The sequence below is a fragment of the Vitis vinifera genome, chromosome 16, assembly GCF_030704535.1.
Source record: "Vitis vinifera cultivar Pinot Noir 40024 chromosome 16, ASM3070453v1".
NCBI classification, from domain to species: Eukaryota; Viridiplantae; Streptophyta; class Magnoliopsida; order Vitales; family Vitaceae; genus Vitis; species Vitis vinifera.
The window spans coordinates 24645543-24789721 of record NC_081820.1 but is presented as its reverse complement, the minus strand read 5'-3'; the positions used below and the strand labels follow the sequence as shown (position 1 = coordinate 24789721).

The 144179-nt window shown below is 31.9% G+C and overlaps 9 protein-coding genes, 1 long non-coding RNA gene and 3 pseudogenes across 11 annotated transcripts; 7 read left to right on the top strand and 6 right to left on the bottom strand.

The window, feature by feature from the left end:
* Nucleotides 1–8574: 8574 nt before the first annotated feature.
* On the bottom strand, nucleotides 8575–10588 carry LOC132255267 (rust resistance kinase Lr10-like). Its single transcript, XM_059743316.1, has one exon. The coding sequence runs from the start codon at nucleotides 9793–9795 to the stop codon at nucleotides 8704–8706; it is 1092 nt and encodes a 363-aa protein (XP_059599299.1). The 5' UTR covers nucleotides 9796–10588; the 3' UTR covers nucleotides 8575–8703.
* Nucleotides 10589–13478: 2890 nt separating this feature from the next.
* On the bottom strand, nucleotides 13479–16925 carry LOC100853224 (rust resistance kinase Lr10-like). The gene is made up of 3 exons (XM_059743315.1): nucleotides 16177–16925; nucleotides 14773–14799; nucleotides 13479–14660 (listed from the first exon to the last, which is right to left on the bottom strand). The coding sequence occupies exons 1-3, from the start codon at nucleotides 16838–16840 to the stop codon at nucleotides 13552–13554; spliced, it is 1800 nt and encodes a 599-aa protein (XP_059599298.1). The 5' UTR covers nucleotides 16841–16925; the 3' UTR covers nucleotides 13479–13551.
* Nucleotides 16926–17603: 678 nt separating this feature from the next.
* LOC100853180 (rust resistance kinase Lr10-like) lies at nucleotides 17604–21536 on the top strand. Its single transcript, XM_010648694.3, has 6 exons — nucleotides 17604–18586; nucleotides 18697–18732; nucleotides 18834–18866; nucleotides 19071–19127; nucleotides 19671–19700; nucleotides 20240–21536. Exons 1-6 carry the CDS (start codon nucleotides 17896–17898, stop codon nucleotides 21361–21363), a joined length of 1971 nt encoding a protein of 656 aa, XP_010646996.1. The 5' UTR covers nucleotides 17604–17895; the 3' UTR covers nucleotides 21364–21536.
* Nucleotides 21537–34646: 13110 nt separating this feature from the next.
* Nucleotides 34647–42247, bottom strand: LOC109124130 (uncharacterized). The gene is made up of 3 exons (XR_002032090.2): nucleotides 41962–42247; nucleotides 39653–39844; nucleotides 34647–34938 (listed from the first exon to the last, which is right to left on the bottom strand). It is a non-coding gene; the product is annotated as an uncharacterized LOC109124130 (long non-coding RNA).
* Nucleotides 42248–50847: 8600 nt separating this feature from the next.
* LOC132255323 (uncharacterized) lies at nucleotides 50848–52717 on the top strand. Its single transcript, XM_059743422.1, has 2 exons — nucleotides 50848–50872; nucleotides 52086–52717. The coding sequence occupies exons 1-2, from the start codon at nucleotides 50848–50850 to the stop codon at nucleotides 52715–52717; spliced, it is 657 nt and encodes a 218-aa protein (XP_059599405.1).
* A 9694-nt stretch (nucleotides 52718–62411) lies between these two features.
* Nucleotides 62412–66068, bottom strand: LOC100854577 (rust resistance kinase Lr10-like; annotated as a pseudogene).
* Nucleotides 66069–67535: 1467 nt separating this feature from the next.
* Nucleotides 67536–71429, top strand: LOC100854608 (LEAF RUST 10 DISEASE-RESISTANCE LOCUS RECEPTOR-LIKE PROTEIN KINASE-like 2.1; annotated as a pseudogene).
* Nucleotides 71430–96270: 24841 nt separating this feature from the next.
* LOC100854640 (rust resistance kinase Lr10-like) lies at nucleotides 96271–98867 on the bottom strand. Of its 2 annotated transcripts, XM_010664263.3 has the most exons (4): nucleotides 98383–98795; nucleotides 98054–98304; nucleotides 97635–97664; nucleotides 96271–97513 (listed from the first exon to the last, which is right to left on the bottom strand). In XM_010664263.3, exons 1-4 carry the CDS (start codon nucleotides 98724–98726, stop codon nucleotides 96399–96401), a joined length of 1740 nt encoding a protein of 579 aa, XP_010662565.1. In that variant the 5' UTR covers nucleotides 98727–98795; the 3' UTR covers nucleotides 96271–96398. The 2 variants fall into 2 exon arrangements, with proteins under 2 accessions (XP_010662565.1, XP_010662564.1); XM_010664262.3 differs by having other exon boundaries at nucleotides 98054–98867.
* A 331-nt stretch (nucleotides 98868–99198) lies between these two features.
* LOC100854673 (LEAF RUST 10 DISEASE-RESISTANCE LOCUS RECEPTOR-LIKE PROTEIN KINASE-like 2.3) lies at nucleotides 99199–102704 on the top strand. The gene is made up of 6 exons (XM_010664264.3): nucleotides 99199–100144; nucleotides 100329–100373; nucleotides 100469–100504; nucleotides 100678–100737; nucleotides 100839–100862; nucleotides 101349–102704. The coding sequence occupies exons 1-6, from the start codon at nucleotides 99289–99291 to the stop codon at nucleotides 102473–102475; spliced, it is 2148 nt and encodes a 715-aa protein (XP_010662566.1). The 5' UTR covers nucleotides 99199–99288; the 3' UTR covers nucleotides 102476–102704.
* A 13133-nt stretch (nucleotides 102705–115837) lies between these two features.
* Nucleotides 115838–120200, top strand: LOC100854711 (pentatricopeptide repeat-containing protein At3g49170, chloroplastic). Its single transcript, XM_059743421.1, is given in 4 exon segments — nucleotides 115838–115852; nucleotides 118248–118814; nucleotides 118816–118889; nucleotides 118891–120200. Coding segments are annotated over 4 exon segments (1320 nt in total). The 3' UTR covers nucleotides 119555–120200.
* LOC132255322 (rust resistance kinase Lr10-like) lies at nucleotides 118322–120919 on the bottom strand (annotated as a pseudogene).
* Nucleotides 120920–128996: 8077 nt separating this feature from the next.
* On the top strand, nucleotides 128997–132137 carry LOC100853016 (pentatricopeptide repeat-containing protein At3g49170, chloroplastic). The gene has a single exon (XM_059733744.1). It carries the CDS (start codon nucleotides 129043–129045, stop codon nucleotides 131617–131619), a length of 2577 nt encoding a protein of 858 aa, XP_059589727.1. The 5' UTR covers nucleotides 128997–129042; the 3' UTR covers nucleotides 131620–132137.
* A 5175-nt stretch (nucleotides 132138–137312) lies between these two features.
* On the top strand, nucleotides 137313–139962 carry LOC100267287 (protein phosphatase 2C 51). The gene is made up of 3 exons (XM_059733718.1): nucleotides 137313–138088; nucleotides 138412–138517; nucleotides 139385–139962. Exons 1-3 carry the CDS (start codon nucleotides 137369–137371, stop codon nucleotides 139723–139725), a joined length of 1167 nt encoding a protein of 388 aa, XP_059589701.1. The 5' UTR covers nucleotides 137313–137368; the 3' UTR covers nucleotides 139726–139962.
* The last annotated feature ends 4217 nt before the right edge of the window (nucleotides 139963–144179 follow it).

Here is a 144179-nt window from a genome sequence, read left to right as displayed (position 1 = left end):
CTAAAATCCTGGATATTTTGTCGCTATGGTAGTCCGACAGCGATCAACCATCCTAAGACAAGCCCTAATATTGATAAGTCAACCTTCAAATGCACTCACTGCAATAAGACTGGTCCCACCAGTATGGATATCCCACAATTTCAAAGCAACAACTCTTGGTATGACCAGGAAAATAATGAGGAATCGAGGGTTTGAACCATGGACCTTTAGATCATGTTTAGGCTATCAACACTTTGTTATTAATGATAATAATCGTGATCAACGGAAGAAGGATTCCAAGAAAACCTTGACTGAAATTGTTGCCGAAATAAAAACAGAGGCTAATGTTGCTGAGAAAGCCTCTGCATTGGTAGCCGCTACTGATCATGGTGGTAAGTTTTTAAATACTTTTACACCTGTTATTAATAGTGCATGGATAATTGATTATGGTGCTACAGATCATATGACTTTTGATTCTAGACAGGTTTCACCCCTTAGACCTTCCTCACAAAAAATTGTTTCCACAGCCAATGGTAACACAACCCCAGTCATTGGGGAAGGATCCTTAACTCTTACTGATACTTTGAATTTGGATTATGTTTTAGTTGTTCCATCTTTAGATTACAACCTTTTGTCAGTTTCTCAAATCACTACAGCCTTATCTTGTATTGTCATTTTTTGGCCTGAATTTTGTGTGATTAAAGACATCCAAACAAGACAGACGATTGGTTGTGGTATTAAGCGGGGAAAACTCTATTACTTGGACTTGCAGTCAAAGGATTCAAATAAGTTGCAACAAGCCTTGATGACAGATGGATCTGAGGGGGAGAAGAAAAAGTCTGAAATTTGGTTGTGGCATCAACGTCTGGGACATGCTTCCTTTGGTTATTTAAAAAAATTGTTTCCTAGTTTGTTTGCAAAGAGTGATATTTCTGGTTTCCGTTGTGATATTTGTGAATTGGCTAAAAGCCATTATGCTTCGTTTCCGTTAATTTTGAATAAAAGTTCGTTTCCTTTTATGGTTATACATTCTGATGTTTGGGGCCCATCCAAAGTCCCAACTTTGAGTGGCTCACGTTGGTTTGTTACTTTTATTGATGATTGTACCAGAATGACATGGTTATGCTTGATGAAGACCAAAGATGAAGTGAACTTGTTGTTTCAAAAATTTCATAAAATGATTGAAACTCAGTACAATGCAAAGGTTCGGGTTCTGCGTAGTGATAATGGTGGAGAATATCAAAGTTCTGATCTTTAAAAGTATTTGGAAGGACATGACATCATTCATCAGACTACTTGTTCCAATACACCCCAACAAAATGGAGTCGCTGAATGAAAAAATCGGCACTTGTTAGAGGTTGTTCGTGCTTCCTTGATAGCAACAAAAACACCGATATCTTATTGGGGAGAAGCAATCACATCTGTCGCATACTTGATCAATCAGGTACCTTCTAGCTCAATTAACTTTCAAACACCTCTCCAAACTCTTACTAATGTTGTAGTTGCCCCAACCGTCCCAAATCTACCTCCTCGTGTTTTTGGTTGCGTGGCATTTGTGCATCTACACAAGCACCAACGCACCAAGTTAACTTCCCATGCATTGCAATGTGTGTTTGTTGGATATGCATTGCACAAAAAGGGATATCGATGTTACCATCCTCCAACTCGACAAATGTATATTACAATGGATGTGGTGTTTCATGAAGATTCGATGTATTTTTCATCTGAGTCTGAACTTCAGGGGGAGTATCATAAGGAAATTCAGACTCTCGATTATGATTATCATATCTCTGAGGAAGATGAATCTAGACAATCTGAACTAGTGAACCAGGAAGCGGGTGAGTTGGATATGAGTGGTCAACAATTTGGGTCCAAAGATGTCTTCATTGAAATACCAAACCAATCGTCGTCTGTTAAGGGTGTTCTTAATTTGGAACCTGATCCATTCATGAAACGGTTACCACACCGTCATAATAGAGGTATTCCTAAACCCACATATGAACCTGAATTGTCTACCAAAGTCAAATATCCCATGAGCAACTATGTGTATAACCATCGTTTGTCTGAATCAAATAAGTCATTTGTAAATCAATTATCTACTGTAGCTATTCCTAACAGTGTGCAGGAAGCCTTAGTTGATCCAAGGTGGAAAGCAACCATGAATGAAGAGATAAAATCATTGCAGAAAAATGAAACATGGGAACTCGTAGAATGTCCACCAGGAAAGAAGCCAGTTGGGTGTCGTTGGATCTATACTGTGAAGTACAAGGCAGATGGTAGTGTTGAACGATTTAAAGCAAGATTGGTAGCAAAAGGGTACACTCAAACTTATGGAATTGACTACACAGAGACATTTGCACCTGTAGCTAAGATCAAAACAGTTCGAGTATTACTGTCTTTAGCTGCAAACCTAGATTGGCCATTACAACAATTCGATGTGAAAAATGCCTTTCTGCATGGCAAGTTATCTGAAGAAGTATACATGGATCTTCCACCAGGATGCATGGTGCCAGAAAAGCAATGTCAGAAGGTGTGCAAATTGAAGAAGTCATTGTATGGGTTAAAGCAATCCCCGAGAGCATGGTTTGGAAGGTTCACAAAGTCAGTGAGAGCTTTTGGCTATCGTCAAAGTAGTTCAGATCACACTTTGTTCCTGAAAAAGCAACATGGTAAGATTACGGCACTCATCGTATATGTGGATGACATGGTAGTTACAGGAAATGATCCTGAAGAAAGAAAAGCTCTACAAAATTATCTATCTAGAGAATTCAAAATGAAAGATCTAGGTCCTCTGAAATACTTTCTTGGGATTGAAGTTTCTCGATCAAGTGAAGGAATTTTTCTGTCTCAAAGAAAATATGCCTTAGATCTTTTACAAGAGACTGGAATGTCGGGATGTCAACCTGTTAATACACCAATAGAAGAAGGTCTGAAATTGTGTGTTGAGCCTAATCAAGTATCAATCGTTAAGGGAAGATACCAGAGATTTGTGGGGAGATTAATGTACTTAGCTCATACAAGACCAGATCTTGCTTATGCATTGAGTGTAGTGAGTCAATACATGCATAATCCTGGAGAGCAACATATGAATGTAATCATGCGTATTTTGAGGTATTTGAAGAATGCTCCTGGGAAGGGAATTTTGTTCGCTAAAAATGTTGATCATCAGAGTATAGAAGTATATACTGATGCTGATTGGGCCGGTGCGGTGGATGATAGGCGATCTACATCTGGTTACTTTACCTTTGTAGGTGGTAATCTTGTGACATGGAAAAGTAAGAAGCAGAATGTCGTCGCTCGTTCAAGTGCAGAAGCGGAATTTAGAGGTATGGCTCTAGGACTTTGTGAGACATTATGGCTAAGAATCCTCTTACAGGATTTAGGTTACTTATCTAGGCAACCAATCCGATTGTTTTGTGATAATAAAGTCGCATGTGACATTGCTCATAATCCAGTACAACATGATCGTACAAAGCATGTCGACGTGGATAGATTCTTCATTAAGGAAAAGTTGGATGATAAGATTGTGGAATTGCCTAAGATTCGATCAGAAGATCAATTGGCCAATATCCTTACCAAAGTTGTCTCAAGTCAAGTGTTCTCAAAATTTTTAGACAAGTTGGGCATGTATGACATCTATGCACCAACTTGAGGGGGAGTGTTGAGATTTTAGGAATGTTTTCCTCATATCATTCTTTCCTTATATCATTTAGTGTTGAGATATTAGGAATGTTTAGATATTAGGAAAGTTGAGATATTATGAATATTGAAATATTAGGAATATTGAGATATTAGGAATATTGAAATATTAGGAAAGTTGAGATATTAGGATATTAGTTGTTATTTCCTTATATCATTCTTTCCTTGTATCATTCTTTCCCATTCTCAGAATGGTGATTACCCTCTATATATACTCTGTACATGAACGAATGAAAGTATGAATGAAAAAACTACCATTTATCAATTTGAAGACTGAAATATTAAACTGCCACTTGAAATGCAATCACTGGACAAACTCAAGTTGGTAATTGTTAGATGCTAGATAGTCTGTGCAATATGTCATGGATTAGAAATAGTAAGAAAATAGTGATCAAATAAAGTGAGTTTCAATAATAATTTATGTTACTATTAGATACTAAAGTAGTCTATCTCTGGATAAACACAATTTATCTCTGGAAATGCAATAATATGGTACTTTTATTTCCAGAAATTTCAATTTCAATTTCAATTTATCTCTGGAAATGCAATAATTTATGCTACTATTAGATACTAAAGTTTAAATCAATTATTTTGAGTAACATGGTGCCCATGAATACTTGAAAAGCATTCTAGAGTCGGATGAAGGCTAATTCTTACAAAAGTGTGGTCTTGGATTAGAAAATACAAGATATAGAAATAAAACACACAAAGAAAGGAGACAAGTCATTTTAATTAATCTGAGATGGGATATGTCATATAGATGTATAATTACTAAAAAAGAACAAAAGATAATTTGTCCAATGCTTCCACCAATTATTACTCAAGGGATCGTTGTGCTAAACCCATAACCACTTTGAGAGATATATATAAAGAGTGAACTCAAAATATTACATTGTACATAAAAGTATAGCACTTTCAAGAAACATAGAATGAGAAAACTATTTTTCAAATTAAGTTTGCAAATATTTTTTTTTCTTAAAAATAATAAAGAACTATTTTATAGGACTATTCTCAAAATTCATTTTTGAAAAATGCTACTAAAAGTAGACATGACACATTCATACTCGTTATTCTATAAAAAATAAAAATAAAAAGAGAAAAAAACAAGTCTATTAAAAAAAGTCTATAAAAGGGAAAATACATTAAACTAGTGCCAAGGTCCTAACAAATGCCTTATTCTATGAAGTCATGAATAAATTATGATTCAATTAAAACATGAAGTACACATTTCCACATCTTACCTAGAAACCTATTATTTCATAAAAAAGCATAGATCATGGAAGTTGATTAAGGTGAGGATTGAAATTACTAAAAATATTTTTTTGTAAAATAAATTTTGTCATAATTTTATGATTATCTTATATCCTACTTCAAATCAATCTAGATGAAATTATAGTATGTAATGAGTGTATGGTCCTTCATTGAAACCTCCAACCAATTAAGACAATAGTTAAAGCAAAATTTAAACCCAAACCTCTTAATCTACTATTTTTCTATATTGATTTTCTCTGCATAAAGTTTACCCTCCTTTCCCTTGTTCTGTTTGGTCATGGTGTCACCCCCTTGTAAGCAAATAATTTCAATGAAATCTTAAAACTAATAACCTATGCACAATAATCATTAATGTTTCAATGGTCAAAAACAAGTTAGGCTAACATTCACCTATTTACAAGTTAATTTTACAATCATCTTATAATTAGAGTGAAAAAATAAAATTCTTTTTTATTATTATTTATGAATGTATGGTTAGCAAATGTTGTAATCAATAGTTCATGATCAATGGGATATTTTTACAATAGACTACTTTTAAGCTCAATTTTGAATTAAAGTCATGCTTATCTTTTAACTTAAGTCTTATAAAATATTTAATAAAATTAAGTTCTATTTAAACTTCAGTCAAACTACAATTTATTTAGTTTTAAGATAAATTAAACAAATCACATTTGAGAAATTGAGGCTTACAACTTTAGTTTTCCTTTTTTACCATTAATTTTCCTATTAAGTAATGAAATACTCTAGAGAACTCACTGTTTCCTTATTATTAAGAGTAAATTCATAAGAAAAACTTATCATATGATTAATGAAGAAATTAATAAAACTCAAAACAAGATTTTGGACAACTTTACTTAGTTAATTAAAGACAATTTTTTTTTTCTAAATGGGAAAATGCAAAAGATACTGTAAAACCAAGGTTTGGTTAATCTCGGTTTTGATCATAACAAAATAAGGTTTAGAACTAATGACTATATTTTAAGTGTGATTAGGCAAGACGATTTCCAAAGTGGCAATCACAAAGACAATTCAAGCCAAAGAGAAATCATGAAGAAGAAGACCACCTCAAAGAGAAGTGCTTTTCAAGACCAAAGCTTCATAAGATCTCTTTGTAAGGTTGTTGGTGCACTAGGATTTTCATGCATTACATTCTTTACTTATGCACCTAAATCATCCAAGAGTTATTTTGTTTTAAATATTTTTAAAATTGGATGATTCATGTTTTCAACTAAAACCTTGTGTCAAATGTTGTTTCAAACTTGTTTAAAAGGTTTTAAGTTGAAAAAGTTGGTTGTTGAGCCAAAAACGCCTCAACCGAGTGAACCGGATGAACAGTAACCGGTCGACCCCTAGCTCAACCAGTTGAGGTATGAACAGTAACCGGTCTACCCATGAACAGTACTCGGTTGACCCCATAAACAGTAACCGGTTGACCCATGAACAGTAACTGGTCAACCGGTACAAAAATTTTCTCTTTCTTCCAAAACGCTTGTTCAATCGGTCAAGGTTGAACCTCAACAGGTTGAGGTCCGGTTGAGGTCCGGTCGAGGCCCAACGGTCACCTGCCAACATTAAATGCTAACGGTTAGTCAACCGGTCGACCCCTAGCTCGATCGGTTGAACCTCCAACGGCTAGTTTAGTTTTTTTTCTTCGATAAAAAGGCTCCAATCTTTATTGTTTCATAAGCTTAACCTTTCCAAACATTTCTTGAATATATTTAAGCCTTGGAAGAGTGTTTTTGAGTGCACCATTATTCTAAAACTTGCATATCTTTAGTGCACCATTCAATCCTAGTTTTTCTTGTATCATTTGAGCTTAAAAGTTTTGTGTTAGGATTTTGTGAGATCATTTATTTGTAAATCTTTGAGAGGAATTTTCTTAAGTGTGTGGTATCACTTGAGGGGTTGTTCAAGAGTGGGATATCTCTTGAGAAGTATAAAGGGTGCTTGGAGCCAAAAGTCCAAGAGGGTGAATTGGAACCATAATCCAATTGTATTGCTTGAAGGCTTGGTTTGGAAGCCTTGAATTAGTGGAACCTCAAGCTCGGGATTGAAGCTAGAGGAGAGTGGATGTAGGCTGGGTTGCGCCAAACCACTATAAAATCTTCTATTTGCATTCTCTCTTCCTTACTTTTTAAAATTATATGCAATTGTCCTTCTATTATTTATTATATACTTGCATATAATTGTTTCTTACTTTCACTTAGTCTAAATTTGCAAAAAGAGACCATCACCCTATTCACCCCTCCCCCCCCTTTTAGGGTGATTACCATAGGTTGGATTAGCCTAAAATTCCTAACAGATACCATTTTGGGTTTCACCAGAAATGTAGAAGCAAATTCCACAAGGATAGAATCCCAATTGAAACTCTTAGAAAAAGAAAATTGTTTAAAAATCACTTGATATAAATTATTTTAGTTACTCCAAAGGTGGGTATATAGAGAAAGATATACAATTACAAACAAAAAATGATCTTTCATAAGTCCAAGTTGCACTCCCTCACCTAAAAAATGATACATACATGAGTTTCTCTTCGCATTTCAAGAACTAATGGGCCAAACCAATCAAGTTTGAGAGACTAAGTACCAATTGCCATTCATTGTCATAATCGGTATCGAAAAAAAGATGATAAGATTTGTACTACAATAAGTAAGAAATTCATTGATTAATACCTAATATTCCATGAAAAAAATTGTATAGATAAGATAGACATTGTTAAACTAGCTTGGAGGCTAGATATTCATAAAAATAAATTATATTATATGTTTATACAATAAGTAAGTGTTTTTCTTTGACATTTTTTTCACTCCTTTTGAAATTTTAGACTTGATCTTAATTCATCTCTTGGTTTACTTTTGAGATCAAATTTAGTTGTGTCAGGTTCCTTGAAAAAGACTCCTGTAGTGGCTTAATGTGAAATTCCACCCCCATCCCTCTTGGTGCAATCTAGTTAGTAACAACAAAATATAACCAATTTAACAATTTAACCAATTTGCAACAATTATTATTTGTAAAAGGAAGTTTGTTTTCTTAGCTAAAAAGGTGAATAAGGGAATTAAAATTCAAGAGTAGTTATTTTAGTTAGGAAATTCAATTTTTAATGCAATATTTAGGAAAATGATGGTAGAGAATTAAGCTTAAATTTATAAAACTGTAGTCATGGATTAAAGGCCAAATATTTGTTTGGAAACTCTTGTTTCTTTGTGCAAAGTAAAATATTACATGTTTTATCAAGTTATTGGGCACTATGGTCTAACTGAAGGATCAACTTAATTTAGTTATTACATAACTAATTAGTCTTACTTATCATTCCAATAAAAAGTGGTAAAGAAAAAAAAAAAAAACAAAAGAAACTCTATATGTGTATAATGGATGAGACTCTTGTTTTCAAGCTTCATAGATTTGATTATATCATAAATGTGAGGGACATTAGTTACTCTACTTGATTGAAAGGTGGATCTATAGAGTCAAGTGTAGTTGAACTATAAATTGGGCAGTGAGAATATTCTTGGACATATTCATTAAAATATCATACAGGAGAAATACATTACATGGGAACAAGAACTTTTGGAATCTAACATCAATTTTGGTATAATCATTTTGTACAATCATTTGTTCAATTAACAAAAATATAAATAGAAATGCTATGATGATGAACAACTACAATATGAATTTTTATCAAATTATACATTCATAATAATTTGAACATGTGGACAATTATTTTTACTCTACTTCTGAAATTATTGTCAACTCTTATTGAAAAACTCTTCTTGGCTTGCTCAAGTTTGTCTTTGTTGAAACTGTAGAAGCAAAAGGGTTAGGAGGCATGGTTAACTTGTCTCCTCCTTCCAACATCTGAACCACAATATTCATGGAAGGACGATCCATTGGACACCATTGAATACATGAAAGTCCAACAATTGCTAATTTCTTTACAATCTCAACATCTCTTTCTTCTTCAATTCGAATATGCAATTCTTCTCCTATATCCAAATGATTATAAATCCATTCTAGGAAGTATACTTGGCTACTACTCTCCACACTAACATCAATGTTCTTCCTTCCTCCAACCATTTCAAGTAACAACATTCCAAAACTATAAACATCTGACTTATAAGACACATTCCCAAAATTCCTAGATAACACTTCTGGAGCGATATAGCCCATTGTTCCCCTTATAACTGTCATAGAGACTGCACTTTGTTCCTTGGAGCACAATTTGGCTAAACCAAAGTCAGAAATCTTTGGATTAAAGTTGTGATCAAGTAATATATTATGAGGTTTGATATCAAAATGAAGGATTCTTTGATCACAACCTTGATGAAGATACTCAATTCCTTTCGCTATACCTATAGCAATTTCTTGAAGTTTCTTCCAACTAAGTAAATAGTTCTTAATAGCTCTTGAAAATATGAACTTCTCTAATGACTCATTTGGTAAGTACTCATAAATTAGAGCTCGTTTAAATCTATCAGCACAAAATCCAATTAAGCGAACTATATTAACATGGTGGATTGTACCCATTATTGCCACTTCATTGATGAACTCTTCCCCATTTCCTTGAGAATTGTTAAGGATTTTTACTGCAACAAAAACTTCATCTGAAAGCTTTCCTTTGTACACAGTTCCATATCCTCCTTGGCCTAATTTATCTTTGAATTGACTTGTAATCCTTTTAACATCAGCATAGGAGTATCTTGAGGGTTTGAGAGCTTCATAGTCTTCTAGAAACTTTTTAACCGTTACTCTATTATCTCTTTCTACTTTATCTAAGCTATAGACACGATAAAGCATAATAATCACTAACACGAGAAGAAAGAAACCAAAGATTGCACTTGCGTACATAAGAAGAAGAAAACTTAAACTTTTTTATATAAATAAATAGATAAAATAACCAAATTAAGAATCTTTATCTCTATAATAAAATATGTATGAATAGAATATTACCTGTCACAATTATTTTCTTCGATACACCTATAAAAAATTAAGAAAAAAAGTAATTAGCTTGTTATGCTCTTGGAATTAAAAAAAAATGCTAAATTACATGTTCATGTGATATGATTTTAATCTAATTAATTTTATGCTAGGCCTCAACCTTATCTTTTGGTTTCTTTCTTGTATTCTACATTTTTACTTTTGAGGTAGTACCAATTCTACTGCTAACTCTATCCTAACTTGTAGTGGAAATTCAAACATACCCTTCTAATCCCTATTATGTATCATAGTTAGACTATGTTTCATAATAACTTGCTGTCTCCATGACTCCCTCAGACACAAATTCATCATATTTTATGACAAAAACTAAAATAAAAATGAAACTCTATGTAAAAGGAATGTGGAGAAACCTCTATCCTTATTCTATACCATTGTATATAGTGATCCAATTGGTAGGTACGATAACACTCGGCGATTCGATTGACCATTAACATCTAATTTCTCATCTTAGATATAAGGGAAAAGTCATCCATGTGGATAACTATTAAAACTAGAAAAATGATGTTTATGGAGTTTTTTACACAATTGTAATTATTGAGAGTTGAAATAAAGATGAATTGCTTGGAAAATTTAGGGTTAGTATGGTCCACTTGGATATGAAAAAATAAATTAAGAAAATCATCTATATTCAATAATCTTAGTAATGTTCTTTTATTAAATATTTCCATATCCCAAAGGAATGCTTGAATAGCTGATTCCATGCCCCGCCGGGTCTTTTAATCAAAAATATTTATAAATCCTATGACCTTATACTGGCGTAGCAAAGCTACTATAGTATAGCAGTTCTAGGGTCGAACTCAGGGATGGGTTTTCACTCTATCAGTGACAGACTCTAAATTAGAAATTGATTCTGATGATTTCCTTTAGCACAAACTTGAAATTTAAAAGAAAATAAAATTGTTTTGAAAGTAGTGATTAAAACTAAACTCACATAGAACTAAGTGAAAGTGGAAGAAAGAAAGTCTCCCGGAGCTAAAGGTTGCTAGGTTCAAGTTCAGGATGCAAAGTGGAAAATTCCGGATTTTTCTCCTCGCATTGGGGATTTAACCTATAGTTATTTCCCGAACCGGTATAGGTTTGACAATGAAGATTTAATCCATAAAAAGTCAATAGAGATGGTAGTCAAGGTCCATTAATGGCTTAAGACACTATGGGTTATCACCTTGAATCACTTTCCACTAGCTCGTACATGATAACTAATGGACTGATATGGATCTAGCAATAAGCATCCACAGAGACCTTAAGCTTACCATGTATTGGCCAGTCAAAGTGATTCTAAGGAATTTAAAGCAAAACTTTGGATTTAGAAGCCATTTATGGATTCCAACTACCTGAATTTAATGCACTGAAACTTTCCACCTTTTAATCTGGACTTTTCACCTAGCTTCCTTTACTCCAAGAAACTATTGGTTTAGCCTCTCATCCTCTGGGAAAACATCCTCAGAGGGTGTTTGGCTTCCAAGAAAATAGAAAATAGTAGAGGGAAAAAGAAAGCAAAAGAGATCTCTGTATTTCACTAAGTATCAAAATTACAATAGTTGGTCTCCTGGAGAAAGCTCCCCGAAAAGATGATTTTTCAGTGATTACAAGAGAATTTATATAGGAAGGTAATTTTACCCTCCCTTGGATACTTCCTAGCTAAGGAATTACATAAGTGGCTGAATACAAGGAGAAAATGGAAATTTAGACACAAAAATATCAGAAGAAAAAGAGTCGGCAAAAATATCCCATTTTCGCACGTTGGAGTTGCAATTTCGCACCTTGAAATGAGGTGTGCGAAATTCCCATGCTTTGGACTGAGGAATTCGCACCTTGCTTTCCATCGTGCGAAATTGTCCCTCAGCTTGATGCAGTTGTCTTCCGAAGGCCATATCTTCCTCATTTCAGCTCCAAATTGTACATGGTTTGAATCGTTGGATTCTTGACTTTCTGAGCTTTGAAATGGTATATAGAATGTAAAAAATGGACTTCGGGAAGTGCTCCAAAAGGGCAATGAAAGACTGCAGCTGTGTCCCCTGTTTTCATCACCCTGTTTTCCTCTTCTCCATTGTTCTCTCCTTGCATATTTTGAACTACTAAGGCAAAGGATTATGAGGCTCCAAAGCTTGGTTTCTTCATAAATTTAAGCTTTCCAAAAGCTTTGCCATGAACCATATTTAGCTCTCCCTCATTCATAAATTGCTTTGGTGAGCATAAAGCTATCAAAAAGCACCAAAACTCAACACAATTGTTAGAAACGATTGCAAGGGTCCCTAACATGTTAATTGAGTTAAAAGGTAATAATTACTACTCAAGGTTGTTTAAAAGAGCTAATTACAAGCTACTAAATAGCATGTTTTGAGTAGTAATCAATAGCAATTGTATTACTTTGTATTTTTAGGTTCATATCCTTGGAAAAATATGAAGAAAATAAAGAAAAATATTGATTGTAAGTAGCTAGGAAAGAATCCATTATCTTATTGGGCTGCCATGATCAAATTAGGTCTGTATCAGGCCTAACCCAGCCTGACTAGCACATGATCCAAGCTCTGCCTATGGACCTACCATTGGGCTTGGCCCAGTGAAACAAAGTAGATTGTTCCATTGATTTAATGTTCTGGCCTAAATGCAGTTAATCTTAAACACATGGAGGAACCCTCAGACCTCTCGGCTAAGACAAGGTCCTCAGCCACTAGGCTTTTTGTTGTTTAGGTTAAACAATATATACCATATATTGAGAGAGTTTGAATCTATTATTATTATTATTATTATTATTATTACATAATCTATTGAGTCCATGTTTTTTTCCTTTCTCAATGATTACTACATGGTCACATATCATATGGTTCATTTCTCCCACAATCTAATATTTTTCGTGGTCTAGTACATATGGTCCATTGGTAATTTGTATTGATAAAGTTCAAGATCAAGCATTCACCTGACTCTCTAACTCCTTTATTGTTAGGATACATGCCTTATCTTCACCATTGATATGGTGTCATAACCGAAGTGCTACTTAGCTAGCAGCAAATCCAGTGTTTCATGCAAGGAGAAAACACATCGAAATCGATCTCCATTTTATTCGATGCAAAGTTCTCCAACGAGCCATCACCATTCAGTATAATTTAGTCATTACATAACTAATTAGGCTTACTTCTCAATCTAATAAAAAAGTGGTAAAGGCAAAAAAGAAAAAAGAAGAAGAAGAAAAAAGAAACAAAAGAAACTCTATATAGGTGTAGTGGATGGGACTCTTATTTTCAAGTTTCCTAGATCTAATTCTATTACTATTTCGTGCAATACTTTCTATCTTGAATGTGATGGACATTAGTTACTCTTACTTGATTGAAAGGTGATCTATAGAGTTGTGTGTAGCTGAACTATAAATTGGGTTGCGAGAATATTCTTGGACATATTCATTAAAATTTAATACACAAGAAATACATTACATGGGAATAAGAACTTCTGGAATCTAACATCAATTGAGCCACTAGTATAATCATTTTATACAATCATATGTTCAATTAACAGAAATATAAATAAAGATGCTATGATGATGAACAACTACAATATGAATTTTTATTAAACTATACATTCATAATAAGTTGAACATATAAACAATTATTTTTACTCTAGTTCTGAAATTATTGCCAACTCTTGTTGAAAAACTCTACCTGGCTTGCTCAAGTTTGTTGGAACTGTTGAAGCAAAAGGGTTAGGAGGCATGGTTAACTTGTCTCCTTCTCCTTCCAACATTTGAACCACAATTTTCATGGAAGGACGATCCACTGGACACCACTGAATACATGAAAGTCCCACAATTGCTAATTTCTTTGCAATTTCAACGTCTCCTTCTTCTTCAATTCGAATATGCAATTCTTCCCCTATATCCAAATGATTATAAATCCATTCTGGGAAATATACTTGGCTAGTACTCTCCACACTAACATCAATGTTCTTCCTTCCTCCAACCATTTCAAGTAACAACATTCCAAAACTATAAACATCTGACTTATAAGACACATTCCCAAAATTCCTAGATAACACTTCTGGAGCGATATAGCCCATTGTTCCCCTTACAATTGTCATAGAGACTGCACTTTGTTCCTTGGAGCACAATTTGGCTAAACCAAAGTCAGAAATCTTTGGATTAAAGTTGTGGTCAAGTAAAATATTATGAGGTTTGATATCAAAATGAAGGATTCTTTGATCACAACCTTGATGAAGATACTCAATTCCTTTTGCTATACCTATAGCAATTTCTTGAAGTTTCTTCCAACTAAGTGAATAGTTCTTGACAACTTTTGAAAATATGAACTTCTCCAATGACTCATTTGGTAAGTACTCATAAATTAGAGCTCGTTTAAATCTATCAGCACAAAATCCAACTAAACGAACTATATTAACATGGTGGATTGTACCCATTGTTGCCACTTCATTAATGAACTCTTCCCCATTTCCTTGAGAATTGTTAAGGATTTTTACTGCAACAAAAACTTCATCTGAAAGCTTTCCTTTGTACACAGTTCCATATCCTCCTTGGCCTAATTTATCTTTGAATTGACTTGTGATCCTTTTAACATCAACATAGGAGTATCTTGAGGGCTTGAGAGCTTCATAGTCTTCTAGAAACTTTTTAACCTTTACTCTATTCTCTCTTTCTACTTTATCTGAGCTATAGACACGATAAAGCATAACAATCACTAACACGAGAAGAAAAAAACCAAAGATTGCACCTGCATACATAAAAAGAAGAAAACTTAAACTTTTTTATATAAATAAATAGATAAAATAACCAAATTAAGAATCTTTATCTCTATAATAAAATATTTATGAATAGAATATTACCTGTCACAATTATTTTCTTCGATACACCTATAAAATATTAAGAAAAAAAAAGTAATTAGCTTGTTATGCTCTTGGAATTAAAAAAAAATCATGCTAAATTACATGTTCATGTGATATGATTTTAATCTAGTTAATTTTAGGCTAGGCCTCAACCTTATCTTTTGGTTTCTTTCTTGTATTCTATGCTTCTACTTTTAAGGTTGTACCAATTCTACTACTAACTCTATCCTAACTTGTAGTGAAAATTCAAACATACCCTTCTAATCCCTATTATGTATCATAGTTAGACTATGTTTCATAATAACTTACTGTCTCCATGACTCCCTCAGACACAAATTCATCCTATTTTATGACAAAAACTAAAATAAAAAATGAAACTCTATGTAAAAAGAATGTGGAGCAATGTCTATCCTTATTCTATACCATTATATATAGTGATCCAATTGGTAGGTACGATAACGCTTGTCGGTTTGATTGACCATTAACATCTAACTTCTCATCTTAGATATAAGGGAAAAGTCATCCATGTGGATAACTATTAAAACTAGAAAAATGATGTTTATGGAGTTTTTTTTACACAATTGTAATTATTGAGAGTTGAAATAAAGATGAATTACTTGGAAAGTTTAGGGTTAGTATGGTCCACTTGGATATGAAAAAATAAATTAAGAAAATAATCTATATTCAATAATCTTAGTAATTTTCTTTTATTAAATATTTCCATATCCAAAAGGAATGCTTGAATATCAATTGTATTACTTTGTATTTTTAGGTTCACATCCTTGGAAAAATATGAAGAAAATAAAGAAAAATATTGATTGTAAGTAGCTAGGAAAGAATCCATTATAAAAGAACTTTTAACATTTTTCTTTTATTTCTTTAATTTTTCAAAAAATTAAATCCAAAATAAACATCTAAGTCTTTGTTCAATTATTTCCCTTAATTTTATTGAGCTCTAAAAATTTGAAGAAAGAAAAGAAGATGTTAATTTAGCTCAATGTTTTGAGGTGAAATGCAAGAAAAACAATATATTACTTTACCCAATAATTCATCTAACAAGAGTTTTAAAATGTAAAAAATTATTTTCACTAATTATTTCAAATTATTTTTTCAGATTTAGAGATTATTTTATCTGTTATAATCAAATTATTCTCTCTCTCTCTCTTTTTTTTTTTTTTTTTTTCAGATTTTCAAAATCCCAATAAAATGTAAATTATATCCAAGATTTTAGTTCCGCATTCGTAACCTATAAATTCAATCAGCAGAATTTATCAGCTCATATCCTTTGCAATGGTTTTTTTATTCCAAAATGGAGAATTTGTATATTAAATCATAGTAGAGGATATGAGGTGGGCATGAAAGATGAAAAGAAGATGAATAGGGAATTAAGATACATAAGAGTACCTTTAACTTTAATACATTCAGTTTCTGGTTCCGTGCTATTACTCTTCTTCAGTCTGCATATTTTTCCTCCTCCTGGGCAGCTTCCACATATTGATTTCGACCACTTCAAAGAAAATGCACTTTCAATGAACATAAAATCCTCAGGAGCTGAAGCGTTGTAAAGCCTGCGGCAAGAGGATAGATCCGTATCTTCGACATATCTGGAGGAATGAACAGCATAAACTGGGTTACCAGGGATAGAAAGGCAAGGGATGGACTGAAAACCATATGATTCTGTTTTGTCTGAGGAACAAGTGAAGAGGGTGAAGTCCCGTTCAAATTTGAAGTAGAAGGGGGAGGCAGCTAAATTAAAGTTTCGAAGCTGTCTCGCAAGGCAATTATCCGGGTCCTGGACAATGATTTCCCGGGATTTGTAAGCTATTTTCTTCACCAAGATCTTTACCGAAACTGGCAGGTCTAGCATGGTCTGATTATTCTCAGTGCAAGATAACTCAAATCCCGGATATCCACAGTGGTGTGGCCGGTCTTTTAGACGGAAAGGGAACTGGATGAGTGGACCCTGGTCGCCACAACGATTTGATGTCATGCACTCATCTCGGCCCCCTCTCATCTCCACAAACAAGGTCAGAAACAAGAACAAAAACAAACAGAGATATCGATCCATTTTTATGGAAGGAATTTGTGACTTTTGCCAAGGACAGAAGTCTCTGGGATAGGAAAGAAAGTGGAAAGGGAGATACAAATATCGAGAGGAGATTAGCCTGAAAATTTATAGAGAAGAATTGTAGGAAGGAGGATTACTGCGGTTGTACATTTTATTCAGTCACTTTTACTAATAGATTTTCACTCTGTATCACATGTATATGCTTTACCAGAATGTGAAGTTATCCGCGTGCATAAAAATCAAAGTCGTCAAATGGGGATTGCAAGTTGGTTTAGCCTGCTAGAGAAATTCAAATTTAAAACTAAAGAATTCCAGCTTAGTATCTCTCTCTCAAATGTCATGATGTTCAACACCTACATAGAAACATATAAACATTTTTATAAAACTTCAAATACAAATAATAAAAATTTAATAATACTTCATTTATTATAATTTAAATCTAAATGGACCGTCTTGCTTAATTTATTTTGTATATTTTTTTAAAAATCAAATTTTGATTTAAAGTAGGCATTTGATTAGAAGAAATAAAACTTCAAATACAAATAATAAAAAACTATATAAAACATATAGAAGTTTAAATTATTGGAAAAATGGTAACTTAGCATGATACCGTACATAATTCATTATTTGTATAAGGTTAATTTGGTATACATTATGGCCCATGTCAAGGAAACTTGCTAATTTGGTAATTTGGTAACTTAGTAATTTGGTATACATTACTAATTCAGTAGTAAGATCCTTTTTTAAAAAAAATAATAATAATAATTTCAAATATAGTGATTCTTGATTTTCATTTTCATTATGCTAATTCAGAAGCCTCTAATGATTGAACCTGATCATGAACAAAGGGTGGGTGTGCGTTTCTTCAATGTGAAGTTATCCATACATAGAAAAATCAAAGTAGTTGACTATAACAGTCAATAAGGCTCATCTGACACTCTTTCCAAGTTGCAGGAAAATTGGGACCGCAAGCCTGTTGGGGGATAATTTGATATCTCTCTCTTAAATTAAACATAAAACTGAAGAATTCCAACTCCGTATCTCTCTCAAATGTTATGATGTTTAGAGAAGCAAAACTTGTGGCGTTAGCGCTCTTCCACACTTTCTTGCTTGCAATTTGTGCTGCTAATGGAAACCAGACTTGCAGACCCTCTTCTTGTGGAGAGATTCAAAACATCAGCAACCCTTTCCGATTGAAAGGTGATCCATCTGGGTGTGGTGAGCCTGACTATGAATTGGTCTGCGAAAACAATCGTACTATGTTAAACGGCGCCCGGAAGGGTGAGAAATACTATGTTGCTGATATCAACTACGATCACTATACCATTCGGCTAGTGGATCCTGGGGTCGAAAAGGGCAACTGTCTCTCAACTCCTCTCTATTTGGAGTGGAAGGGAATGACCAGTACAGCAGTTTTAATGAATTGCGACCAGCCAATAAGTGACCGCAGCTACATTCCTATCACTCCTTGCAATGCGACTTCATCTTCCTCACAAGCATATGTTTATGGACTACTCGGGAGCGAGTCCATGGAAGTGGGAGATATTAAGTATCCATGCACCATCAGCAGGACTATTATTACTCAATTCTTGAAGCCCGGCAATCTTTCAATGTCAGATATACAAGAAATGCTGCTTCTGGGGCTTGAACTTTCATTCTTGCGCTTCCGCTGCAAAAGCGAATGCGAGGTGAAAGGGCTAGACTGCGATGTGAATTATGGCAATTATACCGTACAGTGCACCAAACGTATGAGCAATGTTTATTTTTATCCATTCATGTATTTATTTGCTTGCAAGCATAAGTCCCTTCAACATTTTATAACTAATAATATTCGCTTAATTGGTTTGATCTTGCAGCTTGGAACTCTCTGAAATGGTTCTTTCTCTATATCAGTGAGACTTTGGGAGTTTACTTTTATTATCTTTCGTGTTCATTTTTACTTCTATTATCTTTCTCATGTTAAATTCAAATTATGTTGTTTTTCTGTTAACAGGAGCTATATTAGGTGTGGACCGTTTTATCGAATGTAAGGCTTATTAGTTCCATTTGTTGCAGAAGAAAGATAGTGAATTTTTTTTTTTTATATAGTTTTTTACTTTCATTCCATTAATTTCAAGATGGTACCTATGGGCTGCTTAATATCATTGTCTAGTTGGCAGTCACATAGACCAAAATGCAAAAGCTTCATCTACTTTTACCATTGACCATATTTACTAATTTAAACGTGCAGACTTCGGATATCTTTCAGACTTCGGATATCTTTCAGATGGAGGCGTAACTTTAGTTGGTAAGGCTTTGAGAAGTTCTATATATTTATTATTATTATAATAATAATAATAATAAAATTATTAATTTGATGATAAAATGAAATGATAATTTATTTTTGGAGTTCACTATAAATGAATAAAATAAAGAACTGTTATTCTAAATTACACATTCAATCCCACAATAATCAATATGTGGTATGTGCTTGATTTTATTTTTAATTTAAATATATATAATGAATTTCTAAAAATTTTAAAAATATTATAAGACATTTGAGACTGAGGTCATAGCTGAATAAAGAAAATGTATTTAAATTAATCAATAGTATAATAAATCATTGGATTTTTCTTCCACTTAACTAATAATAACTATGATGATGATTATTATTATTATTAATATTACCTTTTCTCTTCTATCCTATCCATCTCTTCCTAATTTTTAATCAAAACCAATAGCAGTAATGATATTTCTCTTGTATTTGTTTCTTGCTTATTTTTAAATCTATCATATGTATGAATCTTTCTTTTCTTGAACGTAATAATTTTTGTTCCTCTCATATTTGCAGTTGGGGCAATCTTGATATTACAACTCATGGGTAAGGCTTCCAAATCTCAATAAGTATATCATTGCACACGTCTTATACCTCTTTTTGCTTGGCACTTTTGGAATCCTTTCATTCAAGATAAGAGCTGACAAACAAGTTTTGCAATGCATTTGGTTGTACAAAATGAATCATAAATTGAAATTCCAATTTGTGAAATTCAGAAATTTTCTTTCAAATAAAATTATTATTATTATTTTCTAAATTTGTGATGTATTTGATTTCAAATTATTTCCAGATTTGTTAGAGTACAAGGAAATTGAAGAATAGAGCTGGAATTTGGCATCTAATTTCATTCCTTAATTTTGTACAACAAAACAAATTTTCTCAATTGATTATTCCATCCTTTATGTATATCATGCTGTCACCCAAAAGAAAAAGAGTCACATGACTATGTTTGAGTGGAAATCCAAAACCTAAGATATAGGTGAAATGACCTTTTAATTTGTTGCATTTGATGATTGAATGTGGTTAGATGATTATAAATCTTCCTCTGACGTTTTTCATATCTTTAACATGTGATTTATATGTAGTCATGATCATCATCGGACGAGCTGTGATTGGTATTTTGTGCCTCTTTGCCTATTTAATTTACAAGTTTCGACGGAGACATTTATCATTAGATGATGATATTGAAGAATTCCTACATAACTACCAAAATCTTCGACCAATCAAATACACATATTCAGACATAAAGAAGATGACTCATAATTTTAAGCATAAATTAGGTCAAGGAGGTTTTGGCTCTGTGTACAAAGGAAAACTCCGAAGTGGCCGCATTGTAGCTGTAAAAATGTTGGTTATGTCAAAGGCTAATGGGCAAGATTTTATCAATGAAGTTGCTACAATTGGAAGAATTCATCATGTTAATGTGGTGAGACTTGTTGGATTTTGCATACAGAGATCAAAATGGGCCCTTATATATGACTACATGCCTAATGGGTCTCTTGATAAGTTTGTTTTTCTTGATCAAGGAAACAACATTCCTTTGAGTTGGGAAAGATTATACAAGATTGCACTTGGTGTAGGACGTGGGATCGAATACTTACATCAAGGGTGTGATATGCAAATTCTTCATTTTGATATCAAGCCACACAACATTCTTCTCGATGAAGACTTCACACCAAAAGTTTCAGATTTCGGTCTTGCAAAATTATACTCAACAGATGAAAGTATTGTATCAGTCACTGCTGCTAGAGGAACCTTGGGCTACATTGCTCCTGAATTGTTCTACAAAAACGTTGGAGGGGTATCATTTAAGGCTGATGTTTATAGTTTTGGAATGTTGTTATTGGAAATGGTGGGAAAAAGGAAGAATGTGAATGCATTTGCAGAGCATTCAAGTCAAATATATTTCCCATCTTGGATTTATGATAGATATGATCAAGGAGAGGACATGGAAATGGGAGATGCCACTGAGGATGAAAAAAAGTATGTAAGGAAAATGGTGATAGTTGCACTATGGTGTGTACAAATGAAGCCTGTGGATCGTCCTTCAATGAGCAAAACATTGGAGATGCTTGAAGGAGAGATTGAACTATTGAAAATGCCTCCTAAGCCAACTCTATGGTCTATCGAGAATCATGAGCAATCCATGGTAGAGGTACCAATTTCATCATCCAATTCCATGGGTACAATCAGCTTAAATGGAAGGTAGTCCTACTCCATCTAGTTGCTTATTTTGTAATCCAATAATAATGTGTGATTGTGTCTTATGTGTAAGGTTTCTATGAGATCAGTGTATGTAACAAAATAAAGTTTCTACTTCAAACAATAGTTTGGTTCCTTGTAAGAAAGGTTATGTACAAGTAATAAAATATCATTTTTAGATGTTTGAATAGTGTTCTTGCTTGCCCGTAAAATTATCAAAGAAAATCCTCCATTTCCTTTGAAGTTCTATTTTTTTTTTCAAGTATTCTACAAAAATAATTATTAGGGTTGTAGATGTTCAAGTAAGTTATTTTGTTATAACTTGTTGCTAGTAGTAATCTGGGCTTTCAAGGAACAATAATGCCAATTACAACATTTCTTTTGTAAGTAATTCCATATAGTTTTTGTTAGAGAAGTGTCCTTGGGCCCTCTAAAGGTTACAATTACATTCTTGGACATTGGATTGCACCATTCCATATATGGTTCTTCAAATTAGTGGACACTTTGATTTCTCCATTCATAGATTTCTACTCCTTGTTGAAATTTAATTAGGACTTTGATCTTACCCTTCACACTTTAAATCAGGCTCTCAAATCAAAAGTTGCATTTTAATAGAGAAAGAATTAACAAAGAAGGAACAATTTGAGAGCTCAAACCTTTCCTTGGTATATGTCTATTACTATAATTCATTATGAGCATAAAATTGTAAGAGTAAATAAATATTCAAAATTTTAAAATGGTCTCCTACAACTCACACCCTTTCAATAATTTCTGTGGACCATTGTACATGTGGTCAATTTTGATGCTTTATTTATTGAATATGACTTTTCAAATAAAACCATCGGGTCAATTTTCTTGACACTAAAAGTAAGTTGGTCCTTATATTTAAAGGACTATTTCTTTTATCTTTAGAAATGTGAAATGTGCTAGATGTGATAGGACCATAATACTACATGAATTATGCCGATAATACCATACATTTTATTCCAGTACGTATCTATGAGTAATGTCTATTTTAATTTATTTATGAATATATTTTGCTTGCTAGATTTCCGAAGCTTCACTCCCATTAAATATAGAATATGGGGAATCTAGATTTTCCATGAATTGGTCAAAACCTGTGTGTGGAAATTGTGAAGCAGAAGGTGAGAAATGCAGGCTGAAGATGAGTAATGGCATGTAATCTGAAATTGAGTGCATAAAGAAGCCAGAAATAGGTACGTGCTACACAATATTAGCCCATGCCATATTCCTTTGCACCCTGATATGGAAACGGAAAATTTGACATAATTTCATTTTATCTATTCGTATCTTGATATGGAAACATCAAAGACCCAAAAAAAAAAAAAAAAGCCCTGTGGGAACCATGGGAATGAACACAAAGTCATAGGCTTCAGTCCAAGAACACCACCTAAAATTAATCTGTATGGCATCACCACGTGATAGATTATGATTTATTAATTTCAAAAGCATAACCAGCTACTAAGTTTATTATTATCTCTTACAGGTGCATAAAAGAAAAACTAACAATTACTGGTGATTTTCTATTCACACACATATATATGGATTTGCATTTGAGATCAACTTTAGTTGTGTCAGTTCTTTGAAGAAAAAAAAAACTTTCATCATGCCTTGAAGTGAAATTTCCATCCTCAATCCCCATTAAATAACATATAATTGTCTTATGTGGAGAGTGTAAAAGCCTACTAAATTGGTTCAATCTATTTAGTAGCACCAAAATATCAAAGCAAAACCCTATAATATGCCTCTTCCAACAATTTAATAATTTGCAGCAATTATCATCTATAAAAGGGATTTTATTTATTTGTTTTGCTAAAATGAGAAAGAATGGAATTCAAGTTAATGAGTAGTCATTTTAATTACTTAGGAAATTCATGTTTTAATCCAATATTTAGTAACAGTGTGTAAAGCATGTATTTAATATAATAAAAAGTTAGATAGACGCATAATTAAGACCATTATTTTCAATAATTCTAATACTTCACCCATTAAATAGGATAACAACTTGCAAGGACCTCATTTCTTTCACACAAGCATGTGGGTATGTCTTATAATTAAATAACTCACCATGCTTGGCTAGCTATATGGAAAAATCAAACATTATGGGCAAGTTGATGTACCCAGTCACCCCCATACTTCAATACTGACTAAGATAGTCAATGCTATAGAAAAATCAAACACTGTGGGCAAGTTGATGTCCTTTTTTACCATTAATTTTCTTATTAAGAAATGAGGTACTTTTAGAGAGTTACTAATTTCCTTATTCTTAAGAGAAAATTCATAAGAAAAATTGATGATATGATTCATGAAGAAATAAACAAAATCAAAATCAGATTTTGGAGAGCCTTACACTAGTCAATAAAGGCATACTTTTTTCAAATTAGAAAAATGCAGGGGATACCAAGTTAGGTTTCATTAGAAATGTAGTAGCAAATTCCATAAAGGCAAAATAACAATCTAAACTCACAAAAGGAGAATTATTTGAAAGTTTGAAGGTGAGTGCATAGAGAAAGATATACAACTACAAACAAAAAATGATCTCTCATGGTTCCAAGTTGTAGTGCCCCACAATAAAATGATGCATGAATCAATTTCTTTCCTCATTGGTCCCACAGGGACTTGTCAAGTTTGAGAGGCTGAGTGTCAAATGCTATTCATTGTCATAACTAGAATCCAAAAAAGATGATAAGATTCGTAATGCAATGGCTAAGAAGTTTTGCTACTCCACTTGCTTTGCATTGGTATAAGGTCTATCCATAGATGTCCAGGCATAAATATGACTTGAAGTAGAGATGGAAACATGATGCCAATAGAATTGATTGGTACCTAATATTCCATGGAGAAAGGTGTATAGATAAGATATAACCTATTAAACTAGATTGGAGGTTTAGAAATTCATAAAAATCAATTATATTATATACTTATACCAAATATGAGTTTTTTTTCTTTGTTATTTTTTTCCCTCCTTTTGAAATTCAGATTTGATCTTAATACATTTATGGATTTGCTTTTGAGATCAACTTTAGTTGTGTCAGTTCTTTGAAGAAAAAAAAAAAACTTTCATCATGCCTTGAAGTGAAATCTCTGTCCTCAATCCCCATTAAATAACATATAATTGACTTATGTGGAGAGTGTAAAAGCCTACTAAATTGGTTCAATCTATTTAGTAGCACCAAAATATCAAAGCAAAACCCTATAATATGCCTCTTCCAACAATTTAACAATTTGCAGCAATTATCATCTATAAAAGGGATTTTATTTATTTATTTTGCTAAAATGAGAAAGAATGGAATTCAAGTTAATGAGTAGTCATTTTAATTACTTAGGAAATTCATGTTTTAATCCAATATTTAGTAACAATGTCTAAAGCATGTATTTAATATAATAAAAAGTTAGATAGACGCATAATTAAGACCATTATTTTCAATAATTCTAATACTTCACCCATTAAATAGGATAACAACTTGCAAGGACCTCATTTCTTTCACACAAGCATGTGGGTATGTCATATAATTAAATAGCTCACCATGCTTGGCTATCTATATGGAAAAATCAAACATTATGGGCAAGTTGATGTACCCAGTCACCCCCATACTTCAATACTGACTAAGATAGTCAATGCTATAGAAAAATCAAACACTGTGGGCAAGTTGATGTCCTTTTTAACCATTAATTTTCTTATTAAGAAATGAGGTACTTTTAGAGAGTTACTAATTTCCTTATTCTTAAGAGAAAATTCATAAGAAAAATTGATGATATGATTCATGAAGAAATAAACAAAATCAAAATCAGATTTTGGAGAGCCTTACATTAGTCAATAAAGGTATACTTTTTTCAAATTAGAAAAATGCAGGGGATACCAAGTTAGGTTTCACTAGAAATGTAGTAGCAAATTCCATAAAGGCAAAATAACAATCTAAACTCACAAAAGGAGAATTATTTGAAAGTTTGAAGGTGAGTGCATAGAGAAAGATATACAACTACAAACAAAAAATGATCTCTCATGGTTCCAAGTTGTAGTCCCCCACAATAAAATGATGCATGAATCAATTTCTTTCCTCATTGGTCCCACAAGGACTTGTCAAGTTTGAGAGGCTGAGTGTCAAATGCTATTCATTGTCATAACTAGAATCCAAAAAAGATGATAAGATTCGTAATGCAATGGCTAAGAAATTTTGCTACTCCATTTGCTTTGCATTGGTATATGGTCTATCCATAGATGTCCAAGCATGAATATGACTTGAAGTAGAGATGGAAACATGATGCCAATAGAATTGATTGGTACCTAATATTCCATGGAGAAAGGTGTATAGATAAGATATAACCTATTAAACTAGATTGGAGGTTTATAAATTCATAAAAATCAATTATATTATATACTTATACCAAATATGAGTTTTTTTTTTCTTTGTTATTTTTTTCCCTCCTTTTGAAATTCAGATTTGATCTTAATACATTTATGGATTTGCTTTTGAGATCAACTTTAGTTGTGTCAGTTGTTTGAAGAAAAAAAAAAAGACTTTCATCATGCCTTGAAGTGAAATCTCCGTCCTCAATCCCCATTAAATAACATATAATTGACTTATGTGGAGAGTGTAAAAGCCTACTAAATTGGTTCAATCTATTTAGTAGCACCAAAATATCAAAGAAAAACCCTATAATATGCCTCTTCCAACAATTTAACAATTTGCAGCAATTATCATCTATAAAAGGGATTTTATTTATTTATTTTGCTAAAATGAGAAAGAATGGAATTCAAGTTCAAGAGTAGTCATTTTAATTACTTAGGAAATTCATGTTTTAATCCAATATTTAGTAACAATATCTAAAGCATGTATTTAATATAATAAAAAGTTACATAGACGCATAATTAAGACAATTATTTTCAATAATTCTAATAATTCACCTATTAAATAGGATAACAACTTGCAAGGACCTCCTTTCTTTCACAAGCATGTGGGTATGTCTTGTAATTAAAAGCTCGCCATGTTTGGCTAGCTACAAAACATTCTATATGGAAAAATCAAACATTATGGGCAAGTTGATGTACTCAATCACCCCCATACTTAAATACTGATTAAGATAGTCAATGCTATAGAAAAATCAAACACTGTGGGCAAATTGATGTACTTAGTTACCCTCATATTTCAATACTGACTATGATAGTCAATGCTATAAAAGAATCAAACACTATAGGCAAGTTGATGTACCTAATCACCCTCATACGTCAATACTGACTATGATAGTCAATGTTATTGAAAAATCAAACATAGTGGGCAAGTTGATGTACCTAGTCACGCTCATACTTCAATACTAACTACGATGGTTAGTGCTATATGTACCTAGTCACCCTTTTTCTTCAATACTGAGTATGATAGTCAATGCTATAGAAAATTCAAAAATTATGGGCAAGTTGATGTACCTAATCACTCTCATACTTCAATATTGATTGTGATAATCAGTGCTATAGAAGAATCAAATATTGTGGGCAAATGAATGTACCCAGTTCATGTACCTAATCACCCTCGTATTTCAATACTAACTATGATAGTCAATGTTTTAGAAAAATCAAACATAGTAGGCGAGTTGATGTACCTAGTCACCCTCATACTTCAATATTGACTATGATAGTCAATGCTATAGAAAAATCAAACATTATGGGCACGTTGATGTACCTAGTCACCCTTATACTTCAATACTGACTATGATAGTCAATGTTATAGAAGAATCAAACAATATAAGCAAGTTGATGTACCTAGTCACTCTCATACTTCAATACTGACTATGATAGTCAATGTTGTAGAAAAATCAAACACAATGGGCAAGTGGATGTACCTAGTCACCCTCATACTTTAATACTAACTATGATAGTCAATGCTATAGAAAATCAAAGATTGTGGGCAAGTTGATGTACCTAGTCACCATCATACTTCAATACTGACTATGATAGTCAATGCTATAGAAGAATCAAACACTATGAACAAATTGATATAACATTTTCTAAACAATTTTTTCTCTAACTTTCGATTGGTTTTACGCCTTTCTTTATCTCTATCTCACATGTCCATTGTTCAAGACTGATCTTGGAGGAGCTAAACCTTCAATCATATTACTTGAAAGGGCTTGTTATTAACTTTATTCAACCATATATACTATGCCCTTTAAGTAATGTTTAAATTGGTGGATAGAATATAGAATAAAGATAAAAAGTGAGATAATACATTCACCCTCTTCCCCGTATCTCCTCCACGTGATATTTAACAACCACATAAAAAAGATGGGATGCATATCTAATGGATCATAAATTCTTTTTTGTAATACATATATAAAAATGTTTTTATATATCATATATAAACTTAATATATATCATTTAACAACATGTAATAATTTCATAAGTATAAACTCTAAAATAAACAAGGGAGAGGTCTCTAAATAATGTTGACTGGTAAAAGAGATTGTATCTTTTTTTTAATAATAAATGTTAGAATGCAATATTTCATATATTATTTAAAGAATTGTAAAACATCAAGATGAGATTGTTTAACAAATTTAAAATAAAGATTGGAGAGGTCTCTAAATAATGTTGAATTGTAAGAGAGATCACATCTTTTTTAAAAACAAATGTTTGGATGCAATTCATATATTATTTAAAAAATTGTGAAACATTAGGATGAGATATATTTAACAAATTTCAAATAAATGATGGAGAAGTCTCTAAATAATATTGAATCATAAGAGAGATTATATCTTGTTTAATAATAATGTTGGATGCAATTCATATATTATTTAAAAATTTTGAAACATTAGGATAGGATATGTTTTTTATTCTATTATTTACTCCTTCAATACATCAAATATTAGTATAGTATAATATATTTTAATAAATATAAAAATATTATTTTTTTCTATATATCCACATCTTTAAATCTCATATTTTCTTGAAAATAATATTATATATATGATATTACATATATAATTAATTAATTCGTTATAGAGAAATTGAGCTCCATTCCCTATTAGCCTTTTCTTGCAGAGTCAATGACTTTTCCTCCAAAGCTAGTGACTTTATCTTTCAAGTTACATCTTTCAAATTAGGTGTAAAGATCTAATTTCATTGGCTACTTCAAGAAGGTCTGAGCCCCACTAGCATTCAAAATCAATTAATTAATTAATTTTTTAATCTAGGGATAAGTAGACTAAAAAACTTCCGTAACAGTGCTTGACATTTCAATTTGGTGGCTTTAATGAAATTCATTTCAACTTGAAATTCATCCTCTATCTTTTCATAGAAATCCATAATTGAGAAATTCATGGCTTCTTCCTTCTATCTCTTCCCGCTCATTGGATATTTCTAAAGGCAAAGGCATCAAGTAGCGAAATATTATGTATCACCATCTCATGAATGTTAAACACATGCAAAGTGATGAAATTATATAAATTAAGGTCATATTTAATTCAGGGTTTAGACTAGGATAAACTATTAATTTGCAATTCATATATACATATATATAATTTTAATTTGTATTATAGTACGTATAAATATGCTTTTATTTTTTTCTTTTTGGAATAAATTATTATTATTATTATTATTTTGTTCAAAGTGATTAAAATGAAAAATTTTTCAAAAGAAATATTTAACAAATCCAATGAATATGAGAAATAAATTTATTATCTAAAAGCCATATATATTGCATGTTTTTCCTGAGATTGTTAAATCCCATATAAAGGGATATGATAAATAAAATGAATAATCATTTATCTTATCCATTTTAAAACCAAACATAAAATAAAGTTGATATGATCTTAAGAGCATAGCATGTATCTTAGGTAAAATAAACAAAAAAATAAAAAATAAAAAGGTTATTATGATTTGCAAATAAGACTAAAATAAAAATTAATTATTTTGAAGATTATGAATGCTCATTATTACATCAACAACCCTTGTATGTGGATCAAACTTTTTAGTTGGTCCCTTTCAAGCATCATATTCCTTCAATAATTCTAGTAAGATTGGCTTTGTTGACATTGACCACTACATTGTCATAAATCATATGGTCCATTATACATGTGTCAATTTCAAACAATGACCTATGGATGAATTTTCTTAGCAATAAATGGATAGCATCATATTCCTTCAACAATTCCAACGAGATCAATTTTGTTAACACTGACCACTATATTGTCATAAACCATATGATCCATTATACATGTCTCAGTTTCAAAAAAAATGCCTACCAACGAAATTTCTTAGCAATAAATGGATATTTGTTCTTGCCTCGGAAGACTTTTACTTCTTTGCATTGAGAATTATGACTAAGGGAAGGATCTATAAACTTTTCAAATATGGATTTTCGTGGAAAAGTGGGTAGTATATTTCAACAAGGTGACAAATAATTTTTTTGGTTTTGTCTTGCTTGATTGCCCAAATAAGATATTAATTGATCTTGATTACGAAGGTGCCTAGGCAACTTCTTCATGCAGCCAGGAAAATTCAATCTTAAAAGTTACTTAGTTCTCACTATCATTGTGAGAAAAACTAAATGTTATTTATCATTTTCTATGAATGTTGAACACATGCAAATGATGAAATTACATAAATTAAGGTCATAGGACAAAATATTAATGAAATATAATATATTATAATATAATATAATATTTGTATATATATATAACCAAAATTTTATCATTTTAAATTTTTTTTTATTTTGGTTATTCAAAGTGATTAATGTGAAATGTTTTTGAAAGATATATCTAAGAGATCCAATAAATATAAGATATAAATTTATTATCCAAAATTTATATAGATTCCATTTTTTTCATGAGATTGTTAAATTCCGATATGATAAAAAGAATTAATAAAGTTAATATGACCTTAAGAGCATAGCATGCACCTTTAGATAAAGTAAACAGAAAATAAGAAGGTTGTCATGATTTGCTTGTAAAACTAAAATTTGAATCAATTATTTTGAAAAATATGGCGCCCATGAGTATTTCCAAAGCCTTGTAAGTTGGATAAGGGTTAACATACAAAAGTGTGGTCTTGGATTAGAAAATGAAAGATATAGAAAGAAAACACACAAGGAAGGAAGGGAAATTATTATAATTACTCTGAGATGGGATATATATATATATATATATATATATATATATATATATCATAAAGATGTAGAATTACTAAAAATGAAATAAAAGATAATTTGTCCAATGCTTCCATCAATTATTACTCAAAAGATCATTATGCTAAACTCAAAACCACTTTGAGAGACATATATATAAAGATTGAACTCAAAACATTGCAATGTACATAAAAGTATGGTACTTTGAGGAAACATAGAATAAGAAAATTGTTTTTAAATTAAGTTTACAAATACTTTTTTTTTTCTAGAAATAATAAAGAAATATGTTAAGACTGTTCTCATAAATTAATTTTAAAAAAATGCTACTAAAAGTAGACAAGCCACATTCATACATGTTATTCTATGAATAGAAAAAAAATAAAAATAAATAAAAAGTCTAGTAAAAAAAGTCTATACATAAGACAAATGCATTAAACTAGTGTCAAGATTCCAACAAATGCCTTATTCTATGAAGTCATGAACAAGTAATGATTCAATTAAAACATGGAGTATCTGCCTAGAAACCTGTTATTCCATAAAAAGTATAAGTCGTGCAAGTTGATTAAGGCTAGGATTGAAATTACTAAACATATTTTTTGGTAAAATAAATTTTGTTAGGATTTTATGGTTATCCTATATCTTACTTCAAATCAATCTAGATGAAATTATATTATGTGATGAGTGTATAATCCTTCATTGAAACCTCTAACAAGTTAAGACAATTGTTAAAGCAAAATCTAAACCTAAACCTCTTGATCAGCTGGTTTTCTATATTGATTTTCTCTCCATAAAATTTTCCCTTCTTCCCTTCATTTTGTTTGGTCATGGTGCCGCCCCCTTTGTAAGCAAATCGTTTCAACAAAATCTTAAAACTAATAACCTATGTACAAGAATCATTAATGTTTCACCTGCCAAGAACAAGCTAGGCTAATATTCACCTGTTTACAAATTAATTTCATAATCATTTCATAATTAGACTTAAAAAAATATTTTTCTTTTCTATTTTTATTTATGAATGTGTAGTTAGCAAATGTTGTAATCAGTGGTTCATGATGAATGGGATTTTTGTACAATAGACTAATTTTGAGGCTCACTTTTGAATTAAGGTCATGCGTATCTTTTAACATAAATATTAAAATATAATAAAATATTTAATAAAATTAAGTTCTATTTAGACTTAAGTCAAATTACAATTTATTTAGTTTTAAGATAAATTAAACAAATCTCATTCGAAAAATTCATGCTTACAACATCAATTTTCCTTTTTTTGCCATTAATTTTCCTATTAAATAATGAGATGCTCTAGAGAGCTTATTATTTCTTTATTATTAAGAGAAAACTCATAAATAAAAAAAATAAAAAAATAAACTAATAATACAATTTATGAGGAAATTAATAAAAATTAAAATTAGATTTTGAACAGCCTTACATTAATTAACTAAAGGCATCCTTTTCCAAATTGGAAAATGCAAGAGATACCAAGTTAGGTTTCACTATTAAAAGTAAATTCCATGAAGGTAATTAGAATGCTAATTGAAACTCACAAAAATAGAATAATTTAAAGTCACTTGATCTAAATTACTCTAAAGGTAGGCATGTAGAGAAAGATATACAATTACAAACAAAAAATGATCTCTCATGAGTCCAAGTTGCAGTCCCTTCCCTAAAAAATGATACATGCATCAGTTTCTTTCATGATTGGACTCATAAGGACAAAGGAGCTAAACTAGTCAAGTTTGAGAGGCTGAACGCCAATTGCCATTCATTGTCATAATCAGTATCCAAAAACATGATAAGATTCATAACACAATGACTAAGATATTCCATGGAGATGACAACATGTTGCTAAAAGAATTGATTGGTACCTAATATTCCATAGAAAAAGTTGTATAGATAAGATAGAACCCGTTAAACTAGCTTGGAGGTTTGGAAATTCATGAAAATTAGTTATATTATGAACTAGCTTGGTGGCCTTAATGTCAATCAAGCAAGACAAAACCAAAAAATCAATTAATTTATCCTCTTCCTGAAATTCATTTCCTATGTTTTCATACAAATTCATAATTGAGAGTTTCATGGGTTCTTCCCTTTATCTCATCCAACTCATTGGATATTTCAAAAGGCAAAGGAATCAAGCCCCTCCAAGTGCATGGAAAATCTCCATTTAGTGCCAAGAAAATGAACTCAACAAGTACCCCCATTTACAGTGGACCCTATATACAATGGGCCACAAAAATTGAAAATAGACTCAATATACAATAGACCACACAATGAATGAATCATAGTGAGACAATAGTCATATAATGACTATATAGTTGTATGAACCACACAAATTGAAAATAGACCCTATTTATAATGGACCACACAAAGAATGAAACATAGTGAGAAATCGGTCACATACATACAATGGACTATATGGTCCACGACCATTACTAAGAAATAGTCAATTATAAAAATTCAGACTCCTTGAAATGATGCTGCTTGTGGGAATGATTTAAAAATTTTAATATTTTTTTTAAAAGAAAATAGACACATAGCAATAGGGTAAACATGATTCAATAATGTAATTAAATCCACCATCCATATGGAAACTTTTTAATAACAAACCCTAACCCCCAAAGAACTAATCTAAGTGGTTTCCGATAAGGAAATACTTACTTTCAACTAAAACATTTAAGGTTTGTCTACAAATATTTTTAAAATTAGTTTTTATTTTTAAAACAAAAATAATTTTCCCATCTCAAAAATATATCTAACAAATTTTAGAATAAAAATATCATGAAAATAAAGTGGTTGGTGTTTTTTTTTTTGTATTATTTCATTTTGCATGGTAAATTACATTCACCAAGAACTAATGAAGAAAACCACTTTTTAGAATTTCAAATAGAATTTTATTCCTAAAAATGATATAAAATTGTTTTTATGAATTGTTCTCAAAAACTTATTTTTAAAAATCATTTTTTAAAATATTATCTAACATGCCTCAAATTTTCTTATGAGAACCTAACCTTGCAGTTTCCAGGTCTAATTTGCAAGAAGCAAAATAATGTTGCAAGATCTTCACAAGTAACAAGGCAACAAATCACATGAGAACAAGTCTATGAAAACTTCTCAATGTTTCATTTTATTCTTTCCATGATGCAAAGCTCTAGTTTCCAAGATGAAAACTTGTCCACATAAAATTTTCCATTTTTTCTCAACTCCTCCTAGCCACCTTAATAGTATTGAAGCTTCTTCCAAGAAAGTAAGACATAATGACTAAGGTTATTTGTTTGAGGCTAGTTGTTTAATAAACTCCCTTATAGTTGCTTACCTAACATCAAAGCCTACTATCTTTGGAGGACAAGAGTCTTCCACATTTTTTATTTTTTGAAATTCATCTCTCCCCCGTCTCCATCTCTCAATCATTAAACGGCCTAGAAAAGCGAGGATTCCAACCCCCTCCTCCTCTAAAACAACCCACACCTCAGCCACCCATTCCTCTTTAGAAGCGGTCAGCTCAAACAACGAAGGGAAGGAACGGCTTAAAGTGTCGTCGTCGCACCACCTATCTTCCCAAAATCTCACTCTTCTTCCATCCCCAATGGAGAAAACGAAATTGCCCCTCATTAAAGGTCATTCCTTCCTAATTTCCTTCCAAAACCCCCACACCACCCCCTTTCTTCTACCACATACTTCCTACTTATCACTTGTTTCCAAAGAGTCCCATTTTCTTCGGCGAAGCGCTAACTCCATTTTTTGGAAACTCCATTTCCAAAAAAAACTAATTGTCTTAATATCAGAAACAAAAGAAGGTTGAGGCTACAACTATTATCACTAGCAAATAATTATCATTCTACAAGCCTTCTAATTTATTTTAAATGCTTCAAACTTCACCTGCTTAGACCTGTCTAACAACTTCTTTAGCAGTCAGGCCAAGAACTTAGCCTTTAAGATCAATAAAAATAAACATTCCACATAAGAACTTGGTTTTTTTCATTTCTTTTGATAAATGTAAAATTTTCGTAATTTGAAAATTTTCACCTTAAGCTTAATTTGCTGATTATTTGACTTGGATGGCTACTTATAAGTACAAACCATCTTTAAAGAATAAATTGCTGAACTGTTTAGGCCTGGAACATGTAATAAACACCTAATTTAAAAAACCAAAATATAAAGATTGTTTTTAGTATAATAAAATATTTGGTTGCTTTATAATAAAAATATAAAGCAACGTCTACTAGTATTTTTCAATTTGTCAAAATATGGAATGCAGACATAATAATAAATAGAATTTAAGAGATACCAAACTAGTGATGCAACATAATGAACCTATTAACTTGTATTTTAAAAGAGAACCTTAGAAAGGCCATACTTAGGACTCTAAAATTTTCATTCTACTTATGATCTAACCATGGGGGATTTTGGAAAGATCATAACCTCAGAGAAAGGCATCAGACTAATACCTGCATGGAAATTTGCACAAGATTTCAGATTCCAATCATTGAGTTCAAGACAGTTTAAATACAAAGCTCGCAAGTAAATTCACAAGTTCAATATTTGAAGACCAAAATTGACTCAAGAAGATGCTCTATATGCTTAATTATCATTTTAGGATACTTCAATTATGTGAATACAAGAAAAAAAAATATTTTCTATTTCACTCTTTTTTTCATTTGTTTCTTAGAAAAAAACTTAATTTCTTAAGCATTTCTTTTCACATAAAACTTTATACTATAAAAACTATTACTTGTTATTTATTACTATTATTATTGTAATAATTCATACAATGATCAAAAGAAAGAAAGAAAGAAAGGAAAACTCATTGCATGATAAATTGCTCTATAGAATAGATTAAGTTAATAAACAAATTCATTTTTTAAATTTTGTTATGCTTATTGTAAGTAATTCACTTTCATAGCAATCACATTTAGCTCTAGCATATTCAATATCAAAAACGAAAAGAAAAAAAAGGAACAAAAAGTAAATAAATAAATAAATAAGTTTCTTCCAAACCAATAAGCTGATATCAAATTGTCCAACTTTGTATGATGAGGTTAGAGAGATGGCAGCCCCAGTTGCAATCCTATTGTTTTGGTCAAGGGTTTACTTGTTATCTATCATGCTTAAGGTTAATCCCCTGCATGATAAAATCTAGACTTAATGGTAAAACTTATGAAATAGTTTTATGTTGTACCTTTTCTACAGAAAGAAAATAAGAAACTATTAATTATTAAGTTTATCAAACTTCTATCACATTTTCTAAGAAAAATAGGAAGAAAAAAACATTCATTAATATCTTGTTGTTTCCTTTTTTTTTTTTCAAGATAACAATGGAGCTACTCCAAAGTTTCAACTTTTCTATGCTTTCTCTTTACTATTGTCTTGCCAAAGTCTCACTTTGTCCACCCTGCTAATAAGCAAACATGCCATTGGAGTGATGATATTGGCCCTACTGGGGACTAGATTTTTATCCAACTTAAGAGAAACCTAGCCATAGAAGGTGCATCCACACAAAGAAAGAAAAAGGAAATGCCTTATCTTCAAAATGCAGGGGCCAAATGAGAGAGATGGCTATTGTCCCCACCCAGTCAAAGAATGAAAAAGAAAAATCAAATGAACATGACATAAAAGATAGTAAAACGTTTGGAGACTGGAATTCAATGAATTATAGCTCATTGTATCATGTGGAGAGTTAGGCTATAAACTTGTTTTTATGATAGCGAAACATAGTGAAGCATTGAAATGAGAGTTTTTTAAATTATTGATACATAGGGTAGTCAATGGATGAAGAGGATGGCTAATGTTAGCAAATAGCTAAACAAGAAGCTTAATAGTAAACCCCTTTCAGATATATGGCTAAAGGGACAAGTAAGATGAAATCATTAAATGAATCTTTGTTTCTTTAATGGGGATTGCATTTTTTTTTCTTTTTCTCTGATGGAACTTTGAAGTTACATTATATTTTGAGAAAACCAAAAAACATGAAAAACTGGAGAAAAAAAAACACTCACAAAACTCCTAGCACCCAAAAATGAAGGTACATTAAAGTAAAAGTAAAATTTTTTTGGTTATTGTGTCTTTGATTAAATGATCTGTAACTTGAAAACCAAAAAGAAACAAAGAAAAAAAAAACAAAAAAAAGAATGATCAACCAAAAGAAAAAAAAAATCCCAAATAGTTAGTGTGGATACATTGAAGCCTCTTCCACCAAATCAATTAGGTGAAATATGGGTTCGAGGGCAAACATGATGCAGGACAAAGTTTGATCAAAAGTTTGTGTTAGTTCCTCTTCGCAACGATTTCTAACAACAGGTGACCTTATCTGAATCTCCCAATTAATTAGGTTCCATTCAAATTGAACCATCTTAATTCATTTAGAAAGGAAACATGGTGGTTAAGACATCAATTTTGGTTAAAATCAAATTATTAATGTTTTAATTTTGCCTTGTATTAACTTGTGAAGCCAAACAATGTATTCCTAATCAAACTACTTAATCTCACAAGTGGCTTGCCTTGTGTTGTGGGACTCCTAAGCTAACCCTCATCTTGCTAACATCTGATTTGCCAAATTAGGCATATTAGACCAGTCAGGCCTGTTATAACATATTACTAAATACCTAAGATCCAAAGTTTGATTATTTCAATTGGTATTTCAATTAGAACTCTATGACATATGTGAAATATAAAACTGCTTCTGAATTTTGTATCTCTTTGTACCATTGAGTTTCAAATATTCCACATTAAGGAAAATGGGTGCTCAGTAAAAGAGAATGAAATAATGATAAGATTTTCATTCTTGAATATTTATAAGCCAATCTTGGTTATTATATCTTGATCTGTAGCTAACTCTCTTGCCAATTTGGTTGGAGCTAACTCTCTCGGGATGTGAATTGCCTAAGATATGATGGCCTCAAATGAAAACAGAAAGGAAAGGGAAAAACCAACCAGAAAGAAAAGGAATTTGATAATTAGGAAATTGGCAGGAAGAAAAAGAAAATGCATTCAACCTAGTAGATAAAATTAGTAAAGTGTCTCTCCTATAAGCATAAGAATTTCCACTCAAAGAACAAATATCAAGCTTATGTCAATCAGCTGAATTAAAAATGTAAAAATGAGCCTAAAAAGTCAATTCCTGATTTTTAAGAAGTTAGAAAATCACAAAATTGCATTTGCCCCATACATGAGATAACAGGATTTGTATAGAAGTAAAAGAATGGTTGGTGAAAAACAGATGTTGAAGTCCATTTAAGAAATTAAAATTAAGGTAAATTAGGAAGCCTTTTCCTTCCAAAATTGCATAAACCCCAAAACCTATCCAATGTTTCTCCTGAATAGCAATTGTACATGAGATAAATATAATCAAATGACATGATTTTCAACATCTGAATTTTCAGATTTTTGACAAAATGCTTCTAGTCCGTACCCATTAATTTCGATAAACTTAATATTCATTTTTCCCCTTCTTAGTGTTTACATGAAGAACAAAATTAGTCCAAGGGGGTTACTACTTTGATGGATTCAAAAAAAAAAAAAGATAAATAAAATGAAAAAAAAAAAAAAAAAAACAAGATTAAGATGAGTCAAAGTGTAGCATCCTAATTAGGAAGAGCTTTGCTCTATTCGAAGCTCATAGCCTTTGATTTCATGGGGTGCAGACAAGGCACTATAATAATAGCAGACTGCATTGAATTTCATATCACTAAAATTTTCAACTTCATCTTATGCACGGAAGACAAAAAAAACACAAAAGAGAAGGGACACGAGCAATCATTGCTTCTAAGCTAAGCTTCGATGCACATGAAAATGGAAAGAAGAATAAGAGTGCAGAGATGGGGTATGTGAAAGTATGGTGAGGGATTGATGCTCATAATAATTAGTAAATATATACCAGGGAATCCAAACACAAACCCTAACCAGAAAAAGAGAGATGGGAGGAAATAGAAGTGATGAAAATAAACCCAATTTGAAATCAAAGAAAGAAAGAAAAGAATAATAGAGTGTGAAGCCGTAGAAGGAATCAAAAGAATACCTAGAAGATGTGGGCGATGAAGTGGCTAAAGAAATTGGTCGTTGAGCGAGTTGGTCATTGATCTAAGCCCCCTCAGTGATGAGGATGTCAGTGACAACAAGAATCTAGTCGGAGAAATATACAGTGGTGAGGATGGGTATTATGGCTTTGGGAGAAGAGTTCAATGGTCTCTAATGGTGGCTAAGAAGAGTGAACGATAAAAGACATGGCTCTCAGTGGGTCCAGCAGTCTAAACCGAGCAAGAGAGATAGTTCTTATATAGTGGCTCTATGGTCGCGAACAAGCCCATGTGATTGTGCCTATTGGGCCATATATTGCTAGAAGAGCTTTTATAGCAGCAACCCAGCCCATGTGGTTGTGCCTATTGGGCCATATATTGCTATAAGAGCTTTTATAGTAGCAACCCATTCGTTCCCCAGCTATATGAGCTTTTATAGTAGCGATCTATTCCTCCCTCAGCCATAATGATGCGGAAATTTCTAATCTGTTGCGGCTTATACAAGTATGATACTATATATATGTTTTGGTTGTGGATTTTGTTGGCCCAATTAAAACTATGTCACAATATCTCACTTTTCTTCTAGGTACCTGTGTCCAACATTTCAAACGATGCCCTACCATGTGAATTTTCTTAGCAATAAATGAATATTTGTCCTTGCCTTGGAAGACTTTGACTCCTTACTAAGAAATGTGATGAAAGGAAGAAGTTATGAACTTTTCAATTATAGATTTCTCTGAAAAAGTGTGTTCTATATTTCAAGAAGACAATAAATAACTTTTTTGACCAAATAAGATATTATTTGATCTTGTTTGTGAAGGTGCCTTGGCAGCTTCTTCAAGTAGCCAAGAAAATTCAATCTTTAAGATTCTTAATTTGTAGTATCATCTCGAGAAACAGCCAAATATTATGTATCATGAATGTTAAACACATGCAAGTAATGAAATTATGTAAATTATGTCATATTTAATGGATGGTATAAAGTAGAATAAAATATTAATGAAATATGATATAGTTTTTGTACAAAATTATGTGCAAAGGGTTACTTCTGCATAAGCAGATGAAAAAGAAGAAGAAAATTAACTAAGAATCATCATGATGTCACCCTCATAGTTGAAAAGAAGATGAATATAGGTGAATAGGAAATCACCTGTAAGCACCATCTGATCTATTGGAGCACTCGTAAAACATAATAAACTTATTAGCTTCTTGTATTCTTTTAATATGAATGGGGTACCTGCATCACTTCTCTTCATTGAAACTCTTCTACACAAACAAATTCATGGTGAGTGCCCATTTCTTGTGTCTTACCATCGCTTTATTCCTCCTTGCTTTGAGTTTTCTGAGTAAAAGGAAACTAGGATTTACACCACATTATGTAGAGTAAAAAAAAACGAAAAACAAAAAACAAAAAACACACCACTAGACAAGACTCCTAGTACCCAAAAATGAAGGTACATTAAAGTAAAAGTAAACAAAAAAAAAATTAATACCGTTTCTTTGATTAAATGATCTGGAACTTGAAAACCAAAAAGAAACAAAGAAAAAAAGAAAGCAAAAAAGAGAATGATCAACCAAAAGAAAAATGATGAATCCCAAATAGTTACTATGGATACATTGAAGCCTCTTCCACTAAATCAATTTGGTGAAATATGGCTTCGAGGGCCAAACATGATGTAGGGCAAAGTTTGATCAAAAGTTTGTGTTAGTTCCTCTTCGCAACGATTTCTAACAGCAAGTGACCTTATTTGAATCTCCCAATTAATTAGGTTCCATTCAAATTGAAACATCTTAATTCATTTAGAAAGGAAACATGGTGGTTAAGACATCAATTTTGGTTAAAATCAAATTATTACTGTTTTAATTTTGCCTTGTATTGACTTGTGAAGCCAAACATTGTATTCCTAATCAGACTGCTTAATCTCACAAGTGGCTTACCTTGTGTTGTGGGACCTCCTAAGCTAAACCTCATCTTGATGACATCTGATTTGCCAAATTAGGCAGATTAGACCTGTTAGACATGTTATAACATATAACTTAACACCTAAGATCCCAAGTTTGATTCTTTCAATTGGTCTTTCAATTGTACCTCTATGACATATGTGAAATATAAAACTGCTTCTGAATTTTATATCTCTTTGTACCATTGAGTTTCAAATATTCTATATTAAGGAAAAGGGGTGCTCAATAAAAGAGAATGAAAGAATGGTAAGATTTTCATTCTCAGATATTTATAAGCCAATCTTGGCTATTATATCTTGATCTGTAGCTAACTCTCTTGCCAATTTGGTTGGAGCTAACTCTCTCAGGATGTGAATTGCTTGAGATATGGTGGCCTCAAATGAAAACAGAAGGGAAAGGGAAAAATGAACTAGAAAGAAAAGGAATTTGATAATTAGTAAGTTGGCAGGAAGAAAAAGCAAATGCCTTCAACCTAGTAGATAAAATTAGTAAAGTGTCTCTCCTATAAGCATCAGAATTTCCACTCAAAGAACAAATATCAAGCTTATGTCAATCAACTGAATTTAAAATGTAAAAATGAGCCTAAAAAGTCAATTCCTGATTTTTAAGAAGTTAGAAAATCACAAAATTGCATTTGCCCCATACATGAGATAACAAGATTTGTATAGAAGTAAAAGAATGGTTGGTGAAAAACAGATGTTGAAGTCCATCTAAGATTACCACTTGAATCCTAAGAAATGAAAATTGAGGGAGGTAAATTAGGAAGCCTTTTCCCTCCTTCAAAATTGCATAAACCCCAAAACCTATCAAATGTTTCTCCTGAATAGCAATTATACATGAGATAAATATAGTGAAATGACAAATTTTCAACATCTGAATTTTCAAATTTTTGACAAAATACTTCTTAGTGTTTACATGAAGAAAAAGAAGTAGTCTACGGGGGTTACTACTTTGATGGATTCAAAATAAAAAATAAATAAATGGATAAATAAAATGAAAAAAAATGGAAACAAGATTAAGATGAGTCAAGGTGTAGCATCCTAATTAGGGTGCAAAATGAAGAGCTTTGCTCCATCCAAAGCTTCCATAGCCTTTGATTTCATTAGGTGTAGACAAGGCACTATGATAATAGCAGACTGCATCGAATTTCATATCACTAAAATTTTCAACTTCATCTTTTGCACGGAAGACAAAAAAACACAAAAGAGAAGGGACACGAGAAATCATTGCTTCCAAGCTAAGCTTGGATGCACATGAAAATGGAAAGAAGAATAAGAGTGCAAAGATGAGGTATGTGAAAGTATGGTGAGGGATTGATGCTCATAATAATTAGCAAATATATACCAGGGAATCCAAACACAAACCCTAACCCTAACCCTAACCAGAAAAAGAGAGATGGGAGGAAATAGAAGTGATGAAAAGAAACCCAATTTGAAATCAAAGAAAGAAAGAAAGGAATAACAGAGTGTGAAGCCATGGAAGGAATCGAAAGAATACCTGGAAGATGTGGGCGGTGAAGTGGCTAAAGAAATTGGTCGTTGAGCGAGTTGGTCATTGATCTAAGGCCCCTCAGTGATGAGGATGTCAGTGACGACAAGAATCTAGTCGGAGAAATATATAGTGATGAGGATGGGTATTATGGCTTTGGGAGAAGAGTTCAATGGTCTCTAATGGTGGCTAAGAAGAGTGAACGATAAAAGACATGGCTCTCAGTGGGTTCAGCAGTCTAAATTGGGCAGGAGAGATAGTGCTTATATTGTGGCTCTATGGTCTCGGACAAGCCCATGTGATTGTGCCTATTGGGCCATATATTGCTATAAGAGCTTTTATAGCAGCAACCCAGCCCATGTGGTTGTGCCTATTGGGCCATACATTGCTATAAGAGGTTTTATAGCAGCAACCCATTCCTTCCCCAGCTATATGAGCTTTTATAGTAGCGATCCATTCCTCCCTCAGCCATAATGATGTGGGAATTTATAATGTTTTTTTTTTTTTTTTTGCTCAATTTACCATTTGACAACATGCATGGAACTTTTTCTGAGAAAATTCCATTCATATGCTCTACTACCCTATTTTTCATTTTATAAGACAAGAAAATGAAAAACTTATTTGAAAGCTATTTTTTGAAATTGAGTATTTCTCCAATAACTTAATGTTGTAGCGTTAGGTTGTCTTTTTAATTATTTTTAAGTTTAAAATAAGAAATTAACATTCATAGCCATTGGTATTGTATTTTGTTCTTTTTTCTTGAGTTAATATAAATATCATTTGTAAATATAAAAACATTAATTATCAAAATTTATCTAAAATTAAACAAAATTACTAAAAATACTTTTTATTTTTGTGCATAGATTTCAACAACCAATATTTATTTAATTTTAGATATTTTAATTCTTACTCAATATATGGAACTACCTAGAGAAGAATGAACAGGTGCTCTAAGTAATTATCCCCAACATTAAATTTCTATTTTCTCTATAAATTCAATTAATATTCCAATATCAACAATGATCAAGTCTTCATCAATCTCATGCACAAGATCTCTAATTACACAAATAGACATAGTAATAATAGCAATTCATATAAACAAAAAGCTATAACCCAAATAGCTTTGCGTTGGGCCTAGAATTGCTTCCTCAACCCCATTGGGCTCTGATGCTGGGTCTCAAACGTGCTAGGCTAGGCTAAATCCAAGCTAGCCTATGGGTTGACATAATACTGCATTCCAATTCTGGAGACATCATCATAAGAAACTGAAATTTGGGTCTGTTCAACAGGAAAGAGTAGGGAAAATGGAGTCGGAAGGGAGAACCTAAAAGTAAGAAAACAAGATGCTGAGAGGAGTTTGCTTAATGCTAATGAGGCATCATACATCTTCTGATTTGTGAAGTAAATTCTTATTATTATTATTTTTATTTTCTGAAGTGAATTCCAAAGGGAAAACTATGAAAAGTAGTTTGTTTCTAGCAAGAAAATAATTGCATAGAAAAATACGCCATCTTACAAAATTGTATTCATATTTTAGGAGATAAAATATTATGTTACCTACTCTGCTAATCGCAAGTCACAATTAACAAAATATCATGTTAGCTACGTACCCCAAGAGAAAACAATGACAACACCATGTGACATGTTTATTTATTTGTCAATTTTTTAAACTAAAAAATAAATTATTTATTTTGTTAGACTAATATTTATGTATCGATGTAGAAAAACAAAACATTTACTATATTCAAGGTTGTTGATTACATAAAATAATCACTATATTCATGTTGGACATATTTCTTACATTTAATTATAATGTCAGTCCTGTGGTATCAACTTAAAAAAATAAATAAATAAATTCATAAGAAAGAAGCACGTTGGAAAATAAAATTATATCCATATTTAATTATAATGTCAGTCCCAAGTACACTACTTGTAATCATCTTTCTTGTGCAAATGACCTGGTGGACTTCAAACTTAAATAAAATCGAAATATTAATATAAAAGTGATCACTATAATATTCTTTATTTTTAAAATTTCTGCACAAATCTGTCCGAACATGGAAAAATGATGTGATGGTGGTTCTTAAGAAACTTCTCAAGAGTAAGTACGACATGCAATAAAGACCCATTTGGGCTCTCCCATTAATTGGGTCCAGATAACTTGCTATAATATAGCAAGCCCAGATAGGTTTGTGTTGATGGCTAGAATTGCTTCCTTGGCCCAATTGGCTATGATTCTAGGCCCAATAAGCAAATGGACTCCTTTCACGAAAGGGGGAACCTATGTGCCTTTTGATTTAAACTTTGTCAAGGTTGTGAATTTGGTTTATTTTCAAGTAGTATCATAGTATATACCGCTTGTTAAAAATGTCGCGTTTAGGAAAAGGATGGTTTGCTCTTCACCGGTGGAATACTTTAAAATGTGTTGATTTATTAGGAACTAAATTCTAATAATTAAAGCATTATTATTATTATTATTATTTTAATTTTTTAATTTGCACGGTTTCTCACCTACTTTATATTTATAATTAGATTTGAAAAAAAATTTAAACAAGGAAGTTACGAAGTAGGTGCTTTTAGGGAATTTTAAAATAAAAAAATTTTAAATAAAAAAAAAAAACAATAAATGAAAATTTATAATTGTCCCTACTATTGCTGCAAATGCTTGGTGATTGGTAAGGCTTTCTTCACTCGAGTGTCTCGTACTTTACTGTTATTTGTCTCGCTCACTTATACTGGCCCACTTTTTAATTTGCTGCATTTCTTCCTTTCCAGGAGGCTGGTTACTGCGTATTATTGGTAAGGCTACCAAATTCCACTACTAATTTTCCATGAAGTAATATTATAAAGAGTTGATATGAAAATTCTTGGAATTCTTTCATTCAAAGGATGTTCAGTGATCTCTAAATTAAATTTGCTTTGTTTGACCGTACAAATTAATTTGAATATGAATTCAATTTTTAAATTTGTAAATTCAAATTCTGCTTCAAAATTGTTTTTATATATTGACTAGGATGAACTTAATTTAAGTGTAATTCAACTCCACTAACATCTAAAGAAGTCAAAATAATTGAATTGAAATTGGGGTCTTATTATCCAAGGCCCCAGTCCTATGCATTCAACAACATATTATTTTTTTCTGCCACTCAATCCACTAGTAATTCCATCAAATTGCTCCCCAAGCAACAATACGCTATAAAAGCTTGGTGAAAAATCCATTTTAGGTGAATTAAGTGATTGTTAAAGTAGTTGCTTCACTTGGTACGAAGGTAGAATGTATTTTTCCTACCACTTGTATATGGATGGATTTAACTTTATTTGTGATATCTTGTTTATTTTTTGAAAATATTCGTTGCTTTGACAATTGATTTGTGTTTAGTCATAGGAAGAACTCTACTCGGGATATTGTGCCTATTTGCCTATTTGGTTTACAAGTTCCACTGGAGACATCTATCATATTTGTGAAATTTCAAACTAATGATAACTAAGCGTATTTAACCCAAACTTCTAAAAATATGAGTGAAATTAAACCTTTATAGTTATGCCCAACATGTGCTTTTCATATTTGTGGTACAATTAGATGTCAAAATCAACTATGCTTATGGAGGTAGGTTTGGCATAAAGATATAATTTAAGATTTTAGTCCAATTTAATGGTGCTAAAGTTGGATATCATATCCCCTCCAAATTGATTTGGTCTTATCATTATTTGACATATTTTTTATGTTCAAATAATTGATTAAAAGATATGCCAAATGCAAAAAGCAACTTTGTTTTCTTTTTGTATTTCCTACCAAAAGAAACTTTATTTTTTGGTGAAAGTCATTATCATTCTTTTCTTTGAATAATTGATGAAAAAAATGCACTAGTACCAAAACACAATTTATGATACCTTTTTGGGCTCATCTAAACCTTTTTTTTAAAAAAAAAGAGGAAAGCGAGGCGGTAGAAAAAATTTGAAATCTCATTAGTGCATATTATGATTAAGTTCATATGATTAGGATATAAAGAAGATGACTAACAATTTGAAGAACAAATTATAACTAGAAGGTTTTGGCACGACATACAAAGGAAATTTCGAGGTAGTAGCATTGTGAGCTATAAAAGTGTTGGTCACTTCTATAGTTAATGAGCTAGATTTCATCAATATGAAATCACTACTATTAGATGGTTTCATCTTATTGTAGTTCGCCTAATTGGATTTGCGTGAAGGGATCAAAATGCCCTCTCACATATGATTTGGTGTCTATTGGATCTCTTAATAAGTACATTTTTCTTGGAAGAGAAAATTCTATTTCTTTGGGCTTGCAAATGTTGTATAAGATTGCATTAGGAGTGGCCAGAGGAATCGAATATTTGCATCATGGTTATGACGAGCAAATTATATGGTTTAATATCAAGGCCTACAATATTCTTCCTCATGAAGACTTTACACCAAAAGTTTTAAACTTTTACCAAATGAAATTAAGTTTGATAGACAAAATTATTGTGTCCCACTGTATCACAAGGAATACTGGTATATATCAATCCATTAGTATCTTACAAAAACACTGGCGGCATCTTTTATAAGTTTAATGTTTATAGTTTTTGGAATGTTGTTGATGGAATTATAAGAGAGAAAGAAGAATGTGATTGCATTTGTACCATCCTCAACTCAAATATACTTTTCATTAATTGTGGATTTATTACAGATATGATAGAGGAGAAAACATGGACATGGGAGATGTTATGGAGGACAAATTAGGGAGGAAAAGAAAGTAGATTGGAGTTTTGAATATCAACTTCCCTTAATGAGGCCCCAAACTGTTCTCAACAGAACATAGCTAATACAACATTTAGCATAACTGAGTTCGAACAATTCCCACTGTAACTTCATCGATAATTTCTGTACGAATCGGTCCAAACCTGGAAAAAATGATGTCTGAAGATCTGACGGCGGTTCCTAAGAAACTTCTCCAGACTAAGTAGGACATGCAGTAGAGTACTCAGGAATTATTATGGTACACTGCACACCGAATCTATGGCATAATTCAGGAAAGGGGAACCTAAAAGTAAGAAAGCTAGAAGCAATGGAACAATTTTGTTGTTGTTTTGAGTAAGAGTTACTTATCGGTGTTGGATTATTTTGAGCTTGAATGAACTCCTCAATCGCATGGTTCATGGATAAGTTCCTCTTCTCCATTTGTAGATCAAGAATATCGCAACCCATGGAATCCCGAACAAAGTCTTCACTGCTGCAACAATAGCCACTGTAAAGGACAATTACAGAAAAATCAGTAGGAGAACTTCAATTGCTCCATCTGTGGTACCATTTTGCTGAGTTCTACAGTTTTCTCTTGTTTTTTGCTTTCCTTTTTATTTATTAACCGACCAGATGATCTTGAAAGGCTTGTCTTTTACACTTTCCACCTTAAGTTGTTTCCTTTTCTTCATCATCACTGCAACGAGGAAATTCAATGTCTTAGAAATGAAGAAGAGTCCCGATACCAGAATGCCTGCTCAAAATGACAAAAGAAATAAAACATATAAATGGTTTTTGAAAAAAATATAACAATTTAAAAAAAATAATTATTAAAATATGTCATTTTTAAAACTATTTCCAAATCTATTGCACTTTTTAATAAATCAATTGAAAATTGTCTTTTGAAAAGATAATTTTAATTGAATTTTAAAGTTATTGTTTAAGAAAAACAACTTTTATATTTAAACTTATTACCTTCTTATATTTCTTATGTTGACCAATAAGCTAGTATAATTCTTTGTTGACCAAAAATTTTGGTAACTTTATTAAAACACTATTTATAATACTTAGTTTTTAATAAAGCTCATCGATCCGTAATATTTTTGAAAAAGGAGAAAATGTGTGAAACACGTTCTTAGTGATAAAGATATGAAATCTATCATGTAGAGTTGAACAACCCATTAATTAATTAAATTTAAGATTGTTTCTCTCTCTAAAGTTTTTTCTTTTTCAATGGAATAAGAGGCGCTAATTTGAACAAGTTAGATGAAGGCACATCGACTTATTGAATTAGTAATTGTTAGTGGTAATTAAAGATAAGCTTAACTAATAGAAAGTTGTTGGCTTACACAGATCAAGCATTATAGGGCGGTTAATCGTTCGGTCTAACATGCATTCAGGAGTTCTACAAAGTTGAACATGCTTTCATCAATATTATGGAGTCATTCTAAAGGTAAATTAAAGAATAAAAAATGGTTTAGAAAATAAAATAGCATGTCACTCCTTATCAAACCATCAAACAACCTGGAAAAATGATGTCTGAAGATCTGATGGTGGTTCTTAAGCAACTTCTCAAGAGTAAGTACGACATGCAATAGAGTACTCAGGAATTATGGTACCATGTACACCGAATCTATATTAAGGTGAGAGGCATTTGCTAGAATGTAGCCACTGACTGATATTCACTGCCAGTCCAAATAAAGACCCATTTGGGCTCTCCGATTGATTGGGTCCCGATAACTTGCTAGAATATAGCCATTTAATATTACTTGAGAGCAAGGCCAGATAGGTTTGTGTTGATGGCTAGAATTGCTTCCTTGGCCCAATTGGCTATGATTCTAGGCCCAATAAGCAAATGGACTCCTTTCACGAAAGGGGGAACCTATTTGCCTTTGCTTGCTGTTTAAGAAAGAATTAAGCCAAAAATATTTAATTTCAGGATAGACTTATACTGACACGTGGATTATCTCCCGCTTCTTGAAAATGTCGCTTTTAGGAAAAGGATGGTTTGCTCTTCACCGGTGGAATACTTTAAAATGTGTTGATTTATTAGGAACTAAATTCTAATAATTAAAGCATTATTATTATTATTATTATTTTAATTTTTTAATTTGCACGGTTTCTCACCTACTTTATATTTATAATTAGATTTGAACAAAATAGTGAAAACAAGGAAGTTATGAAGTAGGTGCGCTTCTTGGGAATTTCAGAATAAAAAAACTTTAAATTTAAAAAAATTATAAATGAAAATTTACTTGAATTTTTTTAGAAAAAATTACTTATATATATTATTTAAATTGGTAGAATTATGATCGATATCCTACCAAGCCATGTGAGTGACTAATTTGATCTGAACTAACCCAAGAACAGAGCATCTCTCTCTCTCTCTCGCTCTCCCTCCCTCTCTCTCTCTCTCTCTCTCTCTCTCTCTCTCTCTAAGTTGATGATGTTGAAGGACGCAAAACTTGTGGGAGTAGGCCTCATTACTGTAGTTCTCCATGCCTGCTTCCTTTCAGTTTGTGTTGCTAAGGATCACAAGTACCAGATATGCAGCCCCTCTTCCTGCGGAGATATTTACTACCCTTTTGGATTACAAGGCGATCCCCCCATTTGCGGTTAACCTGAGTATGAATTTATTTGCGAAAACAATTGTACTATGATAAACCTGTACGGTGGGAAATTCTATGTTGCGGATATCAACTACCAGAATTATAGCATTCGGGTGGTGGATCCTGGGCTAAAGAAGGGCAACTGTTTGATCTCCAGTCCTCTTCATTCCATTGGTGCATATTACAGGATGAATGGATTTCGATCTTATTTGCCTTCTGCATGGAAAACTTTTTATCATGGTTCGGGTCTGGACCGATATTCTATACAATACTTTCGATGAACTGTGAGCAGTCAATCAGCGACCACAACTACATTCCTATTATTCCATGCAACACGACAGGCTATTCCTCTTCCTCATCACCAACATACTCTTATGCAATAGTCGGAGAATACGTGTCCGTGGTAGATATGCCGTATTCCTGCACCATCAGCACATACATGGTTATTCAACCGCTGAAGGCACTTCCAGAGTCCAGCAATCTTTCCATGTCAGATTTGCAAGATTACCTGCTTCTGGTGCTTCAGCTTTCATTTTTGCCTCTCTTCTGCAGCAGCCAACGCAAAATGAAAGGGCAAATTTGCAACTGTACAGCTATAGATGAGAATACCTTTCAATGCTACAACTCAAGCAACTTGTACAAAAAATGTGAGTAGGATACATGATGACCTGCTTTTATCTTCCTTGAATGAGTCTTCAATATTTCTATCCCTAATTTCACTGGTTTGGTTTAATCTTGCAGCGCTTTGGAAGTTCATAACAATTAATCTATTGCTACCCTTTATGAGTAAGGCTTCAACTCCAATTTTCTTTAAAATTAAAATTTTATTTTATTCATTCCTAATTTTTACAAATTGGACTTCCATTGTTAACAGAGGGGTTACTTTCTCCCTACACCTTAACATTCCGAGGTAAGGTTGCTACTTGCAATCATCAATTTCTCAAAAGAACAAGATAAATGATTTATTTAGAGTTCTTTCATCTTAATTAATCCCTCCCATTCTTGCTTCTCATAAAAATATTATTTGGGCTGTCAAGGGCATTATTCCTTGTGACTAACATGGCTTGGATGGTTTCATATAGGACTTCAAAAAGAATATTATAATTGTCCGGAATGCTACTATTGCTGCAAATGCTTGGTGATTGGTAAGGCTTTCTTCACTCAAGTGTCTCCTACTTTACTGTGTTAGAATTTTTTTGTGAGAACTTACATAATCAATGTGATAATGTCATAAATCAATGTTATTTTATTTTTACATTGTGGTCCATAATAGGGCTGGATACATATTGTTGCTTGTTATTTTTTATGAGCTCACCCTAATTCACTTGACTCCAAATAATGTGTTTAATGCATGATAATTATATATATAAGTGAAAAGAGAAAGCTCTCTTGCTCCATCTCTCTGCTTCTTCTTCTTTGGGTTGGAGAGGGCACGCACAACACATTTGGACTGAATCTTGGGTGTAAGAAAGGGAAGAGTTCATTGAACCCGGATTCACATACCATCACGGACTGAGCTTCGTCTTGGAGGCTATGGAGCACGAAAATGGCTTTCCACGACATTAATCAAGGTGAGCGTTTCGTTTATTCTCATTTAATGCATGCTTTAATGTCTACATGTGATCCTATGTTGTTTAAATTTTCATCAATTGGTATCAGAGCCAACATGGATGACATTTGAGCTGCATATTTGGGTTATTTTAGGTTTCCCCTTTTTTGGTTTTGGAAGCCATTTTTTTTGGAGCTTTTATTTTTATTTTTATTTTTTTTCGTTTGGTGTTGTTTCTCAGTTTTCAAGCCCGATTGATGTTGGAGACTTGTAAAGAATATTGTTTAAAGCAAATTAAAACCCATCTTTTTTTTTTTTTTAATGGTTTTTGGAGCTCATTTGATGGAATTTCGGAAATTAGGGCTTATTTTGGTTCTTCCTTTTATGCGTTTTTTTGTGTATTTTTTGGGTTTAGATTGAAAGATTGATGTTTGAGGGTGGAAACCTAAGTGTTTTCATTGGAAAATGCACAAAATTTTGGCCGAATTTTTTTTTTTTTTTTTCCAAAAGAACCAAAACCAAGTCCTGTTCTGGTGGAGAAGATGAGATGACGTCATCATGACATCATTAAAAAAACTTTTTTTTTTTTTTGGTTTTGGTTGTCTTGGTATTCTTGGAATGATTATGCATTTGTTAAATTTGGTTTTATTGGGACAATTATTATTATTATTATTGTTCTTTATGGTATAATTTTTTATCTTATACCAATAATGTTGTCCTAGGCCATTTTTGTTAAATATTTAAATTTATTATGGCAATGAAGAACACTTGTGTGATTGCCTATTGCAATTCCAAGTGTATCAAGTTGTGCAAATTAAATATTTGAGTTTATCATAACAATAGTGAACATATATGTGGTTGCTTATCGTGATCCAATATGTGTCAAATTGTCTTTGTTGAGATATTTTATCTCCCACTTTTGGTTGCTTTATTATTGTGATTATTAAGGTCCATAAGGGTATTGTAATTGTCCTATCGATGATTATAATACTTGGTAGGATGTTTAGATTGGTGAAGGAAATTAATTATATATTATGAACCATACTAATTTTCTTTTTCCCTTTCGGTAATAAAATTAGTGTATCTTAGTTGTGATATTTAATTAGTTGTCCTTACCGCTGTGGAATTTCAAAATTCCAAGCTATTGCTAAATTGAAAATTTATGGAAACTAACAAAGAGCATGATATTGTAGTAACATGCATATTGTTTAATTTTTATATTTTCCAATTACTAGCAATCCTGGAATTACTCTGCAATTATCTGCCATCAAGTCCCTTACTGGAAATAATTGAGGAATGGTATGAGTCTTTCAATGTGCATATAACTTTACACAATTTGGACTTGGCTTTGAGAGTTGATGTGCCAAGTAAGCCCACTGATGTGAGCTCTGCTGATGAAAGATCCTTTTATGAGATATGGGAGCACTCCAATAGGAGGTTTTTGATGGTGATGAAGTATACTATGGATAAATCTATTAAAGAATGTGTCCCAAAAACGGAAATGGCCAAAAACTTTTTGGAATATGTGAAAGCCAATTATACCAAGATTGATAAGGCAGAAATGACAACTTATTTGAAGCTTCTGACAACCACTATGTATGATGGAGTAGGTGGGGTTAGAGATCACATCATCAAGCTAAAGCACCACTTCAACAAGGCAAATGAGATGAAAGTGGAGTTGAGTGAGAAATTCTTGAAATGGTTGATACTCGAGTCACTTCCTACTTCCTTTGATGTGGTGAAGTTGACTTTTAATGCCTTGAAGGAAGAATGGACTCTAGAGGAGTTGATGTCCATTGTGGTGCAACATGAAGTCTCACTGAAGAAAATGAGACTCACTCCCTTGCTCTTGTTACTGACTAAGTGAGTAATATGAAGAAAAAACCTTCACACAAGAATTTTGGAGGCTCTAAGCAATTTAAGAGGAAAAGGAATTCGAGTTAAGGAACCTCCAATGCATCTGCTTCTTCTAATGCTACAAAGAGTGAGAGATTCAAGGGGAAGTGCAACTTTTGCCACAAGATTGGCCACAAGTAGGCTGATTACTTCAAGTTTAAAAATTGGCTAGAAAAAAAAAAAGAAAGGTGAAATTGTGGTTGTGGTTAATTTGAATGCAAACATGATTGAGACTAATATTGTTGATGTTCATGCCAATTCTTGGTGGTTAGATACAGGTGCCACTATTCATGTCACTAATTCTTTGCAAGAGATGACAAACAAAAGGAAGTCGTCAAAGCATGAAGAATGTGTGTATATGGGTGATGGAAGCAAAGTGAAAGTAGAATTTTTTGGCATGATAAAGCTAAGGTTGATCACATAAAGTTTTTTTGTTGTTACACAATGTTGCCTACATACCCTCACTTAGGAGGAATCTGATTTCTGTATCTATTTTGGATAGACAAGGTTACATTTTCCACTTTGGATGAGGAAAAGTGGATATATTTAGCAACTCAGTTCTAATTGGCAATGCTTTTTTGTTTGGCAATCTTTATAGTCTCAATTTACATCATGGTCCTTTATGTGATTCATCTTCTGTTAATTCTGTTATTGGTTGCAAGCGTGCTAGAATGAATATAAGTTCTTCCATGTTGTGACACAAACGCCTAGGTCATATTTCTAGGCAAAGAGTAGAGAGATTGGTTAGAGATGGTGTGCTTTCTAATCTTGATTTTTCAAACTTCGAGACTTGTGTTGTTTGTTTAAAGGAGAAGATGACAGTTAAGACCAGAAATGAAAAGATTGATTGGTGTGAAAGTACTTTAGACTTGATCCACATAGATATATGTGGTCCCATGACACCAACTGCTTTAGGAGGTTATAAATATTTCATCACTTTTATTGATGATTTCTCTAGATATGGTTATATTGAACTAATCCATGAGAAATCTGACTCCCTAAATATGTTTAAGGCCTTTAAGGCTAAGGTGGAGTTGTAGTTGAGAAAGCCCATTAAAGTTGTAAAGTCTGATAGAGGTGGTCAGTATTATGGGAGATATGATGAGATTGGATGAAATCTCGGACCATTCGCTAAGTTTTTGTTGGAATGCGGCATTGATGCTATATATGTAATGCCAGACACTCCTTAACATAATGGGGTTGTAGAAATGAGGAATCACACATTATTGGATATGGTGAGCTGCAAGTTGTCTAATTCCTCCTTACCATAATTTCTGTGGGGTGAAGCCTTAAGGACTGCGACATATATTTTGAATCAAGTGCCCACTAAGTCTGTGCCTAAGACACCTAATGAGCCGTCAGGGAAGAAATCGAGTTTTCACCATTTTCATGTTTGGGTATGTAAGGCTGAGGTTATACCATATAACCCACAATCAAAGAAACTTGATCCTAAAACCATTAGTGGTTTCTTCGTTGGTTATTGCATTGGATCAAGGGGTTCCAGATTTTATTATCCATTTCATACCACTAAGATCATTGAGTCAGACAGAGTTGTATAGTTTGAAGATGAAGTTAATGTTGATCCTAATTTTGTGCCTCATGAGATACCTTTTGGAGAAGAGCATGTTATAATTCCTTTTCCTACATCTCATGTTCCAGATGTGGATGTTCCTATTGTCCAACAACCGACCACTAATCAAGGAGAGTATTGTGATCAAGTGGAACTTGATATTCCTGTTGATGGTACTGTTGTTGATGGGATTCTTTTAAGAATATCACAAAGGGTTCGTAGGCCGGCTATTTCAGATGATTATATGATTTATTTGCAGGAGCATGAGTATGATGGTTATGATGCTTCTGATCCAGTCACTTATCAAGAAGCAATTCATTGTCCTCAATTCACTTCTTGGAAAAAAGCCATGGATGATGAAATGAACTATGTATATGAATGGTGTTTGGGATTTGGTTGAATTGCCACATGGTTGTAAACCAGTTGCATGCAAGTGGGTCTTTAAGACCAAACATGATTCTAGCGGGCAAATAGAGAGATATAAAGCTAGACTTGTGGTTAAAGGTTATAGTCAAAGAGAATGAATTGATTTTAAAGAAACATTCTCACCTGTATCGACCAAGAACTCTTTTAGAGTGATTATGACCATAGTAGCTCATTTTGATTTGGAGCTACATCAGATGGATGTCAAGACAGCTTTCTTGAATGGTGATCTGGATGAGAACGTGTATATGGAGTAGCCTACTGGTTTTGCAGAAGTTGGAAAGGAATATTTAGTTTGCAAGCTCAATAAATCAATTTATGGTCTTAAACAAGCTTCGAGGCAGTGGTATCTAAAGTTTGATAGAATTATCACCCAAAATGGTTTTAAAGAGAATACAATTGACAAATGCATATATTTAAGGGTTAGTAGGAGTAGTTACATATTTCTTGTTTTATATGTTGATGATATACTACTCGCATGAAATGATTCTGACTTGTTGATTGAGACAAAGCACATGTTGTCAACCTATTTTGACATGAAGGATCTTGGTGAGACTTCTTATGTTTTGAGCATAAAGATTCTTCGTGATAGGGCTAATGAGGTGTTTAAATTGTCTCAAAGAACCTATATTGAGAAGATATTGAAGAGGTTCAATATGCATAACTGTAGTTCTACTAGAGCACCAATTGTGAAGGGTGATAAGTTTTCAAAGGCTCAGTGTCCTCAAAATTATCATGAGAGAGAGGAAATGAGAACCATTCCTTATTCATCTTTAGTTGGCAGCCTTATGTATGCTCAAGTATGTACACACCCTGATATTGCTTTTGTTGTGGGCATGTTGGGAAGGTACTTGAGCAATCCTGGGAGTCAACATTGGAAAGCTGCTAAGAAGGTCCTTAGGTATTTTCAAGGAACTAAGGACTTAATGTTGACATATTAGCGCACCAACATACTTGATGTAGTTGGGTTTTGTGATGCTGATTTTGCTGGTTGCATAGATGATAAGAAATGCACTACAAACTATATTTTTATGATGCCAGGAGGGGCTGTACCTTGGAAAAGTGTCAAGTAGACACTTACAACATCCTCAACTATGAAGGCAGAGTATGTGGCATGTTATGAGGCTTGTTGTCATGCTATATGGATGCAAAATTTTATTTTAGGTTTGGGAGTAGTTAACTCCATTTCTAGACCATTGAAATTATTTTGTGATAATTCCGCAGCTGTTGCTTTCTCCAAGAACACTAGGAGTATTTCTTGCTCCAAGCATATTGATGTAAAGTTTTATTTTGTTAAGGAGAAAATGGCAGAGTCTCTTATTGATATTGAACACATGTCCACAAAATGTATGTTGGCAGATCCACTAACAAAAGGTTTACCCATAGTTGTGTTTCATGAACATGTATCTCAAATGGGGTTGTTGGGAGCCTAAGTTGCATTAAGTTAGTGGAAGCCATTTTTGGTATTGTAATATTATGCTATTGTTGGAAGGATTGCTATTATTGTATGTTTTCCTGTGAATCAAGCAATGAAGCATGTATGATTGCTTTTGATTATTTGTTTTGATGAGATTCTATGGGATATTGATTTATGATTATGTATATGTGGTGATGTTTGATTATGTAGTCCAAGTAGGAGAATTGTTGGAATTTTTATGTGTGGACTTACATAATCAATGTGATAATGCCATAAATCAATGTTATTTTATTTTTGCATTGTAGTCCATAATGGGACTAGACACATATTGTTGCTTGTTTTTTTTATTTTTTATTTATTTTTTATTTTTTATGGGCTCACCCTAATTCATTTGACTAACCCATTAAGTCAAGTGGTCCAAATAATGTGTGTGTGCATATATATATATATATATATATATATATATATAAGTGAAAAGAGAAAGCTCTTTTGCTCCATTTCTCAGCTTCTTCTTCTTTGGGCTGGAGAGGGCACGTACATCACATTTGGACTGAATCTTGGGTGTAAAAAATGGAAGAGCTCATTGAACCCGGATTCACATACCATCACAGACTAAGCTTCGTCTTGGATGCAGTGGAGCACGAAAATGGCTTTCCACGACATTAATCAAGGTGAGCGTTTCGTTTATTCTTGTTTAATGCATGCTTTAATGTCTACATGTGATCTTATGTTGTTTAAATTTTCATCATACTGTGCATTTCTTCCTTGCTAGGAGGTTGGTTACTACGCATTATTGGTAAGGCTACCAAATTCCACTACTAATTTTTTGTGAAGTAATATTATAAAGAGTTGATATGAAAATTTTTGGAATTCTTACATTCAAAGGATGTTCAGTGATCTCTAAATTGAATTTGCTTTGTTTAACAGTACAAATTAAATTGAATGTGAATTCAATTTTTAAATTTGTAAATTCAAATTCTACTTCCAAATTGTTTTTATATATTGACTAGGGTGAACTTAATTTAAGTGTAATTCAACTCCACCAACATCTAAAGAAGTCAAAATAATTGAATTGAAATTGGGGTCTTCTTATCCAAGGCCCCAGTCCTATGCATCCAACAACATATTATTTTTTCTTTCTGCTATTCAACCCATTAGTAGTTCCATCAAATTGCTCCCCAAGCAACAATACACTGTAAAAGCTTAGTGAAAAAAATTCATTTTAGGTGAATTAAGTGATTGTTAAAGTAGCTACTTCACTTGGCTCTCTAACAACACTACCACATGTTTTACTTAGTACGAAGGTAGAATGGTTTTTCCTGCCATTTGTATCAGATGGATTTAACTTTATTTGTGATATCTTGTTTTTTTTTTGAAAATATTCATTGCTTTGACAATTGATTTGTGTTTAGTCACAGGAAGAACTCTACTCGGGATATTGTGCCTATTTGGTTTACAAGTTCCATAGGAGACATATATCATTAGATGATAGCATTGAAGAATTCCTACGGAGTCACAAAAATCTCCAACCTATCAAGTACTCATATTCAAATACAAAGAAGATGACTCATAACTTTGCGAATAAATTAGGTCAAGGAGGCTTTGGCTCTGTATATAAAGGAAAACTTCGAAGTGGTCACATTGTATTTGTAAAAGTGTTGATCATGTCAAAAGCTAATAGACAAGATTTCAGCAATGAATTTGCTACAATAGGAAGGATTCATCATGTTAATGTGGTGAGACTTGTTGGATTTTGTGTACAAGGATCAAAATGGGCACTTATATATGATTACATGCCTAATGGCTCTCTTGATAAGTTTATTTTTCTTAAAGAAGAAAACAACACTCTTTTGAGCTAGGAAAGGTTGTATAAGATTGCAATTGGAGTGGGGTGTGGGATTAAATACTTACATCAAGATTGTGACATGCAAATTCTACATTTTGATATCAAGCCATACAATATTCTTCTTGATGAAGACTTTACACCAAAATTTTCAGATTTTGGCATTGCCAAATTGTATTCGACAAATGAAAGTATAGTATCCCTCACTGTTGCACAAGGAACATTGGGATATATTGCTCTAGAATTGTTCTATAAAAACATTAGAGGTGTCTCATACAAAGCTGATGTTTATAGTTTTGGAATGTTATTGTTGGAAATGGTAGGGAGAAGAAAGAATGTGAATGCAAATGCAAAGCACTCGAGTCAAATATATTTCCCATCATGGATTTACCTCAGATATGATCAAGGAGAGAATATAGACTTGGAAGATGCCATTGAAGATGAAAAGAGGTTTGTAAAGAAAATGGTTATAGTTGCATTATGGTGTATACAGATGAAGCCGATAGACCGCCCTTCAATGAGCAAAGCCTTGGAGATGTTGGAAGGAAAGGTTGAATTGTTAGAAATGTCGCCTAAGTCTACTCTATACTATGAAGAAATGTCAATTGAGGATCATATCAACAATCCAATAGGAGCATCAATTTCCTGGCACAATTCCATGGATAAGTAGCATTTTACCTACTTGCATTCTCTCCTATGTTTGTAATTTGGCATAGATGTACGCATGGGCTGTAACTCCTCTTGCAAGGTCCAATATATAATGTACTATTGTCTTGAGGCACTAACATGTAATATTTTTCCCAAGCCCCTCCATTGGATCTCTCGTTTTGTTTTTATGTCTCCGTGTGGTACACTACCTAGGTCATCATTGGAGAAACTATAAAAAGCTGTTTTGCAATTGTTCATGGGTTGCTCCTTCTTTGGGAGAGTTTTAGGGAAGAAAACCTTGTTGCAGCTGGAGCTTGGGTTGCCACACTCATTTGCCTACTTTTTTGGGACTTTGTAATTGTTTTTTAATGTCCTAAACTCCTTTTCTTAGATTGTGTTTGAACATACTTGTTTTTAAGCTTTGGTTTAAGCGATATCGAATTGGAATCTTAGGTTTTGATACTCATTTTCTTATACTCTTAATTGTGATTCTATCTTTATGCCTTTTGAGTAGTGGATTAGGCTAAGGAAATGGGGGCCCTTTGGACCTCTTCTTTACCCTAAAAATGATCCCCTCATTAATCATTTTGTAAGTTGGACTTTTTCATTTTTAATTAAAACTATTTTGACTTGAGACAACCATTATTAAGCCCTCAATTCTATAATTTGGCAAGCAAATGGGGAGTGAGTTTAAGGTATTTCACAAGAAGGTTCAATTAATAAGTACAGAGCTTAGGTTTAATTAAATTGAATTTGTGTTGAAAATTCTCAAGTCGATAGCACTTGTAGGTAGTCTTAGATGAGTTAGCTTAATTGATAGTCTTTTCATGGAAATAAGACAACTTAAAGGATCTCCTTATATAAAAAGCATGAAATAGTAAAACCTTATGCGATCAAATTATCGGAAAATATAAGGTTTTTTTTTATCAAATTCAAATGATTTAAAATTATCATAGATTCCTTTAATATATTTATATTCATTTATTAAAAAAATTTAAAAATACACCATAAAATTATTAATTTTATTAAAGTATTTTTATTGCATTTTGATAAATAAAAAATTAAGTCATTCAAGATTTTAAATAATTTTTTTATATAAAATATTTTATTTGAAAGTTTCGTTAATAAATTGGTGTGAATATATTATTCTACTTTTTGCTGGCGTAACTATAGAGACATGAGGCCCACAAAGGTTCCAATATAGAAATATTAACCATTTTTCAATACTGGCAAGAGTGTCTCAATCTCCACACTATGGTTTAGTGCATTTTTTTTAAGGGAAAACGTCTAAATATTGAGCTATATTTCCTGCTCGTGTATATCGTACCTCATGGAGAGATACGAAAAGGGTAGGAGGGGGTGGAGAGTGTATGGAAATGGTTAGGAGTTTTTCATTGATGAAAATGAAAACCTTTTTCAGCTGATTTGTTTTAGAAAATAAATGATGGGGAAATTAATTTCTTTAGAGATTTTTGGATAAAAAATGGAGTTAGAAACTCTGAAAACTAAAGCTATATTTAGTTCTTAGAAAAATTGAGAGAATACGATGAAAAGAAATTGAAGAAGAAAAATAAAAAGTAAGAAAAAAATAGATTTGAAATTAATGAATTTTATTTATGTGTCACTTCAAATTAATTTTACACATTCTTCCTTTTTTATGTATAATTAAATAACTTAAAATTACATAATAAATTTTAAATTAATTTTAATTATATTTGATTTTCTTCATTAAGCTTTGAATATAATTTTTGATAAATTTAACTTAATTCCCCACTATCCTTTTCCTACAAAAGCTTTACATTTTAAAAAGGCCTCACTATGACCATCATCAAAGATAGTGCTTCATTTTTCAATTTGGTGGCCTTTATGGTCCATCAAGAAAGACAAAACCAAAAAAATTTCCTTCTCCCTTTCTAGAAATACATTACCTACTCTTCCATAAAAAAATCCCATTCCACATTGCCCGTTGCAAAAGAATTTAAAGTCTGTCAAATGCAAGGAAAAACCTTCAAAAGAATTGACTAACTGGATATGGAGATAGCAACTTGCAGCAGGGTAAAGAAGAAGAAGAAAGAATGATAATTTATAGTTTTCATTATTACCTTAATAATTTTCAATATAAATTTTTCTAAAAGAACTAAGAAAACGTCCCAAAGTTTTTTTCATTATTATATAAATAATTTTTATATAATAAAAATAAAATTTATCAAAAAATTATCTAAGTGGTTTAACTATTAGTCATTGGTATCAATTAATTTTTTCTAAATTTATTTTAATTTAGTCTAATTCTTTAGAATTTATATTTTAATTTTGTGTCACTTTTTCATTGAAGAAGTGTATGTTTTGTTTGGTATATCTCTAAGTAATTTTTTTTGTTTAAATTACAATTATATTTATGAAAAATATAAATAAGGACTCCAAAGTTTTAAGAATAAATAGGAAGAAAAATAGATAAATAAATTTATAATAAAATAAGTTTAAGTAAATATTTTATAGATGATAAAGAAGAATTAATTTATCAAATAAAATTAGAAATACTGAAATAGTGGGACAAAAAATTTAATTACAAAAATAGTTGTAATGATTGATATGATTATAGTATAATTAATTACTATAAACATAAAAAAAAAAAGTTATAAAAGCACAAAACAAGGAAAATAAATATCTTATTGGGCTGCCATGATCAAATTATGTCCTGTATACTAATAGAAAGTTGGTATCAAACTCCGTATCAAGCCCAACCCAGCCTGAGTAGCACATGATCCAAGCTCCGCCTATGGACCTTCCATTGGGCTTGGCCCAGTCAAATAGAGTAGATTGTTCCAGTGATTCGATGTTCTGGCCTAATTGCAGTTGATCTTAAACACATGGAGGAACCCTAAGACCCCTCGGCTAAGACAAGCTTGTTTGCATCAGGGTCCTAAGACACTGGACTTTTTATTGCTTAGGTTAAACAATATATACCATAATCTATTGAGAGAGTTTGAGTCCATTATTATTATTACATAATCTATTCACTCCATATATTTTTTCTTTCTTTCTCATTGGTTAATTTCTCCCACAATTTAATATTTTTCATGGTCTACCGTACATATGATCCATTGGTAATTTGTATTGGTTAAATATCTCATTTTAAATTACCACTAAATAAATTTTCTTAGCATTAAAAGAAGTTGATCCTTTGCCTTTTGAGGATATTCCATTAGCATTAGAACTGTGATAGAGGTAAGGAGATGATCAACCATCCCCAAATTTCAATATTAATGAACTTTGTCTTTGATAATGCATCCATATGAGACCTTTCTAAAGGTAAAGCCACTTGCTTTGTACGGAAATGGTGGTAGAGAATTAAGCTTAATTTTTTAAAATTGTAGTCATAAATTAAAGGCCAAATTTTTGTTTGAAAACTCTTGCTTCTTAGTGCAAAGCAAAAGATTATATACTTTATCAAGTTATTGGGTAATATAATCTAGCTCAAGGAGCAACTTTATTTAGTCATTACATAACTTATTCGTCTTACTTCTCAATCCAATAAAAAAGTGATAAAGGCAAAAAGGAAGAAAAAAAAAAAAGCAAAAGAAACTCCATATAGACATAGTGGATGAGACTTATTTTCAAGTTTCCTAGATCTATTCTATTGCTATTTCGTACAATACTCTCTATCTTGAATGCGATGGACATTAGTTATTCTTGATTGAAAGGTGATCTCTAGAGTTGTGTGTAGCTAAACTATAAATTGGATTGTGAGAATATTCTTGGACATATTCATTAAAATATCATACATGATAAATACATTACATGGGAATAAGAACTTCTAGAATCTAACATCAATTGAGCCACTGGTATAATCATTGTGTACAATCATTTGTTCAATTAACAGAAATATAAATAGAAATGCTACGATGATGAACAACTACAATATGAATTTTTACAAAATTACACATTCATAATAATTTGAGGCAATTATTTTACTCTATTTCTGAAATGATTGCTAACTCTTGTTGAAAAACACTTCCTGGTTTGCTCAAGTTTGTCTTTGTTGGAGTTGTTGAAGCAAAAGGATTAGGAGGCATGGTTAACTTGCCTCCTCCTTCCAACATTTGAACCACAATTTTCATGGAAGGACGATCCATTGGAAACCATTGAATACATGAGAGTCCCACAATTGCTAATTTCTTTGCAATCTCAACATCTCCTTTTTCTTCAATCCGAATATACAATTCTTCCCCTATATCCAAATGATTATAAATCCATTCTGGGAAGTATACTTGGCTAGTACTCTCCACACTAACATCAATATTCTTCCTCCCTCCAACCATTTCAAGTAACAACATTCCAAAACTATAAACATCTGACTTATAAGACACATTCCCAAAAATCCTAGACAACACTTCTGGAGCAATGTAGCCTATTGTTCCCCTTGCAACGGTCATAGAGACCGCACTTTGTTCCTTGGAGCACAATTTGGCTAAACCAAAGTCAGAAACCTTTGGATTAAAGTTGTGATCAAGTAAAATATTATGAGGTTTGATATCAAAATGGAGGATTCTTTTATCACAACCTTGATGAAGATACTCAATTCCTTTCGCTATACCTATAGCAATTTCTTGAAGTTTCTTCCAATTGAGTGAATAGTTCTTAACATCTCTTGAAAATATGAACTTCTCTAATGACTCATTTGGTAAGTACTCATAAATTAGAGCTCGTTTAAATCCATCAGCACAAAATCCAACTAAGCGAACTATATTAACATGGTGGATTGTACCCATCGTTGCCACTTCATTAATGAACTCTTCTCCATTTCCTTGAGAATTATTAAGGATTTTTACTGCAACAAAAACTTAATGTGAAAGCTTTCCCTTGTACACGGTTCCATAACCTCCTTGGCCTAATTTATCTTTGAATTGATTTGTAATCCTTTTAATATCAGCATAGGAGTATCTTGAGGGCTTGAGAGCTTCATAGTCTTCCAGAAACCTTTTAACCTTTATTCCATTCTCTCTTTCTAATTTATCTGAGCTATAGAGACGATAAAACATAGCAATTACTAACACAAGTAGAAAGAAACCAAAGATTGTGCCTGCAAACATAAAAAGAAGAAAACTTAAACTTTTTTTATTTAAATAAATAGATAGAATAACCAAGTTAAGAATCCTTATTTCTATAATAAAAATGCATAAATAAAATATTACCTGTTACCATTGCTTGCTTTGATACACCTGTAAAATATTAAAAAATAATAATAATTATCTTGTTGTGCTCTTGGAATTAACAAAATCATGCTAAATTACATGCATATGATATGATTTTAATTTAATTTTATTCTAGGCTTCAACCCTATCTTTTTGGGTCTCTTTCTTATACTCTACATGTTGAGTACCAATTCTACTGGTAACTCCATTCTAACTTGTAGTGGAGATTAAAACTTACCCTTCTAATATCTATTATGTATCTTAGTTAGACTATCATGTTTCATAATAACTTACTATCATAATGAAGCCCTCAACACTAATTCACCCTATTTTATAACAAAAACTAAAATAAAAATAAAACTCTATCTCAAACAAATCTCTATCCTTATCCTATGACATTATATATAGTGAGATTCCAATCGGTGAATTGACACTTGGCAATTTGATTGACCATTAACATATAACTTCTCATGTTAGATAAGAGGGCAAAGGTATCCATGCATGTGGATACCCATTAAAATTAGGAAAATGATATTTATGAAAAATTTTACACAACTGTGATTATTGGGAGTTGCAACAAAGATGGATTACCTGGGAGGTTAGTATTCTCTACTTGGATATGAAACAATAAATGAGAAAATCATCTATTTTAAACAATCTTTAGTAATTTTCTTTTAGTTCCTTAAACATCTCCAAAATCCAAAATGAATACTTGAATATCAATTATATTACTTTGCATTTTTACATTCACATTGTTGGAAAAGTATGGAGAAACGAAAAAAAAAAAGTACTTATCATAAGTAGTTAGAAAAGAATCCACTACAAAAGAACTTTTAACATTGTTGTTATATTTCTTTAATTTTTCAAAAAATTAACTCCAAAATAAACATTTAGCTCTTTGTCCAATTATTTCCTTATTAACTTTTCAGGGCTCTAAAAATTTGAAGAAAGAAAAGAAACAATATAAAACTTTAGCCCAAAAATTCATGATTGATAATTTCTTTACTCTTGTTACCATTTTTGCATAAAGACAATAATTTTAAAATGTATAAAATTATTTTCACTAATTAATTATTATTTCAAATTATGACCTAATATAGACAAAAATATTTTGGTGAAAGATGCAAAATGATTAGTACTTAAAAAAAATCATCATGTAAATAGTAAGTAAACATATAGTACTTTGATTGGTTGTGATCAAATTGATCTTTTTTTCTTTTTTTATTTTTTATTTTTTATCTTTCAGACTTTCAGAATCCCAATAAAAAGTAATTTCCATCCAAGATTTTAGTTCTACTTTCCATAGCTTAGAAACTCGATCAGTAGAATTTATCAACTCATATCCTTTGCAATGGCTTTTTAATTCCACAATGGAGTATTTGTTTATTGGATCATTGTAGAGGATATGAGGCGGGAATGAAAGATGAAAAGAAGATGAATAGGGAATTGAGATACATAAAGTACCTTTAATACATTCAGTTTCTGGTTCCTTGCTATTACTCTTCTTCAGTCTGCATATGTGTCCTCGTAGGCAGCTTCCACATATTGATTTCGGCCACTTCAAAGAAAACGCACTTCCATTGAATTTATAATCCGTAAAGACATGATATCCAACTGAAGCGTTGTAAAGCCTGCGGCAAGACGATAGGTCCATATTTTGGAGGGGATAGAAGGAATCAACGGCATAAACTGGGTTACCAGGGATAGAAAGGCAAGGGATGAAGTGAGCAGCAAATGATTCTGCCGTTTTAAGTAAGGAACAATTGAAGAAGGTGACGTCCCCCTCAAATTTGAACTGGAAGGGGGACGAAGCTAAACTAAGGTTTCGAAGCTGTCTCTCAAGGCAATTATCCGGGTTCTGGACAATGATTTCCCTGGATTCGTAGATTATATTCTTCACCAAGAGCTTTACCGAATCTGGCAGCTCCAGCATGATCTGATTATTCTCAGTGCAAGATAAAACAAATCCCGGGTATCCACAGTGGTGTGGCTGGCTTTTTAGACGGAAAGGGAACTGGATGAGTGGACCCTGGACGCCACAACGATTTGATGTCGGGCACTCACCTCGCCCCCCTCTCATCTCCACAAACAAGGTCAGAAACGAGAACAAAAATAAAGAGAGAGATCGATCCATTTTTATGGAAGGAAGTTGTGACTTTTGCCAAGAACAGAAATCTCAGGGATAGGAAAGAAAGTGGAAAGGGGGATACAAATATTGAGAGGAGATTTGCCTGAAAATTTATAGAGAAGAATTCTAGGAAGGAGAATTACTGTGGTGTTACATTTTCAGTCAATTATTTATGCACTTTTACTAATAGATTTTCGCTCTGTAAGAATGTCCTTTCACCCTGTATATACACACATGTATATGGTTATCTTCTCTCTTTCAAATTTAAGTATTCCATTTAATTTGTACATATAATTTTCTATATGATATGTAATTGATTTTTACTTCTCAATGGATAGAGGATCTAGGAAGATAATAACTTTGCCATCACCTAGTCTTTTTTACTCATGCATTTAGAATCAAGATTTGAACTTTTCAATTGATAGAAGATCTGGAAACTCCATTCCTACTTGCCATCTTCACTTGTATCCACACATTTAGAGTCAAGATTTTGAATTTTCAAATAACAAACCTGTAATAACTAAAGATTGTTGGATGACATTGATTAAAACTTCTAATTAATTTTGGTTATACATCACTATCTTTAATTTTCATTATGTCGACATATTTAGAGGTCTCTTGTTGTTCTCAGCCAAAAGTCTTTAATGATTGAAGTTGTCAGACATGACTTGCAAAGGAATTCAGTGAATCTGATGATGAACCAAAGGTTGGTATGCTTTACCCTTATTTCAAATTGCACCAAAATGGGGACCAAAAGGTGGTTTAGCCAGTTGGCTGAATAATTGCAACTCATTTCTCTTAAATTCAACATAAATTAAAATGGAAGAATTCCAAATTAGTATCTTTCTCAAATGTCATAATGGTCAAGACCAACAAAAAAATATAAAAACACTTTTACCTAAGCATAGTACCTATTCTAAAATTTAATAATATTTCATTTATTATAATTTCAATCTAAACGTACTGTCTTGCTTAATTTCTTTTTGTATGTTTTCAAAAAAATCAAATTTAGATATGAAGTAGGAATTCGATTAGGAGAAATACAACTTAAAATACAAATTGTAAAAAACTACAAAAGATTATTCTAATAATTATGATTAATATCAAATGCGAAGTCATTTCTATAAAGAAAATTTTATCTAACTTGGTATATATCGTGTATCTAAAACTTATAGAAGGTTCAAATTTTTAGAGAAGTGGTAACTTAACATAATACAATGCATAATTCATTATTCATATATTTATATAAAGTTAATTAGGTATACATTATGGTTCATTTAAGCTTCGAGGAAAGTTGCTAATTCAGCTATAAGATCCTTTTTATTTTTTATTTTTTGAAATTAACTTCAAATATTACTATATCAAATATAGTGATTCTTGGTTTTCATTATGTGGACATATTTAGAGGTCTTTCCCTGTTGAACAGGCAATGCTTGAAGGTGTCAAAATGCAACTTGCAAAGCAGTAGAGTGAACCTTATCATGAACAAGGGGTGGCTATCCGTTACTTCAATGTGAAGTTATTCAAATACAGAAAAATCAAAGTACTTTATTATGACCCGTTCAATAAGTCTCCTTTCTCTTAAACTCAACATAAAAACAGAAGAATTCCAACTCAGAATCTCTCTCAAATGTCATAATGCTCAGAGAAGCAAAAGTTGTGGCATTAACAGTCTTGCACACTTTCTTGCTTGCAATTTGTGCTGCTAATGGAAACCAGACATGCAGGCCTTCTTCTTGTGGAGATATTAAAAAAATCAGCAACCCTTTCCGATTGAAAGGTGATCCGTCTGGGTGTGGTGATCCTGACTATGAATTGGTCTGCGAAAATAATCGTACTATGGTAAACCTGGAGCATGGGAAATACTATGTTGCCGATATCAACTACGTTAACTACACCATTCGGGTAGTGGATCCTGGGGTGGAAAAGGGCAACTGTTTCTCCGCTCCTCTGTATTCCTTGACAAGAGAAATATTCCGTTCGGATAAGAGAGCATATTTTTTGAATCCGCATGAAGCGACCAATACCACGGTTTTGATGAACTGCGAGCAGCCAATAAGTGATGGCAACTATATTCCTATCACTCCTTGCAACAGAAGCAATGTGACTTCATCTTCCTCACAAGCATATGTTTATGCATTAGTCGGCGGAGGAGACTCCCTGCTGGTGAATGATATTAAGTATTCATGCACCATTAGCAGGACTATTATTACTCAATTCTTGAAGCCCGGCAATCTTTCAATGTCAGATTTGCAAGAAATACTTCCTCAGGGGCTTGATATTTCATTCTTGCCCTTCCGTTGCAAAAGCGAATGCCATGTGAAAGGGCCATACTGCGATCTAGATTGGACCAAAAATACTGTAAAATGTACGAGTATGAAAAATATTTTTTATTTTATTTTATTGTTTTGCTTCCTACAATAAAACTTGCTTAATTGGCTTAATATTGCAGGGTACTCTTTTGGGTATTGGTTCTCTGAATATTTGGAATCTTTAAGGGGTGAGACTCCTGGAGTCAAGTTTTTATCTTTCATGTTTTATTTCTTGATAAATTTCATCTTTTATTGTCCTATATCTTTTTCATGTTAAATTTAATTTGTGTTTTTTTGGTTTTTTTTATTTATTATTATTAATTAACAGATCGGAGCACCTTTTCAAGCAACGGTAAGGCCTACTTAACAATTGTTTGAATGAAGCATTTCTTTGATAGGATAAAATTGAATTTGAATAAAGCATCCATTAAACTGGATTTTCCAATTTGGGAATAAATAAAGGAGTGTTGTTAAAGAATCAATATGTGAAATTATTAAAAGTAGGATTGTTATCATGACATTTTTTTCCAAAAAGACAGAGGATTAATCACTTTTTAGTTATATATATATAAAAGAGCCAAGTGGGTTAAATTATGTGGTTTAGTTAGTTGGTGATTACTATTGTGGGTTCTCTATTTTATTTTCTTCCTTTTTTGAGATAAATTATCATTATCTAGTTGGTCAACATGTAGAATTTGAAGACAAAATGTATAAGATTCTTCAAATTTTACCACTAATGTAATTTAATTACTTGATTTCATCATGTAGGTGTGAGAGAAAGATACAACTACTACTACCACTATGAAACTGCACTTTACCTTGGTAAGGCTTCTAGAGTGTCTATTATCATATGATTTTCATAAATTGGATAATAATAATAATAATAATAAAAAAGACTTGTTATATTCAATTACATATTTAATCCCATGTGCTATATATGTATAATTGAGATTCTCATTTATGTAGTGATTGAATAATTTATTTTATTTATTGATGATAATCCAAGTAAGTAAACTACTACTTTATTTTTATTATTAGCTGTTAGTATAATAAATGTTTAGATGAAGGAGAAAATCTCCCTGTCAACTTGATAATTAATAATACACATAATTTATATGCGCACTTAATAATGGTATAGATGATTTTTAAATAGCTATAATAATAGTAATAATTTTTCTTGTTTATCCATCTCTCTTGCTTTTCAATCAATAAATAATAGTAAAAATAACTCTCTTATACCGGTCTATTGCTCATCTTTAATATGTAATATATGCAAATCTTTTGTTTTTAAATTTAATCATTTTTTAATCTTATTTTTGCAGGTTGGATAATAAGATACATAGGTAAGTCTTTCAAATCTCAATAAATAGATTGCTGCAAAGGATACTATGTTTTTCTCTTAGAACTCATTTTGCCTTAATCTTTTAGAAGTTTTTTCAAAGAAGATTGTATAAAGGTGCCTAGTTTTATTGTTCTACATTTGGTTGTACAAATATAAATTGGAATTCCATTTTTATGAAATTCAGAATTTTAATTTTAAATGAAATCATATATTTTTGCAAATTTGTTATGTATTGAATTTTAAATTTATTTAGAGTACAACCAAATTGACAATTGGGCATCCAATTCCATTTCCCAATTTTAAGCAATCAAACAAATTTTCTCTTTCATTCTATACAATATTGATTGGAAACCTAAAAACATCTTTCTATTGAGTCAACCAATAAGCAATTATATGGGTGAAATGACTTTTTAAACAATCTTATTTGGATTCAATAATTGAATGTAGATGATGATACACCTTCCTCTAATTTTATTTTTTTTCTTGATATTTTTAACATGTGATTTATAGGCATGATCATCATCGGGAGGGCCATACCTGGTATTTTGTGTTTGCTTGTCTATTTAATCTACAAGTTTCCACGAAGACACTTATCATTGGATGATGGTATTGAAGAATTTCTACATAGCCATAAAAATCTTCAGCCAATCAAATACTCATATTCAGAGATAAAAAAGATGACTCATAATTTTAAGAATAAATTAGGTCAAGGAGGTTTTGGCTCTGTGTACAAAGGAAAACTCCAAAGTGGTCGCATTGTAGCTGTAAAAATGTTAGTTATGTCAAAAGCTAATGGGCAAGATTTCATCAATGAAGTTGCCACAATCGGAAGGATTCATCATGTTAATGTTGTGAGACTTGTTGGATTTTGTATACAGAGATCAAAATGGGCTCTTGTATATGACTTCATGCCAAATGGGTCTCTTGATAAGTTTGTTTTTCTTGACCAAGGAAACAACATTCCCTTGAATTGGGAAAGATTATACAAGATTGCACTTGGAGTGGGACGTGGGATTGAATACTTACATCAGGGATGTGACATGCAAATTCTCCATTTTGATATCAAGCCACACAACATTCTTCTTGATGAAGACTTCACACCAAAAGTTTGAGATTTTGGTCTTGCAAAATTATATTCAACAAATGATAGTATCGTATCCATCACTGCTGCTAGAGGAACCTTGGGCTACATTGCTCCTGAATTATTCTACAAAAACATTGGAGGTGTATCATTTAAGGCTGATGTTTATAGTTTTGGAATGTTGTTATTGGAAATGGTAGGGAAAAGGAAGAATGTTAACACATTTGCAGAACATTCAAGTCAAATGTATTTCACATCATGGGTTTATAAATATGATCAAGAAGAGGACATGGAAATGGGAGATGCCACTGAGGAGGAAAAAAGGTATGTAAGGAAAATGGTGATAGTTGCACTATGGTGTATACAAATGAAGCCTGTAGATCGTCCTTCAATGAGCCAAGCATTGGAGATGCTTGAAGGAGAGGTTGAACTCTTGAACATGCCTCCTAAGCCAACTCTATGGTCTATTGATAATCATGAGCAATTCATGGTAGAGGCATCAACTTCATCATCCAATTCCATGGGTACAATTACCTTAAATGGAAGGTAGTACTACACCATGTAGTTGCTTATTTTGTGATCCAATAATAATGTGTGATTGTGTCTTATGTGTAAGGTTTCTATGAGATCAGTCTATGTAATAAGATAAAGTTTCTTCTTCAAACAATAGTTTGGTTCCTTGTAAGTGAGGCTATGTACAAGTAATAAAATATCATTTTAGATGTAATTTGAAAAGTCTTCTTGCTTGCCCTTAAAATTATCAAAGAAAATCCTTCATTTCCTTTTAAGTTCTGTTTTTTTTTTTCGGGTATTCTACAAAAATAATTATTGGGGTTGTAGATGTTCAGGTAAGCTATTTTGTTATGAATTTGTTGCTAGTAGTAATATGGGCTTTCAAGGATCAATAGTGCCAATTACAACATTTCTTTTGTAAGTAATTACATGTAGTTTTTGTTAGAGAAATATCCTTGCCCCCTCCAAATGTTACAATTCAATAACACTCTTGGACATTGGATTGCACCATTCCATGTATGGTTCTTTAGATTAATGGACGCTTTGGTTTCTCCATTCTTAGATTTGTATTGCTTGAAATTTAATTAGGCCTCTAATCTCACTCTTCACACTTTAAATCAGTCTCTCAAATTAAAAGTTGCATTTTAACAGAGAGAGAATTAACAAAGATGTAACAATTTGAGAGCTTAAAGCTTTCCATGGTATGTCTATTATTATAATTAATTATCAACATAAAATTGTAGGAGCAAATAAATATTCAAAATTTTAAAATGGTCTCCTACAACTCTCACACTCCAATAATTTTTGTAATTCATTGTACACAAAGATAAAAATATCAGTAATTATGGGTATATAAGTATTTTGATTTTGTGAATATATCGGATATATATCAACAGATATTTTAACACAAAATATTGATGACATAAAAATTAATGAAAATTTTAAAAATATTAGAAAAAAAAAACTCAAAAAAATGATATAAGGAGTAACATTTTAAAGTTATTTTAATATATATATATATAAATTTTATAAGTGTACATTTATTATTAAGTTTCACTATGTATTATTTTACAACAATATTACGATACCATCTTTAATTTTAAAATATATTTAATATTAAAAATATGATTCATTTTAATTTAAATGTATTCAATGATATCAAATTAATACTAAAATATGTATAATTTTTTTTAATATTTATAGTTTTTATTTTTAATAAATATATAGATTATACAAAATAGATAGAAAATTATGTTTTTATATTTTTTGCAATAAATTATATCAAATGCAAAAATAAAATAATTAAAATTAATTTATTTAATAAAATAATCTTTAGTACTCCTATATATATATATATATATTGGTGCATATCTCCTAGTTAGGGTACCATGCTCTAGTGGCTGCTATAGATTTAATTTGAACCTTTTGTCCCAGGTTCAAATCCTCTTAGCAACACAAATGTTGGTCGATTTTGATGCTTTATTTATTGCATATGACTTTTCAAATAAAACCACCAAGACAATTTTTCTTGGCACTAAAAGAAAGTTGGTTCTTACATTTAGAGGACTTCATTTCTTTTATCTTCATAAATGTGCAATGCCCTCGATGTGATAAGGCCATAATACTATATGAATTATGCCGATAATACCATGCATTGTAATCCAAACATAAGCATGAGGAATGATGTCTATTTTAATTTATTTATAAATTTATTTTGCTTGCTAGATTTCCGACGCTTCACTCCCATTAAATATAGCATATGGGGAATCTAGATTTTCTATGAATTGGTCAAAACCTTTGTGTGGAAATTGCAAAGCAGAAGGTGAGAAATGCGGGCTGAAGATGAGTAATGACACGGAACCTGAAATCAAGTGCATAAAGAAGCCAACAAAAGGTACGTACTACACAATATTCCATATCATTTTGAAAGGAGAAATTACGACAGAGGATATTAACCCATGCCATATTCCTTTGCACCCTGATATGGCAATGGAAATTTTGACATAATTTCATTTTATCTATTCGTATTTTGACATAAATTACTCTCTATAGACTTGTTGATCCATTCGTAGAGTTGACAAGTTAGATGTTATGTCATTGGGATTGTTTAATTTAACCCGGCCCCTTAACTTAATTAGGGTCATGTATTCAGTCTGGTACTTCTTCCTTGAGAGTCTCCTCAAGTAAATGGATAGAAAGTAAGGAATTTGGGATTGTTTCATTCAACCCCCTTGACTCAGGATCATGTATTCAGTCTGCTACTTCTTCCTGAAGAGCCTCCTCAAGTAAACAGATAGAAAGTAAGGCATTTCATAAAAATATAGGCCACTTGATCAACAGCTGATATGCATTTGGCAGAAATGTCAGCATACAGAACCTCTTCTCCAATAAATGGTAATCAATATTATTAATGCGCTGCATTTGGGATAGGGTAAAAATAGAAGAGGATAAGAACATATACATAGATCGTTTTGTAGCATTCCAATATATCCAATATAATTCAATCATAGCATATACTATAAAACAATACTAAGAATTCATTTGGTAGTAACTATAGGAAATGTTTTTAGCGTAAAAAGTGTTTTTAGAAAAAACAAATGTTTGAAAAAATTTATGAAAAACTTTTAAAAATCTGAAAAATCATTTTTAGTGTTTTCTAAAGAAGTAGTCGATGGGTGATTTTCATAAAAACACTTTGAGTAAAACACTGTCAAATGCACCCTAAGCCTCTTTAGGAAGAATAAAGTTCATCCCAATTAAACCACAACTACATGATATCTTTAGGAAGAAATAAATTTCATATACAATGTTCTTAAGAAAACAAAGAATGTACTATAATCCTATTTATTTGAGTTATAAATTGTGGTTGTGTTATTTCTTCTCCCTTGTAGTATTGGATGAGCTTAGATGGGCATGTTTCAATTCATAAACAATAGCTACAAAGAACTTGTAGAAACCACTATAAGGAAAAAGGAAACAATGACAGCTTTTTAAGCATCAAGAAAGACATATGAAGTGGCTCACCTAAAGCATCATATTATATCATGTCAAGGAATGAATTTGGATACATGAATGCTTCTAGGAAACCTTATCCTTCATATCTAACTCAATAAAAATGGGATGAGAAATACCATTAATTGAAAAGGAGAGAGTGGAAGAAAAGGAACTTAAATATCTTGTTAAGAAATTATAGAGGGTATGAGTCAAATGGCTTTGATACCATGAAAAAAATAAAAGTAGAAAAATAGTAGAATTAGTGTTCTATATATATTTTTGCATGTATTTATTTTTCTATGCATGGTACAATTGAAGAACATAATAAAATAAATTAGTAAATATCTTTGTTCCTTAACTATACTTCAAAATTGTCCTCTATATGTTTGATATTTTTTATGGCCTTCCCATTAATTGTTTTTAAAACAATAAATCCCACTTTTCATGGAAAAGAAGAACCATTATAGAATTAGTCAAGCTTGATCTATACGAATTTAGTTAAGAATTTGTTGGTATCCTAGAATTTGTTGGGTCCTTCTTAATAATCCTTTTGAAAATGATGACATATATATATTGGTTATCTCCACCATGTTTAGTCCATTTGATTAGCAGATTTTGGACATTATTCGTCCCTCATAAATTTTGTGGGGAAATTTCAAAGCCAGTTTTTCCATGGAAAATAAGAAACCATCTAACCATTAGTCAAGCTTTTCCACCATCATTTCAATCCTTGTAAGATACATCAACCATCCCACAATTTTTAATGTTTCTATATTAACACCTTCCCAAAAGGTCCTTCTCAATAATTCTTTTAAAAATAATGGCACCCATTTTCTTATGGAAAACAATATGTATGTGTGTGTTTGTATATATATATATATATATATATATACATAGTGTTTAGTCTATTTGATTGACACATTTTGGACATTATTCCTCCCTCATAAATTTTGTGGAAAATTTTTCAATGCCTACTTGCTATGTGAAATAAGAAATTACCAAAAGAATTAATCAAACTTTTCTACCTTTGTTTATACTCTTGTTACATACATTAACTGCGCCACAATGTTTAATGTGTCTTTGTTGATACCTTCCTAAAAGATACTTCCCAAAATTCTTTTGAAAATATTACATATCGCTAAGAAGTTATTTTTTATTGTAAAAAACATGGTGAGAATAATTTTTGCATAGTATATAACATTGTGCCATGAACTCCACTTTTTACCTCAAAATTATTTGTGGCAAAATATCACTTTCAATCATGAATTTACATTTCGTTTTTTAAACTATCGTAAGAATAATTATCATATAATATTTGACTTTCTACTATAAACTTTATTTTTTAGTAGAAAAATATTTATAATAAAAATATATAAGCAAAAACTTACAAATTTCAATTTTTGTTCAATTTTTTTTTTCTATAATCTAATTTACAATAGAAAATTACTTGTTATTTTAATTATATATACACCACTTTTTCAATAATTTACAATAGAAAATATATTTTGGTAAAATAAAATTTTTCATAATTTTATGGTTATCATATATCCTATTTCACAATCAACGTGGATGAAAATATAGTACATCATTTGTTTGTGATTATAAGTGGTAACTTTCACTCAAACCTCTAACTAGTTAAGATAGTAATTAAATCAAAATCTAAATCCAGATCTCTCGATTGATTGTTTTCATAGATTGGTTTTCTCTCCATAAAGTTTTTCCTTCTGCCCTTCTAAATAAATAGTTTTGTTATGTTTAGTTGTGGTACCACCCCCTTTCCAAGTAAATAATTTCAATGAAATTTTAAAGCTGATAACCTATGCACAACAATCATTAATGTTTCACCTACCAAGAACAAGTTGTGCTATTATTCACCTAATTACATGTAAATTTCACAATCATCTCATAATTATAGTGAAGAAAAAAAATCATTTTCTTTTCTGTTATTCTTTTTTAATATGTAGTTAGCTAATGTTTTAATCAATGGTTCATGATTAATGTGATCTTTATATAATATGCTTCTATTTAGGCTCGTTTTTTGTTTTAAGGTCATTCTTATCTTTAAACTTAAAGTCTTAAAATATAATAAAATAAAATAAAAAATAAAGTTCTATTTAAACCGAAGTCAAATTAAATTTTATTTAGCTTTAAGATAAATTAAACAAATCTCATTTGAGAAATTGAGGCTCACAACATCAATTTCCCTTTTTACCAATAATTTTCTTATTAAGAAATGAGGTGCTTTAGAGAGTTACTAGTTTCCTTATTCTTAAGAGAAATTTCATAAGAAGAACTAATCATATGATTCATGAAGAAATAAATAAAATCAAAATCAGATTTTGGAGAGCCTTACATTAGTCAATAAAGGCATCCTCTTTCGAATTGGACAATGTAGGAGATACCAACTTAGGTTTCACTAGGAATGTAGTAGCAAATTCCACAAAGACAAAATTCCAATTGAAACTCACAAAAAGAGAATTATTTGAAAGTTTGAAGGTGGATGCATCAAGAAAGATATATAATTACAAACAAAAAAAAATGATCTCTCATGGTTCCAAGTTGTAGTCCCTTATGTAAAATGATGCATGAATCAATTTCTTTCCTCATTGGCCCCATAGGAACTAGTCAAGTTTTGAGAGATTGAGTGTCAGATGTCATTCATTGTCATAATTAGAGTTGAAAAAAGATGATAAGATTCGTCATACAATGACTAAGAAATTTTGCTACTCCACTTGCTTTACATTGGTAGAAGGTCTATCCATAGATGTCCAGACATAAATATGACTTGAAGTAGAAATGGTAACATGCTACTAATAGAATTGATTGATACCTAATAATCCGTGGAGAAAGGTGTATAGATAAGATAGAACCTATTAAACTAGCTTGGAGGTTCATAAATTCATAAGTAAACGGTTATATTATATACTTTTACCAAATATGAGTTTTTTTTTTCTTTGTTATTTTTTTCCTCCTTTAAATTTCAGATTTGATTTTAATAAATTTATGGATTTGCTTTTAAGATCAACTTTAGTTATGTCAGTTCTTTGAAAAAAAAAATACAAAAACCTTCCATCATGCTTTGAAATGAAATTTCAACCCTAAATCTGTATTAAATAACAATAATTGTCTTAGGTGGAGAGCGTAAAAGACTATTAAATTGGTTCAATCTATTTAGTAGCAACAAAATATCAAAGCAAAACCCTAAAACATGCATCTTCCAACAATTTAACAAGTTGCAGTAATTATCATCTATAAGAGGGAGTTTTTTTTTTTGGCTAAAATGGGAAAGAAGGGAATTCAAGTTCAAGAGAAGTCATTTTAATTACTTAGGAAATTCCTGTTTTAGTCCAATATTTAGTAACAATATCTAAAACATGTATTTAATACGATAAAAAAATACATACACACATACTTAAGACAATTATTTTCAGTAATTCTAATCCTTCACCTATTAAATAGGATAACAACTTGCAAGGCCTCCTCCTTTCATAAGCATGTGGGTATGTCTAGTAATTAGATAGCTCCTCGTGCTTGACTAGCTACAGAACATTATCTATAGAAAAATCAAACATTGTGGACAAGTTGATGCACCTAGTCACCCTCATACTTCAATGCTAACCATGATAATTAATGCTATAGAAAAATCAAACATTGTGGGCAAGTTGAGTTGATGTACCCATTCACCCTCATAATTTAATACTGACTATGATATTCAATGCTATAGAAAAATCAAACACTAGGAGAAATTTGATCAAAGCATTTAACAACCAATTAAGAACTATAGAGTGGTGTTTTGAATCTTAACTTCCACTAATGAGCCCCAATGCCTTGAACACAACCTAGCTAATAGAACATTTAGCTTAATTGATTTTGAACTTGTGATTCAAACTTGTATTTTCCCATGTTTAACCATCATCCAAGTGCAAGGAGAAGCAAAAGGTGGACTGGTCGAGCTACAACTTCAACCAGTTCTTCACAAATCGGGTCCAAATCTGGAAAAATGATGTTTGATGATCCAATGATGTTTGAGCAATCTAGAGAAAGTAAGAGGGGAAAAACAGGGATTAGTGTACTCAGGAATTAGTTAGGCTTATTATGGTAACCATGTACACTTAGTTTATATTAAGGTGAGACACATTTTTGCCTCTCTTTAAAAGTGATATTCACCACTAGCCATGGCATAATTCCTCATGCTATAGCCCAAATAGCTTTGCGTTGGGCCTAGAATTGCTTCCTCAACCCAATTGGGCTTTGATGCTGGGTCTCAAACGTGCTGGGTTAGGCTAAATCCGAGCCAACCTATGGGTCGACATGATACTGCATTCCAATTCTAGAGATGTCATCTTAAGAAACTGAAAATTGAGTCTGTTCAACGGGGAGGAGTAGGGCAAATGAGTCAAAAGGGAGAACCTAAAAGTAAGAAAGCAAGATGCATTGGAACAAAATGTAGGGAGGAGTTTGCTGAATGCTAATAAGGCATCATACATCTTCTGATTTGTGAAGTAAATTCTTATTTTTTTATTTATTTTCTGAAGTGAATTCCAAAGGGAAAACTACGAAAAGTGGTTTGTTTCTAGCAAGAAAATAATTGCATAGGAAGATAGGTCATCTTACAAAATTGTATTCATACTTTAGGAGATAAAATATTATATTACTTGCTCTGATGATCGCAAGTCACAATTAACAAAATGGCATGTTAGCTATGTACCTCAAGAGAAAACAATGACGACACCATGTGACATGTTTATTTATTTGTCAATATTTTAGAATAAAAAAATAAATTATTTATTTTGTTAGACTAATATTTATGTATCAATGTAGAAAAACAAAACATTTTCTATATTCAAGGTTGTTGATTACATAAAATAATCACTGTACTCATGCTGGACATATTTCTTATATTTAATTATAATGTCAGTCCTAGTGGCATCAACTTAAAAATAAATAAATAAATAAATTCATGAGAAAGAAGCATGCTAGAAAATAAAATTATATCCATATTTAAGAAAATAAAATATCATGTCTTTGCCTTAGGAAAAGAACACTACCATGGTGGAAAAGTGGGAGGCATTGCAACGGCTTAATCATCCTGCTTTTACTTGATTGATTAGAGATTTCAATATACTTGATTGACTCGAGATCTCAGTATGGAGAACAAACCCCAAACCCTAAATTACATCAACTGACTTTTGTCTTGGAATCAAAAGAGTGGCATCGTTATAGAGGAAAGGATAAAAAATAAAATTTACACCTTCAAAATAATCCATGGAAAGTGTTAATGCATTGACCTAGATAGATTAAGTTGGCATTTTTATTTTGTTCGTCTTGGTTTAGAACTGTATATATTTTCTCGTGATTTACACCATTTGGAAGACTTAAGATTGTTGCGGAATCAGCCTTGGGAATATAGGTATGTATAACAAGTTTTAAAAAAAGGGTAATGGCTTTTAAAAATGACACAAAAAAGAAAAGGACTTTAGGGAATTGAACTAAAAAGGCACGCTTAAAAATGATCAGCTAAAAAGGCACCTGAAGTGTTGCACTCAAGCTCCAGAACAGCTTAAGCACGCTTAAAAAGAGTGGACTTTGTGGAAATCTAAACTTTACAGATTATATTGATGAAGCTCCAGAATGATATATATGGCTGATATATATATAAACCAGCGAGAAAATGTGAAATTCAGATGAAAAAATCAAATGGGTGTGAAGGGAGTAAAGAGATTAGGGGCACAGAGACCTCTGCCATAGCTGCGAGTGATGGGATCCGAGCTTAGAATTGAGTATTAATTGGCTAGGCTGAGGCGACCCCCTTTAAATAGACCAAACTTTTTGAGTCTTTACAAGTCAACCCAATGATATGTGGAAACGTGGCATGAGTGAGTTCAGGTTCGTTTCATCATCAAGTTTGTCGTTAGGTCGGATGGCCCACAATTGCTGACCGTTTTGTCTGCATGAGCTGGCTTTGTCGACCCTTCTGCCTTCTCAGGCTGGTGAGGTACAATTATGATCATTCACCCCAGGATGGGAATAGTACACGCGTCCCAAGTACACATCTTTCTTGTACAAATGACCTGCTGGACTTCAAACTTAAATAAAATCGAAATATTGGATGGGAATAGTACACGCGTCACATATTTTTATTCTTAATTTTAATAAGTTATTAAAATATGCTCGCTAATATCACAAGCACCACTAGAGCAAATTTACTCTTAATTTGTTAAATAATATGCATCAAACATTAAAAAAAAATATTATTTAATTAATTAAAAAAATATAAAAGTGATCACTATAATATTCTTTATAGTGTTTTTAAGATATTAATTAAATATTAAAAAATTATACATTTATCATAATTTATTTTATATTATATCATAATTTAATATTGTTGACATTGTTTGTATCATCTTTGTGGTTAGGTGTCTCTCATTATAAGAGTAGTTTTGAATTTTCTAGTAAAAGCCCTATTCTCTTTATGCTTGCTTCATTCCTTTGAATGTTTTAAATGAACAAAAAAATAGAAGGAGAAGATTGTATTGTGTTAATGAAAGATAAGGTGAACTTAAGAGCTTGTTTTCAAACTAGTTGTTGTGGAGACACCAAAAAACTTGTTTCAAATAAGTTGTTTTTAAAAATAATTTTTTTGTTTTAATTTTATAAAAAAAATATAAATTCAATTTATATAATAATAATAAAATTTAATTCAAATCTTATTAAAAATGAAAATAATTTTTTAATTACAAATAAATAAAAAAATAAATAGTTTTTAGTAGAACATAAATAGTAATATTATAATAAAATCATAGGTTATATATTTTTATTAAAAAAATACATTATTTCAATATATGTTAGAAGCATAACAAAATTAATATGTTCATAAATATTAAAAAACAAAATCCTTGTTTGGATAAATTGTTTTTTGAAATAATTTTTTGTTTTGATTTTATAAAAACATTGTAAATTTAATTTATATAATGTTAATTAAATTTAATTCAAATCTTATTAAAAATAAAAATAGTTTTGTAATTACAAATAAATTTAAAATGAATAGCTTTTAGTAGAACATAAATAGTAATATTATGATAAAATCATAAGTTATATTTTGTTTATCAAGAAATACACTATTTTAATTTATGTTAGAAATATAAGGATATTAACATCTTTGTAAATTTTTTTATTATTAAAAAAAATAAACATAATTTTAAAATAATTATCATTAATAATATTTCATTTAAAATGAATAACAAATAAAGTTTAATTTTTTTTAATATGTAAATAAACTAAGTTTTCTTATTATACGTATACATTTAATACTTAATTATGAATATAATATGCTATAGTGTTCTGATTGAATGTGTAATTAATTGGTTTGGTTTTTAAATTTCAAGTTATTCTTAAAAATCAAAAGATTCATTAAAATATTTAAATTATTAATTATATCTTACTTAATTTATAATCTATTTACTTAGTGAGAAAAATAAAAAAATTTAGTCGTTTGTATAGGAGAAATAATAAAGTTATAACTCATAATATATCACTTGTAAAGTTCATTTTTCTAATAGAAAATTGGAAAAAAATTATAAAAATATAATTATATGCAGAAAATAATCAATAAAGTAATTATGAAACAATTTTAATCCATAAATTTTTAGAATTAATGAATTTATTATTTGAGTTTTAAATTATTTTAAAAAAAATATTAGATTTATCCATGATTCCAACACATTAAATTTTATTTAATTTAAAGTTTATCATCAAAGTTCAACGTATCCTAAGATTAACTAAAGCAACAACCCCACTTCACCACTTTACCACATGAGCTAAGATGAAAAAGCATGTCTCAAATACTTCACGTTAGGGAGAAGTATATTCCTCATCTTATGGCAAATATAGACCCATATTGAGCTCTCCCTTTGGGTCCTAGCCATTTAATCTTAGTTTAGGGGTAGCCCAGATAGGTTTGTGTTGACCCTAAAGTTGCCTCCTAGGCCAAATTGGGCTTTGATAATGCTAGGCCTCAAACGTGCTGGGCTAGCCCAAATCCAAGCTATCTAGCCCTGCCCTGCCCTGCCAACTAGCCCATGGGTCTGCTGGGCCTTTAAGGACCAAATACTGCATATTAATTCTAGAGACCCCGTCTTTAAAAACTGAAAATCTGGTCTGCAAATGGAGTCCTTTCAGGAAAGGCAGAACCTAAAAGTAAGAAAGCAAGAAGCAATTAAACAATTGTTATTGTTTCTTTTTTTTGTTGTTGGGGGGGCTGTTTGGACAAAATTTCTATTGTTGGAATTCTTATGCTTTAGTTACAAGTCATGGTTTATTTTCTATCATGACCACATAGTATATACGACGAATTTTTAAGAAAAACATTATTTCATGTGCTTTAAGAAGAATCACATGCACAACCAAATAGTATATAAAAATCACTACAATATTAAAATATTTTCTGGTGGCTATGCATTCAATATTACAATATTAAGTTGGTAATTGTTAGACGCTAGATTGCCTGTGGAATATGCCATGGATTAGAAATAGTTAGAAAATAGTCATCAAATAAAGTGAGTTTCAATAATAATTTATGTTACTATTAGATGCTAAATGAGTTCATAAACAATATTCCAGGCTATTTCATTGGGTTCCAAAATGCCTTCTAGGGGGACAAGCCCAAAAACTAGTCCATGATCCTAAGTCGGCCTAAGTCTGTGTATGGATATGGACCGGCCTAAGTTGTGGCTTACCACTAGGCTTGACCCATGAGCCTATTGTTGAGGTTGATCCTTTGAGAGGCATTTTGGAATCGAATGAAATAGCCTAGTTGTGTATGGGCTGATCACTAGGACTACCCCAAGAGCCTATTGTTGGGCTTGCTCCTCTGGAAGGCATTTTGGAACTAAATGAAATTAGCCAAGAGTTGATAAACTCGTTTATAAGCCTTTTATGTTAATGTTTTGGCTGAAATGGAGTAATGTTTAAAACAACATCACATTATTAAATTTTCCATCTTCACAACTCAAATCATACAAATAATTAAATAAATTACTTTTATGAAGAGATGACCTACTCTACTGATTTTATTTGATTATTGTCTTTTTATCTCTGACCCTCGGCCGATTGCATAGGCTAGCACCTAAACCAAAACATGATTTTCCAGTGAAAGCCTTTCAAGTGATAGTTTAAGAGTTCAAGCCACCTTATAGTATATGTCTATCATTATTATTCATTTTTAGTGTAAAATTGAAGGAGTAAATAGAAATTCCATCAAAATTCTTAGCCGATCCCTTTCAAGCATCATAGTCCTTCAGTAATTCCAATAAGACTAGCTATGTTGACATTGACTATTATATTGTCATCAATCATATAGTCCATTATGCATGTGTCAATTTCAAACAATAGCCTACCAATGAACTTTCTTAGTAATAAATGGACATTTTTCCTCGCCTTGGAAGACTTTAACACCTTTGAAGTAAGACATGTGATAGAAGAAGAATCTATGAACTTTTCAACTATAGGTTTTTGTGGAAAAGTGGGTAATATACTTCAAGAAAATGACAAATAATCTTTTTTGTTTTGTCTAGCTTGACTAACTAGATAAGATATTGATTAATCTTTATTGTCAAGGTGCCTTGGAAGCTCCTTCAAGTAACCAAGAAAATTCAATCCTTAAAATTACTTAGTTTGTACTATCATTGCAAGTAAATGCCAAATGTTATTTATCATCTTCTTATCAATGTTAAACAAATGAAAATTATGAAATTACGTAAACTAAGGTCAAATTTAATTGATGGTCTAGACTAGGATAAAATATTAATGAAATATGATGATAAGTATATATATATATATATATACACTTAAACAAAAACATGCTTGTCTAGTGAATGCCTTTCAAATGATAGTTTAAGAGTTCAAGGCACCTTATAGTATATGTCTATCATTAGTATTCATTTTTAGTGTAAAATTGATGGAGTAAATAGAAATTCCCTCAAAATTCTTACCTGGTCCCTTTCAAGAATCATAGTCCTTCAATAATTCCAATGAGACTAGCTATGTTGACATTGACTATTATATTGTCATCAATCATACAGTCCATTATACATGTGTCAATTTCAAACAATAGCCTACCAATGAATTTTCTTAGCAATAAATGGACATTTTTCCTAACCTTGGAAGACTTTAACACCTTTGCGGTAAGACATGTGATAGAGGAAGAATCTATGAACTTTTCAACAATAAGTTTTTGTGGAAAAGTGGGTAATATACTTCAAGAAGGCGACAAATAATCTTTTTTGTTTTTTCTTGCTTGACTAACCAAATAAAATATTGATTGATCTTTATCATGAAGGTGCCTTGGCAACTCCTTCAAGTAGCTAGGAAAGTTCGGTCTTTAAAATTGCTTAGTTTGTACTATCATTGCAAGAAAAAGGTAAATGTTATTTATCATCTTCTTATAAATATTAAACAAATGTAAATTATGAAATTATGTAAAATAAGGTCATATTTAATTGATGGTCTAGACTAGGATAAAATATCAATGAAATCTATATGTGTGTGTGTGTAATATTTTAATTTATATTATGATATGAATATACTTTTTTTTTTTGTTTTTGAAACCAAAATTTTATCTTTTAAAATTAGATTTTCTTTTTTTTGTTATTCAAAGTTATTAAGATGAAATATTTTGAAAAGAAATATTTTAGAGATCCAATGAATATGAGATATAAATTTACTATCCAAAATATAAGTATATTCCATTTTTCTTCATGAGATTGTTAAATTCAATAATATCATAAATCATAGCCCTCCAATAAGACTTTGACTACTATATTATCATAAATCATATATCATATGGTCCATTATACATGTGTCGTCTTCAAACAATGGCCTATCGAGTGAATTTTCTTAGCAATAAATGGATGTCTTTGCCTTGGAAGACTTTGACTCTTTGCAATAAGATATGTGACAGAGGAAGAATCTATGAAATTTTCAAATATGGATTTTTGTGTAAAAGTGGGTGATATATTTCAAGAAGGCGACAAATAATCTTTTTGGTTTTGTCTTGCTTGACTAACCAAATAAGATATTGATTGACCTTTATTACGAAGGTGGCAAGGCACCTTCCTCAAGTAGTCAAAAAAAGCCGAATATTATGTATCATCATCTTATGAATGTTAAACAAATGGAAAGGGATAAAATTATATAATTTAAGGTCATATTTAATAGAGGGTTTCGCCTAGGATAAAATATTAATTTGTTTTTTATATATAAATATATATAATTTTAATTTGTATTATAATATAAATATGCTCTCTTTTTTTCTTTTTGGAATAAAAATTTTATTTTTTTTAAATTAGATTTTTATTTTATTTTATTTTATTTTGTTCAAAGTGATTAAAATGAAAAAAAAATCAAAATGAATATTTAAGAAATCCAATGAATATGAGAAATAAATCTATTATCTAAAAGGCATGTATATTCCATGTTTTTCATGAGATTATTAAATCTCATATAAAGGGATACGATAAATAAAATGAATAATCATTTATCTTGTCTATTTTTCAACCAAACATAAAATAAAGTTAATATGATCTTAAGAGCATAGCATGTATCTTAGATAAAATAAACAAAAATAAAATAAAAAATAAAAAGGTTATTATGATTTGCAAATAAAACTAAAATATAAATCAATTATTTTGAAGAATATGAATGTCAATTACTACATCAACAACCCTTGCATGTGGATCAAAATTCTTAGTTGGTCCCTTTCAAGCACCATATTCCTTCAATAATTCTAATAAATCATACAGTGTATTATGCATGTGTCAATTTCAAACAATGGCCTACCAATGAATTTTCTTAGCAATAAATGGACAACATCATATTCCTTCAACAATTCCAACAAGACTGGTTTTGTTAACATTGACCACTATATTGTCCTAAATCATATGGTCCATTATACATGTCTCAATTTCAAAAAATACTAATGGATTTTCTTAGCAATAAATGGATCTATGAACCTTGACTTGGAAGACTTTAACTCCTTTGCATTAAGAAATATGATAGAGGGAATGATCTATGAACTTTTCAAATATGGATTTTAGTGGAAAAGTGGGTGGTATATTTCAAGAAGGTGATAAATATTTTTTTTTGGTTTTGTCTTGCTTGACTAACCAAATAAGATATTAATTAATCTTGATTGCAAAGGTTCCTTGGCAGCTTCTTTAAGTAGCTAGGAAAATTCAATATTTAAATTTGCTTGGTTTGCACTATCATTGTCAAAAAACACAAAATGTTATCTATAATCTTCTTATGAATGTTAAACACATGTAAATGTAAATGATGAAATTATGTAAATTAAGGTCATATTTAATTTATGGTCTAGAGTAGGACAAAATATTAAGAAATATGATAATTGCTTTTTATATATATATTTTTATTAAATTTTGACCAGTAATTATGATAACATTTTATAATAATAAAAAAAATAAAAATAAATTTATGTATCTCTCTAAAAACTATATATATATATATATAATATTAGGTCAAGTTTGAATTAGTTTCAAATTATCCAAATCTTCGTCAAAATTTAGCTAAAATTGAGTTCAAATTAAAAAAAATTAATCAGAATTCAACTTAAATATTAAAAACAATTGTGCCAACTCACTCAAAGATAGGTTGGATTAAGATTGGATAAGCAGATTAAATGAACTCATCCACATTGCACGCCTCTACTGTTTCTTCATGTTCCCCACACGATTTCCTATAATTTTTTATTTCAACTAGTAAAAATCAACTCGTTGATACTTTTGGTTCCAACAAATGTCTTATTCTACGAAGTCTTGAACAAGTTATTATTCAATTAAAACATGAAGTATTTGCCTAGAAACTTGTTATTCCATAAAAAGCATAAGTCGTGCAAGTTGATTAAGGCTATGATTGAAATTACTAAAAATATTTTTTGGTAAAATAAATTTTGTTAGGATTTTATGGTTATCCTATATCCTACTTCAAATCAATCTAGATGAAATTATATTACCTGATGAGAGTATGATCCTTCATTGAAACTCCCTAACAGGTTAAGACAATTGTTAAAGCAAATCTAAACCCAAACCTCTTGATCCGCTGGTTTTCTATATTGATTTTCTCTCCATAAAATTTTCCCTTCTTCCCTTTGTTTTGTTTAGTCATGGTGTTGCCCCCTTTGTAAGCAAATAGTTTCAATGAAATCTTAAAACTAATAACCCATGTACAAGAATCATTAATGTTTCACTTGCTAAGAACAAGTTAGGCTAATATTCACTTGTTTACAAGTCAATTTCATAATTAGAGTGAAAAAAATATTTTTCTTTTCTATTGTCATTTATGAATGTGTAGTTAGCAAATGTTGTAATGAATGGTTCATGATGAATGGGATTTTTGTACAATAAACTATTTTTTAGGCTCACTTTTGAATTAAGGCCATGCTTATCTTTTAACATAAGTCTTAAAATGTAATAAAATATTTAATAAAATTACGTTCTATTTAGGCTTAAGTCAAATTATAATTTATTTAGTTTTAAAATAAATTAAACAAATCTCATTCAAAAATTTAAGGCTTACAACATCAATTTTCCTTTTTTTTTCCACTAATTTTCCTATTCCGTAATGAGATGCTCTAAAGAGCTTATTGTTTTCTTATTATTAAGAGAAAAATCATTAAAAAAAAAAACTAATCATACAATTTATGAGGAAATTAATAAAAATTAAAATTAGAATTTGGACAACCTTACATTAATTAACTAAAGGCATCCTTTTCCAAATTGGGAAGTGCAAGGAATACCAAGATTGGTTCACTATTAAAAGCAAATTCCATGAAGGTAACTAGAATGCTAATTGAAACTCACAAAAATAGAATAATTTAAAGTCACTTTATCTAAATTACTCTAAAGGTAGGCATGTAGAGAAAGATATACAATTACAAACAAAAAAGTGATCTCTCATGAGTCCAAGTTGCAATCCCTTGCCTAAAAAATGATACATGCATCAATTTCTTTCCTCATGGGGCCCTTACGGACATAGGAGACTAAACTAGTCAAGTTTGAGAGGCTAAATGCCAATTGACAGTCATTGTCATAATCAGTATCCAAAAAATATGATAAGATTCATAACACAATGACTGAGATATTCCATGGAGATGACAACATGTTGCTAAAAGAATTGATTGGTACCTAATATTCCATGGAAAAAGTTGTATAAATAAGATAGAACCCGTTAAACTAGCTTGGAGGTTTAGAAATTCATAAAAATTAGTTATATTATGAACTAGCTTGGTGGCTTTAATGTCAATCAAGCAAGACAAAACCAAAAATTCAATTAATTTATCCTCTTCCTAAAATTCATAATTGAGAGGTTCATGGGTTCTTCCTTTTATCTCATCCAATTCATTGGATATTCCAGGAAGGCAAAGGAATCAAGTCCCTCCAAGTGCAAGGACAAATCTCCATTTTGTACCAAGAAAATTAACTCGATGAGTACCCCTATATACAATGGGCGACACAAATTGAAAATAGACCCCATATACAATAGACCACACAAAGAATAAATCATAGTGATACAATGGTCCCACATATATAATGGACTATATAGTTGTATGAACCACACAAATTGAAAATAGACCCTATATATAATGGACCACATAAAGAAAGAAACATAGTGAGAAATTGGTCGCATACATACAATGGACTATATGGTCCACGACCATTAGTGAGAAATAGTCGATTATAAAAATTCATAGACTTCTTGAAATGATGATGCTTATAGGGATGATTTAAAAATTTTAAAGTCTTTTTTTTAAATAAATAAAAATAGACACATAGCAATAGGGTTCACATGATTCAACAATGTAGTTATATCCATCGTTGAGTTAGGAAATTTTTTAATAACAAACCCCAACCCCTAAAGAACTAATCTAAGTGGTTTTCGATAAGGAAAGATGTACTTTCAACTAACACACTGAAGGTTTGTTTGCAAATATTTTTAAAATTAGTTTTTATTTTTTAAAACAAAAATAATTTTCCAACCTCAAAAATACATCTAACAGATTTTAGAATAAAAATATCATGAAAACAGAGTGATTGGTGTTTTTTTTTTTTTCATTTTGCATGGTAAATTACATTCACCTATAACTAATAAAGAAAACCATTTTTTAGAATTTCAAATAGAATTTTATTCCTAAAAATGATATAAAATTTTTTTTACAAATTGTTCTCAAAAACTTATTTTTAAAAATTATTTTTGAAAATATTATCCACCATACCTCAAATTTTCTTACGAGAACCTAACCTTGCAATTTCTTAGATCTAATTTGCAAGATGCAAAAAATTTGTTTAAGAACTTATTTTTTTTGTTCAAAGTGATTAAAATGAAAAAAAATTCGAAAAAAATATTTAAGAAATCCAATGAATATGAGAAATAAATTTATTATCTAAAAGGCATGTATATTCCATGTTTTTCATGAGATTATTAAATCTCATGTAAAGGGATATGATAAATAAAATGAATAATCATTTCTCTTATCTATTTTTTAATCAAACATAAAATAAAGCTTTTCCACCATCCTTTCAATCCTGGTAAAATACATTAACTATCCTACAATGTTTAATATTTCTATATTGACACCTTCCCATAGGGTCCTTCTCAATAATTCTTTTGAAAATGATGACACTCATCTTCTTGTGGAAAACAATATATATGTGAGTGTGTATAAATATATTGGTTAATTCCACAATGATTAGTCTATTTGATTGGCATATTTTGGACATTATTCCTCCCTCATAAATTTTATGGGAAAATTTTCAAAGTCAGTTTTTCAATGAAAAATAAGAAATCATCTAACCATTAAACAAACTTTTCCACCCTCCTTTCAATCCTTGTAAGATGCATCAACTATCCCACAATGTTTAATGTTTCCATATTGACACCTTCCTACATTGTCCTTCTCAATAATTCTTTTGAAAATGATGACACTCATCTTCTTGTGGAAAACAATATATATGTGTGTGTGTGTGTATATATATATATATATATATATTGGTTAACTCCACAATGTTTAGTCTATTTGATTAGCATATTTTGGACATTATTCCACCCTCATAAATTTTATAGGGACATTTGAAAGCCAGTTTTTCCACGAAAAATAAGACATCATCTAACCATCAGTCAAACTTTTCCACCATACTTTAAATCCTTGTAAGATGCATCAACTATCCCACAATGTTTAATGTTTCCATATTGACACCTTTCTACAAAGTTGCTCTTTATAATTCTTTTGAAAGCCTACTAAATCGGTTCAATCTATTTAATAGCACCAAAATATCAAAACAAAACCCTATAATATGCTTCTTCCAACAATTTAACAATTTGCATCAATCATCATCTATGAAAGGGATTTTACTTATTTATTTTGCTAAAATGAGAAAGAATGGAATTCAAGTTCAAGAGTCCTCATTTTAATTACTTAGGAAATTCATGTTTTAATCCAATATTTACTAACAATGTCTAAAACATGTATTTAGATAATAAAAAGTTACATAGACACATAATTAAGACAATTATTTTCAATAATTCTAATACTTCACCTATTAAATAGGATAACAACTTGCAAGGACCTCCTTTCTTTCACAAGCAAGTGGGTATGTCTTGTAATTAAATAGCTCACCATGCTTGGATAGCTACAAAACATTCTATATGGAAAAATCAAACATTATGGGCAAGTTGATGTACCCGGTCATCCCCATACTTCAATATTGACAAAGATAGTCAATGCTATAGAAAAATCAAACACTGTGGGCAAGTTGATGTCCTTTTTTACCATTCATTTTCTTATTAAGAAATGAGGTACTTTTAGATAGTTACTAATTTCCATATTCTTAAGAGAAAATTCATAACAAAAATTGATGATATGATTCATGAAGAAATAAACAAAATCAAAATCAGATTCTAGAGAGCCTTACAATAGTCAATAAAGGCATACTTTTATCAAATTAGAAAAATGCAGGGGATACCAAGTTAGGTTTCACTAGAAATGTACTAGCAAATTCAACAAAGGCAAAATAACAATCTAAACTCACAAAAGGAGAATTATTTGAAAGTTTGAAGGTGAGTGCATAGAGAAAGATATTCAACTACAAAGAAAAAAGGATCTCTCATGGTTCCAAGTTGTAGTCCTCTACGATAAAATGATGCATGAATCAATTTCTTTCCTCATTGGTCCCATAAGGACTTGTCAAGTTTGAGAGGCTGAGTGTCAAATTCTATTCATTATCATAACTAGAATCTAAAAAAGATGATAAAATTTGTAATGCAATGGCTAAGAAATTTTGCTACTCCACTTGCTTTGCATAGGTATAAAGTCTATCCACAGATGTCCAAGCATAAATATGACTTGAAGTAGAGATGGAAAAATGATGCCAATAGAAATGATTGGTACATAATATTCCATGGAGAAAGGTGTATAGATAAGATATAACCTATTAAACTAAATTGGAGGTTTTCAGAATTCATAAAAATAAATTATATTATATACTTATACCAAATATGAGTTTTTTTTTCTTTGTTATTTTTTTTCCCTCCTTTGGAAATTTCAGATTTGATCTTAATACATTTATGGATTTGCTTTTGAGATCAACTTTAGTTATGTCAGTTCTCTCAAGAAAAAAAAAACTTTCATCATGCCTTGAAGTGAAATATCCATCCTCAATCCCCATTAAATAACATATAAATGTCATATGTGGATACTGTAAAAACCTACTAAATTGGTTTAATCTATTTAGTAGCACAAAAATATCAAATAAAAACCCTATAATATGCATCTTCCAACAATTTAACAATTTGCAGCAATTATAATCTATAAAAGGGATTTTATATCTTTATTTTGCTAAATTGAGAAAGAATGGAATTCAAGTTCAAGAGTAGTCATTTTAACTACTTAGGAAATTCATGTTTTAATCCAATATTTACTAACAATGTCTAAAACATGTATTTAATATAATAAAAAGTTACATAGACGCATAATTAAGACAATTATTTTCAATAATTCTAATACTTCACCTATTAAATAGGATAAAAACTTGCAAGGACCTCCTTTCTTTCACAAGCATGTGGGTATGTCTTGTAATTAAATAGCTCACCATGCTTGGATAGCTACAAAACATTCTATATGGAAAAATCAAACATTATGGGCAAGTTGATGTACCTAGTCACCCCCATACTTCAATACTGACTAAGATAGTCAATGCTATAGAAAAATCAAACACTGTGCGCAAGTTGATGTCCTTTTTTACCATTCATTTTCTTATTAAGAAATGAGGTACTTTTAGAGAGTTACTAATTTCCATATTCTTAAGAGAAAATTCATAACAAAAATTGATGATATGATTCATGAAGAAATAAACAAAATCAAAATCAGATTCTAGAGAGCCTTACAATAGTCAATAAAGGCATACTTTTATCAAATTAGAAAAATGCAGGGGATACCAAGTTAGGTTTCACTAGAAATGTACTAGCAAATTCCACAAAGGTAAAATAACGATCTAAACTCACAAAAGGAGAATTATTTGAAAGTTTGAAGGTGAGTGCATAGAGAAATATATACAACTACAAAGAAAAAATGATCTCTCATGGTTCCAAGTTGTAGTCCCCTACGATAAAATGATGAATGAATCAATTTCTTTCCTCATTAGTCCCACAGGGACTTGTCAAGTTTGAGAGGCTTAGTGTCAAATGCTATTCATTGTCATAACTAGAATCCAAAAAATATGATAAGATTCATAATTCAATGGCTAAGAAATTTTGCTACTCCACTTGCTTTGCATTGGTATAAGGTTTATCCATAGATGTTCAGGCATAAATATGACTCGAAGTAGAGATGGAAACATGATGCCAATAGAATTGATTGGTACCTAATATTCCATGGAGAAAGGTGTATAGATAAGATACAACCTATTAAACTAGATTGGAGGTTTAGAAATTCATAAAAATCAATTATATTATATGCTTATACCAAATAAGAGGTTTTTTTTCTTTGTTATTTTTTTCCTTCCTTTTGAAATTTCAGATTTGATCTTAATACATTTATGGATTTGCTTTTGAGATCAACTTTAGTTGTGTCAGTTCTATGAAGAAAAAAAAAAACTTTCATCATGCCTTGAAGTGAAATTTCCATCCTCAATCCCCATTAAATAACATATAATTGTCTTAAGTGGAGAGTGTAAAGGCCTACTAAATTGGATCAATCTATTTAGTATCACAAAAATATCAAAGCAAAACCCAATAATATGCCTCTTCCAACAATTTAACAATTTGCAGCAATTATCATGCATAAAAGGGATTTTATTTATTTATTTTTCTAAAATGAGAAAAAATGGAATTCAAGTTCAAGAGTAGTCATTTTAATTACTTAGGAAATTCATGTTTTAATCCAATATTTAGTAACAATGTCTAAAGCATGTATTTAATATAATAAAAAGTTACATAGACGCATAATTAAGACAATTATTTTCAATAATTCTAATACTTCACCTATTAAATAGGATAACAACTTTGAAGGACCTCATTTCTTTCACAAGCATGTGGGTATGTCTTGTAATTAAATAGCTCACCATGCTTGGCTAGCTACAAAACATTCTATATGGAAAAATCGAACATTATGGGCAAGTTGATGTACCCAGTCACCCCCATACTTCAATACTGACTAAGATAGTCAATGCTATAAACACTGTGGGCAAGTTGATGTCTTTTTTTACCATTAATTTACTTATTAAGAAAAGAGGTACTTTTAGAGAGTTACTAATTTCCTTATTCTTAAGAGAAAATTCATAACAAAAATTGATGATATGGTTCATGAAGAAATAAACAAAATCAAAATCAGATTTTGGAGAGCCTTACATTAGTCAATAAAGGCATACTTTTTTCGAATTAGAAAAATGCAAGGGATACAACCTTAGGTTTCACTAGAAATGTAGTAGCAAATTCCACAAAGGCAAAATAATGATCTAAACTCACAAAAGGAGAATTATTTGAAAGTTTGAAGGTGAGTGCATAGAGAAAGATATACAACTACAAAGAAAAAATGATCTCTCATGGTTCCAAGTTGTAGTCCCCTATGATAAAATGATGCATGAATCAATTTTTTTCCTCATTGGTCCCACAAGGACTTGTCAAGTTTGAGAGGCTGAGTGTAAAATGCTATTCATTGTCATAACTAGAATCCCAAAAAGATGATAAGATTCGTAATGCAATGGCTAAGAAATTTTGCTACTCCACTTACTTTGCATTGGTATAAGGTCTATCCACAGATGTCCAGGCAAAAATATTACTTGAAGTAGAGATGGAAACATGAAGCCAATAGAATTGATTGATACCTAATATTCCATGGAGAAAGGTGTATAGATAAGATACAACCTATTAAACTAGATTGGAGGTTTAGAAATTCATAAAAATCAATTATATTATATGCTTATACGAAATATGAGTTTTTTTTTCTTTGTTATTTTTTCTCCCCTTTTGAAATTTCAGATTTGAGCTTAAATTCATAAAAATTAGTTATATTATGAACTAGCTTGGTGGCTTTAATGTCAATCAAGCAAGACAAAACTAAAAAATCAATTAATTTATCCTCTTCTTGAAATTCATTTCCTATGTCTTCATACAAATTCATAATTGAGAGGTTCATGGGTACTTCCTTTTATTTCATCCAGCTGATTGGATATTTCAAAAGGCAAAGGAATCAAGTCCCTCCAAGTGCAAGGATAAATCTCCACTTAGTGCTAAGAAAATGAACTCGACGAGTACCCCTATATACAATGGGCCACACAAATTGAAAATAGACCCCATATACAATGGACCACACAAAGAATGAATCATAGTGGGACAATGGTCACACATATACAATGGACGATATAGTCATACGAACCACACAAATTGAAAATAGACCCTATATATAATGGACCACACAAAGAATGAAACATAGTGAGAAATTGGTCACATACATACAATGGACTATATGGTCCACGACCATTAGTGAGAAATAGTCGATTATAAAAATTCATAGACTTCTTGAAATGATGATTCTTGTGGGGATGATTTAAAAATTTTAAAGTTTTTTAAAAAATAAAAATAAAAATAAAAAGAAAATAGACACATAGCAATAGATAGGGTTCACATGATTCAACACTGTAGTTACATCCACCATCGAGTTAGGAAAATTTTTAATAACAAACCCTAACCCCCAAATAACTAATCTAAGTGGTTTCCGATAAGGAAAGACATACTTTCAACTAACACACTAAAGGTTTTTTTGCAAATATTTTTAAAATTAGTTTTTATTTTTTAAAACAAAAATAATTTTCCAACCTCAAAAATACATCTAACAAATTTTAGAATAAAAATATCATGAAAACAGAGTGATTGGTGTTTTTTTTATTGCATTTTGCATGGTAAATTACATTCACCAAGAACTAATAAAGAAAACCATTTTTTAGAATTTCAAATAGAATTTTATTCCTAAAAATGATATAAAATTGTTTTTATGAATTGTTCTCAAAAACTTATTTTTTAAAATTATTTTTGAAAATATTATCCACCATGCCTCAAATTTTTCTTGTGAGAACCTAACCTTGCAATTTCTCAGATCTAATTTTCAAGATGCAAAATAATATTGCGAGATCTCCGCAAGTAACAAGGCAACAAATCACATAAGAACAAGTCTGAAAATCTCTCAATGTTTCATTTTATTCTTTCTATGATGCAAAGCTCTAGTTTCCAAGATGAAAACTTGTCCAAATAAAATTTTCCTTTTTTTCTTAACTCCTCCTAGCTACCTTAATAGTACTGAAGCTTCTCCTAATAAAGCAAGACATAATGATTAAGATTATTTGTTTGAGGCTAGTTTTTTAATAAGCTTCCTTATAGTTGCTTACGTAACCTCAAAGCCTACTCTCTTTCGAGATTAAGAGTCTTCCACATTTTTTATTTTTTGAAATCCATCTGTAAACTTCATTGGGAGATCTCAATTAGTGCAAGGAAAGAAGCAATTAATGAAGGTGGAGCCTCAAAAGCAGCCTATTTTATTAAACTGTAGCAATAAATAACGAGATTACATTAACACCATTTATTACAACATGATTATTACCCAAATTAAACACTCATAATAGACAACCTTTTATTCTATTTCTGATATGACTGTCAACTCTGGTTGGATAGATGTTTTGCGTCTTCTAACACTTGTCCTTGTTTGTCCCATAGAGGTAAAAGGATTAGGAGGCATAACTAAATTGCCTTCTTCTCCTTCCAACATTCCAACCACAATTTTCATGGAAGGACGATCTATTGGATACCATTGGATACACCAAAGCCCTATGATGCTTAGTTTCTTTGTTATTTTAATATCACTTTCGTCCTCAATTCGGATGTGTACCTCTTGCTCTTGATCCAAATGATTATAGAGCCATTCTGGGAAGTATGCTTGACTAATATTTTCTACTGTAGCATCAATATTCTTCCTTCCCCCTACCATTTCAATCAACAACATACCAAAACTATAAACATCTGACTTAGAAGACACATTCCCAAAATTTCTTGATAGCATTTCTGGTGCAATATAACCCATGGTCCCCCTTGCTGCTGTCATAGATACTGCACTTTGCTCCTTAGAGCATAATTTGGCTAAACCAAAATCAGAAATCTTCGGATTAAAGTTATGATCAAGCAAAATATTATGAGGTTTGATATCCAAATGAAGGATTCTTTGATCACAACCTTGGTGAAGATACTCAATACCTTTAGCTATGCCAATAGCAATATCTTGAAGCTTATGCCAACCTAGAGAATAATTATTGCCAAATGCTGAAAATATGAACTTGTCTAGTGACTCATTTGGTAAAAATTCATAAATCAAAGCTCGCTTATATCCATCTGCACAAAACCCGAGCAACCGAACCACGTTAACATGATGTATGGTACTCATTGTTCCTACTTCATTAATGAAATCTTCCCCGTTTCCTTTGAAATCATCAAGGATCTTTACTGCAACAAAAACTTCATTTGAGAGCTTTCCTTTATAAACAGTCCCATAACCTCCTTGACCTAGTTTGTCCTTGAAATTATTTGTGATCTTTTTAATATCAGCATAGGAGTACCTTGAGGGCTTGAGAGCTCTATAATCTTCCAAAAACTTTTGAATATTTATTCTATGCTCTCTTTTCAACTTATTAGAGCAATAGACAATAAATATTATAAAGATTCCAAAAGTGAAATGAAGGAAACCAAGGATTGCTTCTGCACATAGGGGAAAAAAAGTTTCTATAAGTAAATGAAACAAGAAAAAAAAAAAGAGAAACTAAGAATCATCATCATGATGTCACCCTCATTATTGAAAAGAATATGAATAGGAAATCACCTGTAAGCACCATTTTATCCATTGGAGCACCTGTAAAAGATAGTAAACTTATTAGCTTTTTGTATTCTTTTAATTAGTAAAATCAAAATAGATTACATGACGTTGTAACATGAGTATAATTATTTTTGGTGTATTTGGATTTCAACCTTGGCCTTTGCAGTCCTTTCTACAGGTTCGATTGTTTTAGCTAAGCCTAATTGTTGTAGCTAGCTTGTAATGAATAAATAATATTGCATGTTCAGATCCATTACTATAGTAGTTAATTTGGTTCACATCCATAAGGGTTCAATCCAATTTCATGATACAAACAGAACATACATAAGAAATACCATAGAAAATTTCATGTGCATATTAACATCATAGTAGGAGATAAGAAAGGGCTTGCAAGGTGAAAATGATGAAGAAGCGGGATTTGGTACCTTTTGCTGGTTTATCAATGCATTCGATTTCAGGTTCCGTGCTATTATTCTTCTTCCGTTGGCACTTGTTTCCTTTTGCTTCACACTTTCCGCACATAGGTTTTGACCAATTCATAAAAGTATCGTATTCCCCTCCATATATATAATTTTCTGGGAGTGTAGCATTGAAAATCTTCCAGCAAGAGGATAAGTTCACTTCAGCGAGAGACCGAGAGGACCAAGTGGCATAAACTGGGTTACTAGAGAGAAAACTGCAAGGGATGGATATAAGCCAAAATGACTCTGCTTTACTTTCTGAACAATTGAAGAAGGAGAAGTCGTATGCGTACTCATATGTGAAGGGAGAGGCAGATAAATTAAAGTTTAGAATCTGCCTTTGAAGGCAATCATCCGAGTGATGGACACCAATCTCCTGAGAAGCGTAATTTATTTCCTTCACCCAGAGCTTTCCTGAATAGGGCAGCTCTAGTATGGTCCGCTTCTCTTCTGAACATGATAACTCAAACTTCGGATATCCGCAGTGTTCTGGCTGGTGTTTTAGCCTGAACGGAAACCGGATGAGTGGACCATGGTGACTGCACCTTGACGCCTTGCACTCATCATCTTGGCTCCCTCCATTAATCTCTGCAAACAATCTCATAAACAAGAAGAAGAAGAATAAAGAGATGCCCATTTTTAAGCAACTGCTTATCTCTGTAGTTTTAATTTGCTCTGCTTCTCACCTGCTTTATATATATGTAATTAGATTTGAAAATTTTGTACAAAGGGAGAAGAACTTTGTTTGTTTGGGAAGCAGGTGCTTTTAGGGAATACAAAAAAGATGGAGGACTGCTACAATAAAAATTTAGTTTTATCTCATAATATAAAATTTACTTGAAAAAATAGTATAAAATTGGTCTATCAATGTTTACTTCTTTATCCTTTTCCCATTGTTGAGACCTAAAAATTATGTTATATTTAAAACATTAACAATTCCAATATAAACCGTAACAACTTCAAGCATCATTTTTAACAGAGTGATTCTAAATAATGGGAAGCTCACAGCTGGCTGGATGTGATAGGATGAAAGTGTGGTCCATGTTGAAAAATCAAATAGTTTGGGGAAGAATAATATGTTGAAGAAAGCTGCAATTAAAACGGAGTATTTCTCTCTGTGTGGAACTCACAACCCAAAAACAGAGCATCTCTCTCTCTTTCTCTCTCTCTCTCTCTCTCTCTCTCTCTCTAAGTTGATAATGTTAAGGGAGGCACAACTCGTGGGAGTAGGCCTCATGACAGTAGTCATCCATGCCTGCTTCCTTTCAGTTTGTGTTGCTAAGCATCACAAGTACCAGATATGCAGCCCCTCTTCCTGCGGAGATATGAGGAACATTTCCTACCCTTTTCGATTACAAGACGATCCCCCCAGCTGCGGTTACCCTGAGTATGAATTGATTTGTGAAAACGATCGTACTATGATAAACCTTCACGGTGGGAAATACTTAGTTACCCAGATCAACTACCAGAATTATACAATTCGGGTAGTGGATCCTGGGCGAAAGAAGGACAACTGTTGGATCTCCAGTCCTCTTAATTCCATTGGTGCATATTACTCTGATTATGAATATCCATATTATTTGCCTTATTATGAATCTCCATATCATTTGCCTTCTGAATGGAGTGCTGCTTATTTTCCGCCTTCTGAATCAATATTCTACACAATAGTTTTGATGAACTGTGATCAGTCAATCAGGGACGACAACTACATTCATATAATTCCATGCAACACTAGAGGCTCTTCCTCTTCCTCACCAACATACGCTTATGCAGTTGTCGGAGACTATGTGTCGGTGGGAGATATTCCGTATTCATGCACCATCGGCACATCTATTATTCAACCGTTGAAGTCACTTCCAGAGCCCAGCAATCTTTCGATGTCAGATTTGCAAAATTATATGCTTCTGGGGCTTCAGCTTTCATTTTTGCCTCTCTTCTGCCACCGCCAATGCGAAATGAAAGGGCAAGATTGCTATGATATAAATTTCACTGCGACTGCCTTTCAATGCAAGAAGCCATGGAATGAACATATTCCCAACACTTCAGAGAAAAATTGTGAGTATAAGATGCCCTCATACTTGATCTTTGGAGTTGGGGTTACAGTGCCTGCAATCAAGGAAACGCGATTTTATAGGAAATTAATTCCCTGAAAATCTGATTATGCTAACCATCTTATCTTCCTTGCGTGAGTCTTCAATATTTCAATCCCTAATTTCACTTGTTTGGTTTAATCTTGCAGGGCTTTGGAAGTTTATAACAATTAATTTATTGCTACCCTTCTTTAGTAAGGCTTCAACTAAAATTTTCTTTGAAATCAAATCTTTATTTTATTCATTTTTCCTATTTTTTTTACAAAATTTCCTAATTCATTGTTAACAGGGGGGTTACTTTCTCCCTACACCTTAAAATTTCAAGGTAAGGATGCTTCTTGCAATTATTATTTTCTCATGAGAATAAGACAAAAGATTTATTTAGAGTTATTTTATCTTAATTAATCTCTCCATTTCTTGCTTCTCAAAAAATTTAAAATTTAGGCAATCAAGGGCATTCTTCCTTGTGACTAACATGGCACAGATGGTTTAATATAGGACTTCAAGAAGAACTTGGTAATTGCAATCTTTACTATCCCTGCAACACCTTCATGATTGGTAAGGCTTTCTTCACTTACATGTCTCCTCTTCTAATGTTATTTATGTCTCTCACTTATACTGGTCCATATTTTTAATTTGTTACATCTCTTCCTTGCTAGGCGGCTGGATTCTGCGTATTATTGGTAAGCCTCCTAAATTCCAACTACTAATTTTTTGTAAAAACAATATTGTAAAGAGTTGATTGAAAATTCTTGAAATTCTTGCATTTGAAGGTTGTACAGTGAACTTCAAATTGATTTTGCTTTGTTTGACTGTACAAAGCAAAACCAATTTAGATGTAATTCAAAATTTTCTCCTGAATTTAAATGTAATTCAACTCCACTAACATATAAAGAAGTCAAAACAATGAAATTGAAATTAGGGTCTTCTTATCCAAGGCCCCAGTACTTCCATCAAATTCCTCCCCAAGCAACAGTACACTGTAAAGTGATTGTTAAAGTAGCTATTTTATATGGCTCTCTAACAACACAACAACCTAGTGTTTTACTTTATATGAAGGTAGAATAGTTTTTTCTACCATATGTATTTGTTGGATTTAACTTTGTTTTTGATATCTTGTTCCTTTTTCTTAAAATATTCATTTTTTTTTACATTTGATTTGTGTTTAGTCATAGGAAGGACTATGCTCGGGATGTTGTGTCTATTCGCCTATTTGATTTACAAGTTCCACCGGAGACATCTATCATTAGATGATAGCATTGAAGAATTCTTACGGAGTCAAAAAAATCTCCAACCCATCAAGTACTCGTATTCAGACATAAAGAAGATGACTCATAACTTTGCGAATAAATTAGGTCAAGGAGGTTTTGGCTCTGTATATAAAGGAAAACTTCGAAGTGGTCGCATTGTAGCTGTGAAAGTGCTGGTCATGTCAAAAGCTAATGGACAAGATTTCATCAATGAGGTTGCAACAATAGGAAGAATTCACCATGTTAATGTGGTGAGACTTGTAGGATTTTGTGTACAAGGATCAAAATGGGCACTTATATATGACTTCATGCCTAATGGTTCTCTTGATAAGTTTATTTTTCTTAAAGAAGAAAATAACACTTTTTTAAGCTGGGAAAGGTTGTATAAGGTTGCACTTGGAGTGGGGCGTGGGATTGAATACTTACATCAAGGTTGTGACATGCAAATTCTACATTTTGATATCAAGCCACACAATATTCTTCTTGATGAAGACTTTACACCAAAAGTTTCAGATTTTGGCCTTGCAAAATTGTATTCAACAGATGAAAGTATGGTGTCTCTCACTGCTGCACGAGGAACATTGGGATATATTGCTCCAGAATTGTTCTATAAAAATATTGGAGGTGTCTCATACAAAGCTGATGTTTATAGTTTTGGAATGTTGTTAATGGAGATGGTGGGGAGAAGAAAGAATGTGAATGCAAATGCAGCGCACTCGAGTCAAATATATTTTCCATCATGGATTTATGACAGATATGATCAAGGAGATAACATAGACTTGGGAGATGCCACTGAAGATGAAAAGAAGCTTGTTAGGAAAATGGTGATAGTTGCACTATGGTGTATACAGATGAAGCCCATAGACCGTCCTTCAATGAGCAAAGCTTTAGAGATGTTGGAAGGAGAGGTTGAGCTATTAGAAATGCCTCCGAAGCCTACTCTATACTCTGAGGAAATGTTAGTTGAGGATCATATGAGCAATCCAATAGAAGCACCAATTTCCTTGTGCAATTCCATGGGTACAATTACATTAGATGGAAGGTAGCATAGCATTTTTCCACTTGCATGCTATCTCCTATGATATCATATGTTTGTAATTTGGATTAAATGTATGGGTTATAACCCCTCTTGCAAGGTCCATATAATGTAATATTGTCTTGAGGCATTGGCATGGTACCCTAGCAAGGTACCCTAGCAACAAGCATATAAACATGTAATAATTATTACCTATGTTCTAAATGATTCAAATAGCACCAAACGGGAATATCAATTAATGTTTTAAGGCCTAGTTCCATAGTACTCAAATGATTATTGTTGTATTGCATAGCCTCACATGACTTAAATAACACCAAATATATATAATAGAAAACAAAGTAAACTAACTCTAAATAGAAAGAAAAGCAATAAGATTAATAAAGATAAAAGAAAGGACATAATATTTATGATGCACCATAAGAGTGTCTTATCTATGTCCTTGGGAAATAGCAATCAATTCATTAACTTTTAAATTAGAAAATTACAAAATTGGAAGAATATCGAACTAGGAGGCTCTTACTTGGCAAAGAGCTTTCTTTATACTAATATTGGCTAAAGCCACTAAGATAGCTAAAAGGACATGGGCTTATATATAAGCCTCCAAGCATTGACCAAACCAATTCATAATCCATGTGGGACAAGGAATCCCTAAACTAACGAATACTAATTACACCAAAAACCAACAAATCTCAACCTTGGAAAATTAATACTCCACTACCAACTCCCAAAATTCAAATATTCTCTAACAAATGAACTTCAAATGCATCTCTAGAAACCATATACCCAAAATTTTCAAACTAGTATGATATTAACCAAGCCCAAATAGTAAGAGGGAGCACTACAGGAATAATGCCTTATAGCAGCGGCTAGTGACCCTCACTAGAGGTCAGAAATAATGTGCCTGCAAATTATGGTTGCACACCAAGCTGACCGCTACATGGTGTAGCCATAGGTGGTGCAACAATTTCTTATAGTTGCAGTTGTGAAAGTGACCATAAACACAAGTTAAAGTAATAGTAGCAACCATAGTAAAGTGCAGCAAATGGTTCTTACAACTGCATCTTGTTTTTGGCCCCCGCTAAATGGCATATAGTTGCATTTTGGAGTTGGCCACAGCTATAAGTTATCATTATTCATTTTTTGTGACGCTCGTTTGTGAGGCTTCCCATTAAATCCTTCAAAACACTATAAAAATGGTGTGGATCAGAAACATTTTTCTTCTAAGAATTTGAGTAAGCATAATCTTTCTTTTGATATTACATGCAATTTCATGTTGCAATAGTAGCTTGACCTTATCCCAACCACCTCATAACTGAATGACAATTTTTTTCTGGATCTCTTTCAACACCAATAGCAAGTTTAGATTGGGTAAACAGAAAAAAAAGGGCTAACCCCTTCAAGATTGACACAAAAGCTTCGCGGTAATATTCCAAAATTTGGAGAAATACAAAACTCATAGGTCAACAAAAATCCTTCTCCTAAACATGATATCTATTATAAACCTTTTTTCCAGTAAAAAAATAATAGAATCATATAATGGATATATACAGATGGTGAATCCCAATTAGCATCTACAAAACAAACCTGTAGGAACACAACAGAGATTTTTTAGATCAATATATTGAGAAAATGACTTGACACTCAAAAAGAAAGGCTAAGAAGCTCTGAGATTTGATGTTTTGTTAACAGAGATCCATGAGGACATAGAACAACATATTTAAATAGTTATTTTTTCTATGAATAAGAAAAAAAATTACATGAGTAACACCACACCAATGCTTATTTGAATAAAGTGTCATTCATGGACAAAAACTAAAGAAACCAATTGGGACTAAGGGGCAAGGCCATGATATTATCAATTACGTTACACTAGGCAGGTTATAATTACCATTGAGAGTAGAATGATATATTCACTTCTCAGCAACTCCAATATCTGATAGTATCATATTACCCTACAGGCAGAATACAAACAACGAATGAAATGTGAGTTGCAACAATCAGGCAATCAAAATCACATTTTGAACAATATAGGAACCCAACATCCAAACAAAATAGTATCAACAAGAAACTACTATTCCTTTCATGATACAAGGAATTTTTGCCTCCATAAATTAATTACTTCATACGGAGTAAAATTTAAGGGTACAACAGACACCACCGCCTCATAATTCAAGAACCAAACCATCAAGAAGGCTATGTTGAAATCTAATCACCACATCCAAATAGGTATTTCTCTGGTCTCAACAAGTGACACAAGGAAATTTTTGTATCTAGTGAATACCTTTGCCTACATCTAGTACAAGGTTATGTTTTTATCTTGTAAACATATATATACATCCAAACATGTATACACACACACGTGTATGCACTCTAAAGTTCCCTAGAAATTATAAGTAGGTTTTGTAGGTACATGGCTATGACCAATTCTTGTCCTAGCTTGTAGATCTAGGTTAGCCCAAGGGTGTACCTTTTCCAAATTTTCTCTTTATGATGTTGCTTTATCCCTCTAGGTATATATTGTTAATGGCCACAACCTCAGCAATCTTTTTCATGTTTCCATGCATGGATCAGTTTAAAAAGGAAAAACACATGATTTCCAGAGTTTGAACTTCCATTATTTTACTATAGGTACAAGGTTAACATTTTTTGGTATTCATGCCCCAGTTTAGTCATTTTCATATTGACATGTGTTAATGGTGTTTTCTTACATTCTTATTGATGAAATCCTCCCTTCCCAAGTCCACAATTCATTCTAAGTTTATCAAAAGACATCAAGGCATCATAGAAAATCAACAATTCTAATATTGTAACATCTCCAACATTTGTAGAAAACACAAGATTCCATATTTAATCTCTAGATTGTAAATTAAGGTTCAAAACTCAAAAGCACATTCATATATACACAAACCTCACTAGCCATAAGCTTTCGAACATTATTAGCATATAATTTTCCCATACATTACAAATGAGCTTAATTTGAGAGTTATACCTTGGCAATGAGAGAACCTGCTTTGGGCAACAATTCAAATCATGACAGAATTTTTTGGTCTCCATCTCATCCTTGTAGCAACATGTACCTTACTCATGTCATTCCTCTTGTGTGGAGCTACCATTATCTTACCAATAACATGCAAAGTAGACAACAAGACTGAACAAGAAATTAAAATTCCTAAAGTTTAGAATCCTATACTGTAAGGAGAATGGAACTATGAGTGTCCAAGTGTGGTTGCTTGTCAAGAGTTGAAAATTTGGATGATTATTTGGAGGTTCTATTCAAATTGTTGGGCAGAATGATTAGAGAATGAAAAAATGATTAAGAAATTTGGACAACAATAGAGCAAGTAAGAAAAATTCAGATCTGAAATGAAGCATGAAATAGACTAAGAATGATAATTAGTTCATTTGCAGCCCTTGTAAGAAGATAACTAAGTCTCCAAGTGTATTATTACTTTCCTTGTTCAAAATGGTACACGAGAACTTGTTTCCCCAAATCCAAAGCACAATCTTCTTAGGTGTAAGTGGATTTTTCACATTAAGCATTTACCTGATGGTTCTGTTGACAAGTACAAAGCTCATCTTGTCACTAAAAGATTTCAGCAATGACCGGGCATTGATTGTCATGATGTTTTCAGTCCTGTTGTCAAACCCACCATTATACATCTTGTTCTTAGTATTACAATCAGCCATGCTTGGTTTCTCTACTAACTTGATGTTAATAATGCTTTTCTTCAAGGCCACTTGTTTGAAGATGTTTTCATGGCTTAACCATTGGGATTCATTGACTGTGATCATCCTAATTATGTGTGCAAACTTTAAAAAGCTATCTATGGTCTCAAGCAAGCACTACATGCTTAGTATCATGAGCTCCACTAGTTTCTTCTCACCTCTAGCTTCACTAACTCTCATACTTACACTTGACTATTTGTCCTCAACACTAGTGGTGTCATGGTTTATCTCCTTGTTTATGTTGATAATGTTATCATAACAAGTGACAGTGATGGTGTTGTGTAAAAGTTCATCCTAATCTTGCCCAACAATTCTCCCTTAAGGATCTCGAGTCTCTTTCTTATTTTCTTAGCATTAAAGTCACACACCATCGTCATGGATTATTTCTTTCTCAACATCAATATATTGGCGATCTCTTAGCTCACACTCACATGTCAAATGCTAAACCAAGCGCCACACCACTTACTACATCTCCAACTCTTGAACTCTATACCGGTACCGCCCTCTCTAATCCAACAGAGTATCATACTATTATTGGCAATATTTAGTATATTTCTCACTCGACCTTAAATCGCTTTTACAATGAGTAAACCCTCACAATTTATGCATCACCCTACTAGTGCTTATTAAACTATTGTCAGACACCTTTTTTGGTACCTTTGTGGCACATATGATCATGGTTTGGTTCTTTATCGCAACTCTCCTTTTCTTTTCATGCTAAAGATAATTTTACTTCTATAAGTGCTTACATCGTTTACATTGGTCATAATCCTATATCATGGAGTTCTAAGAAGTAAAGAATTGTTGCACACTCTTCTATTAAAGTGGAATATCGTTTTGTTGCATATACATCTACAGAATTACATTGGGTATGTTCACTTCTTATTGAACTTAGTGCTTATGTTCTACAAGTGTCTATGATCTATTGCAATAATGTTGATACTACTCATCTCAACTCCAATACGATCTTTCATTCCTGCATGAAACATATTGAATTGGATTATCACTTTATTCATGAACAAGTTCAAAGTGATGCTCTCTGTGTGGCTCATGTTTACTCCAAAGATCAGTTAGTTGATGCTCTCACCAAGCCTCTTCCACATGCATGATTTCTCACTCTTCAAGCCAAGATTCAACGCTCCTCCTAGAGCCCCATCTTGTGGAGGCATAATAGAGAAACTAAATAATTTAAATATTAGTTTATCCTTAATTTAACTATTAATATTTATCTATTAATTATTAGTTTGAATTAGAGTAAAATATAAAGTTTGAATTAGAGTAGAAGTGTACTATTAGTTTGAATTAGAGTAGAAGATAGAATTTGAATTATAGTAAAATTGAAATGTATTTATATATAAATATTCCACATTATCAATGAGAATGTAAGTGCGGATCCCGCATTTCGACTCATGTGTTTCCCACTCGATGGCAAACTCGATTTATTATTTGAAAAATGATTTTTATTGTTTTAGAAAAATGACTTGGAGTCACCACTTATTTTTGTTTTATTTTAAAGGGTAAACAAAATAAGAAAGAAAAACTCTAAGTCCGACTCCTTATTTTGGAAAAGATGGTCTGTTAAAAACCGGATTGGGTTTGGGAGTCAAGTTACTATTCGAAAAGGTACAGTAAAGATCGTAGCACCCCTCTAAGCCCCTAAAGTCGGGTCTCTACTAATGAGATGAAACAATAATGATAATGGATGAGTAAATCAACGAATACCCGGAATAAATCATGCACACGTGGGTATCAGAACATGCATAGACACTGATCAAAGTGAAAGTGGGTACATACTTGGGTAACAAGCCACCATGCGCTATCAAGAGAGAGAGTTAGTGCACAATTAAGGAATGATAGCATGCATGTCAGGGAGCAGGATAAATCAATCATGTATGATAATCAAATCAATCAATCAGTCAATCAATTATAAAATTATTTATGTGGGCCCCCCACCAATGCTCGATTTATTTTAGCATGAATTAATTTCATAAATTCCATTAATTGGAATTACAAAATTAAAATCTTGCTTATTTTAAAACAAGGGGGATGTAGAAATTGTTTGCCAGAAGGAAAGATGACAACAAAGTTTTACTAAAAATGGGACTCTTGGGTGATCCTAAAAATTCTAAGGATGAAATATGGAGAAATTGGAATTATTTGAAAACCTGAAATCGAGAAAGTATTTACCAAAACGAGGTATAGGGAAACTGCTTTCAAAATCAAGGGATGATGAAGTAGGTTGATAGCTCATGGCATAAGAAAAGGAAAAAAATTGCATGCCAAAGGTGGCCATGCAACTAGAAGCATGCAGTGGTGAGCTTAGGGAGGAATGATGCTAGCAGAGATGTGGGCTCCATCTCTTGAATCTGATCTATCATCTTCTCTCCTTTGTCCATGTCACTACCACTGTCACCAAACCATAGGCCTTCTAATCACGTGATGACTCCACTGTAGACTGTTTGATGCATTCTCATATAAACTCTTAAAACACCTTTTGAGCTACAATCAATGGAGCCTCGTCTCGGCACATACATTTTATTTCGGGAATCTGAGTGATAAACCCCTAAATTTCAGCATCCCCTGAGTCCTTGGTTAGCAAAGCTTCCAACTCCTGTGCATCAATTTGGTATTTATCCAATGCATCTCCAGTATTCAACAAGGGTTTAGAGATGCACTCCACGGATGTTCTGTGGTAAAAGCAGTAGGCAATGATAGTGCAGCAACTCCCAATCCTTTTCCAACATTAGAGGCCTCCACTGGATGAACTTCAAGGGTAGGAGCCATTGACGAAAATGAAACAGAGTTAAGTTTAGAGCCATGAGGAGAAACACCATCCATCACTCCAATGCGTGCAGAAGGGCCACTAAGGAATTGGGCAGAACTGGGATCCATATCCTCAAGAATTAGATCCAAGAGCTGAGTAGCACTCGATCCAATGGCCCCGGTCCCAGTAGAGTAGAAGCCTAGGCTAAGCTGTCTTGATGATGAAGCATAAGCACGAGACAAACCAGAACTGCCAGGAGCCACCAGATGCAGCATGTGATCCAGCAGGAACTGCATTTGAGCTCTGTCCAGATTGATTTTGCCAGAGAAACCAAACGAAATCCTCATAAACCCGCTGTTGGGAATGGGACAAATGACCAGGTCTGGGGTGGAGGGCGTGGGTATGAAGGTTAGTTGGGTTACCTGTGGTGGATACGTGTGGAAATGAGCAAGGGATGATGGTATAACTATGGGCTCGATGAGTATATGGAATAAGAAATGGGTATGGTTACTTAATTGGGTGGGTATGAGAGATATAGATGGATGAAGGTGATGAGCATGACGGCGGGATAGGATGAAGAAGAGTGTGAGAGGAGCGACAGATGACCATGCACGGGAGGATTGACGTTAAATAGAGAACGAGTGGCGAGAGAGAGGGAGAGACACGGGTTAGTGCTCTTACTCAAGGGTGGCATGGGTGATGGGAGCAGGGTGTTTGGGATGGGTAAGGTAAGTTGTAGATGAGCCCAAGACTGAGGGAAGTGGGTCGCTGCAGCATTTGGAGATGGTAGTAGCCATCCCGTGCATGAGTTTCTAGACTCGGATAGGTAGCGCTCATTGCTTGCATCCTCTTTGGGAGATGATAGCGATTTCAAGGCTGACGGGATATCATTGGAAGCATCAAGAGTCTCTTTCCATGCTCCCAACATCTGATTCATTGTATCTTTGCATTATGATTTCCACAGAAACCCCAACATGTAACAGAGACAAGACGCAGAGGTAGAGATCCTCATAAATGTATGAGTCAAACATAGCAGGCGTTCCAGCAGCTTTCTTGTCCTGTGGGCCATGGCATGGCAACCTCTTCCTCATCCACATGCTTATCTTGATTATTTATTATAAGTGCCATTGATGGCTCAGCAGATAAGTGCAAGGTGCACCATTTCTTGGCCAAAGGAACGCCTATACAGAATATGACTACGCTCGTCCAGAAGCCGGCGTGACTTTGGGTCATATGGGATTTCCTTGTTGGTCTTGGATCGGTTTCATTGGAGGGTGCAACCAAGGGAATCTTTGACGGCCTGGTTAGATTAGGACCGCTGGATATGGAAGTTGAGAGATGCGTAGAGACGGACGACGAAGGGAGGATGAGAGGGTTTAGAAAGAATGAGAAGGGCAAATGTGGTGGTGAAGCAAGTTACGGGCAGTGGGTATGGAGGATGGGAAGGTGATAGTGAGAGAAAAGGCATGTGGGGGGTATGATCAATGGGTTTAGAAAATGGTTGTGAAGAAATGATGCAGTGGATATGACGAAGAAATGAAAGTGTTAGATTCGGCATTTCAGGTGGGCATCTGGATATGGAAATGGGGTACTGGCTCACGATGCTAGAGGTTGGTTGTATACCAGAGCAAGGATTCCAAATTGCCTCAATGCTGCCACTGTGCACGAAACCTAGCCGGATAGCAAACACTGTATACGTATATTTTCAATGATGGCTCACTGCAGCAATAATATCCCAATGCCAATTAACTCTCATACAACGATTTTGGCATATATTAAACAGATCCTAACGCCCGTTCTACAATCCTTGGAACGACGTGTTACAGCATGCAAGAGAAATGGGAGATCCTGGGGGAATAAACTGGCTAGCGAAGTCCATGGGTCATATTGGACTTGCACTCAATGTGATTCATTAACGGGGACTGTAAGACCATGAATCTTATACACCCAATACTTATGGTATCAAGTCGAGCCTGTCATCCATGGCGTTTCGACCCTGGCAGCTTATTCATAAAGTTCCACACTATCTCAAACTTCCAGCGTTGCGTCCTTGTCATTATGCTTCCAAGAAACGGGATAAAGTGCACGACTGCGCTAGATCTCATATACAGAATCGTCCTCAAGCATGACCCATCATCGAAACGCCTTTCGATTATCTGAGAAAACTTGATTAATATATTCTGCGTTACCTTCAGCAACATTGGCAATCACATTCATTGTCTAGGAGGATAACTGGTTGCTCTTCGTGGTGAGTTCGGTGTCGTTTGAGCTTCTCCATCGCATCAAAGGATAGCTAGCCAAAAGGGAAATGATACCATAGATGATGAAGGAGTGGCACAGACAGATGAAGCAGTCAAGAGGTATCCTTAGAAGCCCTCTGCGGATGACATTTTAAGGGCTTTGTGATACTCTGAAGCACAGGTACTCAGTTATGACCTCCAATCCTGATATAGAACACTCAAAACAGGCTCAATCTACTCAACATGCTCTTCGGGCACTCCATAGAAACTAAGCACCTGTAATCGCAGCTCCCGCTCCTTGGATTTGCGTTCTCAGATTGGAGATGCACCAGTCAAAACACGCCGCGAACAGACACCAAAACAGAGAAAAAATAGAGAGGAAAATTGATAGAACCAAACAAAGATGGGTGAGATGGGAGTTGGTTAAGCAAGACCTGGTCTCATAATTCATCCACAGGCTTACCAACTAGTGGGGGAAGAAATGGATTTAAAGAGAAATGATAAGAAGAAGACCTTGAGATACCACGCGGATAAAACTGGTCCAGATTCACATCATTTCTCTCAAAATGAACCCAGAAAAAAATATATGAACATGTAGTCATAGCGAATCCAATGAAAACATAAAAATCAACAAGAGCAACCACATGATATCCACATGCAAACTGCTAAATAACACCCAGCTAGGAACAGAAGGGAGCAAATAACAGAAGAATAATGGAGATAAATGAGTAGCATACCTGGAAAATGCTCTTTCGAGGTTCTATCCTCTAAACTATCAGAAGAAAACCTTATCTACTCCTCCGTAGGTACAGTATCCGCTTCCCCCTCAACGAAACTTGCTCCTCAAGCTCTCTCCCTCTCTCTCTCAAGTCGCTCTCTGTTTTTTTCCTCACTCCCTGAAAAGATACAATGCTTCAGAAAACTCTCTCAAAAGCTCTTGGAGTCCTCCCCTTCTCACTGTTCTTCCAAAAACCAACCAAAAGCCCTCTTGAAAAGATCTTACTCTCCTCTCAATAACTCTCCAGAATGGCCGCCCAAAAGCACCTCCTCTAGCTCCCTCTCCTAGCTCCCGAAAACTCCCCCCTCCTAATCACAGCCCAGCCTCCCCAAAAAGCCATCTGCTCTCTGCCAACCTCGTCTTTTCTTTCTCTACCAGATTTGCCCCTCTAACAATATCTCCAGAAACAACTACCTCCAAGCACCACTACTCTGCAGCCTCCTATTTCTCTCTCATACGCGTCTCATAACGGCTGCAGAATCCCCTTCCAGCATAACGGCTTGTCGCTTCCTTTTCAGAATCTTCTTTACAGATGTCGTATCCTCATTGGTCCTCCAAGCTACTAGCCTGGTTCCCTAGCAGCCATCCACGAGTGGACAAGTGGCTCATTGAGGGGCCTCCATCTGGTAAGAAAGTGACCTACAGAAACGCTAAAAAGTGAGGCCCCAAAATGGGGGTCTACAGTAAGGCAATAATTTCCAAAATTCTCTTTAATTAATTAAAAAAAAATCATTAGAATTGATGATTTTTTATCTTGACTTTACCATACGACAAGAGTTTAAACATTTCTAATTTAAATTTGATGATTTAAACATTGTTATTTCCATTTTTAATGAAGGATTGAATTAATATAATTTATGGAATTTTAGTTTGTTAAGAATCGGATAGATTATGAGGGAAAAATAATGAGGTATTGTAGACCCCCCTTTGGAGTGATTTTATTTTATGATTTTTCTTCTTCTGACCACCTGGGGATTGAGGCTGATGGGGGCGGCGAGATTAGACGGAATGCAGCGGATAGCAGTGGAGCCGAGGATGGCTTGCTGAGGAAGACACAAACAGAGGAAAAGAAAAAGAGATATCTGGGGGCTTTTCGGGAGATGGAAAAGGGAGACATACCGAGGAAACGAGCAGGAAAGTGGAATAACTCAGGTATGGATTCTGAAAACCGGATTCATTAATTTATTTATTTTTTTGTTTGTTTTTGATGCCATGTTATGATAGTTTCTATGCATGAGGATTTTCATTTTTGATGTCTGAACATGCATATTGTGGATCCTTGTAATTTATTTATTTTTTCTGGAATCTGAGCTTACTTTCACCCACTCTGTGCTTGATTCTTAATTTCTCTTCTGAGCTCATTGATTGATATATGGAGTGAGGCTGGTACGGGTCCATTTTTCTCCTATTATTTGTGCTCTGTTTCGCTGTTTTCCCCTGTTCTTGAAATGGGTATTGGGGCCTGGAAACGCGGAAATCTTAGATATTGTTCATGTCAGCAAAGAGGGTGCATTTCCCATGCTCTCGACTTATCAGAGAAGGAGTTTGTCCGAAGCATTATATTGCCATGGCGAGGGTGTTTACGCTGTTTCTCTTGGCTTTTCTTGCCATTTCCATGCTTCACACCATTGTATTAGCTTCGCATGGCCATGGCAGTCACCACTACGACCAAAAGAACTATGGTCCGGGGAGTCTGAAGAGCTTCCAATGCCCGTCACAGTGCTCGAAGAGGTGCAGCAAGACACAACACTACAAACCTTGCACGTTCTTCTGTTAGAAGTGCTACCAAAAAAAGTGCCTGTGCATTCCCCAGGGTATTATAGTAATAAAGTCGTTTGCCCAGGCTACAACAATTGAAGGCCAAGGAAGGAGGACCAAAATGCCCCTGGTTGTTACCTTATTTACCCTTCTCACCCATTTTAAGTTGGCCCATTTGCTTGCTTTAATTTTTAAGTAAGTTCCATGTTTCCAGCTTAAGTAATTTAATTTTTAAAGCCCTAATTTCTTGGTAAATCTTCTAAATCCCAATTTCTAAATCCTATTTTCAAAACTTACATCTTCAAGCAATCCTTCAAAAATCCCATGTCTTAATTTAATTTTTCAATCCTAAAAACTATAGAATTCGTTTAAATCTTATTTTCATCAATTAGAATTATAATCCCGTATCTATTTAGTTATTTAAAGTTTAATCCTTCAAAAATTCCATGTTTTAATTTAATCTTTTAAATCCTAAAAACTCTACAATTCAACTAAATCTTATTTTCATTAATTGGAATTATATAATTATTTAAAGTCTAATATTTCAAAAATTCCATGTTTTAATTTAAATTTTCAATCCTAGAAATTCTACAATTCGTTTAAATTTCATTTTCATCAATTAGAATCATCATCCCATATTTATTTAAAGTCCAATCTTTCAAAAATCTCAATTTAACTTTCAACCTTAGAAATTCTATCATTCGCCTAAATGTTATTTTCGTTAACTAGAATTCTTATCCCCTATCTTTTTATTCATTTAAGGTCCAACTCTTCAAAAATTCAACGTCCTAATTTAATTTTCAATCTTAAAATTCCACTACTCCTTTTCTATTCGTTTAAAATATTGTTTCCGTTAAGTAGCATTATTATTCCATATTATCTATTTATTCTAATCGTTAAAATTTAATTCATCAGAATCCGACTTCCAAATCTAATTCTCAATCTCAAAAACTCCACCGTCCATATATCACTGTTTAATGATTATTTTCGTTATTATTATTATCCTATTCATTTATTTATTTACTTATTCATATATTTAAAATCTCATCTCCAAATAATTTCTCAAAATTTCAATCTCTAAATTCAAATCTCCAATCTCTAAAATTCTATTTTTCGCAATTATTTACTTAATCTTTATAATTTCACCATTATTATTATTCCATTCATTTATTTATTCACTCATTCGTTTATTAAAATTTTGTCTTTAAATAATTCTTCAAAATCCCGATTCCCAAATTTAGTTCTCCGAAATTCCAATTCCTTTCAAATTTAATTTCTAAAATTCTCATTCTTGTATTTAATTTCAAAATTCCAATTTTCAAATAAACTTTAAAACTCCAATTTTCTAGTGATCTTCGAGATTCCAATTTTTCAATTAAATTTCAAAAATCTAATTTTCTCTCAAATAGCTTTAATTCCGCTCTGGTTTTCAAATGATCTTCTGCTCCTCTTGGTTTTACATAAGCAAGAATAATGAATTTTCATAATTCCAAAATAATGGAATTTGTGAGATCAATTCATGCAAGATCAATCGGGCTTTGGTGGGGGCCCAACATACGTGATTTCCTTATGATTGATTGATTGTTTGTTTGATTTAATTGCCATACATGATCGATTTTATTCTGCTCTATGACATGCTCGAAATTATTCCTTAATTGTGCGCTAACCTCACTTCTTGATAGCGCTTTATGGATCACTGCCCAAGTATGCATCCACACTCGCTCGGGTCATTTTCTGTATGCATGTTTAGATTCTCACATGTGCATGATCACTTTGAGTATTCATTGATTCCCTCATCAATTGTCATGATTGCTTCATTTTATTAGTAGAGACCCGACTTTAGGGACTTAAAGGGGTGCTACGGTCCTTACCGTACCTTCCCGATAAGTAACCTGACCCCCGAACCCGATCCGGTTTTTCACAGACCGCCTTTTCCAAAATAAGGAGTCACACTTAGGGTTTTTCTTTCTTATTTTGTTTACCCTTTCAAAAATAAAACAAAAATAAGTGGCGACTCCAAGTCAGTTTTTTTTTAATCAAATAAAAAAATCAATTTTTCAAATAAAAATCGAGCTCGCCATCGAGTGGGAAACGCATGAGCTCGAAATGCGGGGTCCACAGGTATGCAATAGAAGAATTATGGTTTCAATTTTGAAATTTTTTGGATTGATTTTAGATTAATTTCTTATTCAAATTAAATTATTTGTATATTGTCTTGTTTTATTCTTAAGTAATAATCCATCAAAAATAAATAAATATCTAAATTTTCTTAAGAAATTGAAAAAAAAAAATGAAAAGAGAACCTATTTGAATCATATGATTCATATTATTTTTTCTTAATAACATATTTACTAATTTACATAAAGTTGTCCATAATTTTCAAAAATAGATTTAATCTTGTTATAAGTTATCAACAACTATCTTTTTGTCAAAAACAATTACCAAATATGGTTCTAAGTTTGAAAATTTGTTTTCAAAAACAATCCTCAAGCAAATTCTTAGGTCCATTTGGCTATGTTTTTTAAAACTTGTTTTTAAAATAGCAAACAAAAACAGTTTTTTTTTTTAATTTTTAAAAAGCAAGAGCATTTGGCAAATGCATTTCATAAAAAACTTGTTTGAATGAAAGAATTTGTATTGTTTTTAAAGACAATGTCTTACTTTTATTGTATAAGAATTTTATAAATTTAGTTTATATTAATGTAAAATCAAATTCAAGTTACGTTTCATTTAAAAAAAATAAAAAATAAATTTACAACTATATATAAGTTAAAGATAAATAATTTTTTTTAATTATGAAATAATTTTTTTATTCTAGTGAAACAAAAATTACTATTTTAGTATTTATTTTTAATACAAATCAAATATGTCCTTTAATTTTATTTTTTTTCCATTTGGCCATGATTTTTTAAAAATTGTTTTTTAAGTTAAAGAACATAAAACAATTTTTTAATGTTTTATAAAATAAGGTATTTGTCAAGTTGTTTATAAAAAAAATGCTTTAAAAATAAAAATAAAACCAATTTGTTTGGATAAGTTGTTTTTAAAAATAAATTTTCTATTTTGATTTTATAAAAATATTATAAATTCAATTTATATAACATTAATTAAATTTAATTGAAGTCTTATTGAAAATAAAAATAATTTTGTATTACAAAGAAATTCAAAAGAAATATTTTTTAGTAAAACATGAATAGTATATATTATAATAAAATCATCAATTATATTTTTAATAAAAAATATACTATTTTATTATATGTTAGAAACATAAGAATATTAACATATTTTTGTAAAAAAAAATGTGCCGTAAAAATAAATAATAATAATTTAAAAATAATAATTGTCAATAGTATTTTATTTAAAATGAATAATGAATAAAGTTTAACTTTTTAACATGTAAGTCAAGTTTTATTACATGCATACATTTAGTACTCAATTTCTACAATTAATTGGATCAATTTTTTTATTGCAAATTATTCTTAAAAGTTAAAGGATTTGTTAAAAAAATTAAATTATTAATTATGTTTTACTTAATTTATAATTTATTTACCTAGGAAAAAAAAATTTTAAATAGTTGTATGTATAGAAGAAATATTAAAGTCATGACTCATTATACATCAATTTTATTCTTCTTTTTTTTTTTTTTTTGCTTTGATGACTAAATGATCTATTTTTGAGTTCCAAATTATTTTTAAAAAATTTTAAATTCAATAAAAACTATCACTTGATTTGAAGTTTATTTTTCTAGTGGAAAAATTTATAAAAATATAGTTATGTGTAGAAAAGAAATAATAGAGTCATTATAAACCAATTTTTATCCATGAAATTATGGTATTAATAAGAATATTGTTTGAGTTTTAAAGTATTGTTAATAAATCCAACCTATTAAATTTTATTTAATTTGAAGTTCATTTACTTAGTGAAAAAAAAAATCATAACATAATAATTCTATATAGAAAAGAAATATTAAAGTTGTTCTAAATTAATTTTTATTCATAATAGAAGAGAAATATTAGAGTTGTTATAAATTAATTTTTATTCATAACATTCTAATATTAATTGGGTCACTATTTAAGTTTTAAATTATTTTTAAAATTTTCTAAATTCATTAATGAATTTAACACATTAAGTGTTGTTTAATTTGAAATTCATTTATCTAATGAAAAAAATCAAAAATAATAATTTATATAAAAGAAAAATAATAGTCATTTTAAACTCATTTTATTTCGTAATTTTTTTCTATTAATTGAATCAGTATTTAAGTTTTAAGTTGTTATATATAGTTACTATCTATTTCACTTTATTTTTAAAAATTAAAAATAGAAAAACAATATCAATGTTATGAATTTTTAAAAATTATTTTCTATTTTTAAATCACTCGTCAGATGGGCTCTTATTTTCTTATAAATTACCATATTGAATTTTTGGGGCTTGACATGGTAACTAGAAGAAGCCAACCAAAATTAAATTTGCAACAATATTAATCCAACAATACTCAAAAATCATTTTTGGTCAGCTCTCCCTCTTTTATGAGCTTGAAGCCTTCCACAACATCATTTCTCTCAAACTAGCCATTGGGGAAGACCGTGATAACTCTCTCTCTTCCCTCTCCCGCCCAACCCCTCCCCTCCTTCCACCTTCTTTCAAAACCCTAAGCCCTCCCCGCCAAAACATTATCCCCAACCCGCATTCTCACAAAAACCCCAACTTCGAGTCCCTCAAGAACCGTCAGATCCGCCAACTCGACGTGGGCCACCTCAACCATGCACTCTCCTCCCTTGATCTCATGACCCTGCAAAACGCCCCACCAGACCTCACCACCTACTCCATCCTCCTCAAGTCCTGCATCCGATTCCGCAACTTCCAACTCCGGAAACTCGTCCACCGGAAGCTAATTCAGTCTGGACTTGAGCTCGACTCGGTTGTGTTGAACACTCTGATCAGCTTGTACTCCAAACGTGGCGACACCGCAACCGCTAGGTTGATTTTTGAGGGAATGGAAAATAAGAGAGACTTGGTTTCATGGAGTGCGATGGTCTCATGTTTTGCGATTAACAGCATGGAGTTGCAAGCAATTTGGACATTTTTTTTATTTTCTCGAATTGGGTTTTTACCCAAATGAGTATTGCTTTGTGGTCGTGATTCGGGCTTGTTCAATGAGTTGGGGAGATAATTTATGGGTTTGTGGTTAAAACCGGGTATTTTGCTGCTGATGTGTGTGTTGGGTGTGAATTGATTGATGTGTTCGTGAAGGGTAGTGGTGACTTGGGCTCAGGTTATAAGGTGTTCGAGAAAATGCCAGAGAGAAATTTGGGTACTTGGACTTTGATGATAACTAGATTTGCGCAATTGGGTTGTGCCAGAGATGCGATTGAATTGTTTTTGGATATGGAATTGAGTGGTCATGCACTGGATCGGTTTACATATGGTAGTGTCCTTTCTGCTAGTACAGTGTCAGGATTGTTAGCACTAGGGAAGCAATTGCATTCCCAAGTTATACGTTTGGGATTGGCTTCAGATGTTTGTGTTGGTTGTAGCTTGGTGGACATGTATGCAAAGTGTACAGCAGATGGGTCCGTGGATGATTTGAGGAAGGCATTTGATCGGATGCCTGAGCATAATGTTATGTCTTGGACCGCAATTATCACAGCATATGTGCAAATTGGAGAGTGTGATAAGGAAGCTATTGAACTTTTCTGCAAGATGATATCTGGCCGTGTACAGCCTAATCATTTCTCATTTTCAAGTGTTCTCAAGGCATGTGGAAACCTTTCTGATCCTTATAAACATGCTTTAAGGGAAATGGAGAAATTTATTAGATAATTCAAGGTGAATACAGAAGACTACCCTCGGTCCAAGGGTGCCAAGGAACTGCCTCTGGCTAAAACATTACCTTGGTACATATATGGATCTTACAGAAGCACTAACCCTTGCATCTAAACCAATCAACCACAAAGTATTACAGGACAGAGAATGAGAGTAGCTATTGCGAGGCACTACCTTCCCTCCAAGCTGATCGTCATTGTCGCATTTCGTGAAGAAATTGGTACCCCAACTGGATTGTTCATATGATCCTCAACTGACATCTCCCTGGAGTATAGAGTAGGCCTGGGGGGCATTTGCAGGAGTTCAACTTCACCTTCTAGCATCTCCAATGCCTTGCTCATTGAAGGACGATCCGTGGGATTCATCTGTACACACCATAATGCAACTATGACTATCTTCCGTATATACTTGTGTTCGTCCTCAGTGGCATCTCCAATTTCCATGTCTTCTCCTTGATCTATTCGATCATAAATCCATGACGGGAAGTATGTTTGGCTTTGCTCTAGACATGTATTTGCATGCTTCCTTTTTTCCCACCATTTCCATTAATAACATTCCAAAACTATACACATCAGCTTTATATGAAACACCTCCAATGTTCTTGTAGAATAATTCTGGAGCAATATATCCTAATGTTCCTCGAGCAGTAGTTAGAGACACAATGCTTTCTTCTATTGAATGTAATTTTGCAAGGCCAAAATCAGAAACTTTGGGGATAAAGTTTGCATCAAGAAGAATGTTGTGCGGCTTGATATCAAAATGCAGAATTTGCATGTCACAACCTTGATGTAAGTATTCAATCCCACAACCCACACCTAGTGCAATCTTATATAATCTTTCCCAACTCAGAAGAATGTTGTTTTCAAGTTTAGAAAAAAGAAACTTATCAAGGGACCCATTAGGCATATATTCATATACCAGAGCCCATTTTAATCCCTCTGCACAAAATCCAACAAGTCGCACTACATTAACATGGTGAATCCTTCCAATTGTGGCTACTTCATTGATAAAATCTTGTCCATTAGCTTTATTCATAACCAAAACTTTTACTGCTACAATTTGACCACTTCGAAGTTTTCCTTTATATACAGAGCCAAAGCCTCCTTGTCCTAATTTATTACTAAATTTGTTAGTCATCTTCTTTAAATCTGAATATGAGTACTTAATCAACTGAAGATTTTTATAACTCTGTAAGAATTCTTCAACATCATCATCTAACGATAAATGTCTTCGTCAAAACTTGTAGACTAAATAGGCAAATAGGCACAATATCCCCGGCACAAATCTTCCTATGACTGAATATAAATCAAATGTGAAATGAATAAAGGTTTTAGAAAAAGGAATACGATCATTGTAAACAAATTAATGACTACATGCATTCCATTATCAAAGTTTAAGGAAAACATTAGGTGGTTGTCTTGTTGCAATTTGTTTTGTTGGTTGCATGGATGTGGGGCCTTGTATATGGAGACCCCAGTTTCAATTCCATTTGTTTTGCCTTCTTTGTATTGTGAATGTACTTGAACAGAATTCAAATTAAGTAAATTCCAAATATAAAAATATTTTTGCAGCAAAGTAAAATTTTGAATAAGCAAAATCGAATTCAGTACTTTTCATGAGTTTTCATATGAAATTCTCATTATAGTATTTTTACACAGAATTAATAGTAGGAATTTGAAAACCTTACCGATAATTTGAAATATCCAGGCTCCTAATAAGAAAGAAATATAAATTGGATTAAAAATGTAGACAGATATAAGTGAGCAACATAAATATAACCGAAAAAACAGAGACATAGATTTGAGTGAAGAAAGTCTTCCCAATCATGCTGATGTTGCAAAAATAGTGGAGATTGCAATCGCCAAGTTCTTCTCTCAATACTGTACGTGTATTAAACCATTTAGAAAATTTTAGTCATCATAAAACTTGGAAGGAAGAAAATATGAAGAGTTTACTTTATCTCAGTTATTAACAGAACTGTGAAATTCAGTTTTCATGGCATGCCTTTTTAATGTGAAATCCTATTTCAAGTCCCAACTTTGCACAAGCAAGAAAAAACCCTTGAAAGGCAAAGTATGATTCTTGAGGAGAAAAAATTTGGAGGACGTGTTTATTCTTAGAAAAAATTTAACAGTTGTGTTCAAAATCCAAACAAGATTCAAAGAGAAAAAAGAGAAAGGAAAATAAATATAGGATTTCTCGTTATGAATTCTTGTTTTTTAAAAGTAGTACAACATGGTTACAATTTAAATAGGCCTAATAAAAAAATAAAGATAAAGATTTAATTTACCTTTACATCTAAAAAGAAAGAAAATAATTATGATATAGTAACTAAATAAATAAATATATAGTTCTAATATACTAAATATATTAATAACTTTTAACATTCCCCACAAACTCATGATGCAAAAAGCATTGAGAGTTTGCAAATCAAAAATCAAAAATGCAAAAGTGGATGTGACTTGGTAGACAACTTAGCAATCATACCGTTGAGAAATCCCTTAGCAATCAATCGAGTTTTGTACCGTTTAATCAAAGTACCAAATACCAATATCTACATGAAAACTATTTGTGTCATTGTGGAAATAATCAATGCGAACAAGTTCAAACATAGAGACATTATGAAACTCAATAGGAATAGAAAAGGTATATGCTCAAAAAAGAATAAGTAGCATGAGATATAAAACAAAAACTACCAAGAAAAAGAAGAAGACACAAAATTAAACTATCAAGGAAAGAGAGATAGAAGTCAACATAAAACTTATTAAAGAATGAGGGATCAAAGAATAAAGACGGAAGAAGACACAAATGTTAGGAAGTGTCCCAAATTCCTAATTATTATAGATTCCTTTTTTGTAAAGAATATTATATAGAATATTTCTAGGTTGATATATTATTGTAATATTAGACTTCCTTATAGAATAAGGAAGGTTGTTGGAAATATCTCTATAAATATTCTAGGTCATGAGGGGAAAAAGTTATGAGATGGAGATGGACCTGTAGAGACTATACGAGGTGGATAGAGATGTGAGGAAGAATGGGAGGTACCTGGTAGAGCGAGAGGGCTCGTAGTAAGGTATGGATACAAAGAGTGGGGAAACATGGGATGTTTCGGGAACCCAATAGTTGTATCTTGTTTTATCCTCTGTAATATTCTCTATTGTATAGTGGAATCATTATCTCTCATCTGTAGACGTAGGCATGGTTGTCCGAACCACGTTAAAACCCCATGTACCATATGTGTGATTGTTTTATCTTGTGTTCTTTAAACTAACATTGTTGGCATCAAAGCTTTCGCTGGCACAACAACTGTTATCAGAGCCTAGGGTTAGGTTTGAGTGGGAGCAATGGCAGAGGAAGCAGGAAAGGCGTTTGGAATAGAAAAGTTTAATGGCATAGACTTTGCATATTGAAGGATGCAGATTGAAGATTATCTCTATGGGAGAAAATTGCATCTGCCTCTTTTGGGGACAAAACCTGAGAGTATGAAGGTTGAGGAATGGGCGCTTCTTGACAAACAGGTTCTAGGAGTTATTAGGTTAACTATATCTAGGTCTGTTGCACACAATGTTGTAAAGGGGAAGACCACAACAGATCTGATGAAGGCTTTGTCCGGTATGAATGAAAAGCCATCGACAAACAATAAGGTGCATCTGATGAAGAAATTGTTCAATTTGAAGATGACAAAGAATGCAATGTAGACTCCTTGTCCTAACACATATCTCAATATTATTTCATATTGTATGTATGTCAAGACTCCTTAATCATTTTTTTCAAAGAGACAAGACATAAGGTCTTTCAATCTGGCACTCTTGTCTTTAATGAAGGGACCTTCTCAAAGGTAAAACCATTAAGTGGTGAAAATTTGAGATACAAAATGACATTGTTTTTGCCATCCAAATTTGGGAAATAGAAAATGAAAGGGGGAAAATTTTAGCATAGGAAGTAGTCCAAAAAAGAAACAAGGAGAATATAAATTAGCACAAAATGGAGAAATGGGCTAGAAAATATAAAAAAGAAATGAATAAACTTAAAAGATTGTGTTGTTCCATCGTATCCTACACTATACAAAATAAAAAATACTAGGTTTTTTTTCACTCTAGTTCTAAGATCAGTGTTAGTTCTTGTTGAAGAGATCTTCTAGTCTAGCTTGCATTTGTTCTCATTGGATTCATGTAGGTGAAAAGATTAGGCAACATGGCTAAATTGTCTCCTACCTTCCTATTCTAACATTTGTACCATAAGTTTCATAGTAGGACGATTCACTAGATACCATTGAATACACCAAAGTCCCACAATTGTTAATTTCTTTGCTATTTTAGCATCTTCATCTTCCTCAACCCAAATCTACAACTCTTCTCCTTTATTCAAATGATTTTAGATCCATTCTGGAAAGTATACTTGGCTAGTGTTTATCACTGTCACATCAACATTTTTTTTTTCTCCTACAATTTCAAGCAACAACATTCCAAAACTATAAACATCTAACTTTTAGGAAACATTCTCTAAATTTCTAGATAATACTTCTGGTGCAATATAACCCACAATCCCTCTAGTTGCATTCATAAAAACAGCAATTTCCCCCTTAGAATATAATTTTGCTTGGCCAAAATTGGATATCTTTGGATTGAAGTTATAATCCACTAAAATATGATGAGACTTGATATCAAAATGGATGCTTCTGTGATCACAACCTTGGTGGAAATACTCAATACCTTTGGTCATGCCTAGAGCAATATCTTAAAGTTTCTCCCAACCAAGTGAGCATTTTTTAATAGTTGTTGAAAATATAAAATTCTCTAAAGATCCATTAGGTAAGAACTCATAAACAAGGGCACGACAAAATCCATCAGCACAAAAATCAACTAAGCAAACAATATTAATATGGTGGATTTTGTTCATTTCTCTCGTTTCATTAATGAATTCTTCCCCATTTCCCTTGAAATTGTTGAAGGATCTTGACAACAACAAGAACTTCATCAAAAAAACTTTCCTTTAAATACAGTTCCATAACATGCTTCACCCAATTTGTCCTTAAATTGATTCATAATCCTCTTAATATCAACATAATAATATCTTGAAGGCTTGAGAGTAATGCATTCTTCCAAAAAAAATTCAATCTCTATTTGATTGAAAGTTAATAAATTATTTTTATATATTTTTCCAAACTCATTTCACTTATTTTAACTTTTTAAATAAAGATTAAATAATTTGAAAATACATAAACTTTTAACTAAATTTAATTATATTTATTTTATATTTTTCATAATATAATCAAACATGAGATAATTATTCTTTTTACCATTTTTTCTTCCTTTAATACTTTCCCAAACCAAATGTAGCATTAGTGGACTATAAACTAGAAAAGATGGAATCTATAACACCTCATATTTCCTCACCCTGGGTCTAACATTCATGGGTTAGGTCACACATCAATTCTTGCCCGCTCGGAGAAGGTGACAAAGAGAATTCACTGAATACATCTGCTTTTCTTTTCTCTTTTTTCATATTGGTGCCTTGGCATTCAGACAAGGAAAAAACAGGATAAGAGAACAGCTAGCAGCTTCTCCTCACAAAATATCCCAAGTCATGGTTACTTTTCTCAGCTTAATTATTGCTGAAGAGACTAAGTGAATGATTTCCTTGTTGAAAGATGTGGATGAAGCCAATCCAAGAAAAATGTAATGATCAAAAAGTGGTAATCAATACCTGAATGTGCTGCACTTGAGCTAGGGTACCAACATTATCTCACCATATAATAAGAGGAAATTAAGAGGATAGAATATATAAATTGTTCAGAAGCATTCCAATCCAGTATAATTCAGATATAGTATTGCCATAAATCAATACTTAGCCTCTAAGTTCCAACTAGGGATTGTTACTTTGCAGCCCCAAGTGAGAAGATATAAGAAGAGTAGAGTCCATCCCAATCAATAGATAACTATAGGGTATCTTTAGGAAGAAGTGAATCTCATGTGCTCTTAAGATAACAAAGAATTAATATACTAATTCCATTTGTTCTAGATTATAAATTGTGGATTGTTGTTTCTTCTTCCTAAGAGTTTTGGACGAACTTATATAGGTATATTTCAAATTGATAAATAATAGCTAACAAGTCATGACTATGAAGAACTTGCAAAAACCACTACAAGGTAAAAGGGAAACAATGATACTTTTCTAACATCTCCTATTTGATTGATCTCACCAATAGGATGCAAACATGTTCAACCAACTCCATTAGGAATTGTCTCTTTTTAGCTAGTTAGCTTCAAAGTAAAATCCTGCTTTGAGTTTGCCTTTAAAAGACAACCTGTGTTCTTTGGGATAAACACCCATTTTTAGAGTAAAAAGCATAGTTGTGAACCACACGAGAGATAGTGCTTTAAAAGCTTTTCTATGATTTCCTCATTAACTAAAGTTAAAAAACAGTCCTCTATATGTTTGATAGTTTTATGGTCTTCCCATTAATTAATTTTGGCCTTCCCCTTATTTCTTTTGAAAACAATAAGTCCCATTTTTCATGAAAAATAAGAAATCATTCATTATAGAATTAGTCAAGTTTTATATGAATTTGATTAAGAGCTTGTCGATAGAAATTACCTTACAAGGTTTAATGTTTCTAATTAAGACCTTCCTAGACATATCCTTCTCATAAATTTTGTGGAGAAATTTCAAAGCCAATTTTTCCAGGGAAAATAAGAAACCGTGTAACCATCGATCAAGCTTTCCCATGTACCCTCCTTTCAATTCTTGTAGGATATGTCAAATACCCCACAATGCTTAATGTTTCTATATTGATGTACACCTTCCTAAAAATCCTTCTCAATCATTCTTTTGAAACCAATAGCACTCATCTTCTCATGGAAAACAAAAGACAATGGTTTCGATGCCTGTTTTTCCATGGAAAATAAGAAATTACCGAAGGAATGAGTCAAGCTTTTCTACCCTTTTTCTATTTTAGACATACATCAACTACCCCACAATGTTTATTGTTTTTTTGTTGATACCTTCCTAAAAGGTTATTCTAAATAATTCTTTTGAAAATAGTACCACTTATCTTATCCCCATCGTGTTTAGTTTTTCTAGTCAGCACATTCTAGACATTATTCCTACCCCATTAATTTTGTGGAAAATTTCTCCTGCCTAGTTTTCCATGGAAAAAAAACTCACAAAAGGAATCAGTCAAGATTTTCTACCCTTGTTTCTATCCTTATTAAATACATGAACCACCCCATAATACTCAAATGTTTCTATTTTGACACCTTCCCAACCAGTTCCATTTCTCATGGAAAACAAGAAATCATTGGTTATGATTCCCATGGTAGGAAACAACCAAAGAAACTACTGCCCTTATTTAATTTCCATCAACGATCCCACAGCATTTTAATTTTTCTATGTTGACACCTTCCGGAGCCCTTCCCCTTATTCTTATGAAAACAATAACACCATTTTCCATTGAAAACAAGAATCATCAAAGTCAAAGGATTTGAAGATTCTTCTGAAGGGCTTGTTAGAAAAAATTGTCCCACAATGCCTAATGTTTCTAATTGACACCTTAAATATTATTCCTTCCCTAGTGTTTCATGGAAAAAGTCCATGCATGTTCTCAATGGAAAATGAGAAACTATACGTTGCCATTTAGTTGTCCTTCCTTTATAAAATCCCTTGCAATCAAAATCACCCACTTTTTTATGAAAAAAATGAAATTGAAGCTTTTTGGGAAAGTTTTTTCGAAAATAATTCTAAAAAAATGTTCTTTAATATTTTATAAAACAAAAATCTATCATAAATTTGAAATTTTCTTTTATTGTTTAAAAGTAACTTTTATTTGTAGTATTTTATTTTTAATTATTTCCTATATTTGTATAGTTATTTTTTAAAACAATTCTCAAAAAATAAATGAAAATAAGTGAAATCAACTTAAAACAACCAAAAAATGTTTTCAAAAAATACCTTACTTTTTAATTTTTAAAATCAGAAATTTTTCCTATTTTCTTATTAGTAAACATGTTTTTCTTTTTAAAAAAAATTAAAAACTGTTAACAAATATGGCCTAAAGTTTTTCATACAATTTCTTAAGAACTTGTTATTACAAACTACACATATGTTTAATATTGTTTCTAATTGGCATGCATCTTCCTCAACATTGCTCCTTCCCATAAATTTTGTGGAAAAAATTCATTAATGGTTGTCTCTTCACTAAAAAATAACAAGAAAACATTTTTTAAGTGTGTCAAGTTTTTCTATCTTATTTTAATACTTGTAACTTAAAAGTGTTAAAAAATTTAATTTTAAATATTATTATGACTCATCTTTCAATCGACTTTATTAGCATTATGCTTCGTAATCTCTTTTTATCCAAAAAAAAAAAATCCTAGTTAACCACATTTGCTACTCACAATGTTATATATTTCTAAATTTGAAAATTGACACCTCTTAAAGGTCTTTCTCATTAATTCTTTTGAAAACAATTAAAATTAAGTCCTTTAGCAATAGTATAATCAATCAATTTCAGAAACATTGATTCTTAATACATAAAATCTAAATAATTTTATTTCAAGATTAAAACAAATAACTAAAACAGTTCTTGATTTATTAAGACAAGGCAAAAAGAAATGTAGTTTATCATGGGAAAGCAAGTGAGCAATAAACAAGAAAATGAAAATTCATAAGAAGGCAATCACATTATAATATAATATTAAGGTTTTTTTTGTCTAAATTTTTAAATCTGAATAATTACAATTTATGAAATTTAATTTTGTTAAAAATTGGATAAATTATGAGACAAAAATAATAACCTTATGTGATAAAATTATAGTTTCAATTTTAAAGTTTTTGGATTTATTTTAGATTAATTTCTTATTTAAATTAAATAATTTTTACATTTGATTCTTAAGTAACAATTCATAAAAATAAAAAATTTAAATTTTCTTAAGAAACATGAAAAAAAATTATTTCTTGATGACATATTTGCTAATTTATCATAAATTCATTTCTCATTCAAATAGTATAAAATATAGGTAATTTAATTCATTATTAAAATAAAAGTTATCCATAACTTTCAAAAAATAAATTTAATTTTATTATTATTTCTCAAAAACTATTTTTTATCAAAAAATAATAATAATAACAAAACATGTTTTTGAATTTGAAAAACTAATTTTAAAAATATTCCCAAATACACTCTTAATTTCTTATAAATTACCATAAACTTGAAATTTTAATTTTTATATTTGATAAAAACAATTTTTAAAAAAACCCTTTTAACTTTTTTTTATACCACAGCAAATAAATATGTTATCTCGAGGTTTAATATAGTAATTAATAGAAGATAATCGAAATAAAATTTTCCACCCCTGCCCAAAAATTACTCCAACAGTCACTCAAAAATCCTTTTTGTATGAAACTTCACGTAGAAAAATCCTTTATGAGATTGAAGCGTTGAACAACTTCATTTCTCTCAAACTAGCCGTTAGGGGAAGACCATGATAACTCTCTCTCTTCCCTCTCCCGCCCAACCCCTCCTCCCACCTTCTTCCAAAACCCTAAACCCTTCCCGCCAAAACATTATCCCCTCCTCCCTCTCCCTCAAAAACCCCAACTTCGAGCCCCTCAAGAACCGTCTGATCCGCCAACTCGACGTGGGCCGCCTCCACCATGCATTCTCCACCCTTGATCTCATGACCCAGCAAAACGCCCCACCAGATCTCACCACCTACTCCATCCTCCTCAAGTCCTGCATCCGATTCCGCAACTTCCAACTCGGGAAACTCGTCCACCGGAAGCTAATGCAGTCTGGACTCGAGCTCGACTCGGTTGTGTTGAACACTCTGATCAGCTTGTACTCAAAATGTGGCGACACCGAAACCGCTAGGTTGATTTTTGAGGGAATGGGAAATAAGAGAGACTTGGTTTCATGGAGTGCGATGGTCTCATGTTTTGCGAATAACAGTATGGAGTTGCAAGCAATTTGGACATTTCTTGATATGCTTGAATTGGGGTTTTACCCGAATGAGTATTGCTTTGCGGCCGTGATTCGGGCTTGTTCAAACGCCAATTACGCCTGGGTTGGGGAGATAATTTATGGGTTTGTGGTGAAAACCGGGTACCTTGAGGCTGATGTCTGTGTTGGGTGCGAATTGATTGATATGTTTGTGAAGGGTAGTGGTGATTTGGGCTCAGCTTATAAGGTGTTTGACAAAATGCCTGACAGAAATTTGGTTACTTGGACTTTAATGATAACTAGATTTGCGCAATTAGGTTGTGCAAGAGATGCAATTGATTTGTTTTTAGATATGGAATTGAGTGGTTATGTACCGGACCGTTTTACATATAGTAGTGTCCTTTCTGCTTGTACAGAATTAGGATTGTTAGCACTAGGAAAGCAATTGCATTCACGAGTAATACGTTTAGGATTGGCATTGGATGTTTGTGTTGGTTGTAGCTTGGTGGACATGTATGCAAAGTGTGCAGCAGATGGGTCAGTGGATGATTCGAGGAAGGTATTTGAGCGGATGCCTGAGCATAATGTTATGTCTTGGACTGCAATTATCACAGCGTATGTGCAAAGTGGAGAGTGTGATAAGGAAGCTATTGAACTTTTCTGCAAGATGATATCCGGTCATATATGGCCTAATCATTTCTCATTTTCAAGTGTTCTCAAGGCATGTGGAAACCTTTCTGATCCATATACAGGTGAGCAGGTGTACAGCTATGCAGTGAAACTGGGCATAGCATCAGTGAATTGTGTGGGGAATTCTCTTATTAGCATGTATGCTAGGAGTGGAAGAATGGAAGATGCCCGAAAAGCTTTTGATATTCTCTTTGAGAAGAATTTGGTTTCTTACAATGCAATTGTTGATGGGTATGCCAAGAACTTGAAGTCTGAAGAAGCTTTTCTACTCTTTAATGAGATCGCAGATACTGGTATTGGTATCAGTGCTTTTACATTTGCTAGCTTGTTGAGTGGGGCTGCAAGTATAGGTGCAATGGGCAAAGGTGAGCAGATTCATGGTCGGTTATTGAAGGGAGGCTACAAGTCAAACCAATGCATTTGTAATGCTTTGATCTCTATGTATTCTAGGTGTGGTAACATTGAAGCTGCTTTTCAAGTTTTTAATGAGATGGAAGATCGGAATGTGATATCTTGGACTTCAATGATCACGGGTTTTGCAAAACATGGATTTGCAACCAGAGCTTTGGAAATGTTCCATCAAATGCTTGAGACAGGGACAAAGCCGAATGAGATCACCTATGTTGCCGTATTATCAGCTTGTAGCCATGTTGGTATGATCTCTGAGGGACAGAAACACTTCAATTCAATGTACAAAGAACATGGAATTGTCCCAAGAATGGAGCATTATGCATGTATGGTTGATTTACTAGGCCGGTCTGGACTTCTTGTAGAAGCCATGGAGTTCATTAACTCAATGCCCCTCATGGCTGATGCTCTGGTTTGGCGAACACTGCTTGGAGCCTGCCATGTTCATGGTAATACAGAGCTTGGAAGACATGCTGCAGAGATGATTCTTGAGCAGGAACCAGATGACCCAGCAGCATATATCTTACTGTCAAACTTGCATGCTTCAGCAGGTCAGTGGAAAGACGTAGTGAAGATCAGAAAAAGTATGAAAGAGCGTAATTTGATCAAAGAAGCTGGCTGTAGTTGGATTGAGGTAGAAAATAGGGTGCACAGGTTCCATGTAGGGGAGACTTCCCACCCTCAAGCGTGGCAGATTTATCAAGAACTGGACCAACTGGCTTCCAAAATAAAGGAGATGGGTTACATCCCTGACACAGACTTTGTTCTTCACGACATAGAAGAACAACAAAAGGAGCAATTCCTTTTCCAACACAGTGAGAAAATAGCAGTGGCATTTGGGCTTATAAGCACAAGCCAGTCGAAACCCATCAGGATATTTAAGAATCTTCGCGTCTGTGGCGATTGCCATACTGCAATAAAGTACATTTCAATGGCAACAGGGAGAGAAATAGTAGTAAGGGACTCTAACCGGTTTCATCATATAAAGAATGGGGTGTGCTCTTGTAACGATTACTGGTGATAACCTACATGGAAATGATAATCTACATGGAACCGAGTACAGACGATGAAATCTACCGAACACAAGTTCTATGTTCAAGGCAAGGCCATTGCCTAAACGCCAGTCTCACGAACTTGTTGGCACTGGGAATGGTTGAGTTGAACATTGACGAATCTGAAGAGGTTGCTTGGGGTACGGTAGATTCAATATGAAGGAATCTTCTTTCACAAACTCAGAAGCAATGCATGGATTGATTTCTTTCAAGCTTAAAGCTCAAAAGGGTTCTCTCAGATTCTATGAAAAGTCTCTTCAAAAAGGAGCCTCTCTGGTTGGATTTAGGCAAACTTGCTTTCAGCCCAGAGCCTAAGACATTTTTTATTGTTTTGATATCATATAAACAGAATAAAAGTGCTTATATATGAATGTAAGTGATCTGTGTAGTTGATATCTGCTGCATCCTTGTAAAAGTAGGATGTTTGCCTTCATCTGCAAAACCCTATTATGTATAATAAATTGAACCATTGTGGTTGATTTGGGAACATTTGTGATTGATTTGTTTTGGAATTATGTTGAAATCTATTTGAGAATCAAAATATTCTTAATCTGTTTTCTATATTTTCAAATATGTTTTAAAATAATTTTTATATATAATATTTTATTTTTAATCATTTTTCATATTTATATAATTATTTTTTAAAATAGTCTTTCAAAACAACTTAAAATAACTAAATATTTTTAATAATAGAAAACTGTTTTCTGTTTCTTGGTTGTCTATCGTACTTTCTTTTTTTTTATTGAAGATTTTAAAAATAGCTATTAAAATAGAATCTAAATTTATTTTCTTTTTTTTGTTTTAGAAAATAAAAAGTATTTTAAAAAATAGTTGTCAAATACGATCCATTGTTTCACCACCCAAAAAATATAAAACATATTTATGTTCTTAAAAATTAGAGAATATGATCTTGATTTTATAATATCTTTTAATTATTTTCACTTTCTTTTAAAAAACTATTTTAAAAAATAATTATACAAATACAAATAATGATTAAAAATAAAGTATTATATATAAAACTTATTTTTTAAAACATATAAAATAAATTAAAAACATTTTCGATTTCAGACATACTTTTTTTTTTTGTTACGAAATATCAAAATATTTTTCAAAACTATTTTTTAAAACACTTCCCAAATAAAAGTCTTACTATTTTGTAACTCTTTCCTATGAATAAAGCACTCATAATTTTTAGAACACAAAAAACTAAGAAAGGATTTTGATTATTTTTTTCAAAATAGCATATATATTTTCATACAATATTTCTTAAAAACAGTTTTTAAATCTTCAAAATTATAACTAATGGAAGGGAACATACAGGAAATTGTGGGTGACTACATATATAATTTACTTTTGGTTTATCCACAAAAACATTTACTAAAATTTAATTACCCTAAGCCTATACAAAACCTTGAAATTTAAGGTGAGACGTAATCTTCCTTCAATCTTCTCCCTTATTCCAAGTGAAAAAGTAAGGAAAATTCGTGGAAGACTCCATGTTGTTCTGCTCTTACTTGTGGAGAATCCTTTTAGCGGTGGACTAAACGTTTTTGTTACCTTAACTACTGAGTCACCATTTCCATAATTTCAAGGATGGTGAATGACAAAATTCTTATTTGTATTCTCCTACCATTTTTATAATTTTTTTTATTATTTGATCTTACAACTTAAATCATAATTTCTCATATGTAGAAATTACGAAGAAAAATAGTAAAATTATTCTATAATTTCTCATAGGTAAAAACCTTATAAAAAGAAATGAAATATTTTATAATTTCTAAACTTTTTATGAAAAGAAACTACGAAGAAATGATTAATTTTATTTTATGTTTTATCTTATTAAAAGATATTCAGAAACGCTATGTTTGGTTCCTAGAAAATTTAAGAAAAATGTAAGGGAAAGAAAATAGAGAGAAAAAGTAGATGATAAGAAAAAATGAAGGAAAATAAAAAATAGATTTAAACTCAATAACTTGTTTTATATACTTCAGAAAAATTAGATTAATACCTTCGAAAAAACTTGAACTACATTTAGTCCTAAAGAAAATAATGGAGAAATAATTAATCCAAAAATATTATATCTTAATGCAATTGACACGTTAATGTATTTTGTAAATTATATACAACTAGATACAACTCTCTCTATCAATTTATTAATAAGATAGGCATTTTCGAAAACATTGAAACTAAGTTATTACTACAGCATTTTTCGTGGAACACCAAACATGGATTTATCTTATTCAAAAGAATAATTAGACATGTGGATATCTACTATCTTTTACATCCTCATAAAGCTTAATCCAAAATCCTATATGTATTCACTTTTGTAGTTCTATAATATTATGGAAATCATTCGTCCAAATGATAGTAGCCACTTCTTCAAATCATCTATAAATACTTGTAAATCATTTCATAAATTATAAATACATATGTTTGAAAAATAATCTAATAATATTATACGAAAACAATATCTAGCATATTATACAAATTAGTTAAGGATGTATTAAGGGTGACTAACTAAATATATTTTATCAAAATTCTTATATACACACAAAGCTTCAAGAAAGTTCTAAGGTTAACATTTGACAAATAAAATCAAATGATAAACTAATAGATTTATTTACAAAAATCCTACGTACTACAATATTCAAAAAACTTATATACGGTAATATTCAAAAAACTCATACACAAAATTAGAAACTAATAATTAATCAAAGATCTTTATGTTAATGCATGAGAGAAAATGTACGTGCATGAAAAGAGCTCTTGATCAATTTTGCTAATAAGGTCTTTCAAAATCTCTAAGTTAAACTATCGGGGAAAACATAATCATATGTACATAAGGGTGCATATTAGAACATTTTTCTCTTTAAAATTTGACAACACAAATTTAAAAAATAAAAGAGTAACAAAAAAATATTAATTTTCAAATTTATATTTTAAAATTTTCGAAGGGAAATTAACACTCATTTGTTAACTTAGATATCATTTTCCCCTGTCAAGCAACCTATGAACGTAGAAAACTGTTTTCTATTTTTTAATTGTCAATCATACTTTTTTGTTTTATTATTGAAAATGGAAAACTGTTTTTAAAAACTACTTAAATGGGATCTAAACTTTTTTTTTTTATTTTAGAAAATAAAAAGTATTTTAAAAAATAGTTATCAAGCAGGATCTATTGTTCTCCAAAGCATATTTTTGAGAGGTAATCTTAATTACCCTAAGCCTATACAAAACCTTGAAGTTTAAGGTCAATGAGAGGTAATCTTCCTTCAGTCTTCTTCCTTATTCCAAATGAAAAAGTATGGAAAATTCGTGGAAGACTCCGTGTGGTTATGATCTTACTTGTGGAGAATCCTTTTAGCCGTGGACTAAACGTTTTTTGTTACCTTAACTACTTAGTCACCATTTCCATAATTTCAAGGAAGGTGCATGGCAAAATTCCCATTTGTATTCTCCTACCATTTTTATAATTTTTTTATTATTTGATCTTATAACGTAAATTATAAATTTTCATATGTAGAAATTGTGAAGAAAAATAGTAAAATTATTTTATAAATTCTCATGGGCAAAAACCATATAAAAAGTACTGAAATATTTTATAATTTCTAAATTTTTCATGAGAAGAAACTACGAAGAAACAATTAATATTATTTTATGTTTTGTCTAACTATAATACATGCATAAAGGCTATATTTGGTTCTTGGAAGATTTAAGGGAAAATGAAAAAAAAACAATAAATAAATAGGTTTAAACTCAATAAATTATTTTTATATGTTTCAAAAAAATTAGAGTGATTACCTTCGAAAAAACCTTGAACTACATTTAGTCCTAAAGAAAGCAATGGAGAAATACTTGGTCCAAAAATAACATGTCTTAATGCCATTGACACATTATTGTATTTTGTAAATTATATACAACTAGACACAACTCTCTCTATCAATGTATTAATAAGATAGACATTCTCGAAAACATTGAAATCGAGTTATTACTACAACATTTTCGTGAAACACCAAACATGGATTTATCTTATTCAAAAGAATGCTTAGACATGTGGATGGTTGTTATCTTTTAAATCCTTGTAAAACTTAATCTAAAATCCTATATGTATTCACTTTTGTAGTTCTATAATATTATGGAAATCATAGTAACAATTTTTTCAAATCATATGTAAATACTCATAAATCATTTAATAAATTATAAATACATATGTTTAAAAAACAATCCAATAATATTATATGAAGGTAATATCACGTATATTATACAAATTAATTAAGGATATATTAAAAATAACCAACTAAATACGCTTTATCAAAATTCTTATATACACTCAAAGCTTCAAGATAGTTCTAAGATTAATATTCAACAAATAAAATCAAATGATAAACTAAGACATTTATTTATAAAAGTCCTAAGTACTGCAATATTCAAGAAACTCATACGCAAAATTAGAACCTGATAATTGATCAAAGATTTGTAGGCTAACACAATGAGAAAAATGTATTTAGAGAACATATTAATAATGTTGACAAAGCATTATACTTTTTTCCTTTTTGTTCTTCCGATCAGTTTCACTAATAAAGTTTTCAAAATCTCTAAGTTAAACTACCCAAAAAAACATAATCATATGTACATAAGGATGCATATTAGAACATTTTTCTCTTTAAAATTTGACAACACAAATTAAAAAGAAAATAAAGGAGCAACAAAAAATTTAATTTTCAAATTTATGTTTAAAAAAATTCTAAAGGAAATTAACACTCATGGTTCACTTACAGATCATTCTCCCCTGTCAAGCAAACTATGAATATTGGAAAATAATAAATAAAAAATCATGATAAAATCACAAAAACATTTACTTTTTTATTGTATAATTACCAATATATTTTAAATTTTTATTTTTTAAAAATAAATATCAAATTTAAAACTACAAAACATGTTTAATAAATAATACAAATGAAAAACAAAATAAAAAAAAAACATTTATTTTTTATTTTTAAAAAATACCAAAAATAGAAGTAATTCTTTGGAAACAATTTTGTTTTCGCCATTTATACATGTGAATTGTGAGTATTAATGTCTGGTTTTCAAAAAAAAAAAAACTTGAAAAAAATAATAACTCTGGCTATTCTAATTTTAAATACAAAAACTAAAGACCAAAAATGTCCATCCAATAAGATTGCAGCGGTGAGGTAGTTACGTCCCACGCAGGTAGCCTAATCACCACTCCAGATATTTTTAAGTTCAAATGATTAAAATATTCAAAACAAACCACGCAACAAAAATTTTCAATTCCCCAACATCCAACACGAAATCCCAAGCGCCCACATTCAGCCCCCAGACGCGACCCCCACAGTCTCGCCACGTGTCCCACCAAATCTTCCCCCCCCGAATCTGACAGCTGAAAATTTCTTTATCAGAAAAGTTAAAGACACGTGACAACACCACTCGCCACGTAGCGACTCTCCAGATCCCAAGTGGACCCCACGATAATCACAATACGTAGGATCCGATCTCCACGTGTTCCATCTTTTGATCCATGCCGTCCACGTTCATGGTAAATAATCCAAGAGAGTGGTTCCGTTTCCATTAGAAGACCGCCGCATATCTGCCCAGGTGGCTATCATCGGAGGGTTTGGAGAATGGACGGCTGAGATTTGTTCTTTTTTAGGCTATGTATTTGGGGTTGGAGTATTGGGGGTTGTTTCATGCAGGGAGATGGTCAGTAAAACGACGTCGGATGATAGAAGACTGAGTCGACTCAATGCAAAGCGAGTCAGGAATGCTCGACGGAGGAGGCTGGAGTTCCGGCGAATGAAGCCGAAATGCCAATCTGAGACCGACGTCGGGGTCGGGACCGGCGTCGATGAGAAGGAAGAGAAATCCAATGTGGAAGACTGCTCGACAGAGATATCGCTGTCGTTCTCCTCGTCGTCCCCGTCGTCCTCGGAGAACGACGCAATTCCGGCTAAGAAGACGGAAGTTGCACGAAGTTTTCAGCCTCCGTCGTACGGGACGGTGTCGGTGATTGGGAGGAGGAGGGAAATGGAGGATGCGGTGAGGGTGGAACTGGGGTTTTGGAGCGGGGGCGGAGAGAGGTACGACTTTTTTGGGGTGTACGACGGGCACGGCGGGGTTAGGGTGGCGGAAGTGTGCAGAGAGAGGCTGCACAGGGTGCTAGCGGAGGAGATAGAGAAGGAGAATTGCGGTGGTGGCGGTGGGTGGGAGAGAGCGATGAAGAGATGTTTTGGGAAAGTGGATGACGAGGTGGTGAGTGGAGGGTGGTGCCGGAAGGAGAACGGGGCAGTGAACACGGTGGGATCGACGGCGGTGGTGGCGGTGGTGGGCGGGGAGGTGGTAGTGGTGGCCAACTGCGGCGACTCCAGAGCTGTGATATGCAGAGATGGTGTCGCCGTGCCTTTGTCAAACGATCATAAGGTAAACCTCTTATACTTATCAGTATTCTCCTATGGTTTTAGCCCTGTTTGGACATTTGGAAATAAAGCCCTCTACAAAAAGAAAGAATATCCTTCTTTCTGTTTGGTTCCCACGAAAAAAAAGTTTAAAAAAAAAAAAAAAGGAACAGTGATGAATAGTATATTCTAAACGCACAACAAATCAACCCATTTCTTTATCCAAGAAATTAATTAAAGAATTTGCAATATAGAATCTTTCATTTAAAGGACAAATTTTCATAGAAAAACCATAACATTTGGGTTTCAGTAGATTTGTAGAAGTAAAAACCTGTCTTTTGTGGACAGCCAAACAGACCAGATGAACTGGATAGGGTAGAAGCTGCGGGAGGAAGAGTCATAAATTGGGACGGATACCGAGTCTTGGGAGTACTTGCCACTTCGAGATCTATAGGTAATTACAAATCAATCCACTACATTACTTATATGCTAGTCTTTTATGGAGTTTCAATTTGATATCTATAATGTTAGTGCTTAATTGTTAGTAATTGGGATCCTAATTAATTAATTAGATCGATATATAATAGTCAATTAAAGCTTTGTCCTAAGCGCAAATGTATTGGATGTGTTTGGTTCATGGGAATATGAATGGAAATAGAATGAGAATGGAGGTGAATTAAAATGATAGTGATATTGACATTTAGTTCGAAAATGACATTTTGGAAAAACAATTCAAAGACATTAATGAATGGGAATGGAATCGATTCCCCGAAACATACTTGGGGCTTTGTTATGTAAGAACATAAATGGAAATAGAATGAGAATGGGGTGAATTATAATCCTTAGTAGAAAAGAGGAATTAAAATCCTAATAGGGTCGGGATTTGGTTTTTATAACAATGAATTTTTATTCCTATTCTGAGCCTAATAAACAATTCAAAACACATTAATGAATGGGAATGAAATTGATTTCTCTTTTTCATTCTCTATTCCAAAGTCACAAACATGTACAAATTATCTCACATTTTGTACAAGAGAATCGAATTGGTCTCCTAAAACTAATTGATCATCTCATAAACGATTACCTACAAATCTCTCATTCGTGTTTTCGGCTTATAATCGTCTTAAAAGATAAGTTTGATGAACTTTATCTTTGTTCCCAAAAAGTTGATCAAGAAAAAAGTTCTACAGAAACAAACGTGGATCTGCATGCTTAGATTAGTTCTTTTATCACCTTCTGCTGTCATTCATACATGTTGTAAGAAGTTTTCCCCTTAATTGGAAAATTTATTTTCTTACAAAAATTTGGGACTTGAACACAGGCGACCAGCACCTCAAGCCATTTGTGATATCAGAACCGGAAGTCACAGTGAGTGAGCGAACCGACGCCGACGAGTTCCTAATTCTAGCAAGCGATGGCCTGTGGGACGTGATATCGAATGAGGTTGCATGTCAAGTTGTGAGGAGATGTCTGGACGGCCAAGCGGGGCGAATTCGGAAGATTGAAAATGGAAGATCATCACATGCAATTGAAGCAAAAAGTCGAGTTGCAGAGGCAGCAACTCTGCTGGTAGAGATGGCAATGGGACGAGGTAGTAGAGATAACATAAGTGCCATAGTAGTTGAGCTGAAGAAACCCAAAACTGGAAATTTCTGTGAATAGCCCAAGTTTTTTAGCTTCAAAACATCGCTCTAATCATGGGTTAATCGTGGATTTTGCCATCGGATTATCGGCTTACTTGAAGTTGGTAGTTCTGAGAGATGAAATGTACAGTTTGGAAGTGGGAGACTAACCAACGATTCAATTGATTAGGGTTTTAATTATATCAACCGAATTGCCTTCGCTGCCTTTGCTTATATATATATATATATATGAAAGAAAATTTTCTTGTTCTTTGAATTGTTTTTCCGAATTATATTGCCTTTTCTTTGAATTGCTTTTCTGAATTATATTGCCTTCGTTCCAGGGAAAGCAATCTTCAATTGTGTTGGAGCTTGAATTGGAATGGTTGTAGTGAAAAATATGAAATTTTTGGTGCTTCTTGGACCCATTGATTCGATACAATTTGAATTCAACCTGACGTTTGGATGAGTTTGAGTAAATATGTTAATACTCTTAGTTAAGTCTTTTTAGAACGTATGCTCAATTTGGTTGGGTTTGGGTTAGGTTTAAGTAAATAATATGAGTTGGATTTAAATTTGATTTAATATTTTTATAATATTTATAATGTTTATATCTTATATAATAATATTTATTTTTTAAAATTTTAAATAAAAATGTTAGATTATAATTATATCATATATATTTTTATTTTTTAAAAAAAAAAATCAATATGGATGGATTTTGAATCATATAGTCTAATTAATTCGGTCAATTTGAGTTTAATCTAATCAACTCTAATTTAATTCCATCAATTCGAATTTAACACCATCAACTTAATTCAACTTTAATTTAGAAAAATGAGATTAAATTGGGTTTGGGTTGGGGTTGAATTGAACTTGAATTGATTGTTTTTTTTATTCGAATCAGATTTAAGTTAATCACCAACCTGTTCAAGTTAGTGCCCTATACTTAGGCTTTTACTCTTACCTTGCTTCGACAATTGAGTTACGTGATAAAAATTAAATAAAAAATAAAATAATTTCTTTCCTTTTTTATTTTTTTATTAATTTTGGCCAAAACTAAAAAGCTTATCATTTCTAATTATGGCATAAAAAGTTTAAATAACATTATTATAATAAGTAATTTTATGATTTTTTTTTTTCAAATTATCTCCGTATAATCCATTCTAAATTATATTAACATAATCTAATGATATAAATAATAATTAGTTTTATGAATTATGCAAGTCGATTTTTCTATACCTCTAGTTTAAATAATGATTTATTTAATAATTGTATTAGGTACTTAATAATAACATATGAATTAATATAATCTAAAGAGTTTATTCTTGGAATCACGTATCAAATAATGTCGGTGTTGTATTAATAATGACATTTCAATGATTCAAGAAAAAAGTTTTATAAAAACGATAGATAGAATTGCATAGATGCTTGTAGACAAATTCTTATTTGGGTCATGTCATGAATAGGTCAATATTCTAAATCTCAATACATTGAATCTTTCATTCTTAATTAATTTGATCTCCAATTATAAATTACTTTCAAAAAAATCCCTTTCTTATATGAAAAAAAAAATGATCAAATAATTTCTAATTATGATTCTTATCAATATTTAGTTTTTTATTTTTATTTTTATTGCAACTATGATTTCACATATTTTATTTAGATTTTTTTTCCTTTTTTTTTTTCTTTTTAAGAAAGCACAATGGGTTGTTTTTAATTTTTAATAAAAAATTTTTGAATGGCTTTAGAGATGCCCAATAATCGTAATTTGATTATTTCAATGGTATATTTTCTACCCCAAGTTGTGAATAGAATTACAAATACAAGAATCATACAAAAATTTCATAAGAACCTAAATAAAAACCCTCTATTATTATTTTTTCAAAAATGAACAAAATTTCATTTTTTTATTTTTTATTTTTATATATTCCAATAGAAATTGATAGGTAATTAAAAAAACCTTCCAAAAATTATTCTCTCTAACTTTAAAATATCAGGTTGGATTAGGTCAACGCACTTAGGTACCCAAAGCTATATTCGACACCGATCTAATTTTGAAATAACACTCATTCTAAAATAATCGATTTAATAATCATTTTTAAGATATTCTTATAAAATTAAAAAATTTCTATCTAGTTCTATAAATATAGTCATTAAAATTGAATAAGCTATCTACTTCTAATTTTATAGACTTAAGTGGCATTTATTTTTTGGCTAAATGGAAAAAACCAAATATTTTGGTTTTTTCTATTCAGCTAAAAGTACCTTATTGATACTAACCAACATAATTAAAGTGAACTTATTATTAATAAGTTTAATTTAATGATATTGGTTAATATCAATGAGTTACTTTTAGCTGATAGAAAAAGTTAAAATATTTGGTTTTTTCTATTAAGCCAAAAAACAAACACAACCTTAGAAGTTAATACTATATAAAAGAAATCTCCAAGGTCATAGTGGACCAATATAAAAATCTAATGAATTACACAAATCAATCATTAGTTTTCTAATTAATAGTGTCACCAACTTCATATAATATATTATATTAGTTATTCTCCACCCTTATGATAAAGGAATTCCACATTTGTTATAAGATAATATTAATAAATAGTTTATTCTAGAATCTTAAGCCCTTCACCAACCACTCTACATAGACTTTGGAATTTTCTTTTTCACCCTCTAAAGAGAAGGAGCTGGCTTTTTGAGCTTGGGGAATAACAGTCTTTTTATTTATATATATATATATATTTTGTCCATTAAAAAAATGAATATTTTATTGTAAAAACCACATGGCATATCTCAATTGTCCCACATGGCATAAAGAAATTGTCCAATCACATTGATTTCAACCTTTTTGTTTATGATGGAAATCTCATGGGAAAAAGAATGGGAATGGAATCTCTGGCATTGAGTGTGGTTTAGGGTTACTATTCTTTTTCTTCTACCAAAATGCTTGTGCATATAATTTTTTTTATAACTAATTCAAATACAACCCAATTATAAAATAAAATAAAAAATAATAATTCTCGATTCAAGTTCAACCCAACCTAACTTCTAAGAAGAGATTTTCAACCAAAACCTAATCCAATCTTATTTATCTAAACTCAAGTTAAATTTGATTTATTTAAGTTATAGTCAAGTTGTTCAAGTTAGACTCCGATGAAGTTAAATAAGTTACATAATTCAAAATTTATTTATAATGTTCTTTTTTTTTAAAAAAAAAAGGATCTATGTATATATATGAAAATTTAAATAATAAAGATAATAACAACAAAAATAAATATAAATTTATATATTTTTTCAAAAATAAAAGATATATGATATAATATAATTTGACATTTTTCTTTAAAAATATAAAAAGAAAACAAATATTATTATATAAGATAATATTTATTATAAATATTATAAAAACATTAAATTAGATTCGAGTCAAGCTTAAGTTGTTCGAACTTTGCCTTGAGTTCAACCTAAATTGAGTTTAGATTGAAAAAACTAATACAAGCTCAACTCAAGTATTGAAAATGATTGTCCAAATTCATCCAATATCTGGTTAAGTTTAAGTTAGATCAGGCCAACCCGCCCAAATTACACCTCAGCTTAGGAGTCATTCATATTAATTTGATATATGTTTAATAGTTTAAATTTACTTTGAAACTATTTTTAAAATTTTAAATAATTGAAAAAAAATAGTGACAAATAATGGCCAAGGTTTGGTCTTAGATCATTTTTTTTGTAAATGACCACTCTTTTTTAGATTTGAATGAATATATTTATTCTCTTGGAGTCAAAAGAGTGGTTGGTATCCAAAAAAAAAAATTGAGAATAAAATTAAACATAAAGTCTAATAATTGATTTGGAATGTGAAATACATGTATATAAAATAATGGAATAATGTGTGACACAAAAATATAATATTAAATATTTGCACCAAGGCACAATCAATTGAGAATATGAAAATTAAAAGAACATAATGGACCCATGTTTACCTTTTGCATTGTGTGCATGATCGTTCTGAGTATCCATTGATTCCCTTATCGATTGTCCTGATTGCTTCATTTTATTAGTAAAAACTCGTTTTTAGAGACTTAGAGGGGTACTACAGTCTTTATCGTACCTTCCCGATAAGTAACCTGACCCCCGAGTCCCAATTTGATTTTTCACATACTACATTTTCCAAATAAGGAGTTACACTTAGGATTTTATTTCTTATTTTATTTATCCTTTAAAGATAAAACAAAAATAAGTGGTGATTCCAAGTCATTTTCTTAATTAATAAATCATTTTCAAATAAAAAAAACAAGTTCGCTATCAATTGCAAACACATGAGCCGAAATGCAAAGTCCACACATTGTTATATTGATCTCATGTTTCTCACACCCCATTGTTGTGTTTTCTCCTTGTTCTAACAATTTTAGGGTTTGAAAAACAATGAAATTACTAGAAAAATAATCATATAGAGTTCATTTGATTCGGACTTCAAGGTTTAACATA

Bases quoted from the DNA above. Each gene is read 5' to 3' on its own strand.
- LOC100854640 (XM_010664262.3), bottom strand. From the start codon at position 98,726: ATGGGCATCTCTTTATTCTTCTTCTTCTTGTTTATGAGATTGTTTGCA. The intron at 97,665-98,053 runs GTACCAAATCCC...TATCTTTTACAG, and splicing joins CATTGATAAACCAGCAAAAG to GTGCTCCAATGGATAAAATG. The intron at 97,514-97,634 runs GTGATTTCCTAT...CCCTATGTGCAG, and splicing joins GGATAAAATGGTGCTTACAG to AAGCAATCCTTGGTTTCCTT.
- LOC132255323 (XM_059743422.1), top strand. From the start codon at position 50,848: ATGGCTTTCCACGACATTAATCAAG. The intron at 50,873-52,085 runs GTGAGCGTTTCG...TCCAATTACTAG, and splicing joins TTTCCACGACATTAATCAAG to CAATCCTGGAATTACTCTGC.
- LOC100267287 (XM_059733718.1), top strand. From the start codon at position 137,369: ATGGTCAGTAAAACGACGTCGGATGATAGAAGACTGAGTCGACTCAAT. The intron at 138,089-138,411 runs GTAAACCTCTTA...TTTTGTGGACAG, and splicing joins CTTTGTCAAACGATCATAAG to CCAAACAGACCAGATGAACT. The intron at 138,518-139,384 runs GTAATTACAAAT...ACTTGAACACAG, and splicing joins TGCCACTTCGAGATCTATAG to GCGACCAGCACCTCAAGCCA.
- LOC100854673 (XM_010664264.3), top strand. From the start codon at position 99,289: ATGTTAAGGGAGGCACAACTCGTGGGAGTAGGCCTCATGACAGTAGTC. The intron at 100,505-100,677 runs GTAAGGATGCTT...GGTTTAATATAG, and splicing joins CTACACCTTAAAATTTCAAG to GACTTCAAGAAGAACTTGGT. The intron at 100,738-100,838 runs GTAAGGCTTTCT...CTTCCTTGCTAG, and splicing joins CTGCAACACCTTCATGATTG to GCGGCTGGATTCTGCGTATT.
- LOC100853180 (XM_010648694.3), top strand. From the start codon at position 17,896: ATGATGTTTAGAGAAGCAAAACTTGTGGCGTTAGCGCTCTTCCACACT. The intron at 18,733-18,833 runs GTGAGACTTTGG...TTCTGTTAACAG, and splicing joins ATGGTTCTTTCTCTATATCA to GAGCTATATTAGGTGTGGAC. The intron at 19,701-20,239 runs GTAAGGCTTCCA...ATTTATATGTAG, and splicing joins CTTGATATTACAACTCATGG to TCATGATCATCATCGGACGA.
- LOC100853224 (XM_059743315.1), bottom strand. From the start codon at position 16,840: ATGGATCGATATCTCTGTTTGTTTTTGTTCTTGTTTCTGACCTTGTTT. The intron at 14,800-16,176 runs GTACTCTTATGT...AATATTTTATAG, and splicing joins TGAATGTATTAAAGTTAAAG to GTGTATCGAAGAAAATAATT. The intron at 14,661-14,772 runs GTAATATTCTAT...TTATGTATGCAG, and splicing joins GAAGAAAATAATTGTGACAG to GTGCAATCTTTGGTTTTTTT.
- LOC132255267 (XM_059743316.1), bottom strand. From the start codon at position 9,795: ATGTACGCAAGTGCAATCTTTGGTTTCTTTCTTCTCGTGTTAGTGATT.
- LOC100853016 (XM_059733744.1), top strand. From the start codon at position 129,043: ATGATAACTCTCTCTCTTCCCTCTCCCGCCCAACCCCTCCTCCCACCT.